The sequence below is a fragment of the Camelina sativa genome, chromosome 16 (genome assembly GCF_030686135.1).
Source record: "Camelina sativa cultivar CO46 ecotype springtype chromosome 16, ASM3068613v1".
NCBI classification, from domain to species: Eukaryota; Viridiplantae; Streptophyta; class Magnoliopsida; order Brassicales; family Brassicaceae; genus Camelina; species Camelina sativa.
The window spans coordinates 7,959,410-8,103,588 of record NC_141895.1 but is presented as its reverse complement, the minus strand read 5'-3'; the positions used below and the strand labels follow the sequence as shown (position 1 = coordinate 8,103,588).

At 35.7% G+C, this 144,179-nt stretch overlaps 11 protein-coding genes and 5 pseudogenes across 17 annotated transcripts; 8 read left to right on the top strand and 8 right to left on the bottom strand.

Moving 5' to 3' along the window:
* The first annotated feature begins 8,630 nt into the window (after positions 1-8,630).
* Positions 8,631-9,845, top strand: LOC147925278 (uncharacterized). Its single transcript, XM_087492555.1, has 2 exons — positions 8,631-9,154; positions 9,233-9,845. The coding sequence occupies exons 1-2, from the start codon at positions 8,631-8,633 to the stop codon at positions 9,843-9,845; spliced, it is 1,137 nt and encodes a 378-aa protein (XP_087348681.1).
* A 260-nt stretch (positions 9,846-10,105) lies between these two features.
* LOC147925277 (uncharacterized) lies at positions 10,106-12,333 on the bottom strand. Its single transcript, XM_087492554.1, has 6 exons — positions 12,075-12,333; positions 11,744-11,854; positions 11,144-11,667; positions 10,797-11,065; positions 10,627-10,738; positions 10,106-10,297 (listed from the first exon to the last, which is right to left on the bottom strand). The coding sequence occupies exons 1-6, from the start codon at positions 12,331-12,333 to the stop codon at positions 10,106-10,108; spliced, it is 1,467 nt and encodes a 488-aa protein (XP_087348680.1).
* A 3,081-nt stretch (positions 12,334-15,414) lies between these two features.
* LOC104753494 (protein ZW2 pseudogene) lies at positions 15,415-16,107 on the top strand (annotated as a pseudogene).
* Positions 16,108-42,212: 26,105 nt separating this feature from the next.
* LOC104750199 (protein DETOXIFICATION 48-like) lies at positions 42,213-44,604 on the top strand. The gene is made up of 2 exons (XM_010471962.2): positions 42,213-42,552; positions 42,882-44,604. The coding sequence occupies exons 1-2, from the start codon at positions 42,373-42,375 to the stop codon at positions 44,316-44,318; spliced, it is 1,617 nt and encodes a 538-aa protein (XP_010470264.2). The 5' UTR covers positions 42,213-42,372; the 3' UTR covers positions 44,319-44,604.
* Positions 44,605-53,977: 9,373 nt separating this feature from the next.
* Positions 53,978-58,437, bottom strand: LOC104750198 (uncharacterized). 4 transcript variants are annotated; one of them, XM_010471961.3, is made up of 15 exons: positions 58,062-58,437; positions 57,621-57,954; positions 57,434-57,519; positions 57,158-57,312; positions 56,824-57,077; positions 56,668-56,722; positions 56,353-56,571; positions 56,127-56,260; positions 55,846-56,032; positions 55,707-55,766; positions 55,373-55,621; positions 55,027-55,285; positions 54,734-54,939; positions 54,603-54,653; positions 53,978-54,497 (listed from the first exon to the last, which is right to left on the bottom strand). In XM_010471961.3, exons 2-15 carry the CDS (start codon positions 57,791-57,793, stop codon positions 54,195-54,197), a joined length of 2,391 nt encoding a protein of 796 aa, XP_010470263.1. In that variant the 5' UTR covers positions 57,794-57,954; positions 58,062-58,437; the 3' UTR covers positions 53,978-54,194. The 4 variants fall into 4 exon arrangements, with proteins under 4 accessions (XP_010470263.1, XP_087346364.1, XP_019092980.1 ...); XM_087490238.1 differs by having other exon boundaries at positions 56,376-56,571; positions 58,062-58,415; XM_019237435.2 differs by having other exon boundaries at positions 57,621-57,776; positions 58,062-58,403.
* A 10,709-nt stretch (positions 58,438-69,146) lies between these two features.
* Positions 69,147-73,339, top strand: LOC104750197 (amino acid permease 1). The gene is made up of 6 exons (XM_010471960.3): positions 69,147-69,883; positions 71,140-71,233; positions 71,378-71,592; positions 71,802-71,944; positions 72,422-72,649; positions 72,729-73,339. The coding sequence occupies exons 1-6, from the start codon at positions 69,535-69,537 to the stop codon at positions 73,155-73,157; spliced, it is 1,458 nt and encodes a 485-aa protein (XP_010470262.1). The 5' UTR covers positions 69,147-69,534; the 3' UTR covers positions 73,158-73,339.
* Positions 73,340-82,429: 9,090 nt separating this feature from the next.
* Positions 82,430-86,374, top strand: LOC104750196 (endo-1,4-beta-xylanase 1). The gene is made up of 8 exons (XM_010471959.3): positions 82,430-82,795; positions 82,914-82,961; positions 83,081-83,463; positions 83,532-83,685; positions 83,809-84,152; positions 84,246-84,423; positions 84,522-85,061; positions 85,139-86,374. Exons 1-8 carry the CDS (start codon positions 82,727-82,729, stop codon positions 86,261-86,263), a joined length of 2,841 nt encoding a protein of 946 aa, XP_010470261.1. The 5' UTR covers positions 82,430-82,726; the 3' UTR covers positions 86,264-86,374.
* A 535-nt stretch (positions 86,375-86,909) lies between these two features.
* LOC104750195 (putative disease resistance protein RF45) lies at positions 86,910-102,495 on the bottom strand (annotated as a pseudogene). The gene is made up of 4 exons (XR_015584048.1): positions 102,414-102,495; positions 89,167-90,045; positions 88,930-89,076; positions 86,910-88,745 (listed from the first exon to the last, which is right to left on the bottom strand). The product of XR_015584048.1 is annotated as a putative disease resistance protein RF45 (transcript).
* Positions 95,257-96,029, top strand: LOC147925276 (uncharacterized). The gene is made up of 2 exons (XM_087492553.1): positions 95,257-95,409; positions 95,583-96,029. The coding sequence occupies exons 1-2, from the start codon at positions 95,257-95,259 to the stop codon at positions 96,027-96,029; spliced, it is 600 nt and encodes a 199-aa protein (XP_087348679.1).
* LOC147925275 (uncharacterized) lies at positions 98,377-98,814 on the bottom strand. The gene has a single exon (XM_087492552.1). The coding sequence runs from the start codon at positions 98,812-98,814 to the stop codon at positions 98,377-98,379; it is 438 nt and encodes a 145-aa protein (XP_087348678.1).
* A 7,528-nt stretch (positions 102,496-110,023) lies between the features above and the next one.
* LOC147925274 (uncharacterized) lies at positions 110,024-112,012 on the top strand (annotated as a pseudogene).
* Positions 112,013-112,617: 605 nt separating this feature from the next.
* Positions 112,618-113,933, top strand: LOC104750192 (small ribosomal subunit protein uS5y/uS5u/uS5v-like; annotated as a pseudogene). Its single transcript, XR_015584049.1, has 2 exons — positions 112,618-113,324; positions 113,632-113,933. The product of XR_015584049.1 is annotated as a small ribosomal subunit protein uS5y/uS5u/uS5v-like (transcript).
* Positions 113,934-113,972: 39 nt separating this feature from the next.
* On the bottom strand, positions 113,973-116,935 carry LOC104750193 (putative disease resistance protein At1g58390). Its single transcript, XM_019238516.2, is given in 7 exon segments — positions 113,973-114,123; positions 114,283-114,665; positions 114,668-114,963; positions 114,965-115,151; positions 115,153-115,238; positions 115,336-116,231; positions 116,782-116,935. Coding segments are annotated over 6 exon segments (1,863 nt in total). The 5' UTR covers positions 116,228-116,231; positions 116,782-116,935; the 3' UTR covers positions 113,973-114,104.
* An 8,884-nt stretch (positions 116,936-125,819) lies between these two features.
* On the bottom strand, positions 125,820-130,114 carry LOC104750191 (linoleate 9S-lipoxygenase 5-like). Of its 2 annotated transcripts, XM_010471958.3 has the most exons (9): positions 129,829-130,114; positions 129,286-129,584; positions 128,399-128,639; positions 127,979-128,317; positions 127,810-127,895; positions 127,594-127,701; positions 127,182-127,486; positions 126,832-127,095; positions 125,820-126,736 (listed from the first exon to the last, which is right to left on the bottom strand). In XM_010471958.3, exons 1-9 carry the CDS (start codon positions 129,971-129,973, stop codon positions 125,968-125,970), a joined length of 2,556 nt encoding a protein of 851 aa, XP_010470260.2. In that variant the 5' UTR covers positions 129,974-130,114; the 3' UTR covers positions 125,820-125,967. The 2 variants fall into 2 exon arrangements, with proteins under 2 accessions (XP_010470260.2, XP_010470259.2); XM_010471957.3 differs by lacking the exons at positions 129,286-129,584; positions 129,829-130,114 and adding an exon at positions 128,731-128,849.
* Positions 130,115-131,952: 1,838 nt separating this feature from the next.
* LOC147925273 (secreted RxLR effector protein 161 pseudogene) lies at positions 131,953-132,561 on the bottom strand (annotated as a pseudogene).
* Positions 132,562-140,250: 7,689 nt separating this feature from the next.
* Positions 140,251-143,274, bottom strand: LOC104753493 (putative disease resistance protein At1g58390). The gene is given in 5 exon segments (XM_087490705.1): positions 140,251-140,709; positions 140,711-141,938; positions 142,157-142,291; positions 142,294-142,302; positions 142,397-143,274. Coding segments are annotated over 5 exon segments (2,703 nt in total). The 5' UTR covers position 143,274; the 3' UTR covers positions 140,251-140,255.
* Between the last annotated feature and the right edge of the window lie 905 nt (positions 143,275-144,179).

Genomic DNA, 144,179 nt, shown 5'->3' with positions numbered 1-144,179 from the left:
CAAAAATTCATCTCAAATTCACACATTTACAGCTTTGAAATCTTCCACAATCCCTCAAATTAAGAGACATAAAAGAACAGAATTTTGTTAACTGGAAACAAAAAGTAGAAGAAACAAAAAAAGTAGAAGAATCATAGTTAGACAGACTAAAACAATCACTGAATGCTTATGGGATCGTCAGAATTGTCAAGAATAAGAGTTTTAGTTGAGATGCGCATAAGATAAACAATTAAATTCTGAACAGGAGACAATTATGTTCTACTGTGGCAATTTGTAAGCTGATCTGTATTATTTGTTTTAATTTAATTGGTCAATAATTTTAACTGATGTGTCAATAACAGCTTCAAAGTTGAGGCTGATGTGTCAATGCTATGGTAAAAAACATTATAGTTTTATTGTATTGATAGGTTGACCAAGAAAAAACTAATAATATAGGTCATCTGATTGAGACAGTTGAAAAGTCAAAATGTTTGTAAATATATGGAATTTTCCATCCATGATTTAACTGGACACAATGTGCGACCAAGTTTTCGAGGTTTTGCATTATATTATGAGGTAGTTATCTACGAAATCACTTAAATTCAATATTTTAACTTCTCATTTTCCAGAGTATTTATTTATTTGGATGGATATCATTGCCTCCATATGTTTAGATTAGTTTAGATTAGTTTAATATTTGATGATACAAAAAAAAAAGATTATGCTTGTGTCCATCTTAGGCCCATAAGTACTACCAACGCATCCGATCAAGGCGGAAGCTGTGGCTGTTCAAAGTTCAAACTCCAACAAACATAAGAGTTACGTTTGCACAATTATCAATCCTTAAAATTCAATACAATTGATGATTGATCGAAGCGAACAATTCGAAAACTCAATTGAAAGAGCTCCACGAGATTAATTTTCCACAATATCCTGATATTTTTCATTATTTTTCAAAATTTTTGTTTTAAGTTTATCCTAAGAAAACAATAATAGAGAAGTTGATGCGTTAGCAAAGCTCTCTTTACAGCCAATCTAGTTTAAATGAAAAAAACTATTTTGCCAAAAAAAAAAGATTTATACCAAGATTCATTAACACATTACCCATACATATTTAAAGTGTTTTTTATCTTCATTCTTAAACCTTACCTATATACAATGGTTCCAAGTTTGCAAGTTCACTACAGCAAGTAGCAACATGCGCTTCATGCGAAGTCTTTTGTTTCTTAATGACTACGATTGGTTTATTGTATACTACAAATTACATATTTGTTGTTTTCTACTTCAACAATTATTCTTTACACACAAGTGCGATTGTGTGAAGTTAAAATGTAAAGAAAAAAGTTTGGATTCCGGAAGAAGAAACGAATATGCCTTTTAGATTCCCTTCACACATCTATGTTTTATATTCTTTAATTAACTTTAACATAAAAGTTTTGTAACAAAATTTATAGATGAATGGATGCTATGCTAGCATGTCCGGTTTAGCACCTTCATCAACAGTTCGATATATATACTTTTGCGGGTTGTGACAGAACAATCCAGTTATAAATCCGTAGTTTCTACATATGATAACAGTCAGGGGCGGATCTATGTATAGTGGAGGTAAGGCACGTGCCCCATACTGATTATCTATAATTCTTAAATTCATCAATTATATATAACATACTTTAGCTTATTTGGTCTAATATACCCCATATTATGGTATAGGAGGAGTGTTCGATGCCTTTCATCTACCATTGTTTTTTTTTTTTTTCCTTCTTCTCATAAGTTATTATTGCTTAAAAATATTTCTTTAACTAAATATAATTGCCTTGGTGCCTCATATAACTTTTTCTCGTAGATCCGCCAGTGATAACAGCTGTAAACCCTTTGCTTGGTGACAGCGAATTTTAAGTTATGCATAGAAATATATAAAATATTTCTTTTTTGGTATAAAGCAATATCTTTTTTTTAGTTGAAAGAAAGTTTCATTAACTTAAAACTTAAAATCTCAAGAGAGTGTAGTTCATACAAACAAAGATTAAAGAGCAATAAAGAAAATAGAAATAATGGTTCCATGAGTTTTTTAAATGTGCAAAGTTTGAAAATTATTTTGGTACCATAGCGGATTCGACCGTAAAGACGGACTTTACGAATTCCTTGATCAACAAGTGACTATACACGCCATGCGCAGAATATGCGACCAAGCTTTTAGAAGAGGCTCCATCGAGGAGACAAAGGTTAGATTCTTCGCCACCATGAGAAAGTTCAAAAACAGAAACTCAAGTTTCTTCGTACTTGTAGGCTCATAACTCATGACACTAGGTGAAGCTGCAATCGGGAGACACAAGTGATAGATGCAAAACCGTAATATAGCAGGTGGATCCTCCCTCACATGTATCCATCGGCCATGGAGGTTAAGAAATTTCACACAAAGCTTCTATTCGATTGTACCTTGGGAGGGAGAAAGCAGCCCGATCTTACATCCTTTTGGCGGTTGGGTAAAGATGGTAGTGGGGGTCTCAACAAGGGTGTATTTATATAGATAGATACAACACCGTAACAAAGCAGATGGGTCCTCACTCACATGAAGCCAAAGGCCATAGAGGTTAAGGAATTCCACACAAAGCTTGTAGCCGGAGTTGCCAAGAAGTCTAAGAACACACTCTAGGTTGGATTGGTGATAGATGGGATTGGGGGTTTCAAAGGTAGGGTTCCTGAAGATGATGTTATCCTTAGGTAATTCTAACAGCCAGGTTCTCATAAGCAGGTTGTACCAACAAAGGAACAATGTTTGACAAGGTTCCATTTGACGTCTTCTATCAGTTAGTTCCATGAGTCGAGACAATGGTTCGCTAAGATGGGACAAAAGAAAGTTCAGACCAAACCTGGAATCCTTGAGCGTATTAAGTGTGGAACACCTTAAGGAGACGGGCCACCAAAGAGAGGAAAATGGTCCTAAGCCCATTTGGCATAAACGATGGACATCCAAAACAGTTAGGTTAGCGCTGCCACTTCTCCTCTCTGGCTTCGTCGGAGCAGCCTTTTTCCGGATTCTCTTTGGCTTCGTCAGAGCCAATACCCGCTGGGTTCTCCCCTGTTGGGACAACTCGAGAACTTGTTAAAAGATCTGGAGAAAATCGCTTGGGGCTTAGATTAAAGGATTTGCAACGCCGGTGGCAAGATCCAATGGTGGTGCCCTTCAGGTTCGGTCGGGAGCTTACCAGGTTCATGAGATCTGGGTGTTCTGTAAAAGTCACTCCCAGGTTCGTCAGATGAGGCTCCGGTGGTAAAAAAAAAGGCTCCTTAGGGTTCATATGGGAGAGGAGGCAGTGATGAGAGAAACCGAACGTAAAATCCGGCGAGCTTCTCAGAGCACAACCAAGGGTTTCTACCGTCGATTAAAGGTGTAAGGAGATAAGGTTGGAAAGATTGAGTAGACAGCCAAAACGAAAAAAGAAAAACAGATCGAAGTGTAGCAAAAGTAGACAGAGGATTTAGATCCCCGACACCGGCAAGCAGAGACTTTACTGGCACCGGAGGGGAAAAATGAGAGGGAGCGTCTCGAAATTCGGGCTTAGGATAGTTTCAGTTTTTTTTAGAGGGTTAAATCTTCATTGTATAAAAACAATATTTATGTATCGTCTAAATATATGATATATACCAATTCCTTTTATTTTATGTACGTACAGATAACAAAAAATAGTAGCGACCTTTATACTGATGAATGATGATTATCGATTATGTTCATGTTAAAATAACAGTTAATTAATTACCAATTGAAAACGTTTATAAATCGTTTCGCGTAACGACATTGAAAAATGCAATTTTGTTATCTTTAGTTACGAAAACTATAACATTTCTCTATTTATTAAGAAAATTTTGTTGATTACTTATTTGTCTCTAGAAAATAATCTCCCACAATAGTGTAGTTAACTACTTGTATACGATATGTTTTTCTAAATGTAATAAAATAAACAAAAAAACAAAAACAAAAATATACATTTTTGTATTATTACCTCTACATGTTTCTTCTAAAGCAAGCTTACCACTTTACATATGTCACCCGTCTGTTAGATATGAGCTCTCCTCCCAGCATTTACAAAAGTCCAAACAGAAGATCTTAAGAAGTATTGGGCCTAAAATCTTGGATCTGGCCCATCTGGCCGCAGAGGCAAAATCGTCATTTTCAGAAGAGACAGAAAGAACCCTAGGTCAATGGCCACTATCAATACATGATGTCATTGTCACATCAAGGGATCCACTTTTTAGGCAATTAGAGAGAGAAGAGCAATTACTTTCGTGTTAACTGCGCTTAGCTCCTTAATTGTCATTTTCTGTAAACCCTCACTTCAATTAAACGTTAATAAAAGGACCAGTTCCGATTTATCCCTAAGAATATCCATACTATTTATATTGTCGATTTAACACATCAACAATTTGGCGCCCACCGTGGGGTTAGACGGAATCCTTTCATTTGACGAATAGAATTTGAAGACAAAGGCATTTTCGGAAAACCAGCAACATGTCTCATACCGATCTCTCCAGCAACGAAGGCGTCGACTCTTCCACACCACGCTCTCCCGCATCTCGCATCGTGTCTACCAGGCCAACCATATAGGGCCGCACCCGATCAAGGACGAACCAGCTCCAAGGAAACAATCCAATCGACCGCAAAGCCGTAGGCGCTACGCGTGTCGCTCCGACCAATGGCTTAGCCAATGGCGCTATCCCTCCGGAACGTGTAGCCGTAGGCGACAACCCAATCGACCGCAAAGCCACAAACGCTACGCGCGTCGCTCGGACAAATGGGGTGGTTGACGACACTGCTCCACTTGATCATGCTGCTAACGGTGTCACCCCAACTGACCGCACAGCCGCAGGCGCTACTGGACACACGCGTAGAGGCATTACTATCAGTTAGACCGCGCTCGATCAAGCCGTTCGAAGAACCCTGGACCGGATGAGCAGACAAGACGAGCAAATGATGTCTCCAGGACAAACCGATCACTCAAGACGTCGTAGGCCACAATCTGAAGCTCGATACATGCGAGACGAAGACACGCTGGCACCACGCACTCCGCGAGCTGAACATAACACTCCGCGTGCTGAGCATAACCCTCCGCGAGCTGAGCAAAACACTCTGCGAGGTGAACACAATATTCCGCGAGGAACGCACCACGCCAACGGAAGACCTCGAATTTCGTCGATCGTCGTTGGATCCAATGGCAAGCAACCAAGAGTGCATTTCCAAACTGACCAAATGCTCGCAGATCAACGTGCTGGGCCGAATCAACCCGAGAGCGCAGAAAATCGCGCGCTCCAACAGGAACTTCATCAGATGCGAGCTCAGCTGAAGAAAATTACGTCGCACATGCACCGCGTAACAAGCGCGGCACCAGAGCTCGAGAGTGTGCTAGCAGAGGCGCGACGTTCGCCTTTCACTACGAGAGTATCAGGCGTCAGAGTAAGACGCAACCCCGATACCAACAAGAGCAAGCCGATACCATACGACGGTATGGGGGATCCCACTGTCTTTTTTAAGTCAATGTCTATCCATATCGGTAGTTCGTACTTTTCACCGGAAGAGGAAGACGCAGGAAGTTGTCAACTGTTCGTCGAAAGCTTAACTGGTGAAGCGTTGAACTAGTTTTCATGGCTGAAGGCCAATTCGATCGACGGTTATGAGGCACTCACAACTGCCTTCCTTCAACATCACCAATGCTTCATGCATGTCCTTGCGTCGAATGTCGACTTATGGAGAATGCACCGGAAGCACAACGAGTCGCTGCGAACTTTCATGGCCAGATTTAGAGGAGTCGTATCTCAGCTCGCCATCAGCGACGACGCCACAATAGGAGCTCTAAAGAACGCGCTTGCCCGCAGAACCATGTTCAAGGAAGACCTAACAATCTTACCTGTTACATCCTTGAGCGAAGTCCTTGCGCGCGCGAACAGATACATCGAGGTGGAGGAAGGCCAAGGGAAAGAAAACCCCAACGAGACCGATGCGGTAGAGAAAGCACCCAAAAAAGCTCCGAGCTCGAAAAACAAAGCTGTGGCAGAGTACTATGAGCCTCGCCAGCACTACAACAGAGACTACGCCAAGAGCGAGAAAGGAAGGAAGGTGACGATGTTTGCTATCGATAGAAATGAGCAACAGAAAGTCAAGCGTTGGAACAAGTACGATCGTGAGACTGACGGTCCTACCTACAAGGGCAAACGCGGTTATTGCAAGTTCCACAAATTTGGCAGACATTCCACGGAGGATTGCAAAACACTTCAATACCTCCTCCTTCACAAGTACAAAAGAGGTGACATCGATGTAGAGCGAGAACGGAGAAAGGTTAACACGCATAAGGATAACCCTTACTGTTTAGCAGACCAGCAACAACACGAAAGACAGCGAGAAGAGGAGGCAGCGGCACAAAATGACCGAGAACGGGCACAAAATGACCGAGCATGGGAAATCGCTCGCTTGCCCCCTCCCCCAAAGCAAAACCATGATGCAGAAGAACACGATGAACCACCAGCTCCTCGCCAAAGGATCAAAATGATCATGGGTGGCTTGTCAACATGTCGGGACTCTGTGCGGTCAATCCAAGCTTACTGCCGCGAATCAGAAGCAAAACAAAGCTGGCCCTCCCATAGCAGCATGTTCAAAAACTCCTCTGATCCTATCACATTTACTGAAGAGGACGCGCGCAACGTGAGTCCAAACAACGACCCGCTTGTCGTAGAAATGATAATTGGGGAAAGTTCGGTAACGAGAATTCTTATTGACATTGGCAGTTCGGTCAATGTGATATTCAAGGATGTGCTGATCCAGATGGAGATCGATCTACGCAACACAACACGTGACACGCAGCCTCTAACGGGATTCGACGGAGACACCATAATGACTGTTGGAACCATTTCACTTCCGATCTATGTCGGCGGCACAATGCAGTGCTTCAACTTTGCAATTGTAGACAAATCCATCGCCTACAATGTCATTCTGGGAACACCGTGGCTTCACAAGATGCACGCCGTCGCATCAACTTACCACCAGTGCGTCAAGTTTCCAAATGCATATGGTATCTATACTCTGCGTGGGGATCCTCTGATGGCGCGAACTTGCTTCATCATCGAGAAAAAGACGCGGAATGCAAGGGCTTTCGTAATTGTCGAATAAGCACCACAGCGAGAGCCACGCACACCACCTCCAAGGGAATCCGTAATTCAAGTCAATATCGATTTGTCCGATCCCAAGCGTTGCGTCGGAATAGGCACCGAGCTACCAATAGCTCTAAGGGATGAGCTCGTTCGGTTTCTGCGTCAAAACGTAACCACCTTTGCCTGGTCGATAGACCACATGACAGGAATCGATCCCAGCGTTACCAGCCACGAACTCAATGTCGATCCAACTTACAAACCAGTTAAGCAAAAGCATTGAAAGCTCGGTGCGGAGCGAACAACTGCGGTCAACGATGAGCTGCGAAAGCTACTTGACGCGGGATCAATCGCTGAAGGTCGCTATCCAGACTGGCTGAGTAATCCGGTGGTGGTTAAGAAGAAGAACGGTACGTGGAGAGTGTGCGTCGACTTCACCGACCTTAACAAGGCTTGTCTGAAAGACAGTTTTCCTCTTCCGCGCGTTGATCAGCTCGTCGAAGCCACAGCTAGGAACGAACTGTTATCTTTCATGGATGCGTTCTCAGGCTACAACCAGATAATGATGCACAAGGATGACCGTGAGAAGACTGTGTTTATTACTAAACAAGGTACTTTATGCTATAGGGTCATGCCATTTGGACTGAAGAACGCGGGAGCAACATACCAGCGCTTGGTAAACCGGATGTTTGCAAGTCAACTTGGTCGAACCATGGAATTCTACATCGACGATATGCTCGTCAAGTCAGCTCAAGCCGCAGACCACGTCACACACCTGAAGCAGTCTTTTGAGATACTTAACAAGTACAACATGAAGCTCGTCACAAAACGCGGTATAGAAGCTAATCCAAAACAGATTTCGGCAATTGTCAATCTTCTTTCCCCGAGGAACACCCGTGAGGTAAACATCTTACTGGACGAATCGCCGTGTTAAATCGCTTCATCTCCCGCTCAACAGACAAGTGCATACCATTCTATCAGCTCCTTCGCAGAAACAAACGTTTTGAGTGGAATGAAAAATGTGAATCGGCATTCAAGGAATTAAAAGACTATCTCCCTTCTCCACCTGTACTCGCCAAACCAGAACAAGGAGAAAATCTGTATCTCTACATCGCCATCTCTTGTTCGGCTGTAAGTGACGTGTTTGTTAGAGAAGATCGTGGTGAGCAGCATCCAGCAAGAACCTCGATGGCGCCAAACTCCGATATCCGACTCTCGAGAAGCTTGCATACGCAGTTGTAATCTCGGCTCGAAAGCTCCGCCCCTATTTCCAATCTCACATTGTCGAAGTCTTGACAAATCAGCCTCTACGGACAATTCTTCATAGCCCAAGCCAATCAGGACGCCTAGCAAAATGGGCCGTAGAATTGAGCGAATACGACATAGAGTACAAGAACCGCACCTGCGCTAAATCACAAGTTCTCGCAGATTTTCTCGTTGAACTCTCTCATGAACTCGAAAACAATACTCCTCCACCCAAGATATGGTCACTTCATGTAGATGGCGCTTAGTCAAAGATGGGCTCAGGAGCAGGCGTACGCCTAACCTCGCCAACAGGTGAAATCTTGGAGCAGTTGTTCTGTCTTGCCTTCTCTGCTTCTAACAATGACGATGAGTATGAAGCACTAATCGCTGGATTGCGTCTCGCACACGGAATCGACGTCAAGAAGATTCAAGCATATTGTGACTCTCAGCTAGTAACGCATCAGTTCAGCGGAGATTATGAAACAAGGCATGCGCGCATGGATGCCTACCTCAAAGTTGTTCGCAACTTTTCTCATAAATTCAAGTTCTTTGAGCTCGTCAAGATTCCACGAAGCGACAATGCTCCGGCTGATGCAATTGCAACGCTTGCTTCCACATCGGATTATGATCTCCAAAGAGTAATTCCCGTAGAAAGCATTGATCAACCGAGTATCGACGTCAACTTGCTACCACCTGCTCCGGCCAAGCTTCTTGAAGCTGCACCCTCAACAGACATACCAATTCTTCTTGAAGCCAATGAATTCCAGAATTTTGTTTGGAAAAATATCATATGCCGGTATGGACTCCCATACGAGATCGTTTGCGACAACGGCCCCCAATTCATCTCGCTTCAATTTGAAGAATTCTGAGCCAGCTGGCGGATACGCCTGAGCAACTCGACTCCGAGATACCCGCAGGGCAATGGACAAGTAGAAGCAACTAACAAGACCATACTTGCCGGAATTAAGAAACGCCTTGACGCCAAGAAAGGTCTTTGGGCCGACGAACTCGATGGCGTCATGTGGTCTCACCAAACTTCTCCACGCACATCTACCGGTCGAACACCATTCTCTCTCGCCTACGGCATGGAGGCACTCGCACCGGCCGAAGTTGGAATCCCCACGCTCCGACATTCCATGCTCGTTCATAATCTTGACTTGAACAACGAAATGTTATGTGACAGACTCATGTTCGTTGAAGAAGAGCGCGACCAAGCTTTACTACGCATCCAGAACTACCAGCAAGCTGCCGCAAAATTCTACAACAAGAAAGTCAAATCTCGCTACTTCGCCGAGGGCGACCTCGTCCTCCGCAAAGTCTACGAGAATACAAAAGAGAAGAACGCTGGAAAACTCGGCGCGCATTGGGAGGGTCCATACTTAGTTTCCAAGATTGTCAAGCCCGGCGTTCACCAACTAATCGAGATGAACGGCACGCCAGTCCCGCGATCTTGGAACTCCGCCAACCTCAAGCGCTACTATCACTAGTCAATCAACCGCAAAAAAAAAGAGCTCGTCATCGAGCATTCACTTGTAATTTGAACTACGAATGGTATGATCCCTTTCGAGGGTACGTAGGCAGCCTTTCACGAGGTGCAACTATAACTTTAATAAAAAAAGAAAAAGTTTCGCAATGACGTCCTAGCCAGGCGGACACCTATAAAACGCGCTCCGCATGGGTGGAGTGGTTAAAAAATCCACGTCCTTACTTCGGTAGGAAATTTTAAGCCGAGCCCACACTCGCAAAGCTAGCGGGAACCAGAGTGAGTAAGCCGAGACCCCGACTCGCATACCCGCAATTCCCGCAGCACCCACAGGGTAAGCCGGTCACGCGTACCGCACCAAAATGGTAAGACAAGTCTCTCTTGTCTACTTAAGACGTTTCGGGGAACAACATATCCAGGGTAAGCCAGGAGACGTCCTGCACTGCAAAATATGCCCTGTAAACAACGAAAACGTCGCATCTCTATTCTACGCAATAATCAATTTTTGTGCGGGAAAAGTAGCTTCATTATAATCAAAGAAACAAAAATCGACAATAATCAAGTTCATAAATCAAAAGCAACCAAGTTTGCAGACATCCAAAGGAAAAGTACAAAAGCAATCAGCAATCGAGTTCGCAATGACAAAGAAAATCCAAAAGCAAGAACAACAAGCAACAATACGAGGACTTATCACTCGTTAGCAGCATCACCAGCGCCTTCGTCGGCAGCCTCCGGAAATGGCTCTAGATCAGCGTCAGGAAGCGGCGACCCACAACCCTGTTAACCTTCGCTTCGAACTCTGCCTGGCTAGCTGCGAGACGCTCCATCCTAAACTCGGGAATCGTGGTTCCCCTGCCAATCAACTTCTGAAGACATTGCCTGGTCCCGGTCACTTGGCTGAGAACAAGCAAATCAGGCTGTCTCTCACGCGTTGCAATCAAGTGCGTCCTCATACGCTCCCGATGCGCCCCCGATCACAACAGCGGCCTTCGCACGCTCTTCGTCCCCGCGATCATCTCGCGCCTTCCTGAGATGCGCTGTCTCGGAATTGAGCTTCCGCTGAGACTCCTTAAGTGAAGCCGTCAGCTCCTTAACAAGCGCCTCACCATCCTTGCACGAGTTCTCGGCCTCAACCAACGCTTCTCGGACAAGCAAAGTCTCCTTTTTAGCCGTGTGCACCTTGTCCTCATAGTCGCCAACTAGGCGGTTCGTCCAGCTTATCGCCTAAGAGATCAAGGAAAATAGTTAGATTATGGCTAAGCAAGAAGCACATTTAAGAGAACTGAAGGATCAGATTCTAACCTGAAACTGCTGACGAACGGCCTCCTCGTACGTGGTCGGACAAGCCAAATCACCAGGAGCAGGAAGCGGAACGAAGTCACCATGAATCTTGCTGGCAAGATCTGCACAAGCTCGTGAATCGCCAGAGAATGCTTGATCTCTCACATCGTAGCGGAAAGAAAACGAGTGATCGATCCTCACGCGACCTCCCACCGCGTAATGAAGACGCCTAGAACTTCCTCCAACATCACTTCGAGGACTCGAGCGAGACGACCTCTTCCGAGAATGATCACCACCACGGGGCACGGAAGAAGGCTTCTTCAGAGCACGAGTTGCAGCAACCTCGGCGGAATGAGTCCTACGACCAAGCTCACCCTCGGGAGCGGGCACCTCGCCATCCTGATGCTCAACGACAACGCACTCCGTGTAAACCTTGACAGTTGGAATAACAGCCTCGGCTGCTATAACAGGTGCATCCTCGGCATCGAACAAGTCAGCATAGCACGGCATCGGGCAATCTCCCATTTGCAATCCAGTCCGCGAACCTGCAGGACAAACATAAAAATAAGTTACGTGAACATATGAGCATCGGGATGCAGACAAGCAGAATTGAAAACTTACAAGACTTGAAGTGTGAAAGGACACAAGGCCACTTCAAAGTCCCACTGTGAAGAAAAATGGAAGCTTTGTCAACGGTCTCGAAGTCACACGCAGCAGAAGGTGGAAGGTTATCTGCGAGTACAAAAAAAATACAATCAGCAAAGATATTTAGAAAACCAGAAAAACACGAACCCAACCCAGTAACGACTATCGGGAATCAAATTCAAAGCAGAAGGACAAGTCGTGTCCGGATCTTCAACCGAAATCTTGTTTATTTCCACGAAGAAAAACCGCCTCCGCCAACCATGAATGTTACTCTTCTGGTCGCGCGAGATCGTAAGGCCTGGCATACAGCGAGCACTGTATAGTCCCGTATGGTCGAGCATAGGTCTCGTAACGAGCTCAAAGAGGTCGCAATTGATCGAGATTCCCATCCTGGCACCGGTTATTGTGAGTCCCACCGCATTACAGATTGTGGAGATTGACAGCTGCGAGAATGCAATTTCCGACGCGCGGAGTAACTCGTCAAGAATTCTGGAATCGGGAACTACAGGCCTCATTCGATAAAGAAGTCTTCGTAAACGCATAGGTGACCTTCTGGGCAGTCCCATGGACGTTCGTTGGCACTGGGCAGCACAAGCTACAGGTTGTCGGTGCTCAGAGTCCCATAGAGATCGTAAATGCGGGCTAGGGAAACGTCGGTGCTCAGAGTCCTTCCATCGTCACGGAAGACAAGTTCTCTGCCTCCCGTATGATCCTTGCAACGTCTCGGCTCCACCGTTCTCGGAACTCCGCTACCAACGACGAAACCAGTGACCAGAGACCTAGGAACACAATCCGAGCCGGTACGTTCTTCGTACGCTAACACCTTCCTTCGCCGTTGACTTGAAGGATGTGGGATCAAACTAAGGTCCTGAGCGTCTATAGGAAACATGACGTCGAGCTCCCGAACATCTTCTTCCGTCAAATCCGCCAGATCTGTTACGACACCTCTTCCCTCCGACGGTTCCCACCAAGAAGGATAACTCGTCTCGGGTTCATCAAGGTCTCTCTCTAGCGCACGATACTGGTCATCTCCAAATTCCTCCGGAACGTCACCATAGATATCATCTCCTAAAGCCATTGCGCGAGACCTTGCAAAACCATCCAAGCAACCGGTCAGTATTGGAGCAACAGATCACGTCAGAAACATCATATTACTCAAGACTGATCAATCACACCAGAATTGTAAGCGCCACTGCCATCCCGAATATTGCTCTATTCTTGCAACTTGGCCTCGCCAAGTCTCGGAGACACGATCGATCTCCCCAAGTCTCCCCAAACCGTGATCTCGCCAAGTCTCGCCAAACCGCGATCTCGCCAAGTCTCGCTAAACCGCGATCTCGCCACAACCACAATTCATGTCATAATCTCGTACGTGAATTTTGATCTCAACACTTCACCACACGCGAGCTCGCCGGTCTCGATCTCGCCATTCTAATCTCGCCAATCTCAATCCCGCTAGTCTGATCTCGCCATGATCACGAGCTCGCCACTCCATCCCGCACATACGTCATGTATTTGCGACCTCGCCACGATCCTTGAACTCCCCAAGATCTCGAACGCACCACTAGAGTTTCGATCTCGCCACCAAAGATCTCGATCTCGCTGCTTCGCCACGGAAAACCTCAACCTCGCCATCTAACAACCTCGCCATCTCGCAGCTCGCCAATCTCGCCATCCCGCCACCAAGACAACCATCTCACCAACCTCACCATCTCGTATCTCGCAACCTCGCCATCTCGCAGCTCGCCATCCTGCCACTAAGACAACCATCTCGCCAACCTCACCATCTCGCGGCTCGCAACCTTGCCATCTAGCCGTCTATCACCAAGACAACCATCTTGCCAACCTCCCAGCTACGCCATCTCGTTAACCTCCGTGCACCACCGTCTCAAGATCAGCGCACCATCAACCTCCGCGCGTCTCAAGGCCTCAACCCACACGATCCAGCGTCACACGCACCTCTACGGCAGATCTTAGCACATGGCGCGCCAGTAGCCACGACTCGGCAGAATATTGCGGTTTACGCGTCCTGGGTACGGTGGCGCCAAACCCTTCAGTACAAGGAGGAAAGAGACATTGCGAGGAGACGAGTCGAGACGATGGTGCCATAGCAAGGAACACGACGGCGGTGTAGGCGGAGCAACTCACGGCTTCGGTCGGCTCCATGGCGGCAGAAGGGCTGAGCACGCGTGGGTCCAGCGGCGCCGGCCATATGTCGAGACAGTCTCTGCGGCGAGACCATGGTCATCTTCTTGCGGCCACCTTCGATCGGCTCCATGGCGGCGGAAGGGATGAGCACGCGCGGGTCTAGCGGTGGCGGCCATATGACCAGATCCGGTCCAGATCCGTCCGCAAGAAGACGACACCGGCGGAATAAACCGGCCGGATCCAGCGGCGGCGGCCCTATGACGAGATAGTCTCAGCGGCGAGACCATGGGTTCTCTCAAACCAAGATCAAAAAAAAAATATGCAAAGGAAGAAGAAAAGGGAGAAGAAGGAAGAAGAAAGGGAGAAGGAGAAAAGAAATTTACCTTTTGGAGAAAGAAGGAGTTAGAAATGAAACTAGGTCAAGGAGACATATATATATGGTGGGGACCAGCGCGTTGACCGAGGTAAAAAGGAAAACCCTAGTTTTGGAACTATCACAACTTCCCGCGCCTCGGGAAACATGCAGAACACGCAAAATTCTTGATTAAAACCCGAGAGACCAGAGAGACATGCGCAATGCACTATTCATCCCGGAACTCCCCGGATGTCTCGAAAAATGTGCGTAATGCACTATTCATCCCGAAATCTTCTGGATGCCTCGAAAAATGTGTGCAATGCACTATTCATGCCGGAATCTTCTGAATGTCTCGAAAAACGTGCACAATGCACTATTCATCCCGGAATTTCCCGGATGTCTCGAAAAACGTGCACAATACTCCATTCATACTGGAACTTCCCGGATGTCTCGAAAAACGTGCACAATGCTCTATTCATCCCGGAATCTTTCGGATGCCTCGAAAAACGTTCGGAACGCACTATTCGACCAGGACTTTCTAGAAGGCCTTCAAGCTCTTAAAATTTTCTGTTCTTTCTGCAAGACGAACCTGAGATGCAGAATTGTACCCGACTAGCAATCGCTAATCGGACTAGGGGGGACCATTGTTGGATATGGGTTCTGCCCCCAACATTTACAGAAGCCCAAACAGAAGATCTTAAGAAGTATTGGGCCTAAAATCTTGGATCTGGTCCATCTGGCCGCAGGGGCAAAATCGTCATTTTCAGAAGAGACTGAAGGAACTCTAGGTCAATGGCCACTATAAATACCTGATGTCATTGTCACATCAGGGGATCCACTTTTTGGGCAATTAGAGAGAGGAGAGTAATTGCTTTTGTATTAACTACGCTTAGCTCCTTAATTATTATTTTCTGTAAACCCTCACTTCAATTATACATTAATAAAATGACATGTTCCCATTTATCCCTAAGAATATCCATACTATTTATATTGTCGATTTAACACATCAACACCGTCCACCCACTGTTTTGACCAGGTTACCATTATGTGCTGTCTTTGTCTTATATATAAATAGAGTCATACGAAATTAACACAGAGACACATGCATGTCTCATTCACAGAACTCAAACTATATAAATAAGTCATGCCAATCATCAACAGTTCTGAAACCTTTACGAGCTTCTTCAATGACTGGCTTCTCCGTCACAGGCACACTTTGATGATGAAACCACCAGGGTAAATCCGGTAGAAAAAGAATCTCTTGTCACCCAGTTTCTCTCTCACAGTCTCCAATATTACCAAGAGAAATCAGCTGCCGTGTCCGTCGCGGGAGATGACATATACGATTTCTTCTCCCCACCTTGGCTCAGCTCTTGCGTGAAACTCATCCTTTGGATCGGGGGTTTCAAGCCAGGTATGGTTTTTAAACTCATAGCCACTTATGTTAACGACCTTACAAGTCACCAGAAAGACCAACTTGAGAGCATACGGTTAGAGACTAAACGGAGGGAGAGAGCTTTGATGGGAAGGTTCACATCTACAACAGAGTGTGGGGGATCCACTTCTGATGGTTCCATTTAAGCGCATCGGAGCGTTGAGACTTGGCGAAAGAGAGCAGTCAGAAATGGAGGAGGCAATGGAGGTTTTGAAGAAGGAGATGAAGGAGGCAATGAAAAACGCTGATCCGCTCCGGTGTGTTTCGGTTAGGAAAGTGGTAGAGGTTCCCGAATCCAGGGCAGGCGATCAAGCTGCTTAGAGCCGCGGGAGAGTTTTATCTAAAGTTGAGAGATTTAGGTGTTCAGATAGAAACAGTGCTTTGATAGGAATAATGTTGAAGATCGACTTATAATTGAGTAGAGAAAGAGATATGTGTTCTTTTTTTCTTCTTAAAAGTATTTCGACATATATAAGTTTTGGTCTGTATAAGTGAACACCATTTGGTCTAGTATAGATTTGAATAGTTTTTTTTTTTTTTGTATTTCTAGTGAGGGTTTTGTAAATGATGATGAATTAAGTAAGTAAGAGAGTGATTTATAATTTTAATCAACTCATTTCATATCATCTTCTTACCCAAACTTTTTTTCTTATTTATGTTCGATTGTGATAAGCTTTATGTAAACTATACAGTTTCCCTAGTTGATTATATAGATAAAGTACAAAAAGGAATTAAACAAAAAAAAAGAAAAAAATAAGAATGTCCACAACTTATCCTAACACTGTTCCAATCTACATTTCTACTCATGCTCCTGTCACATGTAAGTTAAATTAAGATAACTTAACTTAAATTACGTAGGCATTAATTTCCATACATGATACATTGAGTCGTTGGGCCTTGGTGAAGGTGGCTAGGCTTATCATATTATTTTGGTGTGCATGTTGGCTTCTTTTGTTCAGCATGCATATGGGTCTTCTTTTATTTTCTTTTGGGATTTGGACAACAAGCAATCCATTTATATTGTCCATTGGCTAAAGATTAGAAATTCCTATATACTTTTGTGCAAAAAACTTATTTAATATGAAATGGGGTTCTTTAACGGTTATTATTCGTCCTTTTTGTTTTCATTTACATCTTGTTAAGGCCCAGTAATGATCACAATCGTGTTAAGGCCCATTAATGATCACATTTTACCTTCTTCCAGTGATGTCGATGCTTCTCCTATGATCTCCAGTCTCCACATTTCATCATTGAATTTAAAGACTTATGGGTAACTAATATCATGTATCATCTTTGTTGTCTATTGGCAGTGTGGCTCGAGGGGATCTTCCTCCCATGAAATTGCCTCTTTTTCTTATTATATTTTATGTGGCTAGTCATAACCTAGTAGTACCTAGAAGTCTTATACTATTGTTGATTTAGTAAGGTGGTTGATGCATAGGTTTAACATGAAAGGGTATGTGTAAAGGAATGTTGAGAAAATATGTCTCAACTAGCTCTCACGCATGGGAGGAAATGTGAGCCATCTGCTGCAGTTTGGGCCTAGGCCTCTAATTTTAAGGCTATGTGATACCTTGTACGTCTTGTTTTTCACGTTAAGATATTGACATCATTCAACTTTATAAATTACATACAGTAGAAATGTATAAATGCATATAGTGTATATAGATATTCCAAATATTCATCAAAACAAAAAAACAATACTGTTTTTAACCGAATCAGACCAAAATCATTTGGTTAATAAATATAACAATCAAATAAATTTTTAGATTAAACCATAACCAAACCAAACCATTTATTTCAGTTTGGTTTTTTGGATTACTGTTGTTTTGCCCACCCCTATCTTATTATATAAACCTTGGTTCTCAAAGATAGTAACTCACCAGATCGTGACACGTGTCAATTTTAACGATTAAATTTCAAATTTAGTAACTCATCAAATCGTGACACGTGTCAATTTTAACGATAAGAAATCACAGTTTTGAAGCTTGATAAAAGAAAGCGTAAGATAATTGTAATCTTATTATATTAAAAAAAAAACAAATAAGATAAATATACTATGTGTCATCCATATCAAAGTTTTACTGTTACAAAATATTCTCAACCACTATATATATGGTAAAATAAATATATTATATGCCATCCATATTTGGTCGTATAGTTATACTATATAACCTAACACATTAAATTTTATGTCATTTTTTGCACACAAAAAAATAATAAATAAACTTTATGTTTCTATGGTTAGCCAATTTTGGACATTGAGTGTTGCAACTAGATTTGTGAAGGCACATGCGAAGAAAACGAAGAAAATGAAAATCATGAAAAACCCGATTGGCAGTCTTGGGAAAAAAGCTTGAATTGAAGTTTGCTAATTTTTTTATTATACTAAAAATCTTACTATAGAAAATAGGGTTTTCAAATTAGTCATTAGCATGATCATGACACGTGTCAAGATCACTGAAAGGATGAGAAATGCAGATAATTAAGAAAATAACATCATATCTAAATACAATTTACATGTTTATATCTTAAAAAAAAATTCTAAATCAAAAAAGAAATTTAACAAAACTAATATATTTTCCATTGTATGTTACTTATATTATACGTGTTTTCTCAATAATATTTTGACATGATATAAACAAAAAAAGTAATTCACTAAGCATGTATATTATTAGCTTATTAATAAATAAATAGTGAATAACAAATTTAAAAAGAATAACATAAGTTATGTCAAAAGAATTATTGTTTTTGAAACATAATAGGACAGCTAATTAAGAAACTAACATTATATTTACGTAACATTACATGTTTCTATCGAAAGTTATGATATTTGATTTGGTTTTTCTTATATAATTTTGTCAATCTATTGCGTGGATCTTTGATTCGTGCGGGTTTTTCAATGGAAGCTACCAGATGCAAATGAAATCGAAGTATATAAGCGCGCTAATTTAATCGAGCATGGAGAGACTGATGGAGGTTCCAAAAATGATTATATAGTTAGTAGCATTATAAGTTTGGAAGATGAGTCGGTGGTTGATGTTTTTGGTCAAAATTTAGAGTTTTCTTTTCTGAATAATGTTGATGATTTCGGTATTGAAACAAGAGCTGCTTGATCGAGTAATTGAGAAGTGGTTTCAAATTTGGGAAGTTGGAACAGTATACCATTTTAAAATTTGTTTCAAACCGGATTTTCTGAATAATATTGATGATTCAGGTATTGAAACAAGAGCTGCTTGATCGAGTAATTGAGAAGCGGTTTCAAATTTTGGAAGTTGGAACGGTAAACCATTTTAAAATTGGTTTCAAACCGGATTTATGTGGTTTTCTATTGAATTGGGTTCACAAAACCGTTTAAACCAGATATATAGAGAAATAAATGAGAATTTTTTATTCAGGTAAAATTAAGTTGAGAATTTATGATTCGAGAATATTTGAGACGAGGTCTAGCTTTAAGTTTTTAAAGTACAATTGGATATATCCGAAGAGTAAATAGGTCGTTGATCTTTAACGTGATTATGACATATGTCATGTTTTGAATTGTATATAAAATTTTAATTTTGTATATCTTAATTATCTAAGACTTCTATATATCATCCTTATTCTAATTTTCTAATTTTTATTTTTATTATATATTTTTTTTAATCTCTCAACTTTTATTGGGTTAGTCATAAAATCATTGTAATCGAGTAGGTAATTTTCACCAATTGGTCATCCAAAATATTTTTGGAATAAAAAAAATTCATGGTTAAATAAATTATGTCATAAAACAATTTTAGTAATTATAAGAACTATAATTATGTCAAAATGAAAGTAAAGCAACATAAAATTTGTTTAGTTTGTTTATAAGACATTTTATAGGTGGTGATAAAGAGCATATTTTAACAATAAAATAATTTTGGATGTAAGAACATATTTTTAATGGTAAAATATAGAGTAAAATTATATGTGGTTACTTATTAAATGCTGCTTTGATGAATTTGTTGCATGTAAAATATTTTGTAAATAAGTGGTGAAACGTTTTTGAAATTTGATAATAATAGTATTTGTAATGATGAGTATTTGGCAAAAGTTTTAGTGGGATATAATTTAGTTTTAGATTATTGTAATAATTGTTATAATATATTAAAAATATAAAAATAGAAATAAATGTCTGAAGGTAAATGCAAATATTTTATAACTTAAATTATTTATATATTTACTTTAGGAAATAAAATTTCTTTATATATTTTCAAAAAATTGTTTAAGGATTTATTTTATCCAACAATTTTTAAATCCATACATCGTGGGGGCCCTTATCTAGTAAAATATAATTTGATTCTATTTTAGAATTTTTAGAAGGACCTGGAAACCCAAAACTATTTATTGAGAGATAGAGAAACTAAAAATATATAGGATAGAGAAACTAGAAATAGATAGATATTGTTATCACAAAAAAAGGCCATCTGATTTATTGAGAACATAAAGAAACTAGAAATCGACTGACATCAACAGTCCAGATGACAAGTTGAAGATTATTTCGAAATCATGAAGATCTCTAGTATGTTATTAGGATTATTTTAAAATGATCTTCATACATATCTTGATCGTGATTTAGATCTTCATGATTTCTCATAATTTCTATAATCTTCAATTTGTTTTCCGGACTGTCGATTTTTGTCTATCTATAGTTTCTCCATATATCTCTCAATATTACTATCTACTCATGCACTTGATTGAAAACTGATTCTGGCACCATGGGAGAGTACAAATAATATCGAGTTCGCTTCCAATATATATCATTAATTATTTTAATTTTAGGAATTCACAATATGTATGTTACGGATGATATTTCGTTGTCACGTAATGCATTACTTCGTGCACGGTTGCTTCATCATAACTATATGTAGAAAAAAAATATTGGTGGGTTTGACAAAACACCTGTTGAAGATGCAACTCAGTTTATGCCTGTCGGATATAATCAATACGTAAAGATGGTTCTTTTTCATGGTGCAGATTTTGGTTAAGAGATTGGGAAACCATCCATAATGGCTCGTAGGAATCATATTCGTTTGTGCAGTTTTGGTGATGGACACCTTCGATGAGACCATGCCTTCCGGATCAATGTTAATTTATAATTAGAATTAATTGAGGCAACATTCTTATGCATGTGGGTTATGACTTATGAGAACTAATTCGTTTTTGCTTTTCAGAGTTTGTCACTCATATCTTTTTAGTCTGGCAGTATCGGAACATCTCACTAATGAGTTCATCTTATATCGGTGCAATGCATCTTCCACTTTAATTTGAAACTTTGATGTTTAGTTTTGTAGCTATGTGACACAAGTTGCGTCAAGTCAATATTATCTTATTTAGAAATTAAATAATGCAAAAATAAACAACTGTTTATAGTATAAGTCTATACCGTGAAGTAAGAATTTAGGCATATATATAATTAGGAGGATTAATCTTTTTTGTTGTTGTTGTTAAAGAACATGTTTGTTGGTGCGGGATTTAGCACCTCCGATATACCGATCTAAACCAGAAAGATAAATTGATTACTTAACCGGAAATCCAGCTAAGGATCTTAACTGATGATCTATATGGGGCATGTTCGGACAAAGAGGCTCAGCCCATCGATGAGAAGCCGACTTCCTAATTCGTCCGACGGCCGACTTGAGGAAGAGATGAGAACTTTCCATATCTCATTTTGGGCTATAAGGAAAGTTAATATACTTTGTGATCGATGAAACTATATAAAAGGGGAGAGACTTCTCCATTGTAATCTATCTAGCAATTAATTCAAAAACCCTAGTTTATCATTGTTCTTGAAAGAAAACTCTAACTTTTTTCCCAAGAGATTTCAATTTCTTTTGTTAACTAGTTTCAATCCAAATTCTTAGAGAGATTACTTTACTGAATTTGTTTCCCCCTTCAAACAAATTCATTGTGTGAAACCAGTTTCTACAACGTTCTCTGTGTAATCATGATTTGAAAATAGTTTTGATTAAAGTTAAACATGCGGGTAACAATATTAGGGTTCTTCCAAAATATTGAACTGACAGCATTATTTTGCGTTGGATGTAGGCAAATGGACATCACATCAATACATTTAAAGAAAGGTTCGCATATTTATGCTGGCTTTTTATTAATTTTCCAAAAATGTACATAGTATAGCACCAAAAACTTCATAAAAGAAAGGACGTCGCATAGAAACAAAACTTAAAGTACGCAAACATGCATTAAGAATAATAGTTTTCCATACTAAGTACTAATATTCGATTTTCCAACAGCAGTAAAATAAAGAAAATTATTCGTTTGTTATGAATAAGAATATGACACTAAATGGAATATGAAATTTTGAAAGAATTGAAGTTTCGGGTCCGTAGATGTCCTATAGAAATTAGGAAACGAAGGGTACGTATTCTCTCTAGGGTACTTATTCATAATAGCTCATTGAAATTCTTATTTAGGAACAAGAAAAATTCTTAAATCATCAATTTATTAGGAACAAAAGAGTATTTCACATTTTAAAAATGTATAATTAAAGTGTACTTTTGTTTGTGTTCATGAATATAAAGTCATTTGTGTTTTTGTAAATTACAGATATTGTTTGAATACTCTTAGAATGGTAAACATAACTAAAGATAAATAAATGAACATTAATTCAGGACGAAATGTTATGGAAACTTGAACTTTCAAATATAGAACATATATCTCATTTGTGTTTTATTTTAAGAAGAATTGCGTATAGATAACATAAAAATAACCAAAAAGAAAAGGTTTTATATTTATTTTTTTTTGATAAGAAAAGAGGTTTTGTATTTGTCAACAAAACAAGGGATAGTGTTCCAATTTTGAAACAGCCAGGCAAATAATGGTATTATTCGGCCATAACATATCACATAAAGTGGGAGCAAACACATATAGTGGATTCTGCGAATTTGTTCCACAAGTTTGTGGACAATTTCTTATATGCTTTTTCTCTTTGTTTTTTGGTTCTTCTTATACGCTTGTCTTATACCACATTCACATTTTTTACATACACATATTTACACATATATACTATTATAGTTTTATAAAATATTCACCATTCTGATAAGTTTTAAACTTTGCACTTTTGAATAATTTCCTTATTTTATTTGATTGTGGATGTTGTGTAGCCGACAGTATCACTCTTGTTGATCTCCACTATCAGAACAATTGTCTTCCTTATATAAGAGAAATAAAATATAATAAGAAAAACGCACCAAAACTGACATGGCACTATGTGACCACAACTTCAATACTGCTTCTCTTCCACATTTGCGCTTATCGACAAACAATACATATGTCCACAAACAGACTAGAAGTATTAAGAAGCCGGTTTACTCAGTTTTGGGCCACTTATATCTGTTTGGTTTTGTGTCTTATTAACACGAAACTTCAAATAACCACCCTCACAAATTTCATACAATTTTTCCATTGATCATTTTCGATTCTCTGCCAACTTGTTTGGCAAAGCATTCGACAGGAAACAAATAGTAAATAATAATAAGTGCAGCTATGGTCATTTATTTTCGAAAACAACTCAAGCTAAAATTGTAAATATTGTAAGTTTATATCAACCAAAAAAAATTGTAAAGAAGTTTTATCAGCAAAATAGTAAATTGTTGTAAAACACTGGATGGTGGACTCCATAACCGGGCCATGTACGACCCATACGTGTACGGCCCATCGGACATAGGCCCATCGGCCTTGTTCCTTTTCCTAGTCGGTTTTATCTAAGTCTTTGTACTCTATATATATGTAACCTCGTTGAGACATTATAAATAAGAACAAGATATTTCAACCTTTGAATCTTCTAGTTTATAACACGTTATCAGCACGATCGTTTCTAAAGATCCAGCTGAGTGAAACCCTAAAAACCCTAAAACCGCTGCCTCTCTTCTTTACCCTTACTCGAACCCTACTTCTCTTACTAGATCACGATCAACCCTTGTTCGTGACTAGTCCTTGTTCGAGATTAGTCCAAACAGCCTGTGCTTGGATCAAAGTTCTATCCAATACCAGTTCGAGGTTCGTGGTTCCGGGGTAAGTTCTGTTCGTGAGCGGTCCGAGATCCGTTCGTGGGAAGCTGTTGCGGTTCTGTTCAAAGTTCGTGGTCCATCCAAGTTCAAAGTTCGTGAGAGATATCTGAGGTCTTTAGCTCCCAGATCAAAACCGGTCAGACACTTTTTGGTGTTAAGGTAATATCGAACCTATTGGACCCATATAATCGAATTTGGACGATAAATCTATGGAACCCTAAAACATACAAGTACACATCTAACAAAAGTCTAAATTCCCTAAATCCTAAAACTTAAAATCGGATTGTTTAGGGTTGTTAGATTACTTGTTAAATTGCACCAAAATTATATCAAACTTGAAATCGGATTGTTTGAAATTGTTTAAATTGTTGCTTGATTGTTTTGATGCATAAGAACCTAGAACTATAAATGTTAAATTCGAATATTAATCTAGCTGTGCTAGGAGATTTAAACCATGAAACTGCATGCATCCTTGAAATAATTAATCGAATTTGGCATAGATTTTTCCTGTAAATTTAGGTTACATAAGAACCCTAAAATCCTAAATTAAAATCGATTTAGGTTTTTGAGAAATTCAAACCCTAAAACCAAAACATTAAAATCGGAATTATTCTATGTTTGCATAGAAAAATAAATTAGATAACTTCTAAATTAATTATAATCATTATCCTAAAGTTTAAACAATATTGTGTTGTTATCTAAGAAAAAGGAAAATTTCTAAAATTATCTAAGATAAGGAAATTCTAGCAAAAAGGAAATTATTGCATGCCTTAATCTATTTGATTTTGTTGTCTTGTTTGCATGGATTTAAACCACGAAAATTTAAGAGATACAAGGCATGGTTCGGTCTTAAATACCGCATGACCTAAGTTTAAATTGATGGCATGGTTCGGTCTTAAATACCGCTTGACCTATTGTTTGAATGCATGGTTCGGTCTTAAATATCGCATGCTAATAATCGGTTGTCTATTTCTGTTTATGCAGATGGCAAGGTTGAACAACCTAGACTATGCTGCTTTGAATGCTTCTGGAGATAACTATTTGAAGTGGGCATTGGACACTAAGATCCATCTGAAGTCAAAGGACTTATTTGAATGCATTGAAGAAGATTACGAATGTACTGACAAGCAAAAGTACAAGGCCATTCAACATATGCGGCATCACCTTGCTGAGAGTCTCAAAGACCAGTACCTCACAATAGAGAATCCTCTTGACCTTTGGACAGAGCTTCAATGCAGATACGGACACCAACAAACGGTGCTCCTACCAAAGGTTCAATTCGATTGGAAGAACCTAAGGATCTAGGATTACAAATCCGTGGATGAGTATAACTCTGAGCTTTTTAGGATTGTCTCACTCCTTAGATTGTGTGGCACTGAAGTCATGGAGAAAGAGTTGCTAGAGAAGACTTTGTCTACTTTTAGTACTCACAACATAGTACTTCAGCAACAGTACCGTGAAAAAGGTTTCAAAACCTATGGGGACTTAATCTCATGTTTGCTACTAGCTGAGAAGAACAATGAGTTGTTGTTGATGAATAGTGCTATGAGACCTCCCGGTACAACCCCATTACCGGAAGCACACAAGGTTGATGTGGCAAAGCAGAATGAACCTAAACAGCCTAAAGAGCCCAAGGAGACCAACTACGTTCACAGAGAAAGACACTATGGCCGTGGACGTGGTGGCAGAGGACGTGGTGGTCGTTGGGGCCAGGCAAGCCGTTTTGATGGTTACGGTCGTGGTGGTCGTGGCCGCGGTGGTAGGGGCCGTGGGTCCTTTAAACCGCAAATCAAGGCTAAATCGGTTTGTCACCGATGTGGTATGTCCAACCACTGGGCTAAGAACTGCAGAACGCCCAAACATCTCATTGATGCATATCAAGAGATTTTGAAGAAGAATCCAGAGGCCAACCATGTGCATCTCGATGGTGAAGAAGACTTCGACCATGAGAATGATGATTCACTAGATTTTGAGACTTCCAATTGTTTCAAGGAAGATAATTAATTTTAGTTATGGATTTGGTTTAATTTCTATACTTTCATGCTTTAATTTTATTCTATGTATTGGATAATTGTTTTGGTTTTATTTCAATGATTTTATTTAAATATTTCTTTGCTTATTTTATTAAAGCTTAAAAAAAATAAAAAAAATAAAAAAAATAAAAAAAATTATTGTCATTATAGAAATGGCTGAGGAAATGAGTGTGCTAGTGGTGGACAGTGGATCCAGCCACACAATTTTGAAAAACAAAAGATATTTTATAAACCTCATATTGAAAAATGTCAATGTTAGTACAATTGCGGGTATAGCAAATTTAATTGAAGGCTACGGCCAGGCACACATATTATTGCCTAACGGCACACATATTATGTGATGCATTGTACTCACCCATCTCTAAGAATGGTTATCATATTGAAACAAAGGGTGAAGGAAGCAAAGAATTTTTATACATTACAGAAAATGTGAATGGCCATAAGAAGGTCCTTGAGACTATACCTGCACTAGCCACTGGTTTATACCATGCTAAGATTAATATGATAGAAGCTAAGTTGGCAAAGCACAAAATGTTCAATGAACAGTTCACTCTATGGCATGACCGGCTTGGCCATCCGGAAAAGAACATGATGCGTAAACTAATTGATAGTTCAAATGGGCACAACCTTAAGAAAGGAAAGTTATCCCTAAAAATCTCACGTGTGTAGCATGTGCACAAGGGAAACTTATAATATGGCCATCACCAGCCAAAGTTCATAAAGAGACTTTAAACTTTCTGGAAAGGATACAAGGTGATATATGTGGACCAATACATCCACCGTGTGGGACGTTTAGATATTTTATGGTTATGATCGATGCATCAACCAGATGGTCACACGTTTGCTTGTTATCCACAAGGAATCTAGCATTTGCTAGGATCTTAGCTCAAATTATAAGATTAAGAGCACATTTTCCAGATTTTCCACTTAAGACTATACGTCTAGACAATGCTGGTGAATTTACATCCCAAGCGTTTAATGATTACTGTATGTCCATGGGGGTAAGTGTGGAACATCCTGTGGCACATGTCCATACACAAAATGGATTAGCTGAATCATTCATTAAACGAATACAATTGATAGCTCGACCATTGTTAATGAGGTCGAAGCTCCATGTGTCGGCTTGGGGACACGCAGTCTTACATGCATCAGAACTTATACGCATTAGGCCATCTAGTGAACACAAATATTCACCATCCCAACTATTAACGGGTCATGAGCCAGACATATCCCATCTCAAAAGATTCGGTTGTGCCGTTTATGTACCGATTGCTCCACCACAGAGAACTAAGATGGGACCTCAAAGGAGGATGGGAATATATGTTGGATATGAGTCTCCCACCATTATAAAGTATCTTGAGCCAACCACAGGAGATTTATTTAAGGTCATGTACGCGGACTGTCAATTTACAGAATCCGAATTTCCTATGTTGGGTGGAGAGACTAGCAAGCTGGTTAAAGAAATAACATGGAATCAAACATCCTTGAATTGGCAAGATCCTCGGACTCTAGCCTGTGATGCAGAGGTCCAGAAAATTATACATTTGCAAAAGCTAGCTATACAATTGCCAGATTCCTTTGCTGACCCAAAGAGAGTAACAAAATCGTACATACCAGCTTGTAATGCACCAGTACGTATTGGTGTTCAGAAGGAACACAATAATCAAGTTGCTACAGAGTCTAAGCCACGTTTGAAACGAGGTAGACCATTAGGTTCCAAAGATAAGAACCCTCGGAAGTCTAAAGGTGCAAAACAGACCGAGGTTAAGGGAATTACAGAAAATACAGACATGGCCGCGGCAAGTCCTAAGGTACCAAGTGAGGTTCGGGACGCTGAACCTCAAGGACCTGAAGGTATAGATAATGATGAGATCTCAATAAACTACATAATGTCTGGAATAAAATGGAACCGTAAAGATGTCGACATCGATGATATATTTGCATACAAGGTATCACTTGAAATGAATGAGGATCATGAACCCACGTCTATATTAGAGTGCACTCAAAGTAAAGATTGGCTAAAGTGGAAAGAAGCCATTGACGTGGAGTTAAACTCTTTAAAGAAGAGAAGTGTGTTTGGTCCGATCTTAAGGATAACACCTGGAATTAAACAAGTTGGACATAAGTGGGTCTTTGTAAGAAAGAGAAATGAGAAAAATGAAATCGTGAGATACAAAGCATGGCTTGTAGCACAAGGATTCTCTCAAAGACCAGGCATAGATTATGAGAAGACATACTCCCCTGTGATGGATGCAACAATATTTTGGTACTTAATAAGTTTGGCTAGTAGAGAAAAACTGGATTTGCGGTTAATGGATGTTGTAACCGCATACTTATATGGTCCACTGGATAATGAAATCTATATGAGATTACCAGAAGGTTTTGAGCTCAAAGATAAGAGTAGTTCTCGAGAAAAGTACTGCATAAGGCTGGACAAATCCCTTTATGGACTGAAACAAAGTGTCGGATGTGGTATAACCGATTAAGTGAATATTTAGCTAAAGAAGGCTATAAGAATGACCCAATCAGTCCATGTCTATTTATAAAGAAGTTTGCAAACAAAGGATTTGTTATAATAGCAGTTTATGTGGATGATTTAAACATCTTTGGAACTTCTGGTGAAATTGCCCAAACAATAGAATATCTCAAGAAAGAGTTTGAAATGAAAGACCTAGGCAAGACAAAATTCTGTTTGGGGCTACATCTTGAGTACATAAATAATGGAATCCTTGTGCATCAAAAGGCATATACAGAAAAGGTACTCAAGAGGTTTAAAATGGACCAAGCTCACCCATTGACCAGCCCAATGGTTGTTAGAAGCTTAGACTTGGATAAAGATCCATTTGGTCCAAAGAAGGCCGATGAAGAAGTTCTCGGACCTGAAGTGCCATACCTCAGCGCAATTGGAGCGTTAATGTTCCTGGCTAGCCACACTAGACCGGACATATGTTTTGCCGTGAACCTCCTAGCAAGATTTAGTTCTTGTCCAACTATAAGGTATTGGAACGGTATTAAACATGTCCTGCGTTACCTGCAAGGAACGACAGACTTTGGTTTATTTTATACTAACTATAACAAAGATGGTTTAGTTGGTTTTGCTGATGCAGGTTACTTATCGGATCCACACAACTCTAAGTCTCAAACCGGGTACGTATTCACGCATGGTGGTACAGCAATCTCATGGCGGTCCATGAAGCAGACCATCGTGGCCACATCCTCAAACCACGCGGAGATCCTAGCAATACATGAAGCCAGCCGTGAGTGTGTGTGGTTACGGTCCATGACGCAACACATCCAGACCGATAGTGGCATGGACGACAATAAGGAAGCAACCGTAATCTACGAAGACAATACGGCTTGCATCGCACAGCTCAAGGAAGGTTACATCAAGGAAGATCGGACGAAGCACATCCTACCTAAGTTCTTCTTCACACATGAACTACAAAAGGCCGGAGAAGTTCGAGTGGTACAAGTACAGTCATGCGACAACTCAGCCGATCTCTTCACCAAATCATTGCCGACAACAACATTCAGGAAGCTCACGCATCACATTGGAATGCGGAGGTTTAAGGACTTAGAGTGATGCTTGGAACAGGGGGAGTAATGCGTGTTGTACTCTTTTTCCTTTACCAAGGTTTTGTCCCATTGGGTTTTCCTGGTAAGGTTTTAATGAGGCAGCATCCCCAAGCGCATTACAGGGATCCTCTCCTTGCACATGCACGGTTATGTCATCCAAGGGGGAGTGTTGTAAAACACTGGATGGTGGACTCTATAACCGAGCTATGTACGGCCTATACGTGTCCGGTCCATCGGACATAGGCCCATCGGCCTTGTTCCTTTTTCTAGTCGGTTTTATCTAAATCTTTGTACTCTATATATATGTAACCTTGTTGAGACATTATGAATAAGAACAAGAGATTTCAACCTTTGAATCTTCTAGTTTATAACATAAATAATCTAGTTAAATTCTTTTTATTTTAAGGACGAACGAAATAAGTGTAAGAACATAATTAATTGAGACATAAAAATAACATTTTTTGGCAATGACCTACTCCAGATTTTGTATTTATCATATACAGTTTTGTCGCAATGGTCCAGAAGAAGAATAGATAGAAAACAAGAAAATAGGGAAGATAGTTGATGAGGCAGCTTTTGTTTATTTGTCTATTTGTTTGTTATATTTGCTTTTTTTTTTTTTTGGTCGTTTTGTTTCCCCAGTAAGTTTTTTTTGTTGCCCCCAGAAGCAAGGCAAATAAATTGGTCTATCTCTTCCAGTGAAACACTTTCATATCTGTTCACAAATATAATAATTGCTATTGGACCACGTTCTCTCTCTTACCACTTATCCTTATGTTAAATTGTAATATGATACCATCTACTTGGATTGCATATCTCCACTTATCTTTTTATGGGGATATCATTTTTAGGGTGTTTCTGTTCATAAATATATACTTTTTCATTTTTTAAAAAGTAATTCCAGATAATAAGTATTACTCGGAGATTCACTACAAGTATTTATAGCATTTTTAATTTTTATAAAGTAATTTATAAATTTTCATAAAGTGTTTAATAAGATAATATAAGTTATTTATAAGTTTTGTAACATATTTATAAGACTTTACAAAATATTTTGAAGCACATATAAGTTTTCCCTATATATTTTTCAATATCATTAATTTCATTTTTCAAAATCATTATTTTAAAATCCATAAAATATGATATATCTACTTAATCATGTTAAATTTATAAAAGTATACGCAAACTAGTGAAATATTATTTTTATATTGTTTTTTTTAAAATTACGAAGTTAGGTATATCACTTTATAAATTAGTGATATTAAAAAAAATCTTATATAATCTCGACATTATAAATATATATATGCTATTGTACTTTGTTAAGTCAATTATATTCGTTTTGACCATCTCCAATAGTTTTCCCTATTTTTTTTCTTTATAATAGAGGTGAGTTTTACTCCAACCCACCTCTATTCTCACCTCTAAAATAGAGTTCCTCTATTTATAGAAGAACCCTTGTAGAAAAAATAGAATTCCTCTAAAAATAGATGAAAAATAGCAATTTCTATTTTAAAAGTGAAAATATAGGTGAGTTGTAGTAAAATTCACCTCTATTATAGAGGATCTTTATGATAGAAGAAAAAATAGAGAATCATTGGAGATGGTGTTAGAGTTTAGTTTTTAATTGCATTTAGCTAAGGCTCTACTAATAAGGCCGGTTAAAGTGTGTCATGTGTCCTATCGTGAATCATTGCATGGCCATCACAAATTAACACGAAACTAAGCTTGTAAGAGTTGACTGGTCGTTACTGCCATGAATGTTGTGTTGTAAAATGAGTGCATATATGTGTCGCTTTTGGTTTTGTGAAAACGGAGTTCGAGACTGGTGTATTACTTTCTTTGCAAACACTTTGTCTATAAGTTTTGATCAGCGCATGCACAGCCAGCTTAGTTCTAACTTATCGAGTTTGCTATAACCACATGCTAAACTGTGGTGAAATTTAAAATAGTAAGATTGTTGGAATGTTTTTCTCTTGGAATATATTATTTTTTTTGGTAAAAGAAAAATTGAGGATGAAAAAGTTGCATGTAAATAGTGTCGATTTTTGTCCCAAAAAAAAAGTAGATAGTGTCGCAAAAGCTAGTATATAAGTATCCATGGTAGAAAAAAAAAAAGTGTACATGGTAGGTGCGGTGCATGCATGTTCGTTGGTTAGGAGACCGAAGTCTATACATTCCATATATATTTCAAACAAACTGTTCAAACCTTTTTAGAAAACATTTGTCACTTTCATTAATTATTCTCTTTTAAGGGTTTAAGTGCTCTATCAAATATTTATCACTTTTAGGACCACCATCATTCCATCAATATAAGAAATTTGTACATTGAACCTGTAGATTACCTAAAAATAAAGTGTAAAAAATCCTAAAATTTTTAGATATTAGCACGCAACCTCGACGAGATACTTGGTAACTATTTCGATATTAAAAATGGTACGTATATAATTAGACCAAAATACCTGGAAACGAATTTATTTTTAGGTATTCAACAGTTGTACTGTGCTTATGTTATAAAGTTTGTATGGCGTGAATTTTTTATTGTTTTTTTTCGTGACGCCAGAAAGAAAGATTTTTTTTTTTTTTGGCATACCAGAAAGAAATATATTAATATCAAATCACATAGGATATGATTAAGAAAACAATAAATAGTTAATAAAGATGACCAACCAGAAGAATCGGGCACAATAAAAGAAGTTTTGAAGATTTTGGATGAGACTTCATAAAATCTGAATATAATTATATTTTTATGAGAGAAACTTTTTGCTTGTCTTCGGTGTGCCTCTCAGTTATGTTGCATTGTATTCCCATCGACACAAAATAGCTTTCAAATATTTGTATTTGGAACCTGTTTTGTTTTGCAAAATTAATAGGCATGACACTTATGCATGTAGATATATAGTGATTAGATGCGACATGCACATCTTTTAAAGCAAGAGAACAAATTTGGACATTTAGGGCACAAATTTTGAACTATTACATATTTCTTAAAAAAATTTAAAACTATATATTATTTAATAATTTTTGTAGAATTTATACTTTGTTATTAATACTTCCATTCCTATTCAGATTTAATTTTTAGGATTTTGCTTCCATACTATATAAGTAGCATAATGCATCAAACAAGTGAGACATGTAATTTTTATTTTATTAAATTAAGTTTACCAAGAACCACGAGAAATTAATAATGACAAGTGTTTGCTTATACTAACACATTAGATTAGTAATAAGCATAAGTTATGCTGCATAACGGATGACACTATTTTGAATAGCCAAATCAAAATTTCCAGTAGAAATCATATCTGATGAGAGAGAGTCTCTCTGAGAGACTCCATGTCTCAAAAATCTTTCATCACTATACCACTACTACTTGATTTTTTCATTTTATCTCTACCAATATTTATAGAAATTCAAAATTTATTGCTACTAGAAACGATTACATTTGAAATCACAGTGTAATAGTTTAGACAAACACACTTATTATCAACCTTTCAATCACTAATCACTACTGTTCCACTACCACCTAGTTACTACGTACATAAATTTAGATCAATTATAGTTAATAATTAGCTATACAATCAAAAAATTTACAGATGAATTATGACTTCTCTTTTCCTGCTATCAATCTTGCAATATAGCCGTCCAACACGCAACTTGTGGCCACGCGTACAACTAATGGCTCATTCTCGTAAAGAATTCATTTAGTATACTCATATCAGGAGGAACCGTGCTAATGATGAGAGATTAGAATCTAGTCGAATTCAGATAATGGACCACAAAAGACCAAAATTATTAACCATTAAGAATCTACTTATGTATAGAAAAAAATTAACCTAGTACTACTTAATTAATTTATTCATTCTTTTTCGTTTTCTATTGAAAATATTGTCTTTTTGTTTATATAATGAAAATGTTGTTGCTATTAACATGCTATATTAGAGCTCGTGTTTTCCTATTCCAACTATCATATATATTATGATATCTACAACTATACATACTAATTAAGTGACCCATCGTGACATTTATTTAAAATTATCTATGCGCAAAAGAAAACACCGACGACAATAAATTTTGGTTTGGTCAAAAGAAAACACCGAGTACCACCATGTTACTACAGTATTTGTCTTTTTTTCTTTAACCGTTAGAATTTCGACCAAAACACATATTGATTTCACCATACACGAAGAGAATAACGCATTTTTTTCCCTCTTTTCATGGCATGTAGAGTCATCTTGCTATCTTCAAGATAACTCTTATCTTCAAAAACGAAAGATAAAAATATCAAATCAATGGGACCAGAAAGATATAAAAAAAATGAGAGAAGCATGTCGTCTGGTTGTTATGGATTATGAATTTATGATCGACACTTGAATATTTTTACAGACAAGAAGAGAGAGTGGATTTTGCTCACATGGATTTTGTTGCTCACTACTTAACAAAAAATGGCAGTACTTTTTGCCTTGTAACAGCCACCACTTCCCCCAATCATTTTACTGTAATGCCCCTTGTCCCTTTCCCTAATTGGAACTTATTTGTCTACTGGATAAAGGATCTTTCATTACTTCTAAAAAGATCTTACTATTGACGTCAACAAAAAAAAGATCTTACCATTTGAAAAAACAGGATGCATCAATTCGCACATTAGGTGTGTTTAAATCAAAGTCATTCCAGTACTTTATTTTGTGATAACTAATAATTGAGTAATTAGATAAATATAACAAAACTTTATGCTGATTGACACTGATAAATAAAAAAACTTGTGAACTTTCTTAAATAGTATAACGTCCATCGCCAAAGAGTTGTGATATATCATTGTTTTTACGGTTTTTAACCATGGTATAAGTGTGTTTTTGAGTCTTTTCTTTTGTTTCTAAGTTGTTTTTGAGTCTTTACAGATTATTTAGAAATTTGGCACGGAATGAACAAAGTGGATCAATTTGGATGATTTTGGAGCATTTTACCGAAGGAAAAGAACTTGGAGTCGGATCAGAGTTGGAGCATCGACTGACACCGAAGGAGCATCGGTCGACACCCATGTCTATCCGACAAGAGAAAGAAAAAATTGGAAGTTTTACAATTTTACCCAAAGTTTTCCTAAATTGCAACACAAGTCCCTCACGTGTTTTAGGACATATATATATATAATGTTTTTGGGTTTTAGAAAACCCTTAAGTTATTATCTAGCAGCTTTTTGAGAGAGAGATATTGAGAGCTTTTGGGAGAGCAGGATCTGAATTCTTTGTAGATAAAAGATTTCTAAACTCCTTCTTTGTACTTTTATTATCTATTGCATGTTATTCATAATGATTTGTTTATCATTAAACATGTCTGAGTAGTTTGCTTGTTAGGTTTGGGGTTTTTCACAGGGTTTTTATGATTTATTAGATCTGTGATTTTTAGGGTTTTGAATCTTTTATGATCTTCATCTTTGTTTGTTCTTCACAATAGTTCTTGATTGATCACCTATAATTATTATTTTAGGGACATTAATTGATATGAGAATATAATTGTTTTCCTGATTAAAATCATTGATGAACAAAATTACTTTTTACAAAGAGATTTGTATTAGTGATTTTGTGAACTTTTCTAAACATGTTTTTAAGCTGATTTTTAACTTAGAATTTTACAAAGAGATTTGGATTTTCTGGTTTTAAATGTAGATAATAATTGCAGTGAAAACTAAATTATTTTACCAAAACTGTTTAGAGTTCTAGATCTGATTTTTATTGCATGAATCCTAATTAATCTATTGATTTAATACTTCATAATTATCTGAGAAATTCCCTAGGCTTAACCTTTTGATTTCCTGATTTCACAACACTTTGATTTAATATTTTGCATTGTCTTCTTTTGTTTTTAATACAACTTAATCTGTTTAGCGTAATTACAAGAATTCTATAATCCAATGTGTTTGATCTTGAGTTTCTGTGGATTCGACCCCTAAATACTACATTGATCTCTTGTTTGAGAAAGTAGCTCTAGGGATTAATTTGAGCATATCAAATTGGACTGATTTAGCTTGACTCCACCCAAAACCCGTACAATGTAACTTGCATATAAGTAAGTCAAGTCCAACCTAAACAACATTTCAGAATTATTCTATCAATAAACTTAATAAAGAGCATTTTTGAAATTCAGCTTATTACAAATTAAAACTATAAGGTTCTCATTTTGCCACGCACACTGTACATGGTTGTATTCTTACAAATTATAAAAGTTATCCCTCTCAAAATCGGATCACCAAAATGGGTCGTCTAAAGAGTTGATGTTGTCTTTCCCTTCTTCACCACATGTCAGTGCTCTCAATATTAGACTCGCAACCTTATATAATAAGTCCTGAATACAAATGCAGTCTCAGAAAAATATGTATTTCTCTTGTGTAACTTCTCGTCTCACGTTTGGGAGAAGCTTACTCGGGGATTTTCCAGCATCATATAATCCAACTATATCGACATTTTGGTTTTGTATCGGTGTGATGTGCTAAAATATGTTTAATATGGTTTAACTAAAACATTATACAATTAGTACTAATCATGTAAAGTAAAACCTTGATAAATTTATAATATCAATATTATGATATTTTATTAATTTATAGAAAATTATATACAGACATATATATATATATATATTAAATTATTTTTCTAGTGTTAATGAGTTTTATGAATTATTATTTTCTTGAGTATTAATATAGAGAGTTCTTTCTATGCTTATCTACCATGTCAATGTATTTACGAATGTATTCATTTAGCCAAATATATCGCTTATTAAGTATGTTTGAATCAATTATAAATAATACGAATTAGTTTTATATCACTTATAAACATGACTCTAAAAGTGGTGATGCTAATAATCAAAATAAGTTGCAATAAAAAAGAGGTGATCTTAATTTTGCAAAATAAATAAGTTGCAATCTAATCGAGATGATTATTTTGATTATTTTATTAATGGATTATTGATGTTAACAAGCGTCGTTTGCAAAAAAAAAAAAAAAAAAAAAAAAAAAGAGGTGATCTTTAATTTTACTGCAGTTAATACAAATATTTATTACAGTTCAAACAAGTGTCATTTTTAAAAAACTAATATTAAATTGCATTACGTAAACAAGTAAGGCTAAAATTATTTCTTTTATACGGATGTTTTAATTTATTTAAAATGTTATTAATTATAAAATAATATGTTAGTACATTAAAATAAATATGTTAAAATACTTACTTGTATTGATAATGTTTTTTTTTCTTAATCTAACTCATTTATACACTACAAAAAAAAGTGTGGTATTACATCATGTATTTTCTATTTTTGCATCAATTTTAAATGATGCAAAAATAATTTACATCACTTTAATGAATGATTTATATTTTATTGATGCAAATAATTTGTATCAGTTTATATTAAACCGATGTTAATATTCAAATATTTACATCGATTATTATAATCAATGTCAGTATATATCATTTATTTAAAATTGATGATTTATATCACTTTATTTAAGTGATGTTAATATTTACTTTATGTCATTTAGTTAAACTGATTTAAAATTAGTGTTAATTATCACAAATTCTTAGAGTAATTGCATCAGTTTCAAGTACCGATTGTACTATTAATATCACTTGTACGTAATTGATGTTATTTTGGTGTCAAATTTTTGAAGTGATTTTAATTTTTGTATCATTGACAATAATCGATTCAAATATTAGAATCAGTTATATATAACTGAAATAAAAAGTAGTATCAATTTTCTTAAGTGATTTTAGTAATCGTATCATTTGCGTTAATTGATTTGAGTTATTATTATCATTTGTACATAATTGATGGTAACTTCATGTCAGTTTTCATAAATGATTCTAAATAACTGATTCTGTTAAAAACCTAATTCGAAGATTATTATTTTCATATTAATAATTGAATTTTAATTTCAAAATAGCTTATTTAATCGAGTTATTAAAGACTACAAATTAAAAAAATTAAACCAAAAATAATTAAATAAAAAACTATATATTAAGCATAAATTAGAAAATAAATAACATAAATCATCCATCTTGCAAATCCATGAAACATAAATAAAGCAAAGTCACTAAAAAACAATGTAAAACTAAGTCCATTGGTACCATTGTCCATTCCGTGATCATATATCTCTAGCATCGTTTCCATGATCATACTCTAAAATGCTTTGTTTTATAGAGAAATAATTTTCTCCTCTCAACATTTTTGGGATGTAGGACTTACCTCAAAAAATGAAATATGTAAAAATTCTATAATTAAAAAAATTGATGCCAATTTTTATTTTAGATGATATTTTTTGTTTATTCAATGCAAATTAAAATAAATTAGTATCCAATAAAATTCTCTAAAATTAGAATCAGTTTGATTTATTGGATGCCAAATAACTAGTTATGGCATCAGTTATTTTAATTGATATTGAATCAAGTATGTTGTATTGGTTATAAATAACATAAATTAAAATAAATGCAATCGTAAAGAATAGAAAGTTTTATTTTATGTATGAAAAATAAAACTAAACCTCCGCTAGATCCATATGGCTCAATACTATACAATTTATTATAACAAAACTTATTTTGAAATTTTTGTAAATAAGAATAACATTTTTTTTGTTTATGATAAAAATAAAATGTATGGTCGATGCTTTTTCTACAAATCCCTCAAATAATCTTCTCTCAGATTGTCCCAATTTCCTGACAGTTCCAACTTATGACTCGTACAAGGACGCATGTATTGTCAGGGGATTACTAGAAGAATTATTATTATTCTTCATGTTAAAGTACTTAACGAAAAATTATAAAGTTTTATGCTTTAGCATAGGTTTTTATATATTTTAAGTTGTTTCCTATTTTCATTTCTGAAATGAAATTGATATTAATAAAGGTTAAGTTTCTTTTCTAGTTAAGGTTGGCAAGCAATTTATCTAAGTTTATCTATGGAACAACCAATCAAACATATCAATATGAATTTTTAGACTAGATGAGAATACTTACCATTATCAATTGTGCTGCACAAATTCATCTCCAATCTAAGGAAGAGGGTTCCACGAAGGTACCTGATATATATTACAAATGTTTAGTACAGTCCAGTAATAGGATCCGGAATCAGTAATCAACTTAACCAACTTGGATTAGTTTAGAAGATTAGTAAAACCCACAATTAAATATGTCGTGTATGATGCCTCTTTCTTTGCACGTTTGTTTGATTAGATCGCATTCACATCACTGAAAATTAGGGCATATCAATAAGACCATCTAAAATTAAAGCAAAGAATACCTATATGATTTGCAAATCGAATTGAGAAAAATTGATATAACGAATTCTAATAATTACTAAAATTGAGAACAATAAACTAAATTCAAACCCATGAAGGTAGTGATAATAGATTGATTTATCGTAATCAGAATCAATTTACCCAATTAACTAGATACATAAGGAGATTTGTAAAACCCACAATCGAATCCGCCTTGGAAGAAATCAATCAACCTGGTCGAGTTTCTGATTTGGTTCTTGATTACCACTGGCTCTACGAAATTGTTTCGCATAAAAGGGACTGCACTCTGTATTAGGGATAATTGGGTTTGAATCGCTTCCTGGTATAAAAATAGAGATGGTGAAATGAATCGAGAAGTGGAAACGGAGTAAGCAGTCGATGGGTTCTTTTTGATCGGAAAAACTATTAAGTTCTCCAGAAATTTTTATTTTCTTTTTTCTTTTTAATAAACCCCCATCCATCTATCTATATGCATATTTTAACACATTTATGAAATAAATCCTCAAGTTCAAACCTATTTACAATCATGCTATTAGCATTAAATATTTTTAATTTTAATTTATAAATATTTATCTCTCCTTAATCAATCAACAACTAATTACAATATCTCATTAAATATTTGTTTTGTAAAATTGATAAATATTTCCTAAAATATCTCCTTAATTTATTACAATATTTAATACTAACAATAAAAATGTATTTACAAATCTCAATAAATCTTTACGTTGTCCATTTTATCTGCAAAAAAAAAGGAAAATAAAAAGAATTATCATATTTCATAATTATTTCTGAATCATATGTAAACAATTCTAAAATTAAGATATTTTAAAGATAATGTATATTTGATTAGCAAGATTTTTGGTAATGTATTTTTTTGCACTTTTCGTTATTTGGATTTTGAAAAACGTGCACGTTGTGGTTAAGCAAAGAACAAAAATTGTGTTTGGATATCTAGCGGGATGAATTTGGGTATTAATATAAATTGAAAATTATTTCATTGACTGTTAGTAAATCATCAATTCATTATTTTGTTAATACCATCGACATTTGAATATTAGGCAGATCTAATTAAGTTTATTAAATTATGATTATGTAAAATAAACAAACAATACTATGGTATACCACATGTTATATTCTGAATTTAACAATTTAAACCGGTAAACATAAATTTTTTAACCATTAAACCTAGATATAAGGGATATATATTTAAAATTTACAAAACATTAGTCATATATATAGTTAATCTACTAAAAAGTTACATTTTTATTTTATTTTTAAAAATATAGTCCCGCGATATACCGCAAGTTAAAACCTAGTTGTTTACAAAATTGTTTACTGATGATTTCTTAATAATACTTGAAAACACAATTTCCGCCCAATTGTGCCCAAATACAACACAAGTATATTATTTTGGTCCACTAATTATATATATTATTAATTAACAATTGTATACTTACGAATATAATATAGTCTCCAAACTTAAAGTTAAATTATATTATTGGTTTCATTCATTATGTATATATAATACAGAGAGATATAAAACTAATATAGAGATACAACTCTTAAACACTAAACACTTAACACTTAACAGTTTTTAATATGAACATGTATATAAAAAATTTCCCCGTGCATGGGTCAGATCTTAATTAAGTTGTAATAGACATGCAATTTCAGTTCTATTTGGGAAAAATGCTATTTTAATTCAAATACTTTTTAAATCTTATCTTGTTTGACTAAGCAAGTTAGCAAACTTAAGTCAACCGTAACTAAGCAAAAGAGTAAAATAATATATTATCTTTCCAAAAGCATGTGGACTAATCTAGATTCTGTTTGTCATCATTGCACCTATGACCTAACCTTAAAATTTACATCGATATTAAATAAGACCGACCTCTATTTCTAAATGTTTGGGTGTATTTAAGGAAAGCAATTACTCCTTCTGTCTTCTAAAAATTAATGTTTTGAAATATTTTTTGTCTCACAAAGATTGATGTTTAGTAAATTTTAAAAAGTAATTATTGAAAATATTTAAAATTTTGAATTGTTATTGGTTTAAAATTAAATAATATTTTTTTAGTCAAAAAAAAATATATTTAAATTCAGTAATTATTATTTTCTTAAAATGTGTAAAAATTTTAAACATCAATCTTTATGAGACAGATGGAGGAATATTACTAAATTAACAAAGAATTTGGCCCATCCCTCTCTCTATATAGTGTTCCGCCATGGTTGGAGCCAAACCATAGTCATGTGCACCTGCGTACGTTGTTTTATTTTTTATATATATAAATATTGTTTAGATTAAGCCTCAATTAGGAAATTTGGATCAAGAATCATGTATCATCTTATCAAGACATAATTAAAATTCTTTCCAAATGGAACTTGAACTAGCTAGGGATTCTACCGAACAAAAGAGTCACTTTATGTGAATACAATCGTAAACACATTGAATTGGTAATCCGTATATAAGCACAATGTAAAGTCTATGAATTAATAATACTTATTCATTTATTAGAGGCTTTTACTATTTTCAATGCTATCTATAGTTCTGCATGTTTTTCAAATTTTAAGCTTCGATACATTTTTTCTTGTTTTCTTTCTTATTCCAAAGAAAAATGTCCACAATGTTCAAAATTTTTCTTAGACCTCTAGATCTCTAGGCACGGCACTGGTTGGATCAAGTCTGAAATTGGGTCGGATTTTTTGATCAAATTTATGAAAATTTAATCGCGTATAAGATTAGAATAGGCTACAAACGTTAAGTTTTAACGATGATAAAGTTAAAACTTGAAAATCAGATTCAGCGAGGCTACACATTATCGAAGTTTTTTAATTTGTGGAAACAGAGCAAAATTAAAATTTGCAGTGTATGGAGTTGTAGATTTAAATGAAAGCTTGTGTGGTATTACACTTCGGCAATCTAATATTTTATCATTTTCTAATTATCTGAATAAGTTATTTAAAGTATTTTTGTTTGACATATATCATACAGAATGAATGTGGTATTTTCGAAATATCTGTCACTTTGTATCCATTATTACTTTTTAAGAAAAGTTACTGTATCTTGAGTAAAAAAATATATAGTAAAAAAGCTCTGTAAGATTCGTGTTACATAATACCGTAAAAACATAAACCCGTAAAAATGTTAGACGGGTCCTCTCAGGGTAAGAGGTAACAAGAGTTAATACAATAATGAATTGGCCAGCCGACATTACCGAAAGAGTTCGATACATATAGTGAACCCCAAACTTGTCTCAAAATTAGGCAGGAGGCTTCAGTATTATTAAAGGCAATGCGATGTAATTTAATATAATAAACTGGACCTCTTTTTTTTCTTTTTTTCTCTTCCATGAAAGTAAAACTCTCGAGCTATCTATCCGAAACTATGTGTCGTTGTTCGGTGGTGGGGAGACGATTTGTTTAGTCAAAAGCAAACAAAAAATCATCCACTTAACAAGTATTATATTAGAAAACAAATGCTTTGTTAAGAATTGATTTTTAATTAATATTTAGCCACGTGTAGGCGACATACATTCTTTGAAACTCTATAAATAGCAAGCCTTCTCCTGCAAAAGGCCCAACCAATTCCATATTAAAAATATTAGTTCCTCTTTGTTTCTTTTTACCATTTGCATAATATAGTTTTTGCCTCCAAAAGACTTATAATAGCTCTGGGTTTTGTCTCTTTGTCACTTTATATCTATTCTGCACAAAACCCATTTTACTCTTCTGGAGAATCATGTGTAATTCTACACCGTCATCTTCTTCTTCTTCTTCTTCTTCCTCATCCTTATTATCTTGTAAACACAAAACCCATTTCTCAAAACTCGAGACATGTGATAATACAGATGACCCTCATTATTCCGAATTCACGAATAATGATTCATTAGACCTTAAAAGATGGCCAACTTTTCATGAGGTAAATAATTTTCTTTTTCTTTCTTATATATGAATATATTTATTACGGTGTACATATATATATATATATATATAATACAAAACAATACAAGAATCGAGTTCTTGACAAAACTAGATTGTACGAACTATGCCAAAAGTATATATATATTATGCCTTTTGGTATTTTTTTCTTATTTTTTTATGTAAAAGTTTAACATAAGCTTTATTTGATTAATATAATTAACCATAAACCAGAAAAAGAAAAAAAAATAAAAAGTTGGTAACGAAAATATCTATGGACGTGGACGGTTCTTGTTCTTGATGACTTTGGTTTTCTTAATCTGGCGGCAGGGCTTAGAAGAAGTGAAGGCGATCGGAAGAATCTCTGGGCCGACGGCAATGACCGGACTTCTTATGTACTCAAGAGCGATGATATCGATGCTGTTCCTAGGCTACCTCGGTGAGCTTGAGTTGGCCGGAGGATCTCTCTCCATAGGCTTTGCCAATATCACCGGCTACTCCGTCATCTCCGGTTTGTCCATGGGGATGGAACCAATATGCGGCCAAGCCTACGGAGCTAAACAAATGAAGCTTTTAGGACTAACCCTTCAAAGAACCGTCCTCCTCCTCCTCTCTTGCTCGGTCCCGATCTCCTTCTCGTGGCTCAACATGCGGCGAATCCTCTTATGGTGCGGCCAAGATGAAGAGATATCCTCCGTAGCTCAAAAGTTCCTTCTATTCGCCATCCCTGACCTCTTCCTCCTCTCTCTACTTCACCCTCTTCGCATTTACCTCCGAACACAAAACATTACATTGCCCGTGACGTACTCCACGGCCGTGTCCGTTCTCGTCCACGTTCCTTTGAATTTCCTCTTAGTGGTGAAACTCGAGATGGGAGTCGCGGGAGTCGCAATAGCTATGGTTTTGACAAATCTCAACCTTGTAGTCCTCTTATCTTCTTTTGTGTATTTCACGAGCGTGCATAGTGACACATGGGTCCCACTTACTATTGACGCTCTTAAAGGTTGGTCGTCTTTGCTCTCTCTTGCCATACCAACTTGTGTGTCTGTTTGTTTAGAGTGGTGGTGGTACGAGTTCATGATCATTTTGTGTGGACTTTTGGCTAACCCAAGAGCCACCGTGGCTTCAATGGGAATCTTGATCCAAACAACAGCTTTGGTCTACGTTTTCCCATCCTCTCTCAGCCTTGGTGTCTCCACAAGAATTAGCAACGAGCTTGGGGCCAAACGCCCTGGGAAAGCTCGTATATCCATGATTGTTTCACTCTTCTGTGCGACCGCCTTAGGCCTAATGGCAATGATGTTTGCTGTGCTCATTAGACACCGGTGGGGACGCTTGTTTACCACGGATGCAGAGATTCTTGAGCTGACTTCAATCGCATTGCCCATTGTGGGGTTATGTGAGCTCGGAAACTGTCCTCAAACCACCGGGTGTGGGGTCTTAAGAGGCTGTGCAAGACCAACACTTGGTGCGAACATAAACTTGGGTTCGTTTTACTTTGTGGGCATGCCGGTGGCTATTCTGTTTGGGTTTGTTTTCAAACAAGGGTTTCCAGGTCTCTGGCTCGGGTTGCTTGCAGCTCAAGCAACGTGTGCTTCTCTCATGTTGTGTGCGCTCTTGAGAACAGATTGGGCAGTCCAAGCTGAGAGAGCTGAAGAGCTGACGTCAGAAACTTCTGGAAAAACTCCTCCTCTTCTCCCCATTGTCAGATCAAAGAGCCGGTCCAACTCCGATACAGAAGATATGATGAAAACGATGTTGGTTTAGATTGATAGCTTTTCTTTGGAGTCATTTGCCATCAACATCGGCGTACATATGTTCTTATCAAAACATTATTTTTTCGGAGTTTACATTGCTCCTTAATTTCTACTTTTTTATCTTTCAAGAACGAATTTATTTTGTGGGCTTTAGTGGTGTTTGTGTTATCTATGTTTGTATGGGTGTGATAGTTCTTAGCTAATTTGACTTTAGCAGTTTGTACTTTATTTGTTCCCTTTTGTAATAACTCAGTTTGGTGTGGTTATATTTATCTTTGTCCATTTTGTAGGAGAAATGATATTTTGTTTTGTTAAACAAAGCCATAAGATAAAATAAAATAAAATGATAACATTTAACTCCATTATTACAACTTCAACTTATTACTTAGAAAAGAATTAATACTTCACCATTTTGGTGTCAAGACCATAGTACCATACTAATGTACGGTAGGTCACTAGGTCTGTATCGATCAGACCTACGGGTCGAAGACAATCAGAATAACTACGGATATAAAGTAAAAAAAAATCTAGAATATTTTCCATAATTGATTAGTAAGTTTTTTTGCCAATTCTTTTGTATATATTGTGAAAACTTTGCTGATTTAACAATCAATTCTTTTCTTAACGACAGGCAAGATGAATCTTTATTTATGAGCTTTTTTGGTTGTTCCATGTCCCATAAAAGGAAATTATATTCGCAGCCAAAAATGGAAAAAAAAATTTCCCTTTAATACTATCATATTGTTTGTCTCAAAGCCATACGTACGCCCCATAAAACGAGATTCGATACGTTTAAAATTTAATAGAGATCATATTTATTTGATTTTTGGTTGTTTCCTTTGAACAGAGAGAAGCATCTTGAAATAATAAAAAATATCCGTTCTTTTCTTTTATATATACTACTCTCTTCCTTTTTTTTAGGGGACCAGAACATGAATTTATACGAACTTCACCAGCGATGTGGCCAAAGAATAAAACATAAATATGACAAAGAAAAAAAAACTGAGTGGAATTGATAATGCGTTTACGTGTCGACATTATGAATTTTCTTTGATATTTCTTTTCAGAAGATATTTTTAAGAAGTTGGAATTTCATTGGTCATCTATGAAAAGTTGGAATTTCATTGGCTTTTGAATTATGACGAAAGAAAAGACAATTATATTTTATAGTTTTCGACATCCACCTTTTGTTATTATTTACACGTGAACAACTTATGTTTTTTTTTGTCTATTATTGGTAAACATTATGAGGTCAATTTTACTAGATCTCTAAGTTTACTGGTGAAACAATTTCGAAATTACATATTTACATAGATGATGATATTATCGCATTACATTTGGCATCCTTCTTAATTACTTGTACTCTTCTGTTAAATTTTAATTACAATCTAAGCACTTGTCCATTATCCAAATAATTCTTTGTGTGTTGTCATTTTGCAAATTCTATCCCTGAAAATCCTAAGAGGAAAGCAATGTTATGAGTTATGACATATGTCTTAATTCTTACCTCATATAAATAATATTTAGATTCGAAAGGTGATATATGTGAGTGTCCATGTACGTATACTTAGAATACGTATGTCAAGTATACAATAAAAGTTACATCAATCACAGGTTCTTACCGTCTTTGGCTAGATCAAACGTTCAACTGTAGCCACATGAAGCATCACAAGTAGAGAAATATATGTATATATATATATATATATATAATACTTAATACCGAACTAAAAGATTCCAAGTCTAGAAATGTCTCGTGTGGTAAAGCTCGAGTTTGGAGGAGAAAGAGATTAGTGTTTGAAAAGCCTATCTTAGGCAGGTAGGCAGGGTCCCCCACGCAGAGACATAGAGCGTCTTCCTTTCTTGTAAACAATTTTCTTACTTTTCAAACATTATCAATTTTATTATGTTCTTATTCATGAAATATGTATCTTAAATACTATCCATGCGTTATAGTATTCGGTTCGGGTTCAGATATATCCATTCGACTTCAAATATTTTGTATATAGAGGTTTATGATCATTCGGTTAGTTTACAATTTCGGTTTGGAATCAGTTCGATTTTGATTAATTTCGGTTTGGTTCGGTATATCTGAAATAATATAATTTTTTTAGAAAATTCTTAAATTTAAATAAACTTTGATTAAATTTTGATAAATATATCTAATAATTCTTGGATATTATGGTTATCTAAAATATTATGGTAATCTGGTATAAATATATATGATATCTGTTCATTATAGTTTCCGTTTTTTAGTTTAAACTTTCTTTCCTTATCTAATCCAAAATGTGCATTGATTCATTAAAATAATTTAGTGGCGTAGTGGCAAAAATATAGTTTTAATATGAGTTTGGTTTTATTCGGGTAACCAAAATTTTGGTTTATTACACATATTTTTTTATAAAAGAAAAATTATGTTTTACCTTTTTGTAATAGATATACTTTACAAATATTTTTATTGATTAATACATTAAATCAGTGGAGATGAAATTGTAATTTTAATCCAAAATATGCATTAAAATGTAGAAAAACACTTACTAAAAAAACGTTATAAAAACAATATTTAATTTGAAACAAAGAGCATAGTCATTTTCTGCAGAAATAGTATGACGAAACAATTTTCATAGACATCATCAATAAAAATCAAGTCACCGATCTTTAAATCGTAACTATCCTTCCTTTTTTTTGTTTTGTTTTGTAACTATCCTTCTGTATGGCCTTTCATGTGTTTATTGATATATAGGGTCTTGCGAGAACGAAGTAACATTGGTAGATTACTGGTTTAGAACCTCTTTCTATATCTCTCTCTTACCACAAATCTTGTCGGCTTCGCAACCTCATGAAGATGCACTAGGTTGACGTTTAGATTATATTGGCTTCGGAATATTACATTTGCAGTACCAACGCTGGCTTCGGAATATTACATTTAGATAAAGTAAATATATATATAACGTCATTATTAATTTGTATAGAATATCAAATGTAATATTCCGAAGCCAGCGTTGGTACTGCAACTGATATGATAGATGTATAGAGTCTGACCACGTAAAAGAAAATTTTACCTTATTCTACTCTTCGATCGGAAATATTTTTGGAGCTAATTAAACTCGATTTTTTTGGATAGTAAAAATATATATCCCCCTGTCTATGACTTGTAATTGTAATATATGTATATAACTGTATAATAGGTACATATCACGTTTTGCATGGGTATATTGTATAATTTCTTTATACATAAATTAAAATTGATGAAAATATTTTCTTTTTAACTCTTGATTTATTACTTAATGTAAATTATGAGAACTGTTACTTAAACAATTCTACCACATATGATTCTTTCCGACCTTATTAAATTCTCTACAAATTATTTTTTTTTTCTTTGAAGACACACTTCCTATTTCATGGGTAAAATCACGGTGAACGCCTCTAATTATGCATTATTAGAGATCTCATGTAAGCTTGTCTCCTTAATCTTCACATTAAATAATAAATCGCACTATTTGGACGTGGAACCCCATACCTCTTGATTTAGAAGTATTACTCAGCTCTTAGTCATAGTCAATCACTGGAACAAAGGGGTTTCCACGTAAATATTTATTAGATATTAAAAACCTGTGTAAAAATTGAATACATCAAAAAATTGCTTGGAAATATATTTTGCATTCCTCTTCTACGTAACAAAATATATTTTGGGCACCAGCATTCCAAACATGTCAATATCGACATATTTTATTCAACCACGAAAAGTAAGTCTTGTTTGCATCGACGTTTTTAATAACACTTTGGCTTTCGAAGCCTTTACATTAATAACCTTACACGAGTAAAACAAATAAAAGTGTGATAAAAATTTAAACTGCATCCACTAAAAGATTATTATTATTATTATTATTATTATTATTATTATTATCTTTTTAAAATTCAGAATAAATTCAGAAAGATATCCTATAGGTAGGATTTCCTCCAATTTTACACATGTGTCGTAAGCAATTAACCTATACCCATGTGATCAAAGAAATAAAACTAAACAATTATACGTTTACGGAAAATCAATCCCTACTCTAGATCAATAGAGCTACTCTTCCACAAAAATTAGAACTACTAACTCACCATAGTTACTAGAAATTATTTTGCATACATTTCCCAATAATATAATTGTTACATAGTGCATATGGTTTATTTTAATAATCAGAAAACTATATTGCCAAATGTCACGAAAGATTTTAACATATAATATCTATCAAACTTTATTGACAAGTATTATTAATATTATTTTTTTGTATAGTTTCTAAATTGACATGTATGATAAAACAAACAAAAAAAAAAGACTAGCTTGATCTGTTTCTTGAACATTCACATATTTTAATCGCGTGATGCATGAGCTTTCTCTCTCAACCGACCTTAATTTGCCTTAACCATCCCCCAAAATAGGATATGATTTTATATTTGAAAGAAATAACTCACCACTGGCTCTGCCGCCCGGATGAATCCTTACCAATGGTTATACTTTTTTCTTAATTTACTCGCTTTGAATTGTTCGTTATTACTTTATACTATTCTTTTGTAAATAAAAATCAAAGTCAATTATAAAGAGTACAAAAAAGTAAATTAAAAAAATCAAATAGCACTTATCAAGATAAGAAAAGAGAAGACCACTCCTTTGCCACCCGGTTAGAATGTGTGTATCATGAATAATAATGGCGACTTTTCATTCGTTACAAAATAAAAAACATCAAACTTACTCGGAATATATCATTACATAAATTACAATATGAACATGTCATAGTTATATGACAACGGCACTTTAATTGTTTCAACCTCTAATTTTGGAACTCTTATTTTCAACTATTAATATTATTATTTAAATAAAAAATGGGTTATGCGAGTAGCTATCGTAAGTCCTTGTCGACAAAAGAACTATATTTGTATATGCTAAATGTCACTAGCTCTAACGGATAAAACAATTTGAAAAGTTATTAAAGTGTTCAGTGATCAATGAATCCTATTGTTTACTTTTTGGAGCTAATTAAGATGGTCTGATTTTTGCATTGCATATTTGACACACACAAAAATGTCAAGTCATATTTTTTTTTTTCTCTTCTGGTCGGCTAGATTAAGTTGATTTATGTTTTGCTTTTGATCAGACGATAGAGATAATAAACCACTATTAAAAGAAAGAACTATATTACCTCGCTTTATTTATATGTTAGTGGCGTGGTATGCTTAATTATATCAAATTGGACATACGCTAAAACGATTAAATGCATTATGACATTATAAATTCAACCACAAACAGAAGAACAAAGAAGCACGTAAGAAACTTTTATCTCGGTTTCATATTATGGACCGAAACCTTAACTATATACATTTTCCAATTGGATTTGCTTTCGATAAGGTCTTTGATTTTTGTTTTGTTTTGTTTTGATAACGCTTTGATATGGTTTGGTCAAAGACTCAATTCATGTTATATTTGCTAATTAGTGAGTCAAATATTATATCATGATCCTATTGTCTTGTATTTATCCAAAAATGACATATTCAAAAATATCCCATGTTTGTCAATCTTCTAAAAGTTTCAACTCGTTCATTAAACTATTTTCGTGAACACTTTTACTATTGTATGTAAACGATATAAATAAAAATACTCACTAGATGACCAAAAAAATCACTCACTCTACGATAACACCATCTCGAAATCGATTTAGTCAAACACTCTCAAGGAAAAATTGAAAGATATATATACACGACCCATGACATGCCAAAGTCTATAGTCGTTTTTGTATAAGTGGAACTAGAAATGATGTTGTAGGTAAAAAAAACCCAGCTCGACTCTAGTAACACTAAGATAATATCCCTCTAACTGGTTTAACTAACCACTTCTTTTTAAAAATAACTACGCAATCTAGATTATTGGAGAATCATATAATATGATTTATTTTCAAGTATTACTTGAACTTCTGTCTTTTATACTTTATCCTTGGAGTGTTTTTAAGCTAATGATATTGGATGATTAAAGATATTTTTACAAGACCTATTCAATGGAAATTAGTACTAGAAAGCTATTTATCAACTATTTATGCAATTACAAAGATGGAAAACTATAGGCTTTCACTTTCACGAATGTATGACAATTGTTGACTGATCCACTGTCCAACATATAATCTTACGGTCTTCTTCTCATGCATAAGTCGTCGAAGACCACAAGAATCGTGGAACCTATCTCACATCTTTAAAACTTGGGTAACCTATATTCTAGAAAATAAACTAGCATGCTTCTCAAACAATCTTACTTATAAATTTCGGATATTAATTAAGAGAATGATGGGGATCCGATCCAGTGTGTATCTTGATTGGTAACATAGTAGATAAGGTAGCGTAAAATCCTAATGTTTTCAATTCTCACGTAAGAAAGCACGGCATAGGAAATTTGCAGTAGTATGTTTTAACATTTAATTAAGACAATTGTTTTTGTTATAGTATTGAACAAGCCTGATGACTTTATGAAAAAGGCCATCGCAATAGCTTTCTTGCTTACACATATTGATTGGTCAAAGCTGTACGTGCGTGCATATACCTAAATGGTGGTCCTATTGCACTTGAGACTTCTGAAAGAGAACACGTACGGGTCTATTGCGAACGTCTATACGTTTTGCAGAACTCTCATCATGGCTTCTCAATCCTTTGAGATTGACAACATCTATTCAGTCTTTCTAGTTTTTTTTTTTTGTTCTTTCCAAAACGTGTAAAACAATTATGCAAAGATCTCATATGACTAGTCAAAAAGTTCTATATTTAGACATTTGGTCCCAAAACGAATATAACTCAATACAAACTCTCGCTCTTGACAATTGGCACAGAAACAAACAATTTAGAGCATAACTATTTAATCCTTTGACGCTATCTCTATGTAGACAAAGAAACGGGACACATGTGGTTGGAAACAATAGTAGCTATATAACACATGCATGTGCCGCAAAGGTTTTGTCAAATAATTGCATGCATCCCTTATTATTGGGATGGGCCTAGAAAAGAGAATCATTGAATCAACGTAAGAAAACCTAAATAATTGATGCGCAGCACCTTAAATCATGATGATAGACCTAAAACCTACACAAACAATGGCCCAAGAGTTTCGATGGCAGCTCCCTACCTTAAATAGACAAACTTTTTGTGGAATTTTGGTAAATGGAAGAACGAACGGTAAAACAATAGCCAAAATGGACCCAAATCTACTGAACTAGAAAAGAAAAGTGATAGATAATGCAATTTCTTCTTTATTACAGTTTTTTCCCACCAATATGTCAAAAATAAATTTTTTCATTAAAAAAAAAGTGATAGATAAGATGATTAATTTTTTCATACCACTAGATCAATTACATTCATTGCAAGTAAATTTTAAAACAAAAAAAATACAACAAATATTTTGTTTTACACTGTATAGTTGTTACCGGCTGTAAACTATTTTTAGAATATTTGTTTACCAACATTTTAGATAGGTATTATTTAAGGCTTTTTTAAACTGATTTTTAAAGAAACTTTTATAGAAATTTAGAATTTTCTTTTCACAGCAAAATATTAAACGTACAACAACCAAAAAAAAAAAAAAAGAGAAATACCTAAAATAACACGAAAACAAGTTTATGGACAAATATAGCACACACACTACAAACTTCCGCAAATGGCATTAGTTAACATACTTAAAATATTTTAATTTTTTTATAGAATTTTTTTAGGTTTGAATTGACTATTTTACATTTAGGGTGTAGTTTTATGAGAGTAGAATTTAGGTTTTAGAGTTTAGTATTAAATTTGGAAACAAAACTTATATATATATATATATATATGTATGTTATCTGTGAGAATTGCCCAAACATATATCTAAGAGACAATGGGGTGTAATCCAATCAAAGTTTTAAGTGATTGTATTAAAATAAAAAAAAATCATATATATCAGTTATGGGCTTTTAAATTTGAAGGAAACTCAATGTTATTGAACTAGTTATTTGGTTATCTTATTGAAATCCATTATTATTGAAAACATTGAGAATTAAATTTTGATGACATTAAGAGAATTTAAAGAGTTTTCTTAGTCAAATATATAAAGAAATCTAAGGGGGGTGTATTTGAAATGATTTGAGTTTTATAAAGTTGTTAAATTATGATCTATTGTAAAATCCTCCCAAATCCAGGAGATCATCTTTTGAAATTTTAACTAAGAAAATCCATTAAAATTCCTTATAATCATTAAAACTCCAATTGTCCAAATATTTTTAACTAAAGTGGATTGAAAAGTAGATTTTGGGAAGTATGACATATGATAACAAGTTAGTTAAATTGGGATCTGATCGTGAAACAAAACAAGAAATAAAAGCAATGATTATGAAACAAAATCATAAATTAGATCAATTACATAGAAACGAATCCATCAGCAACATAGTCGATGATGCTATCACAATTAAGCTACCACATTCAAACCAAACGGAAAATCATATCGACTGAAAAAAATATTAAATATACATAAAAGAAAAAGAATATGAAGAAAACTAAGAGATTTGAATATAGAGAAGGGTAGAAAAGCTACCCATGGTAAATGCTGGATTGAAGAAGATAAAACATTTTTGTAGCTAAGATAAGAAGCTCAATAGTTAAGCAACTAACAAATGAAAAACTAGAGTTTCTTTTTCTCCTTCCTAAAACTTCTAATGTTTGTATTGTGCGTGTTTACCAAAAAAAAACTATTTACATATACAAAAGTTATACATGTCTAGATTTTGCTTATATGACACTGAATTCAACTCCTTTAATGTTGCAATCTTAGTTTTTAATTTCCAACTTCGTGAATTCAGTTCTTTTTATGTTTATGTTATTATAAAAATGATGCATGAAGATTTTCATATTCAAAACATAAGGTAGTATATTTATATTCAAATTGGACTACAATGGAATATTTTATGTAGTTAATGTCTGGTTGAAAAATTATATTGTACAAAAGATGTATGATATATTTATATACCAACATAAACTGATTGTCGTACTCGTAGTTAGACTTTAAAATGTAAGAATGATTAAAAAAAAAACTTGAGTCTCCGTTTGTAACCACAAAATCGTAGATATTTAAGGGTGTATTCAATCAAACATTTTCAATTATTTATGTTAATAACAAGCAAATCAATAATGAAATTTAAAAGGTATTATGAAATCTTGTTTAACTGAACTAGTGATTTGAAAAACTAACTAACTATCATTTTGAAGAGTGAATGTTTAATGATTTTTTTTCTTTGTCATCTGAATTTATATTAAAAACTGAACGAATTACATTTATAGAATACAAAAAGGTGACAACATCAAATTCACTCAAGACTAAGCCCAAACAAGTTAAAGAATTATAAAGGATTTTTTAGTTAAAAAAATAAAAAATCTAAATGGCATGGTTTTCAATAGGATTTTTTTCTTTTAACAATAAATCATTACAATTTTATTTAAATCATTAAAATCATATAAAACCTCAAATAACTTTAAATATATGATTGAATCCACCCCTATAAATTGTTGTTTTGTACTAAATCAGGAATGTTCCAGTAGTATTCTTATGTCAAGAAGTGATAGATCCCAAACTTAAATACATTGGGTTAACATCTCAAACGATGTATTTACCGTTATTTTGTACTCACCCAGGAACCGCTAACCTTCTATTATTATGTAAAGAAGTGGTAACCTCTCAAACGATGCTTATGTTTCTACTTGCAAGAAAAATACATTGCTTGTAATGTAAACCAACTATCTAACTTTTCTTTCAAAAACAATTTTAGACCAAAACTATCTATAAAGCTAATATACAACAGTGCATATTTCCCTTTTGTAAATCCCAAAAATTTCTTCAGCTAAAAGAAGTTCAGCGGAACAGATCTTGAAATGACCACATTATGAATCTTGCAAAAATATCAGACTCCAAAAACTCGATGTGAGCAGCACGTCCGATGAATGAGTTCAGGTTACGACCATACACAGTTGTGTCAAAGTTAACGTCGCAGCGCATGAACACCCGTTGCTGATGTGGTGCTTCGGGGACCGGTCGACGTATTTGATCCAAACAATTGTTCAGCATTTCTAAAAAGGCTATTCCCCTTTTCGAGCTGTCGAAAGAAGCCGGCTGGCATGATTCGATTCTTGCCGAGTGATATGGAACATAACCATCCTGCATTACATAACAGCCACATCATTCTTGAGATTCTTGTCCCCTAATCTGATCAACTACTAGTAACAAACTTCACACAATCAAGTTTCAAACTGGGAAGCATACCTGAGGGGACGAGAGGAGAATTATGTTTTTGAAGTTTTCCAACGTCTTTTGCTGAAAGAATTCAGAGTTTTTAGAACCAGACAACAAAGATACATTTCTGCGAAAACCATGGTGAGGTATAGTTCTCTAACCTTGCAGAGTTTGTAAAAGAAAGTATGACGGAGGTCAGGATCATCTGTGAGTGTAAGCTGGTGAATAACTTGTGTACTCTTCAACTTTTTCAGGAGCCAAAGCCCGGAGTTAAACAAGGAGTTTGTACTATACAGATAACCCAAGTGCGGACCCGAGAGCGATAAGTATGTATGTAGAAACTTCCTGTATGGTTCCATTAAACTATCTGAAAACAACAAAGCGATTGCATAAACACCAAAACATAACTAAAGAGTCATTTGATATTTTACCAGATTTTTTAAAGAATTATTACCGGCAAGTGCTGTTCTGATGATGACATTACCAATGGAATGCCCAACAAAACTCAATTTGATCCCTTTTAATTGCCCTTGTCTCGCATATCTATCTTTTTTCCTCTTAAGGAAAGAAACAACTTCTTGGGCAAGTCTCTGTCCCATTTCCCTGAAATCTCCATGTGTTCTCTCCTCATTTGCCTCGGACATGAGAAACTCTATTTTTGGATCTATCAGAAGCCACTGATTCCGAACAAGCCTCAAGTCCAAGTGATGCCCCTGTGGTAACAAATAATAAACACATTTCCATCACGTAAGTGAAAAAACAAATCGAAAAAGGAAAGAACATTTCCAGAAGATACTTGCCTGAAAACCATGAACAAATACAACGATTTTTAGTTCACGAGCACTTTGCTGGGAGTTAGTATGTTTTGTTTTATCCGCTTCATCATTGTTCCCATTAAGCAAGTTAGAATCGAGCAGATCCACATGTCTCAAATACGAATTATCACTTAAAGTGCGTCTTGGTGCATTCAATACACGTTCAATAATAACAATGGGAACCCGCATAGGATCTCCAAGTATATGCATGTCTTGTATTGAACGGTTGTTAATCTGCACCAACAATTGTATTGTGACAAAATAAAACGAAGAGTTCATAAACTAAAGAGAGAACTAAACCAAACAGACAAGAACAAACCCGCATCTGTGCAATACTTCGACGGTGAAGTTCAGCACGGGTAGCTGCAATTTGAGCAGGCTGCATGAGAAAAAAAAATAGGATGAGGCAGGCTTGTGTTTTCACAAAAACAAGAAGAGAGACAGAAGACGAAACTCACTTCATTCAACTTCAACACGCTTGAGTGTCTTTTGTGTGCACTCTGGTTTAAGATATCAGTCATTCCACTATTTATAAAATGATGGGGCATTTCAACCTTAGAATACACCATCCATATTGACCATTCAGCTCTCCGATCTTTAGTCCAGTTATCACGAAGATATTCCAGTATTTTTGTGTGATTATCCCTAAAAAGGACGCATGAGATAAATGTCTAGAATATTCATCTTTTCAGATTGCTTAAGAAACTTAAGAAGATCATTGAAAGTCTAAAGGAGTTACCGGTGAAATCCTAGAAACGTGGTCCAAAGATAATGCAGCTGGGTGCCAAGTAAGTGGAATAGACGGGATAGCTGATCCTTTGGTAATTCATGAAGCCACTCATCACTGGCTAAATCAAATGTGATATTCAACTTCTGTTCCAAAGAGAATTGAGAAATAAGCAGAGATGAAAATGAAACTGAATAATCCATTAAAAAACCAATCAGCATCAAAATAAAGCAAGGACCTCAAGACTGTTTTGTTCCTTGCCTTGTCCTGAACCGTCAACTGTTGAGTTAGATAACGGAACATTGTTCATATTTGAAACAAAGTCAGACAAGTCTATTGATTGACCAGCTGCCTCGCTAAGTCTTTGCATATCCTCGAGTAAAATAGCACGAGCTCCAAGTAATGCTTTAACAAATGACACCAGCTTCTTGTCAGCAGAAGCAAGCAGACCAAGTGCCTAGTGGATAAAAAAGTTGGCAACAAAACAATAAGACGTTTTCTAAATCTAGACAGATGCAAAAAAATATTAAACCATTGAACCACAAGCACATACTTTCTTGAAAGATTGAGCAGTGCTGCCACTGACATTTTTACTGTTACTTACGCCACTGCATCAAACACTTTGACATATCAACTAAATAAAAATATGAACTTAAAGCAGACAATAAAGTATAATATTACATCGAATTGAAACATTTTGTAGACTAACCTTGATAGACTAGCAGGTCGTTTGTAAGCAGCAGATTTCAATACAGTGATGTGGACACTCACATCGACAAGAACCGCATGAAGTGTATCAAAATGCACTGGACAGTATGAATGCAAGCCTGTGAGCGCTTTAGGAGGAATACGGAACTCATGAACTGAAACAGGAGAAGAATCTAATTGCTTCCCTGATTCGTTATCTATACACGGAGCATACATAAGCTCAAACTTTAATATCGCAGCAGATGTAGCTGACCCCTGCATACCCAGAATCATTACACAACTTTATTAACGCACCAGATACATAATAAGAATAAATAATGAGTAGAGATTGCTACCTCATATCTTTCTAGAGGCAGAGTAAATGAAATCATCATACACAGACGAATGTCCTGCCTTGCATATTTGATACGAAAGGGCTGTGTTAAGAAACTATTATCTTTATCAACTATCCTCCACACTCCATATGAGTCAATAGAACCAGAATCAGGTGCTGTAACAAAAAAACAACCCTCTTTTTCACATAAAGTCTCTAACAATGCAGACTCAGGCATAACAACAAATACATTTAGACTAAGAGCAGTAACTTATACATAAGAAAAGCTATATATCACCTTCATACTGAACAACTCGTGAAGGAATACCACGCGTTACGTTATCACCATCCTCCCATCTCATGGTGATCTTTATTTGATACCATCTAATGAATTAAAAGAATCAGAAACTTTTAAAGAACATTGTAGAACTAGAAACTTAAGTTTTTTTTGAAGTCAAACAAAAACATAACAAGTGCTTCCATACCCTTGCTGGAAAAGATCAAGGTTATGAAACCTGTGGATATAAATCGCAATCTCTTGAACCGTATCAACCATCAGTACAGGCTTAACCTTTGCAATGTAAGGTTTCGCATCAAGTGTCTTTGCTTGCCTACTTCTTTTACTCAATCCAATTAACCATCTAAGACGGCGTATCATATGTGAACCAAAAATAAAATCACATCACTTTCTTAATCTTTTGGACTTTGTTCTTCTTTAGTATCAAACTATCAATCAATCTCATCTCTCTCTCTATAAATCTCCCAAAACTAAAAACATGTCTACATAATGTTTAGGTGAACCATAACACTAAACAACACCTGCAAATAATGCAATAAGCACATTTAAAAAAAAAAACTTTTACAAGACCCATCATTCGTAAGATCAATTTAAATGCAATGAATCGAAAACAGAGCAAGAACAGAACCTGTAAGGTCTCTTAGATCAAGATCTGACGGATTTACAGAAACGAAAAGAAAGAACACAGATTTGTTAGGGCTTTTTCTTGGTTTCAGCTTCTGGGAAAAGAGAACAATGAGACAAAACACTGAAGATAACAACAATGTGGAGAAAAGAACAGAGGATGAGAAAAGGATCTGGGGAAGCTACAAATTGTGATTGGTACAAAGAATAAAAATTTATCGTCGAGCAATTCGAGGGGAGCTTTTAATTGTTATAAAAATGGAAACTTTAATTCAGATTTGATTAAATTTTTGTCGAGTCTTTAAGGACGAATGTTCATACGAGAGAAGGAGACCGGACCATGTTCGATCCAAGCTTTGTCTTGTTTTTTCGATTCGTACGGTAAAAAATAATCCTGACCCGCTAATTTTCGGGTAACTTGACTTGTTAGTTTTGGGCCTTTAGTTATGCTTAATGGGCCACTATTTTATACCCAAACCATTGGGTCAAAATGTTAAATTGTGATACTGTATTCTACTACCGTTACCGTAACACTATATTTTATAGGTTTTTTATGCAAAATATTCTTTTTCCTACGAAGTCCAATTTAATTAAGAAAAAATCATTATGTGTATCTTCGAAGTGCTTATACAATTATGTTAGATTCGAGTTCGTAGAAAAAAAATATACACGTACATTACTGTTTTGTAGCAGCTTATATCAGCAAATCCTAGTGTTCTGTTGGTACAGAGATCCTTATATATGCAAAACATTTGTTAAGTCATGATGGGCTGATCAATACACATTCTTATCTACTAAATTAATAAAATGACAAAATAGGCAAAGAATCCTAAATGGAATCTTTTGATTTTACATTTGAAAAGAACATTAAGACATTATCTTGCTTAAACAAACTTGATGGGAAATAGATGAAGAAGATGCCATACCACTCGTGATGCTAACGATATTCTCCATTTTGCTTTACAAAAAAGATGTGTCTCTTTCTAACAATTTGTTCTTCAATTGTGAAGGAATCTACAATGGTCCATATACAATTTTATTCATATTATAATTTATATATATATATATATATATATATATCACTTGTTCATACATTTTTTTTTCTGGATAAAACAGAATTTTATACATCAGGTACATCGTCTAATCTTTTGGTCTTTTAAAGATGCCTTTGAACATATTTTAGTATCAAACGAAGATATGTACTCAACAATTACCAATATAAAAAACTTCTAAACTCTTAACACTTTGTTAACCGTTATTTTAAATGATACTTGTCATTTTATGATATTTCAAAGTGATCGCGTATGAATAGAAAAAATTGTAACAACTATTTCATATTTATTAGCGATGATGAGAGAAGTTAGTTATTGTTGATTTCATTAAGCTCTTCTGTTTTTTTTTGTTAGACGTCAATAACATGCAATATACAAGTTTAAGCTAGGGTTATGACACATTGACAATAATAATACAAGAAAAATACCCTCAAATAACATAAAAACAAGTCTTATGGTTAATTTTATCGCATATTTTGTCTCATTTTTTTTATTAATTTTCTTCCTTTTCCTTCTCTTTTTTTCTCCCACTGACTCATACCAGCTCTTTCTCTACTAGAGTTTGGTCTAGAAGGAGCCAATCCTCGCTCGTCGTAACTTTTTTCTCACTGCTTTACAAGTGTCTTCTTCGCTAACTCCGATTATTGGTAAATGTGACATCAGTGATATAACGGTAAGTAAACTTCGAGCTCGACCATTCTTCTTTTATTATTCGCAACTAGTTTCTCATAATTGTAGTTGATAACCGGCTTCATGCAAAAAAGCTTTGAGAGAATACTTTCTTCTCTTTATCATTCACTACGAAGATGTTTGAATATTGAGTGTTTTTATATAAACTTTTATGTCACAATAGAACCATTCTTCTTTGTATCATTGGTGCTTGCTTGTAGATACATAATTTTGTTCAACTGAGTTTAGCTTTTGAACACTAGTCTTGTCACAACATTTTTAGAAAATTTTATCCTTAGTATTCGTATTTCGTAGCAATAATGTAAACCTGGAAACGTTTGTAACTTAAGGTTAGCAAAGATATACATCAAACAAATAAAGTGGCTATATGTTTGGATACTATAACACCATAAGGGAAAAGGGTAAATTGCAACCTGTAATATTTCAAAAGTGTAAATTCCTACCCCAGACAATATAACGGTGTGTTTTTTAATCTAAACCCTCACTTAATTCAAATTTACTACCTAGACTTCGAATCGTTACCGTATTCCTACATTGACTCAAATAGCGTTAGTCAACCGTTAAATGTTTTGATCAATTTGACACGTAAGCGATGATGTGTCAAGGTCGTTGGGTTCGAAACCTTAAAACGACGTCGTTTGGAATGAAATGTTAAAACAACGTGTTTTGAATTGGGGAAAAGAGAGGCACAAGCATATTGAAATCGAACTTACTGAAGAACCCTAATTTAAGATCTTTCCCCCAATTTAAAACATGTCGTTTTAACCTTTCATTCCAAATGATGTCGTTTTAAGGTTTTGAACCCAACAACCTTGACACATCATCGCTTACGTATCAAATTGATCAAAACATTTAATGGTTGACTAATAATGTTTGAGTCAACGTAGGAATATTGGTAACGATTCGAAGTCTAGGTAGTAAATTTGAATTAAGTGAGGGTTTAGGTTGAATAACACACCATTATATTGTCTAGATAGGAATTTACACTTTTGAAATAGTACGGGTTGAAATTTATCCTTTTCCCAACACCATAACATAATTTAAAAAGTTCAACGGCCCGAGCGACCAAACCTAACATAATTGTAATCATACATCAAAACCTTACCCATGTGATAATGGAGCACCCAAAAAGCACCACTAAGCAGTTTCGTTTTAGACCATGCTACTCCAACGTTACATTTTATAAAGCTGTATGGAGGAGGCTCTTATTATCTATATTATGGACATCATATATTTATATAATTAATGGATATTCTAACAAAAATATTTCACATGTTATGTTGTGACCAACATATAATTTCCACTTAATATAAGTTTTGTAATACAAAAAAAAAAAGATATATAGATAGAGTGGCATACTGGACATTAACATTGTGTACAGTATAACAGTACAATACAAAGGAAAATGTTAGATAAAGTATTTTCCTTACATTTCACATTCATATATTGATTTTATAAATTGAAGTGAATATACATTTTCTCTTCACTACTTTTGAGTTTTATTTTTCTTAGCCAACCAAACAGTTTAAAATTTGTTTTTCAACGACATTGAAACCTTTCAGAACTCAGTTTCATAAATATTTTAAATGAATGTAACAAATTATTATATCAATCAGTATCAAAGACTAATTAACATGAACTAAAGTACTATGTGAGTCGTGTTCAAACTACTCCATTGATCGGGTCTGAGTGATCGTTCAGAAAATCTGGTGATATGACCTGAAATAAGAATCCAAGAACTACTTTTCTTATATTTGAAAAACCAATTTTATCATCTAAACTTTTTATTATATTGTTTTGTGACTATTGTTTACTTTTTAAACTTTCCAAGAAGTCGGCACTAAAGTTACTTAACGATATACACCGTCCATTTCGTTCAGAATTAGTTGTCTCACAATACATAACAGTTTATTTTAACTTTAATCAAAGTCGACTTCTACTACATTTTTTTAAAAAAAATTGTTTTTGTGTCTCTGAATACATTTCTTTATAAAAATAAAATTTATCAGCTCAAATTCATAAAATTCATTTTGGTTGTCGACTACGAAAATTTTGATTCCCCCAAAATAATTGGCAATCAAAATTCGAAGTCCCTTCTTTTTTCCATCATACTCGAAATCATTGTATAAGTTGGTAATTTGGAATTATTTTCCGTGGGGTCGACTTTATAGGCCAAACTCGTTCACGTGTCTTTGAATTTGATAAAATAATGTTCTATATATCGTAAAGTTTTATAAATAATATGAACCTCCCACGTATAGTATATAGCTAGCTAGTGAAATAGACATTGCACTAATAAAGTAAAAGAATGAAAAATTCGTTTGGTCAATTACTTTGCCAATTTTTGCAATGCCAAAGCCACTTTATTGTATATCTTTACAGGTATCGCTATAAATCTTTTCTGGTAAATATGTTGCGACGTCAGATTTGATATCTTCTACCTATTTTATCTTCTCGAATGGTGTCCTTGATTCAGAGATCAATTAATGAACCTTTTTTTTTTGTCTATAGATAACCACAACCACGTTTTAGAGAAAACAAAACGTCATCACAAACTACAGTTGAAAAATACTAGATTTAGGAAGACGTGTTGTTATAACAGTTGAAAACGACAAAAAATAGTAGTATATATTATTTTTTTTTTTTTGGTAATGATGAAAATTATTCAACTTCTTATGGGATCTTTATCGTTTAATAATCTAAAAATACTTTTGTGGTTTTCTATTTAGAAAATGATGAATATTAACTTTAAAATGAAAAAGATAGTGAAGACGTTAATGAGTTTGGCAGACACCAATGTACCATGTAACATGTTAACACCTAGGTGCTCTCGAAAGCGGATTTAAAAAAAAAAAATAATGTGGAATATGGCCAAAGATAGTATAAGATTCAGTCTTATATATTTATGAGTTGAGCTAAATGATGATCATGTTTATCAAGTGCATGCTATAGGGAATCTAATCAAGCTTGAAGTGAGGAGCTGTGTAAAGTAATGTTTGTTTTTAGTTTGGATTTCTCGAAAGACGTGTTTTCTAAAGGTACCAAATTAAGAAAATATGATAACATTGAATGAAGACGTGTAAAAATGTGGAATAATAGTAGATAAAAGAGATTCGATCGACTGATAATTTTTCAGAAATATATATGCGTATAAATGTGAATAGAGATGTAATTTGTAATTTGTAAAGAGTAAATTATAAATTTAGGTCGGTCACTAATCCTTTAAATGGAAGGGTTGTGCATGTTTCTTGTTGAAGGAGATGTATTCAACCGCATTAAATGTTAGTTTAAGAAATTAATTGCTTTGACGCTATATATACAGTAGAATTACATGTAATGAGCACTATTTTTCGGGCAAAAGTATTGTTTTCCAATCATACCTGTTGGATAATATGCCACTCGGCCCAACAAGACTCATTAATTACAATTTCGGCCCGAAAAGATTGGGAGCAAGTCCACTAATTCCCGCAAAGGACAATCTCGGGAATTCACTACAAAAACCCTAGACACCCTTAGGTCAACAGTCCCCTATAAAAGGAGAAAACATTTATTGGGATCACCATCTTGACCCGCGGACAAAACCTACAAAGCAATACTTTGCATCGAAAACTGTTATTGTCTTTCGTATAATTCATTCATATTTTCAGTTCGTCACTTTAAGCTTGCTAGTTCGCTTGTAAACTAACGAGCTCGATCCCGACTTGTTTTAAGTGACGATCTCACGTTTTTCCTGATTAATAAAAGAATTTGCTTGCTCTTTCCCACAAAATCTTTATTTGTTTAAGTTGTGCAATCCCCGGTACAAACAATACCAAATGTATTATAAAGGTTATCCATTCAATCCAAATGTGTTACACAAATTAGCTTTGGAGTAATACAAATTTAGAGCTTACAAACTCAAATATAAAAGCATCTACAGATGCAACATAATTTGAAGATAGGATAAACCGACAAAAACCCCATAAAATTTCGGAGACAAAGTTAAAACTCATATTGCCACAAGCGAGAAAATGATAAGTCGGGATCACACCCATGATATATATTCGAAAAGTTACGAGATAGTCACGTCCAAAATGAACATCTTAAAAATGACAAATGAGTGTTTTTCATAGCATTTTTGTTTTGTTTTCTAATTCTTCGTTGTCCTTAGGATGCCAGAGCTGATCGAGGTTAGATTGTATCCATTGTAGTGGTGTCTCTCGAGTACATATACTTCCAAATTTTTAGTGCATATATACTTATTTTGCCTTTCTTCTTTTTTTTTTTCCTTTGCAAAAGGTTAAATCTTATTTCTTTTAAAAGGAAGAAGCTAGCCTATAGATAATGTGATGTGATTTAAGGAAAATTGACAAAGATAGGCACTAAGAAAAGGACTAAGCTAAAAAAAAAATGACTAAACTAGATCATTTAAAGGAGAATGGACATCATTGCTAAAACATTAATCTTAGAATATCTTGAACTTAATAAGTGTGAGAACTTATTTTACTGGATTTAGAATCAAAGAACATCAAAAAAAGGCTCGGACTCCAATCATTTACATGCTAAAGCTTGCGGGAACACCATTTCCTATTCACTATGCTTCTCTTGAAGAAGCAGATATTTTCGCAAGAGAAATTTGCATATTTTTGAGGAAAATGAGACACTGTTCCAAAGAATGAATTGTAACATTAATTAATAACATACTAAGAAAAAGAAAAAGTTCTCTAACACAATACTTTTATTTTTCCTTTTTACTGCAAAATCTAATGCATATATATATAGGAAATATCATAGTAATCATATCCCAACACTATATAATCTACAAGTATTAGGATTTCGGTTTATTCAATGCCGGTAGCATAGAAATTGCCTCACGACCATATATCCAAGGAGGCAAGGACAAAATCATATTTTTCTGCTAGCTCACAGCCTCGCACTACTATACCACACAAAATTCAAAAAAAAAATCCAAAAAAAAAAAAAAATCATCCATCATTTGTTGTTGAAAATGTTTTTTTTTTGGGACAAAGTTGTTGAAAATGTTTAAAAACAAAAGATCATAGCTTTAAGAACTACAACCTTTTCAATGGAAATGATATAAACATTGAAATCAAAATTTGAAGACTTATTGCCTTCCTTGGATTTGAAACAACTGACATGACCATGCCAACCAAACTTATTGTCTTCCTTTGAGTTTAAAACTGTTCTGGATTTAGTTTTGGTAGTTCTTTTCACAATTTCCTCCTTTTATTGTCACCAAACTTATCTTAAACTTAGACTGTGGTTACAACATAAAAACTGAACACACCTTGCCAACAAAATCCGGCCTTCAAACACACAAAAGACCAAAACAAACATTATTTTTTAGTTTACCCAACCAATCAAAACTTCACAAGAAAAATTCATAGATGGGAAAATTCTCTCGACAAAAACAAAAAAAGATAGGAAAATTCAATCTTTGACCTGATTGCATAGTACCAAAAAAAAAAAAAAAAAAGATGAAAAAATTCACATCAAAACCTGTTATTGAAATATCAGATTTATTCGCTGTTCTTTTTAAAGTTGAAACTTCCACTTTGCTTCCATCTTTATATCACATTTTAAAAATTATTTTAGACAAAGAAAATATCTTATACATTGATCTACAATTGGGGATACTCATACTCTACGGTTGGTTCTCCATCCGTGTACATGGTCAACATACACATATTAATATAACTGTTTCTTTCAGAGCAATCTTCAAATACAAAGACTTTTCAAATACGAGGCAACTCGTGAGAGGTCACATAAAACATTCTTGTGGACCATTACTTTTAATTAAATAATCTAAATTATTTTAATTAATTAGGCTTAACTATCTTGCATGAACCTAACAGCTTTTTGGTGTTTCAGTTATGCGTTAAGTGAAGATTCACCACCACAAGTTTTGATTTTTTAGGCAAAGAACCTCAGATTCTGAGACGTTACAGAAGGCACCTGTCTCCATATGCCATTTGTTGTAAGATTCAGTAAATGCCATTAATGGTTTATTAAAGTTTTCTTTTAAATCTTGAATCTTTCTAGAAATTATTAATACTAAGAAATACTGTAATATAAACCATGTGATTATGTGAGTATACCTAATACGTAACTGTTAGACAAAGAAGTCAAGGTTTCACATAATAAGTCTTTTGTTAATCATTATAAAAATAATTCAGCCTTTGACCAATAAAAAAACAAAATCAGCCGTTTGTTTTTCAATTTCAATGATTTATTTATTTTATTTTTCAATGATTTATTGGTCATCTCGTTGAAATTATTCTACGGAACTATCGAAACAAGTTGTCCCTTCAAGCGTGTTGGAGCTAGGTGAAAAATGAGAAAACTATAAATGGTTCTAATTATTGGTTTCCAAATTCGCTTACTCACAATTGGCATCTTAATTAAAGTTTTAGTACAGTGTCTCTCTCATTATATAAGTTTTTTGTTTTGTTTTGATTGGAAGATATTTAGATAAATTATTTGTTTTAATTTTTATCTTTTTTGTCTTTTTTTGTGCGTAATGAAACTACACTAGACTCACTAGTTAAAACCGAACTAGTATTGATTGCTAATTAATTAATAGAGATGAAATTTCAGCTTGTTATGTACAAGTACTTAATCAACATTTGTTTCTAAAGAAGCAACATGAACAAAGAAGTAACGGTCTAACATTTTTACTGTCAAAAGTGCATTTGCATTGACAATATTATGTGGCTGCATGAGAAACCTTTATTATAAATAATTAAGATAAAGTAATCTTGTACGAAAAATAGCCATCACATATTACACGTTTACTCTACATCAGTTTATTTTTGTTTCGGTCAACACACTTTTACTCATCAAATTCAAGAGTTTTGTTTTTTTCTTAAATTTTATATCTTTAGAACATATAAAACCAAAGTTTGAAGATCAAATAAATCAGAATTAATACTCGTTTCTATACTATTACTTCCATCATATGTAATAGTTTATAAAACAAGAAAATAACTCTTATCTCAAGTTTTTTCTAAAATTTTTAACTTATCGAATCAATAAAAGTATTTTATTAATTTTTTCATCGTACATAGATAAGATATGGACATTAATAAATTTGAATATCACTTATAAATTGTTGGTCGACATATATATATATATATATACTGTATATATATATGATTAAACCAACTACCGTCTAGCGTATACTGAGTTGTTTTGTTTAATACATTACTCTTAGATTACTTGTTCTATTCACTAATATCTCAAAGATCTATTAGCTCTCAAGGTACACCTTTCAAATTTTGAATTTTTTTATAAATGTATGTTGAACTTTTCGACCAAGTAGACATACACAAAACTAAATTCTAACTCTATGAGGAAGGATTATAAAGAGAAAGAGAGTTCTGAATGATTTCTATTTTTCTTTTATATTGTGAATCCATCCATATTTTCATTATTTATGGATTTATGAAATTTGGTATCTATGCATGAATGTTCGGATTATCTCGGGTTTCAAGTTTTTCTAGCTAATACGTTCTATATAATTCAGAATTTTATTTCCAGTAATTGGAGACCACTTAAGAGCAACTCCATCAGTTTAAAGCTATTTGGATGTCAAAAAAATAAATAATAATATTTTAATTAATTTAATTATCTAATTACTTTTTAGTTTATCCAACCAATCAAATGATGTATCTTAATAGTTCTCGACAGAGATACTTTTTTCATTTTTAAATTTTTTTATGATTCTGACCCTCTATCAAATATGTCCAATAGAGATGCTGTTAGACATATTCTTGCATATGCAACATTTCTCTTTCGATTTATCTGTCTCAAACTCTCAATAATGAGTATGGCAACTTCGACATTCAAAAAGTAAATTTCATAAAAAAGAGTAACGTGTTAAATTATATTAACATCAAATTAAAGTGTTAATTGGTCTCTATAGAATTATAGATGCATCTATGTTGGTTGTTCACTTTTATTTGTTACAGATTCAACGTCCATAACTCTTGATGTGTAGTAATAATTTTGATGATCCTAAAAGAACAAAAAAAAACAAAATTTGATGATTTTTAACTTGTTGGTTAGCGAATCCATATAGCTTTCACGTATCTTTGAATATATATATTTTCTTAATAAACATAAGAAAAATACATAAAAATAAATTTATTTTGGTTCCATCGATCAGAAATTTGGAAACCCAAATGTTCGTGGCATCTAGTGCCTATAATATAAACATCTCATTTTCCTCCAAAAGCAATGAAGAACAATGGTACAAATGCTAAAATCCGCTTTTATCAATATTATATCAAATACAAAACCATCGATTATTTTCTTACTTTGATTCTGGTATAACTTATTTATTAAGATATGTTTTAGATTTTTTTTTATAAATAGAATGTATTTCATGAATTTAGGGAGCAAATAATATCCCTTCAGTTTCATTCAGTTTCGCATCGAGTTATCTATGTAAACAATACCCCTTCACATTGGCTATTTTGAGTTAATATATTCTCTTGCTGTTAAAAAAAAAGGAATTTAGAGAGCAAATAATTTTATTTAGAACATTACATATAAGTTTACAAGTTCTTAGAAGTGTATCTTTTGAAGTTCTTCCAAACGAAATTATAATATTTGAATTTTTTTTCTAGATTATACAATTAAAAAAACCATACAGTAAAAACTCTATAAATTAATAAACACTATAAATTAATAAATTTTGTTGGTCCCAAGTTTGGCGAGTGTAAAAAAAACAAAATTTGATAAGATAATAAGATAATAATTTTTTGAAATCTCCATGTAAAATATGGTCCTAATAATATCATAAATTAATAATTATTTAAATTTACATATATATATATATATATATATATTGATATATGTATGTTTTAAAATTTTGAATTTTCTCCAATAGCGCATATTTATCAAACAATTGTTATGTTGTATTTTCAAATTATAATAATAAAAAATACTCTATAAATGCCATAGAAATAGCTATGTTTTTTAAAAAGTTTTCAATTTCTGCATATGCATTATTTTTAATTTTGATAGTTTTACAGAATATTTGTAATTTATTGTCAATAATTTTTTAAAAATATTACCAATTCAATTCTAAATTGAAAACATCCAAAAGTTTAATTTTATTTTTCTAAAATTGTCTCAATTCATAATTTGTTAAAAAATAAAATTTATATCTATAAATTAATAATTATTAATTTACACTATAAAATAATATTATTAGTATATTAATATCACTATAAATTAATAAAATGTCATGATCTCAACATAATTAATTTATAAAGGTATTTTTTTTCTTTTTTCTTATTGAACTTATAGTATATATATAAAAAAAACTTTATCTATAATTCACTTAAATTAACATTCATAGAAAAAGAACAATTATTACAGAATCTGAATATTAAAATCGTCCCCCCATAGGTGGTCTCAAAGTCTAGCCAAAAGCAATTTACATATCCCAAGCCGAAAACCGTATTAAATAAAAACATTTTGCAAAAAAAAGTTAAAAATCGAACACGTATTTTACGTATACGTCTCGTTGGCATATATGCTAAACTCCATTATATACATATACAAGTAAGTCTATATATATGATATTATGTAAACACAAATCTGTTGACTATACTTAGACTTCTTCATTTACTCTCTCATCTCTCTCTCTCACTTAAAACATTTATTTTATCTTCTTCTCATCTCATCTCATCTCATCTCTCTCTTTCTTCTTCTTTGGCTCTCACTATGAAGAGTTTCAACACCGAACAACACAACCACTCCACGGCGGAGTCCGGCGATGCCTACAACATCACGGACCCGACCAAGAACGTCGATGAAGACGGTCGAGAGAAGCGTACAGGGACATGGCTTACGGCTAGTGCGCATATTATCACGGCGGTTATAGGCTCCGGAGTGTTGTCTTTGGCATGGGCTATAGCTCAGCTTGGTTGGATCGCAGGGACTTCGATTTTGCTTATTTTCTCGTTCATCACTTACTTCACTTCGACCATGCTTGCTGATTGCTACCGTGCGCCGGATCCCGTCACCGGGAAAAGGAACTACACTTACATGGAGGTTGTTCAAGCTTACCTCGGTATGGTTCTCTTCTTTTTTTGTTTTTACTGTTTATTTTTTTTTTGTTTTCCTTTCAAAGTAAATTGAAAAAAATGAAAAACAATCTCACTTTTTACACCAGCTTCAGTTTTTGAAGTATTAAAAAATATGCAATGTTTTTTTCATATGTCAGAAAGCAGAACACAAAAAAAGAAACTTGACTTTGTACACCAATTTATTACCATGACTTGAAAGATTCTATATATCTTTTGTTTTCTTGTAATTTTTTTTTTTTACACTTTTTTTTTGTTCAGAAAAGGTTTCTTTAGGAAATGTTCATTTTTTTGGAAAAAGGTTTATTTTCTTAAGGTATGGATCTGTTTCATTAGATACTGTACTTTGTGTAGTATATATTTAGTTTGGGATGACGTTTGTCGGAAGAATTATTGTAGTTAGAAAAGCAAAATTTAATAATTATTAAAGATTGATGTCGATCAAAAGCGACAGTACTGTTTTGCATCAATTTACGTTGTTCATAAGATACTCATTGAAATTACAAAAAAAAAAAAGTGAAATGAATCTTGAATTCATGATTCTTGGCTATATTTTTCACAAAGATTTCTGATGAAACAATTTTTTTTTCCTATTTTATTTGGTGTTTTTTTAATCATTAAAAAAATATTGTTCTGTCTAGTTCAAATTGAAATTGAGTTTTGTGCCTTTGTAGTAAATGAATTTTTTGTTTTTTCTCAGTGACCTTTAAATCTCTGCAATTTTGGTTTTCAAGGAAAAAACTTGTGGACTATAATTGCCACAAATTTCTCTATTTGCTTTCTGAAGTATATAAAATTTTGACTGAATGCAAAACTTTGGTAACCGTCCAATTCAATTGCTAATTATACACTATGGTTGTTGGAAATAATTAATTAGTCTGAAACTTATTTTAGTCAATCAATAATATCTTTAGCTGGTTGTCAAATTGAATATTTACTAATTAAGTTTTTTGGACTGTTTATAATGATCCAAGATTGTGAAAACCAAGGAGAAGAGAAATTTTAAAGAATATATTGACATATGAGGCAACCATTTTTGTAGTATTAGCATTATTGTTCGTGTTTGGATGTTGACGGAGGAAATAAATAGATTATAGTAGTATTATACATGGTTCCGTGGAGTGTTTTGTAATTGCTTTATGAAACAGAAAATTAATTAATAGGTTAGAAAAAACAGAAGTAATAATTAAATAGATAAATAGACTCGGAAAATAATATTTCTGCAATTATTGTAATATGACAGGTGGTAGGAAAGTGCAGCTCTGTGGACTGGCACAGTATGGGAATCTGATTGGGATTACTGTTGGTTACACCATCACTGCTTCTATTAGTTTGGTGTAAGTCAACTACACAATGTGAATATGTTATTACTTTATAACCGTTACAAAAAAATTAAATTTTCTTGTCATAAAAATGTGTGACAAGATTTTATAGAAGCTGTGAAAAAATATTGATGTTGGTACATAATCCTGTTCAAACAGAGCGGTCGGGAAAGCGAACTGTTACCACGATAAAGGGAAACAGGCGGATTGTAGTGTATCGAGTTATCCGTATATGGCTCTCTTTGGGATCATTCAGGTTATTCTTAGCCAGATCCCAAATTTTCACAAGCTCTCTTTCCTTTCCATTATGGCTGCGGTCATGTCCTTCACTTATGCAACTATTGGAATTGGTCTAGCCATTTCGTATGTCGCAGGTACGTACATACAATTTTTATAACCTTTCGTTAGTTGCAAAATTTCATTTGTTAACCATTCATTATTATATTGTATTTCAAAGTATCTATATCAGTAGTTGTAACACAACCTGCACAAGATTTTTGTTGCACACCAATTTATCTATACTATTCATAGTCATAAGAACTATTACAAAACTAATGGTAAATATGTTATTATATATGAAAAGTTGGGAGAGTGGGTAAGACAAGTATAACGGGCACAGCGGTTGGAGTTGATGTAACCGCAGCTCAGAAGATATGGAGATCGTTTCAAGCGGTTGGGGACATAGCGTTCGCTTATGCTTACGCCACAGTTCTCATCGAGATTCAGGCAAGTTATCTCCATCAATTTCATTTGAGTGTTATTAGCTTTGGATATGAACCTCTTAATAGAATTGTGGTTAGAGATTATTGACAATGACAATCGATTCCATGTGGACCACTTGTTTTTTGCTTTACCCAAAAGAGTCAAAAAGTAAAGAATCTGTCTTTTAGCTTAAAGGTAAAACATGTGCTTATTAAGGACAAAGAGTCGCACTCAAAGATATTGTCAATCTCTTCTCCACAACAAACAATGATTTGATATTCTTATCAACAGCGTTAGCTTATTGAGTTGACACTACAACTCATTATTTTTTGTCACTTAATGATCGTAGCTTTCACCATTTAATGACTTGTAATGTACGGTATTTGGAACCATGGAGAACATACGTGGACTAGGTAGTGACAGTTTGATTAAGAATAGTTTTACATATTAACAGTTGGATTATTGTATTACTAACAGTTAAAAATTTTATGCTTTTTGCAGGATACACTAAGATCTAGCCCAGCTGAGAACAAAGCCATGAAAAGAGCAAGTCTTGTGGGAGTATCAACAACCACATTTTTCTACATCTTATGTGGATGCATGGGCTATGCTGCATTTGGAAGCGCTGCCCCTGGAGATTTCCTTACAGATTTCGGGTTTTTTGAGCCCTATTGGCTAATTGACTTTGCAAACGCTTGTATCGCTGCCCACCTTATTGGTGCCTATCAGGTAACCAAAAACCAAAAAAAGACTAGTCATTGGCGCTTTCTCTCTGTTAGCTAATGAAAACGAACCATAACATTTTCAGGTGTTCGCGCAACCTATCTTCCAGTTTGTAGAGAAAAAATGCAACAGAAACTATCCAGACAACAAGTTCATCACTGCTGAATATTCAGTAAACGTACCTGTCCTTGGAAAATTCAACATCAGCCTCTTTAGATTGGTGTGGAGGACAGCTTATGTGGTTGTAACAACTGTGGTAGCTATGATATTCCCTTTCTTCAACGCAATATTGGGTCTTATAGGAGCAGCTTCTTTCTGGCCTTTAACTGTTTATTTCCCTGTTGAGATGCACATTGCACAGACCAAGATTAAGAAGTACTCTGCTAGATGGATTGCACTGAAAATGATGTGCTATGTTTGCTTGATCGTCTCACTACTAGCTGCGGCTGGATCCATCGCCGGACTGATAAGTAGTGTCAAGACATACAAGCCTTTCCGGACTGTCCATGCGTGAGTTTGAGAACCATGAGAGAGTTGTCAGGAGAGTAAAACATATATGTAGTAGTTTGGTCTTTCTTTTAATCTATCTGGTGTCTAAATCCGATGAGAATACATTATTGGTGATGAAACTACATGAATCTCTCTGTATCTACCGCTTTCAATCTAATACATATGAGCTGTCACAGTTCTTGCAAATTTACTTTAGTCATACAAACAATAATAGCATAATAATACACACATTTACTATACATTTGACTCTCGAATTAAAACACAAGATATCTTAGCTAGAATCGCATGTCTGAGAGACCAAATTGAGTATAATGTTTCCTACGGCATAGTAAAAGGGATTAGTTTTGGTAGGCCCTAAATAGTTTGGTTTGTGGGACTTTTACTAACCTATATTGTGGCCTCAAGGCTTTACATTTTTGTTTTTGGTCAGACAATTTCTTTAATATTTTTTGGTCAGACAATTTCTTTAAAGTTTTTAATATTTTGTTGACAATTTGACAAGAGTTGATGGCCTAGTGGCTTTCTCAAAATGTCATTTCCAGCTTGACATTTGTGGGGGTGGTGAATGTTAAGAGTTGTAACCACCATAATACTAGAATACAAAAGGACAAGGAAAAACAATCGCTGACTTTGTAACATATCACCCGTTGATCAAGATACAGTACAATCATAAATATTTGCAAAGTCAGTTAAATAATTTTTATAATATCGAATCTCGTAATCTCTAGCTATGTTTTCTAAATAATCCGAATGAGTTTTTTCGCATTCTACATTTGGATTCCGTGTTTTGGTAGATACTTTTAAGAAAGAAAGAGAAGGAGACAAGTAGCGAAGGAGAGAAAGAGAAGATAAAAAGTCGTGTGAATGATGAGATTTTGGTCGGTTTTACACGGTTTTGTGAAAAAACCTTCAAATTCCTCATTCTTTTTTGGCATATTACAACCTATATTTTAAAAATGCAGACTAATGAGTTAAATAAAATAATTGTATTTTATAAGGTCCTAAATAATCAAATAATTGTAAGACCCGTTGGTTATCAGTAAAACTAGGAAAAGACATAACTAATTGCATGTTGAGTAATAAGCAAGCAACTAGTGTGACAATTAACACCATGCTCTTATTTTGCTCATGAGCCATTTACAAGTGATATAGGTCAAATCGATCACAAAACAGTCTAACAATGAAGAGACCCATCACAGAAGCCCAGTCAACACTCTCAAGTGAAAACAAAGACTGTACCTGCAATTCCCCTGTTCTATAACCAATTTGGTGTCTTGTAGGATAAGGATGGTGACTAGCTATCTCCACAGCTGTCACAACGACTCATCTTATTCTAGATTGTTCATTCTGCCTCTATATAAGACAATGTACTCTAAGACTATAATGTATCAAGAAATTATAATAAAACAGTAAAGTTTTCTCAAAATTCTTCCTTTATTATCATGGTATCAGAGCTATTGTAAACCTTAACAGGTCCATCAATGGCTACTGCGTATCCCTTTCCTGACAATATACATGTCACTAGTACTGTCACTATTAAGCTCAATAATACCAACTATCTCCTTTGGAAAACTCAGTATGAGTCACTGTTATCATGTCAAAAGCTCATAGGATTATGGTGTCGTCACAACTCCACCTCGAACCATCTCAACAAAAAACGGTGCGGAGATCCCAAACCCACAATATGAAGTCTGGTTCTGCACAGATCAAATCATTCGGTCATGGCTATTTGGTACTCTCTCTGAAGAAGTCCTCGGGTATGTACATAACATCACTACCTCTAGAGAAGTATGGATGTCTTTAGCTTAGAACTTCAATAAGAGTAGCATTGCTAGGGAATTTACTCTTCGCCGTAGTCTATGGGTTTTACAAAAGAAATATTTGTCCTTTGATGCGTATTGTCGTGAGTTTATAGCCATTTGTGATGCTTTGAGTTCTATTGGAAAACCCATTGATGAGTCCCTGAAAATATTCGGGCTCTTAAATGGGTTGGGTCGTGATTATGACCCAATCACGACTGTCATTCAAAGCTCTCTGAGCAAGATATCTCCACCAAGTTTTGGTAATGTAGTCTCTGAAGGCAAAAGCTTTGACACCAAGGTTCGGTCCTACAGTGTTCCTGACTCGGTTACTCCACATCTTGCCTTTCATGCTCAACAAAAAGGATATGGGAATCAGTCGAGAGGAGGTTATCGTGGTAGAGGAAGGTCTTCAGGTCAAAACAGAGGACATGGTGGTTACTCCTCACGAGACAGAGGCTTTTCTCAACATCAAACCAATTCTCAAGCAACTGGACAAAGACCAATCTGTCAGATTTGTGGTCGAACAGGACATGTTGCGACTGACTGCTAGAACCGGTTCGATGAAAATTATCAACGTCCTGATGTAGCTCAAGTGTTCTCCTCTCTGCAAATCACTGATGGCAATGACTGGGTCACTGACTCTAGAGCTACGGCTCATGTCACCTCCTCTGCTACAAACCTCCAGACTGCAACAACTTACACGGAACCTTTCTGCCTATAACTCACGTTGGCTCTACCACCATTGCTTCCACTTCAGGTAAGCTTTCGTTAAATGAGGTTCTTGTCTGCCCGGAAATGCAAAAGTCTCTTTTCTCGGTGTCTAAATTGTGTGATGACCTGTCTTGTGGTGTGTGGTTTAATTCTAATAAAGTTTGCGTTGTTGATATACCTACCCAGAAGGTGGTAGCAAAGGGTCCTCGAAGTAGTGGATTTTATATGTTGGGGAATCAAGAATTTGTAGCTCTGTTCTCTAACCTTTAGTGCACAGCCTCTGAAGATACATGGCATCACAGAATTGGGCATTCAAATTCACAAGTTCTCCAACAAATTAAAATCAGCAAGGAGATCATTACAAATAAGAGCAGCACCACCTCTATTTGTGAGCCTTGCCAGATGGGGAAGAATAGTAGGCTTCAATTTTTTTCTTCTGATTCTAGAGTTTTATGTCCCCTAGATCGAATACATTGTGATCTTTGGGGACCATCACCAGTTGTATCAAACCAAGGATTTAAGTATTATGCTGTTTTTGTGGATGATTTCTCAAGGTTTACTTGGTTCTATCCAATGAAAGCAAAATCAGAGTTTATTGCAATCTTCAAAGTTTTTCAGAAAATGGTAGAGAATCAGTTCAATACTAAGGTCAAGGTTTTTCAGAGTGATGGGGGACGAGAGTTTATAAGCAATCTTTTTAAATAACACTTATCAGAACATGGAATTATTCACAGAATCTCATGTCCTTACACTCCTCAGCAAAATGGGATTGCTGAAAGGAAACATAGGCATCTGGTGGAGCTTGGCCTTTCAATGATGTTTCACAGCCATACTCCTCTTCATCACTGGGTAGAAGCCTTCTTTACAGCAAGTTTCATCTCTAATATGATTCCCTCTATCACATTAAACAATTGCAGTCCTTATGAGCTACTTTTTAAACAAAAACCGAACTACAACATGTTCAGAGTGTTTGGATCTGCATGCTATCCGTGTCTTAGACCCATGGCCAATCACAAGTTCGATCTGAGGTCTCTGCAATGTGTATTTCTGGGGAACCATACACAATATAAAGGATACCACTGCCTATATCCTCCAACAGGTAAAGTCTACATATCAAGACATGTAGTGTTTGATGAAAGCGTCTTTCCATTTACACAACAGTACAAGTCTCTAATTCCTGTATATCAGACTCTTCTTCTGCAAGCTTGGCAAACAGCTTCAGTTCCTCCAACTACAAGCTCTAATGAAGCACAATCATCATCTCCACAAGTTCATATTCCTCACAAAACAGTCCACCAAGTTCTTGTACCACATGAGACAGTTCAACAAGGAGATGATCATGAAATTAGTGAGGATGAAAACTCAACAGAAACTGAGAACGAGAACTCTGCATCAGAGGGAGAACACCAAGAAGAGCAACAAGAGCAACAAGAGGACCAAAACAACAAAAATAACACTCACCCTATGACAACAAGAGCAAAAGAAAGCACTCACGAACCTAATCCTAGATATGTTCTCCTCACCTCAAGGTTTGCTCTAGAAGAACCGAAAAACATTACAGCTGCTCTGGCACATCCTGGTTGGAACGATGCAGCTCATGATGAGATCAATACTATTCATATGTTGCATACATGGGATTTGGTTGAACCTACAGAAGAAATGAACATTTTAAGGTGCAAGTGGGTGTTCAAAACCAAACTAAAACCGGACGGACCCGTTGATAAGCTTAAAGCACGTCTTGTGGCTAAAGGTTTTATTCAAGAAGAAGGATTGGATTACCTTGAAACATTCAGTCAGGTTGTACGCACTCCAACTATACGAATGGTTCTTGATGTTGCCATAACTAAAGACTGGATGATTAAACAACTCGATGTATCAAATGCTTTTCTTCATGGAGAATTGCAAGAACCAGTTTACATGCTGCAACCACCTGGTTTTGTTGATACACAAAAACCATCTCATGTCTGTCGTCTTACGAAAGCACTCTACGGACTGAAGCAAGCTCCGAGAGCCTGATTTGACACTTTTAGCAAATACTTAATCGGGTTTGGGTTCACCTGCAGCAAATCAGACCCTTCTTTATTCACCTATCATAAAAATGGTAAATCTCTGGTGCTACTAATGTATGTTGATGATATGCTCCTTACAGGGAATGATCAAACACTCTTAGATGATCTGCTCATCTCCCTCAACAAGCGGTTCTCAATGAAAGATGTGGGAGCACCAAGCTATTTTCTGGGTATTGAAATCCAAAAGTGTTTTTCAGGTCTTTTTCTTCACCATACAGCTTATGCATCAGACATTCTTCATCAAGCTGCAATGTCTAACTGCAATCCTATGCTAACTCTACTACCACAAAACATGGACAAGCAGAGTCCTGAACTCTTCTCAGAGCCAACATACTTCAGAAGTCTTGTAGGAAAGCTCCAGTATCTTACAATAACCAGACCTGACATTCAATTTGCTGTCAACTTTGTGTATCAAAGGATGCATGAACCTACGGTATCTGACTTTGCTCTTCTCAAACGCATACTCAGATACATAAAGGGAACTCTGCACATGGGTATATATTTTAAAAAAAGCTCCAACTTGTCACTCTCGGCATTCTGTGATAGTGACCATGCCAGATGTAAGAAGACATGACGCTCCACCACTGGTTTTTGTATACTTCTTGGTCCTAATCTGATAAGTTGGTCAACAAGAAGACAAGAAACAGTCTCAAATTCATCAACAGAGGCAGAATACAGAGCTTTAACAACCACTGCTCAAGAGATTACTTGGTTTTCGTTTCTTTTACGTGACTTGCAAGTCTCACAACAGTTCCCTACTCTGCTCCGTTGTGACAATTTCTCTGTAGTGTACTTGAGTGCAAATCCAGCGCTGCACAAATGGTCTAAATACTTCGACACTGACTTTCACTACATCAGGGAACAAGTAGTATTGGGACACATTGAAACACAGCATGTACCTGCACAATTGCAACTGACCGATATTTTTACCAAGTCCTTACCAAAACGGGAATTTGAAGATCTAAGAGCCAAACTTGGTGTTGGTGCTTCACCCACCACAAGTTTGAGGGGGAATATAAGTGATTTAGGTCAAATGGATCACAAAACAGTCCAACAAGGAAGATGCCAATCACAGAAGCCCAGTCAACACTCTTAAGTGAAGACAAAGACTGTACCTGCAATTCTCCTGCTCGATAACCAATTTGGTGTCTTGTAGGATAAGGATGGTGACTAATTCTCTCCACAGCTGTCACAATGACTCATCCTATTCTAGATTGTTTATTCTGCCTCTATATAAAACAATGTACCCTAAAACTATAATGTATCAAGAGATTATAATAAAACAGGAAAGTTTTGTTAAAGTTGTTCCTTTATTATCACCATTGTTTTTGCAAAGAGTTAAAGTGTCATTTATAGGCGTCATGGTAATGATAAATTTCAGTAGATATCACTTTTACAAGATTTTTATTCATATACGTGGGTTGAGAACCTTTTAGTACAAAAGCAAAATATATTAAACTGAAGATAATTTTGTATAAGGATGTATCTAACAAATGATAAAAAGAAATTTAAACGCTCGTTTGAGCTCACTCCTTGTACTTGTTGAAATAAAAATAAATAAAAAACAAAATTAAATAAAGAAATCACTATTTATTTCTATTTTTTAAAAATAAATTAATAAATATATATAATAAATAAATAAATCACTATGCGCTCGTATTTAAAAAAAAAATGAAAAAAATGAACTTGAATGATTGTAAATATTATTTATTTTGATGTAAAGTATATATTGATGTAATCTAATACCAGAGTTAACTAGTATAAAGCAGTAAAACATATGGTCTAACATCTCCGCAGAACATCTCTATTTGTTTATTTAAATTTTTGACTATGAGTAGCATTTTTTTTTTTTTTTTTTGAACTAAATGACTATGAGTAGCAAACTAGTAAAGTTCATTAAGTTTTCAGTGGCTTACTAGAGAAAGAAGCAAAAAATCAAAGGATATCAATGGAGACTGGAGTTGAGTATAAAAAACTATTCACGTATTTGATAGCAAGAGTTTAAGACTACGTCCCTAGACTAACGAGAATCTGGATATTTGTATGACGTAATTCAAACTACGACGGCCATCATGCATGGACGACAGCATTAGACAACAACCTTCCACCATCAAAAGAAAACTAGTCTAAAATAACAGTACCAAAATACATGAGGACGTCAAGGCGTTGTAGAAGTACATTACTCCTAGACCTATAAAGGACGATCAACACAACTATGATAGACTATGTGTATGATGTTAATTTATTTTTCTTGAAAATAGCTCACTTGTTAACCAATTCTCTCTTAATCTAGTGGCGTTTCCTAGGACCTTCCTAGCACCCTTAGTTCAAGTCCAAATTGGGAGGGGATTGAGAAAAACTTAACGTAGAGTTTTAAGGAAAACTTGGGGTCCTCAGCTCATAATTCCTTGAAAGTTACCCTAACCCCAAAGAAAAAGAAAACCATTTTATAGATAAAGCTTTAAGAGGTTGACTCAATGCACTAATATATTAGCCATTTGAAAGTAAGTTTCCTCGTACGTATGATTAGAGTACAAAGCAATAGTTTGCTTCTAATCCAAGCTATCCAAGTATAATCAATTAGAAGAAATTAGCAAGTTGGGGAACTAAGCCAATCTTTAAAGTTTTGTTCTTCCTCTCGATGATAACCTTTTACCTTCTTTTTCCCTTTTTGTTTCTGGCAAATTGTTAACAGATTTTACTTTAAGTCATCAACAAAACTGGCGGCCCTAATATTTTAGAGGTTTTAGGAAAAAATAAAAATATAAAAATGGACCCTAGTTTATTTAATCAAAAAAAATATTACACATATCCTTTTTTTTTTTTTTTGCTTACTAACAAGTTACAAAAACAAAAAACGATGTCTAGTATTATGTTCAGGAACATTGGATATCCACAATATATGGAGTACCAGATAGAAATATGGTTTTCTATTTGATACAAATGTACCAGAAGATGATCGCTTGAATAATATTTGTTGTGATCTCTCCTTTAAATTTTTTTTTTTTTTTTTTTTTTTTTTTTGTATTTTAAACATATTGCAAATCATAAAATCTGAAACTGATGCAATCTTTAATTGCGACCATATGGTTATAAGTCCGCTTAGTCCTTTCCTTTTTGTGGATTCCGTTGATGTTTGGTTTTTTAGATTTCCCCAAAGTTTCGAGGAATATCCATAAAATCCATTGATTCTAGGACTCTAGCAGGTAAAAAATTCCTTCTCCGAACTTGAAGTTTTCCTTTAAAAGAATTAATCATATAGACTCTAGTATACATTAGTTCAGCTAGTGGTGCTGGGTTTATTATGTGTATACTTAACAAACAAAAGTTTACCTTTTTGTAATTAGGTAATACTTAACAAACAATGTTTCCCTTTTGTAGATAGTTAAATTTTCATGGGTTAATGATTTTCAAACCAAAACAAAAAAAAAAAGAAAAACGATCACTACCTTTTTTTTTTTTTTTCAATGCGTGTACGACAATGCAAGAATGACAATCTCGAACTCAAATATATTTTTGACAACTTTAATGGTTTAATTTATTTGTATTGAAAAGACAATTTGATGGGTAGTTAGCAATTTAGCATTGTTGCAATAAGAAAGAAAATAGAAGGCATTTAAAAAGATATCTAGTTTTGTTTCTTTATATGTTAAGTTAAATACCCCAAAAATTAACATTCTGATATTTAGATAATTTTGATGTTACTTTATGTATAATTGTATATAGTATATGATGTCTACTATATTTGATAAATAACTTATCCTCACCAGACCGGCTTAAACATCTACTATATCCGGTGCGACCGGCTTAAACATCTACTATATCCGGTGCGATAGTCAGTGAATATTCAATTTTTAAGGAATTTTTTTTTGTTTACCACTAAATATTTGAATTACTCACCAGATTTTGAGGAAAACAGTAAAATCAAACGATGAGTTGCAAGAAAAAGAAGAATAAATGCAACAATATGCTTAAATTTAGGTTAAAATGTAAATAATTTTATTAGTTTAGTTCAGATTTTATAAAAATTAGGATAAAAATAAAAGAAAAAAAAATTAAATTTAGATGGGACATGGTGCAAATGCACTTTGTGCACTGGGTCAGCGCCGGGGCTGATCCTCACATTAAAAAAAAAGTTATATTTCTTACAATTGGGGATACCTAATGAAACCAAGAAGGATCATCAACATTTATGAAAAAGTTTGATTTATTTTGCCAATATTCAAGTTTGATTTATTTTTGCCAATATTCAAGTCAACTATTATTGAAAATTGTATCCAATTTGACTAGCCATGTTAATATTTTATTTTCAATCATCTACATTAAACAATACTAAGTTTAAACTTAGTTATTTTTTTTAAAGATTACTAATTGATAAAAAAAACTACTAAATTTTAAATATAAGTCACTAACCATGTCCATGAGATATTAGGACAATTATAGATTCTTCACAATATTAAACAATAGCTTTTCTGTTAAATATTCTTTTATATTATGATTTGCAAGTTTATATGCACAAGTATAATTTTTTTTGATAACTTTTGGTCATTTTTATTCTATAGTTTTTTTATATAATTGCATGTTTGTTTTTAAGTATATATATATATATATATATAATTATATATATATATATGCTTTTAATACCTGATTAAATCAGAGGTAAATAAATAAATAATTATAAACTGACTTTCCCCGATAAACCCAATTAAAATAATATGTGCCCGCATATGAATTGTTTTTTTTAAAAATATCTTTTCTCATAGCACAACAACCTCCAAGGGACTAAACATAAAACCAGAAATCTAAACGATTCATCTGTTCTTAAAAGGTTTAAGAGGTTTTGGAAAAAAAAAGGAATTAAAATTTCAAACAGAGTTTGGTTGGTTAGCTGGTCCCGCGGTTTATATCTTGGAGTTCACTTAAATCTTTCGATCTATTTGTAAAACTCCACCAAGAATCACAGAACAAACTGATCTGTGTGTCTCTATATAATGAAGAGATTCACAGTTTGCTGCATCTCAAACCGAACCCACAAGAACAGAAATCGAAATCCAGACAAGGTTTGTCTTCTCCCTTACATAAAAGATTAAATCTTTGTGTGTTTTCTTGGAATTTCTCTGTCACCCATTTGCCAATTACTCTTAATTTGATCTGGGTTTTGGGTTTTGGTTCTGTAAGAAATTAAAAGAAAGCATGGAGATGATTTCAAGAAAAGACATTGAAGAGGTTAGGGTTTGGACATGTTCCTTTCTTCGTAACCAAGTCTTGTCTATCTTCGTATCTAAGTTATAACTTTTGAATCCTTAAGTCTTACCTTTCTCTGTTTTAATCATTTTCTTGACCAGCCTGCAAAACAGAACAACAACAATGTAACATCTTCTATTATTGGTTCTGATCCCACCAATGTAATTGTGAATCATGACTTCTCTTCCGGGATGCATTCGTGGCATCCGAATTGCTGCGAGGCCTTTGTTGTCACCGCCGGGTCTAATGTCTCTCATAGTCTTTTAGACCTGTCAAAGTGCGGTAGCTATGTAGTTGTCAAGAACAGGAAAGAAACTTGGCAAGGCTTGGAGCAAGACATTACAAGCAGAGTGAAACCTTGTTGTCTTTATAAAGTTTCAGCAACTGTTGCTGTATCCGGACCTGTTCAAGGGTTGGTAGAAGTTATGGCCACCTTGAAGCTCGAAAACGGACAATCGCAAACAAACTATCAGCTCATTGCAAAGTAAGGTCTTTTCCCACATAATTGTAGTGTTGACAAAAGAACAAAATTTTGATTTTTGAATTTTGCAGAACTTGTGTCTTCAAAGAGAAGTGGGTGAGACTAGAAGGCATGTTCTCGTTACCGAGCTTACCAGAAAAAGTTGTATTCTATTTGGAAGGTCCATCACCGGGGATCGATCTTCTCATACAGTCTGTTACCATTCAAGGCGAAAGCGAGCCTGCGGTATGTAAATCAATTATATGATCTCAAATTGTTACAATAGGAGGACTAGTCCAAATGAATACACTACTGTTAGTAATTTAAAGAAATTTATTTATTTTTTGGGATTGTGTTAACACTTTAAAGCTGGAGCGTGTTACTGCTGAAGATGAGACTATAGTAGTGAACCCAAACTTTGAAGATGGACTAAACAACTGGTCTGGGAGAAGCTGCAAGATTGTGTTACATGACTCAATCGCTGATGGAAAGATAGTACCAGAATCCGGGAAAGTTTTCGCTTCGGCTACAGAACGCACGCAGTACTGGCATGGTATTCAGCAAGAGATCAGCGGGAAAGTTCAAAGAAAACGCCTCTACGAGGCAACCGCAGTAGTACGCATTTATGGAAAAAATGTGACTACTGCTACAGTACAAGCAACTTTATGGGTCCAAAATCCTAATCAACGCGATCAATACATTGGCATTGCAAAGTTAGTTTCTTTTTTTTTGTTTAATATCACTTTCTTGAACTCATGCTTCATATCAAGAATCATTGTAAAATGCTCCTTTTGTTCTTTTTAAAGTGCTCAGGCAACAGACAAAGAGTGGTTACATTTAAAAGGTAAGTTCCTCCTCAACGGTTCTGCTTCACGAGTAGTCATTTACATCGAAGGTCCACCTCCAGGAACTGATATTCTCCTCAATAGCTTAACTGTGAAACACGCCGAGAAACTCCCTCCTTCACCGCCCCCTTCTATTGAGGTTAGTCCAAAGATCCAGTTCATATTTTCACCGCAGTAAAATTTAAACAAATTTAGCAAAAAATGTTTTTACTGAAGATTGTTGTTTTTTTCTTGTAGAATCCTGCATATGGGGAAAACATAGTCACAAATAGCCATTTAAGTGATAATACAACCAATGGATGGTTTCCATTAGGGAACTGCACACTAGGTGTCGCGGAAGGATCACCAAGAATCCTTCCTCCAATGGCAAGAGACTCGCTTGGACCACACGTACCTCTAAGTGGCCGCTATATTCTTGTGACTAACCGAACACAGACATGGATGGGTCCAGCTCAAGTGATCACAGATAAACTTAAGCTCTTCTTAACATACCAAATATCAGTTTGGGTCAAAGTCGGTTCTGGCGTTACTAGTCCGCAAAATGTTAATGTCGCACTTGGTATCGATAGCCAATGGGTAAACGGAGGACAAGTCGAGATCAATGATGATAGATGGCATGAGATCGGTGGTTCTTTCCGAATTGAGAAGCAGCCTTCTAAAGCTTTGGTTTATGTTCAAGGCCCTTCTTCTGGCATTGATCTTATGGTTGCTGGATTGCAGATCTTTCCGGTTGATCGAGTCGCAAGAATTAAACATTTGAGAAGACAATGTGACAAGGTAATATACTCTTTTATCAACCTCTCATGTGTAGTGCCATAAGACTTTATAATTATAGTAACTTTTATCAAATGCAGATCCGTAAGAGTGACGTTACCCTCAAGTTCTCTGGTGTTGATTCTAGCAAACTGTCTGGAGCTATGGTTAGAGTTCGACAAATAAGAAACAGCTTCCCGGTTGGAACTTGCATAAGTAGAACAAATATGGATAACGAAGATTTCGTCGAGTTCTTTTTGAAGAACTTTAACTGGGCGGTGTTTGGTAATGAGTTAAAATGGTACTGGACGGAACCAGAACAAGGGAAGCTTTACTACCAAGATGCAGACGATATGCTAAACTTGTGTAGTAGCAACAACATAGAAACCAGAGGACACTGTATCTTTTGGGAAGTCCAATCAAATGTTCAGCAATGGATCCAAAACATGAACCAAACGGGCATAAACACCGCAGTGCAAAACCGCTTAACCGGTCTTTTAAACAGGTACAAAGGGAAATTCAAACATTACGATGTGAATAACGAGATGTTACACGGATCATTCTTCCAAGACAAGTTAGGCAAAGACATTAGAGTCGAAATGTTCAAAACCGCGCACCAACTAGACCCATCAGCGACATTGTTCGTGAACGATTACCACATAGAAGACGGGTGTGACCCAAAATCATGCCCCGAGAAGTACACGGAACACATTCTTGACCTACAAGAAAAGGGTGCGCCAGTAGGAGGAATCGGGATTCAAGGTCATATCGATAGTCCGGTTGGTCCAATCGTATGTTCAGCACTAGACAAACTAGGAATCCTCGGTTTACCGATATGGTTCACGGAACTTGATGTCTCCTCGGTCAATGAGCACATAAGGGCTGATGATTTGGAAGTAATGATGTGGGAAGCTTTCGGACATCCAGCGGTAGAAGGTATGATGTTATGGGGGTTTTGGGAACTGTTCATGAGCAGAGACAACTCTCATTTGGTGGATGCGGAAGGAGATGTTAATGAAGCTGGTAAAAGGTTTTTGGCTGTGAAAAAAACTTGGCTCTCTCATGCTAATGGACATATCGATCAAAACGGTGCGTTTCCGTTTAGAGGGTATAATGGAAACTATGCTGTTGAAGTGATTACTACTTCTTCTAAGGTTCTGAAAACGTTTGTTGTTGAAAAGGGAGATTCGTCTCAGAATATTACTGTTGATCTTCAAGGTCTGTGATGCTTTTGTGTTATACATGTGTTTATGTGTATGTGTAGATTCTTCAATTTGCTGAAACTGTGGTATGGTGTTTATAAATTATTGTGAATAAAATGCTACTTCCAAAATAAATCTTATTAGGATAAGACAATGAATCAGAGTAAAACTGTAACTTGAGTTCTAAGCTTGTAAATAAGCGTAAGCTATCTACATAATTACCAGATGTCATCAACGTTAAATCGAATTTGAAAAGCATAGCTAGCAGTAAAATGGCAAAAGAAAAACGAAGATGAACAAAAGAAAAATACTTTATGATCAAATAGAAGGAAAAACATAACATTAATCAAGCATTAGGCTGATACAATTAATTCGATTTGATCAAAGATATTGAAAATGTTGAGATCGACTGATCATTATTACCCAAACCAACAAATATAAATCCCAAGTTGATACAAATCAAAAAGTATATATTTATTTTTGTTCTTTGTCATGATACTCTAGGAGAGTCGGAGAAATCAGAACTTAGATAACAAAGGAAAGACATCAAGAAAACAATGCAAAGAGTTTATTATTATTATTATTCTGACGGGGATCAGATACGCTGATGACCAATTTCCATAAGAGATTTGCGCCCGAAGAAATTCGTCTACAAAACACGTTGCAAATGTTATTTCTCTATCTACGTCCAAGAAACTCATAATAACCCGTGTCAATAAATGATATGAAAGTAAAAAATAAATAAATATATTTCTTTGGAGTTTTGGAGTGTTATGTAAAATACCTGACATATGTCTGTAACTGATGCTTCATTAGTCACTATAGTAATAACTATCGTGATAATCCCCTTCATAAGAAAAATTAGGAATGTGATTGAATGCGCGAAGACCTGCTCCTCCCTTCTCGTAATCATCGTCCCAGTGACCGTTCATAGATCTCATCATCACAACATCTAAGGAAGTGATATATCTCAGGCTCTGAGGAAGGCATCTCAACTTCTTACAATCACTTAACGACAAAGTGTGAAGAAGGGGCATGGCTCCTTCTTCTAGTTCCCATTCTATCCACTCATGTAACCCTAAAAATTCAAGCATATGCAATTGAGGAAACCCACCAGCGGAGCAAACCATTTTACTCCCACAGAAAGCTTCACTCTTTAATTTGACTTCATATAAGTGATGCATCTTCTCTAGAATCGGCATTGGATCCTCCTCTAAACGACAACAATTTAGATCTATGACAGTAAGATGAGAAGGAAAGTGTTGTTCATCAGGTAACCTTGGCATATATATGCTCAATTTCAGTATTTTGAGATGATTGCAATCGAAAACAAACGTCGTGCTTGTACTCAGGGATCCATCAATATCAAGACTTTCCAGGTGTCTCATACCACATATTGATGAAGATATACTTTCGCTACTGGACGAACCAGAGTTATTGATTTTGAGTATCCTGAGCCTGGTCAAACCACGGAGATCTTCTAAGCTGCTATTCTCTGATGAAAAATTCTCCAAGGTCTCCAAGTTGACAAGGCTACTCAATTCCAACTTTTTGTGTTCCATACTCTTTGGTAATGCAAGATATCTCAATTCTTGCATTCCCATCAAGATATTGGGCACCCAACAACTTCTACCATCAGTCCTGATCAGCAACTTTAGATTTTGTAGAGAAGAAGGTAGATAATTCACGTCAGCATCTTCTAAACTCAGGTATCTTAAATGGATGAGTTTCCCAATGCTAGAAGGTAACTTTCTTTCTTCAAACTCGACTCTAGAGAGATCCAACAGCCTCAGCAGTTGTAACTTCTTAAAGCTTAAACCTTGTAGCTTACACGTATGAAGTTTATGAGGGATAATCAAGACAGATCGAACCTTTGGATTTCTTATATTGCTCTCAACATGTAGTGTAGTAGGATGTTGAAAGCCAAATCTGCGAGATGTACGAGCCGATAGTGAGTCTAAAGTCGAGGATGAAAAATCGATAATTTGTAGGAAATTATCTTCTTCCGCTTTAAACAAACAAACTTCTCTCATCATGTCATGCAAGTGCAAAGTTTCAGGCCTCAGAGTCAACTTGTCTTTTTCCGCAATAACCATATTTCTCATCATGAGCTCTTCTACGTAGCCATTTGCAACATCTCGAATAGTTGCTCCATCGTAATACCTAGGTTTTGGATTTCCTTCTGCAGCTCAGTAAAACGACAATTTCTCTACATTTATCGCATGATCTTCTGGAAAATGAGCTAGGTAGAGGAAGCATTGCTTCAAATATGTTGGCAACTCCTCAAAGCTTAGAGACAATACATAGTACACCGAGTTGTTTCTGTCATTGAAATTGTTTCTTCCCATGATATGCGATTTAATATTCTCAGATAATCTTTTCCAATCATGCAGTGTGTATTTTGCAGCTAACAGACCTCCTAACACTTTGACAGCCAAAGGCAATCCCCCACAATGTTTGATCATTTGCTTACCCATCCCTTCCATTTCTTCATTAACCGTAAATTCTGCACATTGTCATCACTATGTTAAATTATATTTATAAATTTGGGCCATAAAACAAACATGTAATTTAATTGGATGTGGTAAAAGAGATATCAAAATAAGGTACCGCAAACATCTTTCCTTTGTTGCGATTTTATAAAAATTTATGATTTTCATCAGAATAGAAATGAAAACCCCTTCACGTACCGCAAACATCTTTCCTTGGAAATGCTACTCTTTGAAAAAGTGTCCAACTGTTTTGGAAAGTTAGGCAATCTGGTTTGAAGTTGATATATGTCGTATCTCCACATGCTGCGACACTCTCATTCCGTGAAGTGAGTAACACCTTCCAATCTGTAAAAGCGTTTACTTGTTTAATAATATAGAAACACAAAGAGCATAATGAGTACAATTTCCCATTTATTAAGTACCATAAGAGGTCACCTTTTTTTGGTGGAAATATTGGCTTGATTCGGTCCCAGTCTTCCTCTTTCCATATGTCATCAAGGACAATTAATGATTTAGATGTTTCCAACAATTGAAAGAGTTCACCTTGGAGTGTAGATTCTGTCATTTTCATGATTTTCTTTTCGTCTTCTGTGGGACTGAGATTCCGCAAGATTGTTTGCCAGACAGATATTCGGCTAAACTCTTGTGAGAGACACACCCATGAAAATCCATCAAACTTATCTTTAACCTTCTTGTGATTAAAAACTTGCCTAGCAAGGGTGGTTTTACCAACACCACCCATCCCAGTTATTGAAACCACTTCAACGTTATTTTCTTCCACCATTATTTCAACTAGTGTCTGAATATTTACTTCCAACCCCACAAGATCTTTTTCCTGATCCGTGGAAAACGTTAATCGCATCTCCCTTTGTCTATCATATAAAGGCGGGGTACTGATATCGGCAATTATCTGTTGTACTCCAAAACTTTGCATATCACCTATCACCTTGGAGATCCTCTTACTTATGCCTTCAATATCTACTGCAATTTCCTTGCGATCTGGAATATACAAAGCAAGCCTTCTGAAATGGTTATGCACGCCACTTGTCATTCCGGGTTCTTCCTTTAAAAGAAAGGTTTCGATTATGTCCTCTGCATCAAAAATAATTTCTTTGATCTCTTCCAAACAGTTTCGCACCACCGCACGTGTACGTTTCTTATCTGCATCTTCCATAAAAGAACTTAACAAGTTTAGATATCGTTTTAGTTCAGTAACTTGATAATTAACTCCATGAATTTGCTCGTATTTATGCGTGAGTAGATTCCATAGCTTTTGTACTCCAAACGACACAAGTTCCCCAGCCATAATAGCTCCTGCTTAAGCAATATGAAAATCAGAATCAAGTATACGTACTAATGTAATAATGAAAGGACAATACTCGGTTCACCCTAGGGTGAATTTTTTTTTTTGTGAACTTACTTTTTTATAAAACAATAAAAAGATGCCAAGTAATACTACATATAAACAAAATATTAATTTCAAACTAAAATCAGAATAAAACAAAATGAATTAGAAAAAACAGAATCATTAAACAAAATAAATATTTATGCCATATTATATTTTAAAAAAATAAATAAATTTAAACCCTAATTATCCTTTCTAAATCCAAATCGACATAGAAACTTGTTTCTTATTATAAAATATAAATCCTAACTATTCTTTGTAAACCCAAAGCGACATATAAACTCGTTTATTATTATAAAAACTAAATTTTGTATATCAAAACCGACATATAAACTCATTTTATATTATAAAATCTAAACCCTAATTCTACTTTGTAAACCTAAACTCACATATAAACTCGTTTAGTATTATAAAATGTAAATCCTAATTCTTTTTTGTAAACCGAAACCGATATATAAACTTTTTAATACACTATTATAAAATATAAATCTTAATTCTCATTTATAAAATTAAACAGACACATAATCTCGTTTAATTGTAAATCCAAATCCTCTTTTATAAATCTAAACCGACATATAATCTCGTCTAATTGTAAATTCTAAACTCTAAATCATCAATTATAAACTCAAACTGATATATAATTTTGTTTATTTAAAAATTGAACTATAATTCTCTTATATAAATTCAAACTGATATTTGAACTCATTTGAAAAAAGTTTATGGATTTCGTTTCTTTAAATTGTTTATATGATTTTAGTTTTTATTTATTTTTAAAGATTATATTACGTGACATCTTTTCGTTGGTTATGAAACAGGAGGTGAAATCAGTTATTTTTCATAATGAAAAGAAGGATTTTTTTTAACATTAGCGTTGGAAGTGACCAAAAATCAAATTTACAGGATCCTGAAACCTATAATATTTGTTTGAGATTATTACTTTATTATTTATAAATATATAAAATAATTAAGATTCTAAGACGAAAAGTGTTAAAATTTTCTTTTCCATAATGAAGAAAATCATTTAAAGTTTTTCTTAATCTAGTTTAATTCTTTTGGTCAATATTGGAGCCACAACAGGTCGACAAATTAGCCAAATCCCTACGTTCGTAGAGAGTGGGACTCGATCCCTAGTGTGATAGTATCTTTTATAATTTTAACAATTTTATAAAGTATTATTTGATTTTTAACAATTTTTATAGGTTTTGACTTTAATTCTCAACTTGATTTTAACCTGCAGTACACCATGTGATATGTTTTTTTTAAAAATGAAAAATATAATGGGTTTAGTAGATTAACTGTATATATGACTAATGTTTTGTATATTTAGAATGTAAATCCATGCTATCTATATATTATATGTAGTCTACTAATACTATGTTTGAGGTTTACTAGTATAAAATTAAATTATAGGACCGATTTCATATAGTTCATTACTGTAACACCCGTGATACAAATTTTGATAATTTGGTGAAGGTATCGATCGACATTAGTGGTGGTGTCGGTCGACACCTTAAGTAGAGGGATGTCCGGTTTGATTATCAGTTCAGGTTGGTTCGGTTTGGGGGTCATATTTAAAGTGGGAAATGGACATTTTTGGGTTCAGGAAACCTAATTGTCGCCTCCTTGGTGGAGAAAGCGATTCCCAAAAGTTCCTAAGAGTTCCTGAAGGTTTTGCTGAAGCTTTTGTCCTTGTTCTGGTGAGTTTCTGGCATGGAGGTTGGAGATCTAAGGCTGAGAACGTGGGAGAAGATTGTGGTTGTGTGGTTTTGTTGTTTGTTGGTGAAATCTCATTGTTTTGGCAAAGGTGAGTGCATGACCATGGCTTGTCTAAGCTAATATCTCTATTTTGTGATTTTTGGGATGTGTTGTCGTTTTCTTGTGAGTTTTTTTTTTTGTGTTTTTCGTGACTCTTGAGGCTTATATCTGTTCCTGGGATCATGTGGGACAGAAAGGAGAAGCTTGGAAGCGAGATTCAGAGGTTTTGTTTGAAGGAAATCGATGCCCGGCATCAGTGTCGGTCGACACCAACACGAGGACGACTCGAGGACTTGGCAAGTGTTGGTCGATGTCATGTGGAGGTGTCAGTCGACACTGTTAGAGATTCGGGAATGTCGAGCCCATATGGTTTAGGTATGGGTTCGATGTGTACTTTGTGTTGTGGATTTTGGATTGAATGCTTGTTTGTGGCATAGGGTACTAGAACATCCTCTTCGAGCCGACTTGGTGATTCCAAGATGAGTTGTGTTCTTTGTGTAGTTAGAGTCGTTTTGTTTGCTTAGCCTTCTGTTCTTGGTGATAAAAATTGTTAGAGGTGAGGGAGCTGCTGGTCGCGGGCGTGGTCGTGGTTGTGGTCATGGTCGTGGTCGACGTTATGAGTATGGCCGTGGACGGGAACAGGTTCTCGAGGCCAGTGTGAGTGTGGCCCAGAGCATTGCCAGTGTGGAGGTGGCAGACTCGCAGGTTCATCCTAGAGTGTCTGGAGACTAGATTGGTATCGGTATCGGCAGGACTGATGGGCTCGGTGTCGGTACCGGTGTTGCCCCGGGAGTGGGGGTTGCAGCGGACGGTGCTGCAGGTAGAGAGGATATCCTGGGGCCTTAGTAGCTCTGGTGTTGGCACGGCTTGTAGCAGTGGCGCCGCTAGCGGTTGGTATGCAGGCTCTTTTGGTGCCGCCAATGGTTGGTGGGCAGGGTCCTGCGGTGCAGCCTGTGGCTCGAGTGCAGACATGTGTGCAGCAGGGAGCTGAGGTAGTAGATGCACAATATGTTCAGATGTTGGTGCAGCTACGACATGTGGGTCAGGATTTTTCCTAGTAGGCACAAATCCGAGTGCAGCGGATGAATGGAGAGAGCAGGAGGAGGATATTTTCCAATCGCTCTTGTGTCCCGACCACTATCGAGTAGACTTGGCAGCAGACTACCTTTCGGGGGATGCGAGGGTCTGGTGGTGGTCGGTGACGAAACGAGGAGTGCAGCGTGAGATGACTTGAATGGACTTTGTGGGAGAGTTCAACGCCAAGTATTTTACGCAGGAGGCACTTGATCGCATGGAGGCGTGGTTCTTGGGATTGACCCAGAGAAACTGTACTGTGAGGGACCTGGACGCAGAGTTCACTCGGCTTGTGGGGTATGTAGGCCGGGCTTTGGAGCCAAAGTCGGCTAAGGTGCGGAGGTTCTTATTGGCTCTACGTGATGACCTGAGGACTCGGTGCAGAGTGAGGAGTTATGCTACAAGAGCGGAGCTGGTGGAGACTATAGTGGGATAGATGATGACTTGAGGTTACATGTTGTGGTGGTCAGTCCTCCGGCGCAGCCGAAGCGGACTCAGCCGCATTTTGTTCCTAGAAAGGGCGGTAAGCCTGCGTAGGGGCAGAAGAGGAAGTTTGATGCCATGCAGAGGTCGGGGTCTATTGGTGCGGGATGCTTCGGGGTGGGAGTTTGGAGCACATAGTGGCGAGTTATCCACAGAGGGGCAACCAGCCATCACCGCCGAAGACTCGTGTATGTTACCACTGCAGGGATGTGGGGCAACTCAGATTTTCGTGTCCTAAGCTACACCCGATGGCTGTAGCAGCAGTGCAGTCAGGAGTGCAGCAGGCGGGACAGACGGTGTTGCCATTGCCAGCGGCACCGCGTGTGTACACGACAGTGGAAGGTGGAGGAACCAGTGCTAACGCGATCATGGGTATAATCTTGAAACTTGACTTTGTAGTTTTCTGTCATTTTTGGTTATTATAGGTGGTTGTGATGAATGTCAGGGTTTTTAGTACATAAGGTGCATGTAGGGACTTTATTGGTGGAAGGACTTCCATCCCATGTGTTGTGTGACTCGGGAGTTACTCATTGCTTCTTTACCCCAAAGTTTGCCGAGAGGGGCTACATTTGTGGAGACCCAGTAGAGCGGTTTAGGACCGTTAAGGTTGTTGGAGGCAGGATGATCTAGGTCTATGGATGGGCTAAAGATGTAGATATACAAGTAGCTGGAGAGTCGATGCCGGCAGATCTTGTTATCAGCCTAGTGGAGTTGTATGATGTGATTTTGGGCATGGATTGGTTGCACTGGTATGTAGTACATCTGGATTGCAAACGGGGTAGAGTTCTGTTTGAGAGGCGAGGATCGAGGAATTGGTTTTATGAAGGAGTGAGGCCGACCTCAAGAAGTCTGGTTATCTCAGCTGTGCAAGTAGAGAAGATGATCAGGAAGGGACAGGAAACGTATTTGGCTACGATTTTGATGTCGGATTCTTTGGAGCAGGTTGGTGTGGGTGAGATCCTTGTGGTTTAGGAGTTTGAGGATGTTTTCCAATCGTTGCAGGGGTTACCACCATTTCGGTATGATCCCTTCACGACTAAGTTGGAACCAGGGACTATGCCATTGTCCAATGTGCCCTACGGGATGGCTCATGCAGAGATGGCAGAGCTTAAGAAGCAGTTGGAGGACTTGTTGGGAAAGGGATTCATTTGTACTAGTACTTCACCGTGGGGAGATGTTATTTGTTAAGAAGAAGGATGAAAGTTTCTACTTGTGTATAGATTATCGGGGTCTGAACCGAGTTACTATGAAGAAAAAATACCCTCTTCTATGGATTGATGAGTTTTTGGACCAGTTGAGGGGTGCTACTTGGTTTTCCAAGATTGATTTAGCATCGGGTTACCACCGAATTCTGATAGATTTGTTGTATGTCAGGAAGACAGCTTTTAGGACGAGGTATTGACACTATGAGTTTGTGGTGATGCTTTTAACTTAACTAATGCACCAGCTGCGTTTATGAGGTTGATGAGCAGCGTATTCCAGGAGTTTTTGGATGAGTTTGTCATCATCTTCATCGACAACATCCTGGTGTATTCCAAGAGTCATGAAGAGCATGATATCCATTTGAGAGCAGTTCTAAAGAAGTTTCAGGAGTAGAAGCTTTTCGCTAAGCTGAACAAGTGTAGTTTTTGACAGAGGGAGATGGGTTTCTTGGGTCATGTTGTTTCTGCAGCAGAAGTTTCTGTGGATCCAGAGAAGATTTAGACCATCAGAGATTGGCCTAGACCGCAGAACACGACATGAGTTTTCTTTGGTTGGCAGGGTACTACATGAAGTTTGTGAGGGGTTTTGCGAGTATGGCATAACCGATGAATAAACTTACAGGGAAAGATGTTTCCTTTGTGTGGTCGCCGGAGTGCGAGACAGCTTTAGAGAGCTTGGAGCAGAAGTTGACGAGTACACCAGTATTGGCTTTGCCGGAGCAGGATATGTTATATGTGTTGTGTACAGATGTTTCTAGAGTTTGTTTTGGGTGTGTGATGATGCAAGAGGGGAAAGTCATTGCCTATGCTTCGCGATAGTTGCGGAAGCTTGAAGGCAACTACCCTACCCATGAGTTGTAGATTTAGAGATCGTATCTGTAGTTTTCGCTTTCAAGATTTAGAGATCTTATCTTTATGGCGGAAAGGTACAGGTGTACACAGATCATAAGAATCTAAAGCATATCTTCACTCAGCTTGAGTTGAACTTGAGGCAGAGGCGGTGGACGGTGTTGGTGGCAGACTATGATCTGGATATAGCTTACCACCCTAGTAAAGCTAACTTGGTAGCAGATGCTCTAAGCAGTAAGCGGGCGGCTTCTGCTCAGGAGCAGGATATAGAGTCTCTGGTGAGTGAGATTAGTACTTTGAAGTTGTTTGCTATTTCACAAGAACCATTGGGACTAGAGGCAGCTGATGAAGTGGATCTTATGAGTAGAGTGCGGTTGGCTCAGGAGAGTGATGTGGGGTTAGTGAACGCCTCCAAAGCAGAGGGTTCTGAGTATCAGGTCTTTGCTAATGGGAATATCCTTTTGCATGGTCGGGTTTGTGTGCCCAAGGATGAGGGCCTGAGGAAAGAGATTTTGAGGGAGGCTCATTAGAGCAAGTTCTCTGTTCTTCATAGAGCGACCAAGATGTACCGTGACCTCAAACGATATTATCACTGGGTTTGGATGAAGATTGATGTCGCTAGTTGGGTCTCGAGGTTTGACACGTGCAAGCTAGTGAAGGCTAAGTATCAGATGTCGGGTGGCTTATTGCAGAGTTTACCTATTCTAGAGTGGAAGTGGGATATGATCACGATGGACTTCATGGTTGGTTTGCCTGTGTCGCGTAGTATGGATGTTATCTAGGTGATTGTGGATCGTCTGACCAAGTCTGCACATTTTCTGGTCATTAAGAAGACTGATAGAGCAGCAGTTTTGGCTAAGAAATATGTGAGGGTGATTGTGAGGTTGCATGGTGTTCCTGTGTGCATAGTGTCAGACAAGGATTCTATTTTCACTTTAGCGTTCTGGAGGGCGTTTATGGCAGAGTTGGGCACTAAGGTGCACATAAGTACAACTTACCATCCTTAGACAGATGGGCAATCGGAGAGGACGATTCAGACTCTGGAGGACTTGCTGAGGATGTGTGTGCTGGACTGGAGTTGTCACTAGGTTGATTACCTGAACCTGGTAAAGTTTGCTTACAACAACATCTATTAGGCGAGTATTGGTATGACTCCTTATGAGGCGTTGTATGGGAGACCATGTCGCACACCTGTATGCTGGACTCAGGTGGGAGAGAGGAGCATATTGGATGTGAGTTTTGTTCAAGAGACCACGGAGATGATCCGGGTGCTCAAGTTGAACATGAGAGAGGCTCATGATTAGCAGAGGAGTTATGCTGATCAGAGGAGGAAGGACATTAAGTTTCAGGTGGATGACAAGACGTAACTCAAGATGGCCATGTTTCGAGATCCAAACAGGTCTATCTCAGAGACTAAGTTGAGTCCGAGGTACATGGGTCCTTTTAGGATATTGGAGCGGGTGGGACCGGTTGCATACAGGTTGGAGTTGCCTGAGGTTGTGCATGCGTTCCACAAGGTCGTCCATGTATCGATGCTGACGAAGTGTCTTCACAAGGATGACAAGGTGTTGGCTAAGATTCCTACAGATCTTCAGCCCAACATGACTCTTGAGGCTAGACCGGTGACAGTATTCGAGAGGCGGATCAAGGAACTTCGGCGGAAGAAAATTCTCTTGTTGAGAGTCCAGTGGGATTGTGATGGTGAGTTAGAGGAGACTTGGGAGCCATAGGCAAGGATGAAGGCAAGGTTCAAAAAGTGTTTCGAGAAGCAGGTCGAGGCTTTAGCTTGCCTAACCTCGGTCCCAATGTCGTGAGGGTTTGAAGACCGTGGCTGGAGCGAACAGAGTATTTCAGCCCATCTCTCTTGATACTTGGTCGCTTAGGGGTGGTTGGTTGTGCGACTAAGTACCAAGATGAGGTGGTGGTCGGGATGCGGGTCGTTGGCTCGGTGCTGTTATATTTTCTTTTCTCATTATGTAATATTCATTGAGGTTGTAACAATTATTACATTTTATGACTATTAAGATGAGTATTTCTTTATTTGGGTGGTATGTCATAGAAAAGAGAAATAGCTAGGATTTTCCATATATAGAAAGTTTCCATAAATAGAAAGTTTCCATAAAAGGAGGTTTCCATAATTAGGAAGTTTCTAAAAATGGAAAGTTTTGTGGAAAGTGTGGTGATCTTTGTGATGATCATGCGGGATGTGTGCCTGGGTGACGGTCTTTGTGACGTTTAGTGTCATGGCATTGAGTGGTCTTGGTGACGCTTGTTTTTGATAGGAGTCTTAATGATGTTTTGTACAATGACAGTGGTCTTGGTCACAAAGATCTTGGTGACGCTTGTCAGTGGTAGTATGTCTTAGTGATGTTCTGTACCTGATGGTGGTCTTGGTGACAGAGTTCTTGGTTACGCCGGTTAGGGTTAGTGGTCTTGCTGATGTCGGATACCTTGGTGGTGGTCTTAGTGACGCCATATATAATGGTGGCGGTCTTGATGATGTTTGTGGCCTTTGTGGTGGTCTTTTTTTTGACATTTTTGTGGCCTTGGTGGCAGTCCTGCGGGGCGCTTGTGTGGTCTTTGTGATGTGTTTAGAGTCTTTGTGACGTGTTTAGGGTCTTTGTGACGTCTCGGTAGCCTTAGTGGCAAGTGTTGGCCGTGGGACATTGCGATGTTCCTGCGAGAGCCATAGAGGTAGTTATGGTCAGCGTAGTACTCGGTCGAGCTCATAATTATTGCTTTGGAGATATGAGATCTCGAACAACTCATGAGGGGATGTACCATTATCTCGAAGGACTTTGCGGCCTGAGGGTGTAATTGGTATATTGACTTCGGGTGACGATCCAAAGGTGCTCTGTAGGGTGATATGCCTCTGTTTCACACAGCCATACGATTGTCCGTCGAGAGCCTATTCTTCACAGCTAGCCAAAGAATGAAAGAAAACTTGGGAATAGCATCAGAAAACCAGATAGCCTTAGACCAGGGTACATGTGGCTTAGGTTGACGAAGCTGCAACCATGTATTTGATGTTGAAAAACGAGGCAGAAAGTTGCTATCCGAGTGCCAACATAAGGCAACATCCTCCTTTGACGTGGCGCCCCTACGGCGAAGCTTTTCAAGCTCTTTCTCTATTGCATTTAATATCGAGTCCTTGTGATGACGTCGGCGGTGAGAAGCAAGTATTGATGCAACAGAGGCTGAGGAAGGGATACCAAAAGCAATAAATCCGCGGTTACCAATGACATCATATAACCGACCCATTGGACACCAGTGATCATGCCAAAAAGAAGTCTGCAGTCCTCTCTTAACCTCCATTGATGAAAAAACCTTGGCATGGGTTCTATATTTTAAGAGTTTCTTCCACATCCAACTTCCAAGACTTGTGGAATTACTGACTGACCAAAAAGAAGATGACCGAATTAGTTCTCGTTTGACCCAATTAACCCATAATGAATTTGTTTCTGAGATAAGGCGCCAAATGAGCTTGAAACAACTGACCTTGTTAGCCTCTACTAGCGACTGCATACCAAGGCCCCCCTCAGATTCAGGTAGACAAACATCCTTCCATGCTACTTTGCTTTTCTTCAATTTAAGTTCCGGACAAGACCAAAGAAATGCGGAGCATAGTTTTTCTATTTCCTGAACACATGCTCTTCGCAGCCGAAAAGCAGAGATCCAAAAGTTTGTTAGACTTGAAATCACTGAGCTCAACAACTGCAATCGTCCAACAAAAGATAAGAACCAACTCTGCTAAGAGCTTATCGTTTGCATGATTTTCTCGAGTAGAGGTAGACAATATGCCAGGGCCATCCGCTTAGTAAGCAAAGGCAGGTCCAAATACCAAACAGGCAAAGAACCACTTGCAAAAGGAAACCGAGCCAAGACCTCAGACCTGATTGAATTAGAGACTCCCGCCAAATATAGGGTTGATTTTTCCAAACTAAATGCTGAGCCGCGAGATGTCCTTAAACTCTTTAAAAACGACTAAAATACCCTCCAATGATGAAACCTATCCATCAGAGAAGACCCTGATGTCATCCGCAAAACAAAGATGAGTGAGCCCCATACATCGACAACGAGGATGATAACCAAAGCTCCGATCAGCGGCAACTTTGTCAAGCAAAGTAGAGAGAACATTAATGCAAATCACAAACAAGTAAGGCGATAGGGAGCAGCCTGCCTCAAACCTCTCTCACTCTTAAGAAAACCTGCCAATTCCCCATTTATCTGAACAGAGAAGGATGTTGTTGTAACACACAGTCGGATCCAATGAATAAATTGCTTTGGAAGATTCAATGCAGCAAACACATTAAACAATAAGGACCACTGAACCGTGTCAAAAGGTTTAGATATATCTATCTTCATCACGCATCTAGAAGACACCTCCTCCTTATGATATTCCTTAACCAACTTAGTTGCAAGAAGCAAGTTCTCCATCACCAAACAATCTTTTTTGTATGCTGACTGATTAGGGGCAATAAAACGAGGAAGAATGGTTTTGAGACAGCGAGCAAGGAGCTTAGAAATGAGCTTATAGATCACATTACAACAAGAAATGGGCTGGTAGTCCCTAATTTTACTAGTTTCTTGTTTTTTGGGGATAAGAGCTAGAATGGTGGCATTCACGCGAGTAGGTAGGAAACCATACCTGAAGAATGACTGAATCACACTAGTAAGATCAGCCCCCACAATTGACCAAGCATATTTTTAAAACTCAACAGTGAACCCATCGGGTTTATGAGTCAACTCAATTCAACATGAACTCTAATGAGTTGAAAATTTTAACTTTAATGGGTTGATGGCTTAAATTAATGAGTCAAATGAGTTCGAATATAGGATTATAGGTATGACTTCATGAGTTAACCCACTAATCCATTACTTTCTTCATTGTCAACCCAATATCATCATCATAGTACCATCATCATCGTCATCATCATCATCATCATCATCATCATCATCATCATCATCATCACTATCATCATATTACCATCATCATCATCATCATCATACTATCACCATCATCATCATCATCATCATACTACCATCATCAATTTTCTCGCATAAAAACGCAAACCCGTTATTTTTCCGCTAAAATCTCATACCCATAATTTTTCTCGCAAAATTGTAAATTTGCAAATTTTCAGCCAAAAATGTAAATCCGTAATTTTTCTGCCAAAAAACGCAAACCCAAAATTTTTCCGCCGAAAACGCAAACCCCACAATTTTCCTGCCAAAAAGCGCAATTTGTAAATTTTAAACCAAAACACAAATCCACAATTTCCAGTCAAAAATTATGTTACGTTGATCATTATGATGGTGATAATTAATTATACTTGTTTCTATTTTGGTTATACATTAATTTTTATTTTTTGTAGATCAACCCAATTAATCATTTAACCCATTTAATTAAATGAGTTCATGAGTTGATCTAACTCAATTGTTAAATGGGTCTAGTCAACTCATAAACTATGGATAATGAGTTTAGTTGGGTTAGATTAACCATTTTGATATCCCTACATATATGTAAAAAACTTGTTAATCAAGTCATAAAAGATAGTGATATTCTTAATGACCGTGAGGTAAGTGTCCTTGCTAAAAACAAGTTTAACTGTTTGGGCTCCTCTTTTTCAGATGCGGATTCACTTCCTTCTGATGGAGATGCTATTGATCCAGAGGATTCAAACAGTGAATCTGAAGTGATGGATCATATATATGACTCCTTCCGAACAAAGATTATTACGTGAGAGACGGTTCAACCATCCATCAAAGCTAAGGAGTTTTTTTTTTTGGTCGGAAAAGGGAGGCAAGCCTCCCAACTTTATTCAACTAAAAAAAGAAAAAAGAACTACAACCGGAGTTGTCTTGGGAACGAAGTTCCACAAGCATCCTCCAACAAGATAGGACGAACACAGTCCGGTACAGTGTCAAGAGTCTTTTAATGCTGGAGGAAAAGGAAACTGTGGACGTAGGTCTCGTAGCCATCGATATTGTGGATGAGCGAATCGCGGCCGTGGCTAGATGTTGGAGTGGAAGATTTGGTTACCATCTATTGATCTACTTGTAATACTCGCCTATAAAAAAAACCGAACGATTGTCTCATACTATAAAGGCGACCTCCCTTGAATGATGATATTGATGTGGATTATGAGCATGGACCATTGATGGGTTCGTTCTATTCACCTATCTTATCTTTCTCTTTCAGGGTTTTATGTGGTGATGACATGATGTTGCTGTGAACTATGACCAATTGATGAATTTGTTCAGTTCACATAGTGACATAAGGCGATGGAGATATACAACCACTACAATATCTTCCATTGATTTGATGACCTTATGGCAAGGTATAGACGCCACTGATGACCCTATATTGGCTGTGGAGACTGAGAAGAGGATATGATGATTTTACAATCTCATACATGTTACCACGTGTGAAATTGTTGGAGGGTAAAAGATTTCGGAGATACAAGATCGAGATAAATAGAAAACTAATATTTGTGTATATCTTCTTATTGCTAAATAGGTTAATTTACCATTATCATGTATGTAAAGAACTTGTTAATCAGGTTTGATTCTAAAGTTCCCTCATAAATTCATAATTCTAATCGTTTCAAGAATTGATTTCTATTTTCTTGACATGAGGCATATTTTTGTGAATAAACTTAGAGCAGCCAAACCCTATATTTTCGAACTTAGACAGAATCTCTATATGATGTGTAATAAAAAAGAAGAGAATCTCTATAGTAGCACCGGTCGAAGAGATGGACAAAGTATTACTGTCAATACTCGAGAAAATAGATATATATCGTCATTTCAATTATAGATATCGTTAACCGTAGGCACATCAATATGCCATGAAAAAAAAAAAGAAAAAAAAAAGAAAGAAAGAGAATTACAATTTAATAAAAATGACTAACCTCTTGCACGAGAAAAGGATTTCTCCCGTCGTCTCAACTAAACATACGTTTAGGATTTTGATGCTTAGTTATAAAGTCTCAAGTCTCAACTTAAGATCTGTCAAGAAGAGTTTACCGACAGAAATAAATATTTAAATAAGGCAGTGCAATCGTCAGTTTAGAAAATAAAATAAGATTGTCCTAACTTCGACGCAATTGACAAACTGAAACAGAATAAACTCAGCACGTTTCCTGGGTTAAAAAAGAATTTCTTCCTATAATACTAATAGGTTTTAAAATATGGAATATCTCGTATATTTTTAGATTACCCTTTCAAAATGTTTTTTTTTTCAGCTCATGAATTACAAAAGTTTAAAAACCAAACGTCAAAACTCTAATGGAGGGGTTGGGTGTTTTTAACAACAACAAAAAGAAAGAAAAAAATTAGAATTTTAGAATTTGAGACATCTTTTATAGTGTTTTTAAGAAACTTTAATATACACTCACATTACAGTAATAATAAAATTAATTAGATTTTAACCCGCGGTACACCGCGGTCTATATTTTTTCTAATTTTTTTTATTTTATTTTAAATTTAAGTTTGATTTTTTCTAATTTGTCTCAATTAAATCCATGATGGGCAAATCTCAAATAGTCTAAATAGATCTGCTTTCTCCTTTGCTTTATTGTCCGACACAAATTGCTAATAGAATATAAGTAAGTTAAAAATAATATAGATTGTAACATGTTATATTTACGTGTAAACAACATTTAATAAATCACCGGTCATAAGTTAAAAACTATTGGTATGAAATCCAAATATCAGATTTCAGTTTGGTTTAAATTTGGATTATTATGCGTATGTAACATAGACGTATCTACTTTGGGATGGGAAGGGATCATGTCCCATTCCATCCCCTCTCGTCCTATATCCATCAGAATTTTTCTGTATTATTGTAACGTTTCGATTGTCACCATTCTTATTGGGCCCATATCCACTCCCGGCCCATGGGCCTATCCATATCCGATGACTGATTTGCTACCCTCGAAAAGCTTTAAAAATTGTTTACCGTCCCTAAAAATCACCACATGATTTTTCCCTGTGTTTTGTCTCCAATCGCACAGTTCTGACAATCACTTCTTGGAAGGTCACCCATCTTGAAACTACTTCAGCTCAAGAATACCAAGCATACATAACTTTGAAGTTCTCTCGGGACCCTTGACCGAAAAATGACTATACTTTGGTGACATGGGTGGCGTAAACCTCTCCGCAAACCGGGATGTCACAATGATGAACGTTCTCTTTTAAATAATTACTTGTTAGACAATATTTTTAATAGAGATTGGATAAAAATTTAGACGGGATACCCAAATTCTATTTGAATATTTAATTTTTATTTAGTTATTTGGAATTATCAAAAAATAATAACAATTTTAACAAACTATCGATCTAACATTTTTATAAATACTAAAATTCTGAAAGTAACCGTTCTAAAGTGGAGAATTACTTCACAAAATATATAAAGTCTCCATTTGAATATTTAGGACGAGAGGGGATGGAATGGGACATGATCCCTTCTCATCCTAAAGTAGATACATCTATGTTACATACGCACTAATCCAAATTTAAACCAAACTGAAATCCGATATTTGGATTTCATACAAATAATATACAAATACTTACATTATATAATTTAAAAAATATAATGATATGAAAATATTTTGTCCGTGCTGTAGCACGTACGTGCGGGGAAGTTTTCATAAGGAAATTTTTTTTGTGTATAATTCATATAGTTATATTGTTGTTAATAGGTTTGGTTTGTTTCTATGTTCGTAGAAAGTGTTTTTGTAATAACATATTTTTAATTATCATTTTGGAGAGGTAATGTTTGTGGTTTGTATTGATAATGCATATTGTATATAACCATATCCAAAAAAAAAATTTAAATGACAAATACAATAGAGAATTAAGTTTTTAACTTATGACCGGTGATTTATTAAATGCTGTTTACATGTAAATATAACATGTTACAATCTATATTATGTTTAACATAAGTTAAAAACTTAATTCTCCATCGTAAAAATAACACGTAAATAAAATCCTATTTGATATCAAAATAACACTCTTATGACTGGTCATTTATTAAATGCTGTTTAAATATAGAAAGAGTGATTCAAATTAATGATATAGCATTCAAATTAATAATACAATTAATTACAATGGTATTGTATGTAAATAAGTCTGAACTCCAAGTCTTCTTCTGAAAAAATGCTGTGAAAATAATTATATAGATTATAAAAAATGTTTAAGGCACATGAATTGGGTTATTGGGTATCAGTGTATGACCAATATAGATGCTCTTTTAGTGCCCTAGTGGTGGAAGAATATCTTATTTAAGGATTTTCTATAATTGAAGGTTTTGAGTCATGGTACATTTGCAATTTACTAATAGATTATTGTAAGAAAATAATAATTTAATAGCACATCTTTCTAACTTGGTTTGTGTTCTTTGAGTTGGCTCTTAAAACAAACCATGGTCCCCAATTCGAAAAATGAACAGATACATGTTTGGGAAGCTAAAGAAGGATTCACTAGATTTGCGTTGTTGAGTAGTGTAGCAGAATATAATTGTTTGAAAGTTTTAATCTCATGATGATACTTCATTTTGGTGATTTCTGATTAAAAATTTCAGGAAGATAATTTATAATTCTGCAAATTCGTTTAGCTAGGGGAACAAATGTGGTGGAAGTCGATTTCCAACAACATGTATGTGTACAAGTGATTTTACCATTTATACATTACAGTGAAAACAGAATCCATGACGTCCTTACTTCCGTTGTGCTGCTACCCGATCGGTAATGATGTTTAATTTGTGTTTATAGATTGAATCATAATTTGTGTTTATGATTTATATATTCAGTTGCTTAAATTGAAAACAGGTATGTGCGCTAGATATATGAGTGTTTGTACGATGAGAGAGTGTAACAAATCGGTATGTGCGTATAGTAAACAAGACACAGCGATGTGTTAAAGGGGTTCGGTTAACAACCTACATCCCCAGGACCTAGTCCAGAAATCATCCACTAGAAAAAGCTACAACTTACAATTGCTATACGACATCCACCACTCTTTTCTAGAATTACAATGAAAAAAGAATTAAGTTGATTGATAGAAGACATTATTAGTAAACTAAGGAAAAAAGAGCGATTAGGGTTTTCTTAGTTTTGGGTCACGTATGCAGCCGTTGGTGGTCTCTCTGAGCTGTTCCACGGATGTCCCGGGGTCCGGAGGGGGGGGGGGTAGGCAGGTTCTCCTTCAGCGGATGTATCCAAGGCTGTTGGGCTGAGGGTTGTGGAGGTGGAAACTGTTTCAAAGGGGTCCGATGAGTCGAGACGGCAATCGGTTTGATAAATCCAACAACGGCGGTTCCAAAGATGCGAAGGCCTTGGGTTCATGTAGCCCAAAACCGTGTCTTCACTCAACAAAAGTTTGTGGTTTTAGAGGTGGATGGGCGAGAGAGAGTGGTGGTGCCTCATGAGGTTTTCGTTGATGCGAAACCAATCTGGGAGGACTTTCTCTTAGGGAAGTTTCTTAATTCTAAAGCACCTCATGTGGGAAAGATCCACATGATAGTGAAAAAATTTGGCGTTTGGGGGATAAGTCATCATTGATTAATGTCTATGAGATTAATGAGTCTATGGTTAAGTTTCGTATATGGAATGAAGGCATGCGGCATCGAGTTTTAAATTTGGGCATGTGGAACATCATGACATTCCAATGATTGTTTCTAAATGGACGCCTTTAACAAAGGACTCTCATCCAACCATGAAGTCCATACCTTTATGGGTCACTCTCAGTGATATTCCTCACTCCATGTTTACAAACAAGGGGTTAGAATTTCTTGCGAGTGCTGTTGGCAAACCGGTTCGTTTACACCTGAAAACGGAAGCTTGTGTAAGTTTCGATAAAGCTCAGATACTGGTGGAAGGCGGATTTGACAAAAAATTTGCCTAGCGAATATGTTGTCACGGGTGAGGAGGATGGAGAAATCGATACTACTGTCCACTATTCATACCCTTGGTTGCCTCCCATGTGTAGTTGTTGTAAGAAGTGGGGGTATCTTAGTGCCACTTGTCTCTTTGTGCCTGTTATGGTTGTTTAAGATAAGTCTGTTTCTACAAGTAAGGAGATAGTCGCGGAAGAAGTGTCTAAGGAGCCTTCAGTTTCCGCTGTTACAGTGCCATCATTGGTTCCAACTACCATTGTAACCCCTACGGATAGTCTAGTTGGTGATAGTGTGGTTATGGTCTCTGCTGGGGAGAAGCTAGCAACTGTCTGTATTGAGGAGACCTTGGAGGAAGCTTGGATTACTCCAAAGTCTTCACGCAGCTCAGGGAAAAGAACAAAGGCTTTTCCTCACGATGCAGTCTCCCTCCTCTCCAATTCTTACTCTTTTCTTGGTGAGGACTGCGAGCAGGTGGACGTAGATCAGTCGGGGAATTTTGGAGACACGACTTTTGAAGTTGATTCAGCTAAGCTGGCCGGTCCATCTGATCCCCATGTTGGTACTGGGACTGTGGTTCAGGGACGTGGTACAAAGGGAGATTGTCCTTTAAGACAATTGCTTCCCTGAGAATCAAAGACTGCTCATAAGACTGTATCATATCTTCGTAAGCAATCAAATAGGGTTATCCCTAAAGACTCGCGTAATAAGATACCCCCCCCCCATGCATCATTAAATGTCGTGTTTTTATTGGAATGTTCGTTGCTTAAATAAATTTTCATAACATTCCATCAAAAAGGATTGGGTGAGGAAAAATAATTTTCAGTTTGGTTGTTTGATTGAGACTCGGGTTCGGGAGACGAAAGCTCAGTGGTTAGGAGGTAAACTGTTTAAAGGTTGGTCGCTGTTGACAAACTATGAACATCACCGACGTGGTCGACTTTGGGTGGTATGGCGTAGTAATGTCAAACTCCTTTTTTTAAGAGTAGTCAGCTGATAACTTGCTCCGTAAAGTTAGAGGAATCTAATGAGGAGTCTGTTCATTTGTCTATGCTTCTAAGAGTGTGGAGGAGCGTAAGTTGCTTTGGGTGGAGTTGCGTGATCACCATGTGAAACGACCGCACCCGGATTCCCTTTCCTCACACAGAATCCATTAGAAACGATCTCACCAGAACCCCATAATTACGATGAGACAACCAGCGTAGAAATCGCTCCTTACAAAAACTCCCACAAACACACCAAACCCCACCTCATCTAGTTACTGAGTTGCACAACCAACCACTCCTAGCGACTGAGTAACAAGAGAGGTGGACTGGAATATTTGATTTCGTCCAGCCATGGACAATACTTCCCCACAAACACTCCAATTCACTATCTACTCCTCTAGTGCCAAACGGCACCTCCACCTAATGTCTAATGTCATCCATCGCACCACTTGCAAACCAACACACGTGGTGTCGATCGACACTCCCCTAGTGTCGTTCAACACCGACACCCATGACATCACTTTCATTGACCTCTCCTCATCCAAACCTAATGCAACTTTCTCTCCTCATCCAAACCTAACACCACCTTGGTGTTGCTCGACACTCCAACCTTACCACAAAACGTTTATGCTGTACCACAATATGAACACTTGATTAAATCACAAACTAACCTTTTATTTGGAAAACCAATCGTTGGATACGAAGCCTACAACACAACGACACTCCAGACCAAATTTCAGCCAAATCGGACTCTGTTTCATCCTCCAAACGATGCTCTGAAGACGTTATCCCGAACCAGTTTGCGCATTCATCCGCAGGTGTTGGTGTCGACCGACGACCACAATGGTGTCAAACAACACCAACCCAGAAATCACGATAACAGCCTTCCTTCAAGCTTTTTCTCGCCAAAAATTCCTAATCCGCTACAATCATCTATTCTCTACTCAATCTAACACTAAAAAAACATAACTTACCTTGATAACAGCTATGAGAAAGCCTCTTTGTCTCTCTCAATCCACCACCAAGCTCAAATCCTTCTCCTTACACATGAAGAGGATGGATCTCCTTTCTCCTCCCTTCCAAGTCAGAGGCTACAACTCTCTCTCATTCTCTCCTCTAGAACCACCAAAACAGATCCCTCTGCTCCTCTTAACCCTCCTCAAGGCTCCATTTGCTCTTAGGATCAAACTCACAAGCACCCTCTCTCTTTCTCCCTCCCTCCTAGAAGCGACCAAAGACCACCCCTTTAAAAGTAGGTTGCTCTTGCCTTTTAAAATGAGACTTAGGGTTTTCAAACCAAGCCAAGCTAAACCGATCGATTTTGAAACAAACCAAACAACCACCAATTTAGTGGTGTCGACCGATAACCTCCTTGGTGTTGATCGAAACCCACCCAAAACTGGGTTTGGGATGTTACACAGATCAATGATGATAGATGGCATAAGATCGGTGGTTCTTTCCGAATTGAGAAGTAGCCTTCTAATGCTTTGGTTTATGTTCAAGGCCCTTCTTCTGGCATTGATCTCATGGTCGCTGAATTGCAGATTTTTTCCGGGTGATCGAGTCGCAAGAATTAAAAATTTGAGAAGACAATGTGACAACGTAATATACAATAAGTACCATGAGACTTTTATAGTAACTTTTGTCGTATGCAGATCCGTAAGAGTGAAGTTACCCTCAAGTTTTCTGGTGTTGATTCTAGCAATCTGTCTGGAGCTATGGTTAGAGTTCGAAAAATAAGAAACAGTTTCCTGGTTGGAACTTGCATAAGCAGAACAAATATTGATAACGAAGATTTTGTCGAGCTCTTCTTGAAAAACAATAATTGGGCAGTGTTTCGTAACGAACTAAAATGGTAATAGACAGAATCAAAGCAAGGGAAGCTTTACTACCAAGATGCAGACGATATGCTAAACTTGTGTAGTAGCAACAACATAGAAACCAGAGGACATTGTATCTTTTGGGAAGTCCAATCAAATGTTCAGAAATGGATCCAACACATGAACTAAACGTGAGAGTGCAACCTTTATGGGCATCATATTCTACAAGCTTTATGGGCATGGTTTTCTACGTCAAAGGAGTATTCAACAAGGATTAAGTGATGACGTGGATTTGGCGTGAATTGAAGTGATGACGAGGAGGAGATCACAGAGCACATTCTGGTTGAAAGAAAGATATTCTCTTGGTGATTTGGAGGCATCCAAGATCGTGTTATCTAACCTAGAAGATCCATGAGACCTATGACTATAAAGGGATATGAATGGGATCAGCTAGGGTTAGCCGTTTTGAAGTGAAAAAGATTGTGAGAAGCTTTTTCTTGAGAGAGAGTAGGTTTACTCTGCTTAAGGTAGACTAGAAAGATAAGAGAGAGTGTGTTCTTTTGATCTGTTCTAGTTAGTGGTAGAAATCTCATGTGCCAAACTAAAGTATTTTAGTTGTTGTGTAAACCAAATTAAGTGAGTTGTAATCTACTTAATTAGATTTCTAATTAAGTGAAAAGCTCAGAGGTTTTGAGTGTTTGGTTATAGATCTTGAGTTCATCCCCTTTTTTAAATGGACATAAACACCGCAGTCCAAAATCGTCTAACATGTCTTTTAAATCGTCAAGCTCAGAGGTTCTGAGTGTTTGCGGACGTCTGTGATGTCTAAGACACTGGTTGGGTTGTATCTTATATGTTGTTTGAATTGGATTCCCTAGACTAACAAATCCAATGTCACCATTGATCGTGCCAAGCTTTTGTATCTGCTGGAAAACAAGATTCCTTTCAATTTTGGCAAGTTAGTATACGACCAAGTAGAACGAGCAGCTCGGTTTCCTAATCAAATCCAGAATGTCCTGCCTTTTTCTAACTTGATCTATAGGGTCCTTCGGTCTCAAAGGGAGATCGATCTTGAGCATTATGAAAATTATCACCAAAGCCAAAGAAATTCAATCCTGAAGTTCGAGGGGGTCTAGGTGGTTTTAAATGTCGAGCTGGTGCCTTTGTCTTTGGATGCTCCTTGGTTGCGGAATTATGGTGTTTGTTATTAGTATATGTGGTGTTGTTGGGTTTTTTACTCAATTGTGTCAATCAAGCAGGGGGAGATTATGGTTCTTTCCCTCACTCTTCAAATGATCAGACTCGTAGAGTGAATGCTGACAGTGAGGCTCAAGGTTATGAATCGGAAGCTGATGACATTGAAGCTGAAACTGAGCCTATTGACCAAGATTGGTTTGATACCTCCTCAGCTCGTAGGAACTTTGAGCCTGAATATGATGAAGAGGGTTTTGAAGATAATGTGTCTGAATGATAGAAAACTAGGTCTTGCGGGGAAGTCTAGAACTTAGGGGAAATTCAGTTTGTTTTATTTTCTTTCTTTCGGCTTTATGATTCCTGTTATGTCCCATTTTTATTTTGAGACCTTACATGTGTAATGGTTAATTTTGGACACAATTTAATTTTTGCAATAAAGCTAGTCTTGACATCTTTTGTACTTTGGATCTCGTTTTTGTTGGCATGGTATGATGTGTGCTTGTGAGTGTCCATTAGGTCTTGCCTGTAGGTATGCTTGGAATGACAAATTGAATAAAAAAAGGGAGAGACTGAGAGTGAAACCTTTATGGGCATCATAATTCTACAAGCTTGTTAGAACAAGGCGCATGGTGTTCTAAGTCAAAGGAGTATTCAACAAGGATTAAGTGATGACGTGGATTTGGCGCGAAGTGGAGTGATGACGAGGAGGAGATCACAAATCACATTTTGGTTGAGAGGAAGATATTTTCTTGGTGATTTGGAGTCATCCAAGATCGTGTTATCTAACCTAGATGATCCATGGAGACCTATGACTATAAAATGGAGATGAGTGGGATCAGCTAGGGTTAGCTGTTTTGAAGTGAAAAAAATTGTGAGAAGCTTTTTCTTGAGAGAGAGAGTAGGGTTACTCTGTTTTTGGTAGACTAGAAAGATAAGAGAGAAAGTGTTCTTTTGATATGTTCTAGTTAGTGGTAGAAATCTCAGATGGTAAACTAAAGCATTTTAGTTGTTCTGTAAACCCAATTAAATGAATTGTAATCTACTTAATTAGATTTCTAATATAGTGAAAAGCTCAAAGGTTCTGAGTGTTTGGTTATAGATCTTGAGTTCATCCCATTTTCAAAATGGATATAAACACCGCAGTCCAAAATCGTCTAACATGTCTTTTAAATAGGTACAACGGGAAATTCAAACATCACGATGTGAATAACGAGATGTTATTGAAGCTTGATAAAGGTTTTTGTCAGTGAAAAAAGCTTGGCTCTCTCATGCTAATGGACATATTGATCAAAACGGTGCGTTTCCGTTTAGAGGGTATAATGGAAACTATGCTGTTGAAGTGATTACTACTTCTTCTAAGGTTCTGAAAACGTTTGTTGTTGAAAAGGGAGATTCGTCTCAGGTTATTACTGTGATCTTCAAGGTCTGTAATGCTTTTGTGTTATACATGTGCTTATGTGTATGTCTATATCTCAAATTTGCTGAAACTGTGGTGTTGGTGTTTATTAATTATTGTGAATAAAATGTTACTTCCAAAATAAATCTTGATGCAGCATATAATTGACTACGTTGGTGTCTACGGATTTGGATCCATTAGATTCATTATCTTATGTTAATTAATAATTATTTATTTCCAAAGGATCAGGATTAGAATATTTGGTTTCCTTAGTTTTAGATTCGAGTTTATCATAAAGGATGTATAAAAGGGATTGAATCCTCACATGTATGGAGAATAATGGATTATTGAATAAACGTTGTTTTAAGAGAGCTTTGCCTAAAGTCTAGAGAGGAGGACTCTCAACTCTAAGAGCTTGTTTTCAAGCCCTGCAAGAAGGACTTGCAAAACCACGTCAATATGGTTCCCGATCTCGACCCTATCATTATTGCTTCTTCGTCAAGTTACAACGTTCTAAGTAAGATCTGTTCGTGAATCCGAGTTCTTTTGGAGATCTAGCGTTCTCATCCGTTAATTAAGCTTTTGCTCTCTATTAAATCTTATTAAGATAAAAACAATGAATCAGAGTAAAAATGTAACTTCAGTTCTAGCTTGTTGTAAATAAGCCTAAGCTCTACATTAATTACTATATGTCATCAACGTTACCTCCACTTTGAAAAACATAGCTAGCTGCAAAATGGCATTGGTTAGAAAAATATTAATAGGCCCAATATAAAAGCCCACAGACATTTTTTTAAATAGCCTTTTCCCTCTGATGCGCCGCTTCTAGGTTTTTTTTTCTACATCGACAAATGGCGGAAAGAGGTGGAGAGGTCGGCGCAGAGCGTGGCGGTGACCGTGGTGGCTTCAGTCATGGACTCGGTGGTGGCCGTGGGCGTGATTGTGGTCCAAGAGGTCGTGGACGACGTGGAGGACGTGCAGCGGAAGAAGAGAAATGGCTACCAGTGACGAAACTGGGTCGTCTAGTGAAGGATGATAAAATCAAGAAGCTAGAGTAGATCTCTCTCCATTCTCTTTCTGTAAAGGAGTACCAAATCATAGATCTACTAGTCGGACCTTCGTTGAAAGACGAGGTTATGACGATCATGCCTGTTCAGAAACAAACCAGAGCTGGTCAGAGGACTCGGTTCAAGGCCTTTGTGGTCGTTGGAGATGGAAATGGTCATGTTGGGTTGGGTGTCAAGTGTTCTAAGGAGGTTGCTACTGCCATCAGAGGAGCTATTACACTTGCTAAGCTTTCAGTGGTTCCGGTGAGGAGAGGTTACTGGGGAAATAAGATTGGGAAGCCACACACTGTGCCTTGTAAGGTTACTAGGAAATGTGGTTCTGTTACAGTGAGGATGGTTCCAGCTCCAAGAGGTGCTGGTATTGTTGCTGCTCGGGTTCCTAAGAAGGTTCTTCAGTTTGCTGGTATTGATGATGTCTTTACTTCTTCCAGAGGATCTACCAAAACCCTTGGAAACTTTGTCAAGGTTTGATTTTGATTCCTCCATTTATAGCTAATTTGATCGATGCATCTGTTTAGGTTTAGCTGCCAAGTCTGATTTGGTTCACATTTGCTCAGTTGTATAATGTGATGATGATGTGATAATGATATTCACATTGTCTCAGTAGCTGTTGTGTAATTGTTTTTTGTAGTTGTAAGTGTAGCCAATTGCAATTTGTAGATGGTTGTGGTTCTTTTTGATGATCTTGCTTAATTTGAGGGACATAGTTGCTTTATTATTTGTGATTGATTGATTAATTTGTGGATTTGGTGTTGTTGGTGTTACGATGCAGGCCACGTTCGATTGTCTTCAAAAGACATATGGGTTCCTTACACCAGAGTTTTGGAAAGAGACCAGATTTTCGAAATTGCCGTACCAAGAATACACTGATTTCCTGGTATCTAAGTCTGTTCCCGCAACCAAGTTTATCACGGAGACTGAAGACCAAGCCTAAGATGAGTCTGGTTTCATAGTTTTTTTTTGGTTGTCGCAAATATTTAGAGTCGTTTGTTTCTTGGTTTCATTATATTACTGTTTGTTTTTTGTTAGATGTTTGCGTCTATGCAAATTTTAATGAAATGGCCTTTGCAATAATGCTCATCTATAGTTTTTGAAGCAGAGTGTAATCGTATATCTATATCGTGAACTACATCCTAGTTACTGGTGGAACACATTACAACTGACCTGAGTCATTTTCTGATATCAGAGAAATATATTCATATAGGCAACTTATCTCTTATCGTCGAACACCATCACTGCAGCTCTTCATGTATATTTCACTTTCCTGTAATTGAAAACAAACATCGCTTATTCTACCAAATATATAAAGCCATATTAGAAGACTCAAATTGCCCAAACTGTAAACTGTTCAGAACAATTATTTTCTCTGAATTTTGTGTACTTGAGAATGATGAAATGTACATCTTGCGAGATAATATTATACCTGTGTCCGTAATGGCTGAGAGCCTCATTCATCCTCGAATTTAACAGAAGGGATGTGTTGGACTTTGTAATAATCCTCTCCTCCTTCCGCAGTAGCCTTTGCAATCGTGGATGTGTTGGACTTTGCAATCGTGGCATGGAGCCTTCTTCAAGCTTTTCTATTTGAAGGTCATGCAACTGAGGAAACCCACCGCCCGAGCGTACTATTCTCCTCCCACAGAAAGATCCAAAAGATAAAATAACCTTTTTCAACTGAACCAATTTCTCTAGAACTGCCATCGGATCCTCCACCAAACGACAATATCTTAGAGTTATGGTTGTAAGGTGAGAAGGAAAGAGTTGTTCATCAGGTAACTTTGGCATATATATACACAACTCCAGCTTTTGTTTTTGAGATGAACGCAATCCAAAACAAATCCTTCTTCATCATTCGTGGGAGCATCAACCTCTGGATCACATATACTAAGATCTTCCAAGTGTCTCATTTCTCTTAGAGATGAGGATAGAGTTTCCATAGCACACCCCTTGCCTTCGATACGGATAGAGAGACTCCTTAGCTTTGTCATTCGTTGAAGATCCTTCACACTGCTATGCTTTGTTGAGAAATTCTCCAATATCTCTAGGTTGATTAGATTACCCAATTCCAACTTTGTTTTATCATAAAACAAATATTATACAGATCATTAGGATGTGCTAATGGTATACTACAATCAAATTATTCAGGGCTAAGAAGATTGTCTTATGATCATCCCAAAACATATATATCACTCGTAATCCAGATTCCAGAATGTAAAGAAAAAAAATCCCTTCCTTTGAATGCGTACCAGGATCATCTTTTCTTGGCATTGCTTTTCTTTCGAAAAGTGTCCAAACTGTCTTGATCAGTTAGGAATTCTGGTTTAAATTTGAAATGTGTTGCGACACTATCATTTCGAGAAGTAAGTAGCACCTTCCAACCTGCAAAATGTTTACTCATTTTTTTCATGATAACCAAACACAAAGAGCTTACTGAGTATGTGTAGTTTTCAATTTTTTTATTAGAATTAGTGGTTACCTTTTTTGGGTGGAAAAATTGGCTTGATTTTGTCCCAATCTTCTCTTTTCCATATGTCATCAAAGACAATTAGTGATTTGGATTTTTCCAGCAATGAAAAGAGTTCATCCTGGAGTTCAGCTTCGTTCATCTTGTGTATTTCATCTTTCCTTTCTTTAGATGTGAGATTCTGCAAGATCGTTTGCCACACAGATATTCGGGTAAACTCCTGTGAGACACACACCCATGCGAGTCTTTCAAACTGATTCTTTACATCCTCATGATTAAAGACTTGGCTAGCAATGGTTGTTTTACCAAGACCACCCATCCCGGTAACAGAAACAATTTGAATGTCATCTTTCTCCACTAAATGTTCAACCAATTTCTTAACGTTTGCCTCCAATCCCACAAAATCGCTTTCATGGTCGTTAGGAAATGTTTGTATACCAAGTTGACGCTGCGGAATACACCCTCCACCAGCAATAAGCTGCACAGTTATCTGTTCTACACCATAGCTCCGCATATTACTTGTAACCTCGGCGATCCTTGTACGTATGCCTCGAATTTCTAGTGCATATCGCCTTCGATCTGGAATACTGAAAGCAAGTCTTTTGATAGGATTCCTGGTGCCTGCTTTTCCAAGTTTTTCTTTAAGAAGATATGGTTCAATTATATCTTCCGCGTCATAAATAATTTCCTGTATTTCTTCAACACAAGTTCTCACCACCGCAGATGTATGCTTCTTTGCATCTGCATCTTTGAGAAAAGAGCTTAACAAGTTTAGATCACTTTTTAGCTTAGTAACTGCTTGATCGTTGATTCCCTGAAATAGCTCGCGTTCTTGGCTTAGTAGGTCCCAAAGCTTTTGTATACCAAAAGACGTAAGTTCCCCAACTATGGCTTCTGCCGCCATAATACTGTTGATGACCATGCATAATCGCCAAGAGTAAAAACAAAGCACTCTCAGGATTTCATTTTTGACTAAATCTTAAAGTTGGACAATGAGGAATTTTATATTACACACATCGATCTTGGGTATCTCACATAGACACTCACGCCTTGCATATGAAATATAAGTTTTAAATGAAGGTATATGCACATATAAAAATAGAAATATATAGTAAAAAATACATATTCCATTAAAATATATATTGTCATTAACAGTTTTATTATCATAGATTTACATATTCAAAATGAGGAAACACTTATCGTTTAGAGTGTAAATTTTTTCAATCAAGAATATTTCTACGGCCGTGAGCAATAAAATCACTAAAACCTTTTATACATCCTAAGATTTCTTTGACAAACCTAAAACTTCAACAATATTTTTGTTCTTTAACTATATTTAACTTTTGTGTAGTCCCTGATGCAATTACAGAGACAAAAAAAAATAGTAGTACAGATCCAGAAGATCTCAATGGTAGACAAAGAAAATTTCAAAGAATAAAAGAGAAAAATTTACTAAACCTCTTGATGGCGTCAAGGAACTAGATCTCCTCTTGGTCGCTCTTTAGGAATATGAGAGACGCTTAATGCCGCAAGACATTCACTCTTCTTTTTGGGTAATAATCATAACAAAGGTCTTTGATTTTTTGAAACGGCAACTGACTTTCATCCACTCATTTTCTATTATCTTCAATTATTGCACCGTTTGAGTACTGTTCGAGTTTTGTGTGGGCCGAATATAAAAATTGTCACTAAAGATCATATTAAAAGAAAGGCCACTAAAGATCATATTAAAAGAAAGTTTCTAGGAGTAACAAATTATTGCTTACATAATTTTTGAACTCATAAACCTAATGTTCATACAAAGCACAAAGGTAATTTTCACATAATTCTGAAATCATAAAACACATTTAGTATAGTTTGTTCAAAAAATAATATACATATTTAATATATTCTTTTTAGCTATAATTTTATTTTAAGGATTTAGAATGTTTATTCCTTATTTCTAATGTTTCAAAGTTTCAGAAAACTAAGTTTTTTTAAATTGTGAATTGCTTTATCTTTCCAAATTGTAAATTTGTTTGTTTTGAGAATTTCCTTAAAGTAGCACAATTTAAGTTTTGTTTCCAAAACAATAAATCATGCTTTTTTAGAATGTCCACTCGCATTCTAAATTTGGGCTCTATCTCATATTCCTTCGGTCATGGTTTTTTTTCTCTAGCTTTCTGTATACCAACTAGATTTTAATCCACGGTACACTATCGGACAATTGTTGAATTATATATATATATATATATATATATATTGTTTAAGTTTATATAATTATTTTTTGAAATGATGAATTAATAAAACAAACAAATGAAATGATGAATTACCCGTATTGGCTCGCCATTTGACCCCGTCCATAATAAATTATTATCGATCTAGAATTGAGTATCTTTTGAAATTGTCAACATGTAAATTATCAAAGGTTTGCATTCTAAGATTTACTCCGTGTTGTACTATACGACAATTTTTGTTCTTTAACTATTATTAATCTTTAAAAAAGCCTATGAAGTATGTGGAATAATGATTAGGAAAACATAAATAAATGAGGATGTTATATCAAAGTATAATGTAAATCAATAACTTTACTCACGAATTTGACAATCCACAAAACATATTGACAGAATCATGGATCCTAAGTCCTAACACCCTAATATAGAAAAAAACAATATTAGAGAGGACAAAATATGAAAACAGGAAAAGTAAAAAAGAAATAATAAGTAGCACATAAATCACCTTTTGATTGGCGTTTAACGTTGTCGTAAAATAATTGGTTTGCTTATGAGAAGTATTTTATAGTGGTTTAAGAAAATGGTAGGGATTTTTCTATGAGAGATTTCTGAAAATCTTGGTTAGAAAATTGGAAATATGTTAAAGAAATCATCATTTCCGATATGTTTTGTAGGATTTAGAAAATTATATTGGAATATGCTAACATGTATGAGTGTAACTGTGTAAGTGATGTAATTAACTACATACCTTTATTATCAAGAAATTTCTATTGCTTATCAATTTAGTAATCTATCTTACCATTTTAAAATTTCATACCCAATCATATATAGATTTAAAACTTGTAATTAAAAAAGGAAAACATAAATTAATTTTGTTCCGATATTTTAGGAAAACATTTATTTCCATACCCGATTTTTGCTTATTTCCATATCCGATTTTTGCTTATTTTATTTTTTGGTTAAAATATCTTAATTACAATGGCATGAGATGTAAATAGTGCTCAACTCCAAGCCTTCTTTAAGAAAATGAAAGCTTGTGTATACAGTATTCCAGAATTAAGCTTTTTTAAAATGTCCATCCATAGTCTAAATTTGGGCTCTATCTCATATTCCTTTGGATCACGGTTTTTTTTCCTCTGGCTTTCTGTATACCAATATGGGTTATCTATTTTGGAGAATACCCGATGGAGCATAGGCCTCCTCGTTTCCCTGGATCTCGTGCTATATATTGAAAGCTAGGAATGACAATCTTCCAGAATATAGGGTTTGATGCTATTGAGGTGTTAAGAGTGGCAGAGGCCGAGGAAAAAGCTTGGCAGCTTGCCCAGCTAGACTGATATAGAGCAGTACTACGCAGGGACTGGTGAGCCCACACCACAACTGAGGATTGGGCTAGCGGTTCAGGGTGGTTTAATGACTAGATTTTATGTGGACAGTTCTTGGAAAAATAGTAATTTTGTGGTAAACAAACAGTAAAAACAAATAGTTTTTGTTTTGGTTAAAGGGTTTTAGTTTAAATAATTTTGAACTCAATTAAATCTGAAACTAGTAAACATAAATCTAATGTCAATACAAACCAAAAAGTACTGTTTACATAATTTTACTCATAAATCTGATTACACATTGTTAAAGTATGGTTTTAACTAAGTACTAGATTAGTATCCATGCTACACGGGTTAAACTTTTTTTTATTTATAAAGTTAATTTATTTTATATTTTAAGATATTTTTTTTAATACATTGCATTAGTTTATGTATTATGATAATATTTATATTTATAGTTAATTATATATCTTACGCTATAATTTCAATAATGTATGTCATACATCAAGGGTGGAATGTGTGAAACCCCGGATTCGGAGACATGTAGAGAGGTTTAAAATAATTGATTTGGCCACCTATGTCACCAAAGTGCATTTATCTTTTCGGTCAAGGGTCCTGAGACTCCAGAGTTAAGCGTGTATGAGCTGAAGTAATCTCAGGATGGGTGACCTTCCGGGAAGTAACTGTCGGAACTGTGCGAGTGAGGACAAAATACAGGAAAAGATCATGTGGTGATTTGTATGAACGGTAACAAGTCTTTAAAACCTCCTGGACGTAGCAAACCGGCCGTCGAATATTGATGGGTCACGGGCCTAGTGAGAGGACATGAGGCCCAGTAAAAAAAGGTTGGCCCATGGACTGGAAGTGGACATGGGGCCCACTAAGAGGTGGCAGTCGGGATGTTATAAAATATCACTATAAAACATAACTAGATAATTATCCTGTGGGAAAATGTTTGCGTAAACTTTACTATAATTTGTTAATTATAAAATAATAGTAAAAACATTTTTATTTCTTCTAAACATTTTATAACTTTTTACATTTAAATTAACTTTGTTACATACGATTTCAACTCGTCTTTCGTACATGATACAATGTTCACCAGCGTACGGTCGTTATCTTTCACGTCTCCGGCGGCGCGTGGTGGTGGTTTCAAAGACGCGAAACCAGCCGCATGCAGGAAGAGTCTGTTTCCATCTACCCCGTTGCTGGACAGCCGGAGAAGACAAAGAAGTATTCGTACCGGGAAACTCCACGTCCGTCATTTTTTCAGTCTCCGGCTAAGTTCTTTCGCCGGGAGAACAATGTCTCCGGAGGGGAGAAGACACGTGAAGCGTTCATATCGTATCTGAAGTTTTACCGGAAACCGTACGATGAGACGGCGTATAGGTTTAAGCTGAGAGGCCCACATGGGTTTATGTCAGTCGTGTCTTCGCACCGAAGATTTCGCTATGTGTCTCTATCTCAACGTTTTTAATTTCGAAAGGACGAGATTATAAAGTGAATATATTACATCGATGATTGGATCTGTTACAAGTACTCTTTTTCTTGACAGTTAGCATTTAGCTTATGAAAGCAATTTATTTCAATCTTATAGTTATAATGTAGTTTGCCAAAAAAAAAAAAAAGTTATAATGCAGTAGTTGATACTTGAAACTTACGAAGGATCATTAACTTTGTGGAGATAAAACAAAAAAAAAAACAACTTTGTGGAGATCAAATTATACTCTGAAGGATCATTAACTTCATGTAGAATCCTCAACTTGGAAAAAAATGCGCACGTGCAAAGCTTGTTATGAATTCGAAGTCAATTGTTCGAATTAAGACAGTGTGGTCGTTACGTTGAACAATTTATAGAACATTTTTGTGAAAATAAACTACAAAACATGAGGACTTCGGGTTACGCTCTTAGCTACGAACAGTTTGCACGATTAGTGTTATCTTTGTGAATAAGAAAGCTTGTTCAGAACCAAAATGCTTAAGATTCATATTAAAAATCAAAGAGCTACAAGAAAAAGATTATATAGTAAAACTATAATTTAGCATTACTTCCTAAAAAAACCTGTAACTTATTCAACTGCTCCTATAAGTCAGGAAGACACATTCCCATGACTTGACTACTTCAAACTTAATAATAAAACACTTAAGACTTAATAAACTTTTATACTTCATTTCCTCCCCTAAACTGAAAGACTCCTTTCAGTTTATACTTCCTTCAAGCCAACACCCATCCTACTCCAGAGTTTCTCAAACATTTCAAGCTTCACTGCCTTTGTCATTATGTCAGAGATCTGATCATGTGTACTGCAATAGCCGAGCTGAATTACTCCATCATTCACCGATTCTCTCAAATAATGAAACTTGACATGAATATATTTGCTCCTCCCATGTAACACCGGATTTTTAGACAACTTGATTGCTGAACTGTTATCGCAGAACATGATAGTATGTTCCTGAGCCACAATGTTCCTGAACTCTTGCTGAAAACAAATCTAAGCCATAATGTTCTTGAGCCACACTGCTTGGCAAGCTCCATAAGCTGCAGAAACAAACTCTGCTTCAGTTGTAGACAAAGTGACAATTGGCTGCTTCTTCGAGACCCATGACACTGCACCTCCACCCAACATAAAAATGTATCCAGAGGTGCTTTTGAAATCATCAGCATCTCCTGCATAGTCGCTATCCACATAACCGACCAGTTTTTGCTCTCCACCATACTTGTACTAAATTCCATACTCTCGTGTACCCTGAACATATCTTAAGATCCTCGTTGCCGCTGCCATATGCTGTTCGTTTGGTTTCTACATGTATCTGCTGACCATGTTTACTGAATAAATTAAATCTGGTCTAGTTGCAGTTAGATACCTTAAGCTCCCAACAAGCTGCTTAAACGTTGTTGCATTTATTTCTTCTCCAACTCCTTCTCTTGTCAGCTTGTTACCAGGTCCCATTGTATTCTTAACTGCATTACACTCCTCCATACCATACTTCTTCAAAGTTTCCTCTGCATACTTCTTATGACTAATGAAAATACCCTTCTCATCTTGAACAACCTCCACTCCCAGAAAATATTTCATCTTTCCCAGATTGGTCATGGAGAACTCAATCATCATGGATACCTGAAACTCTTCTAGCATCTCTGCAGAGTCTCCTGTTAGATCATCAACATAAAGACTTACCACCAAGCGGCGTTCCTCTTTCTTCTTTACAAACAACGTATGCTCACAGTAGCACTTCTCAAAGCCTTTTCGCAGAAAGTAACCTTCAATGCGACTATACCAAGCTTGTTTCAAGCCGTACAAGGCTTTTCTCACTCTATACACTTTCTCAGCTTCATTACTGACTTCAAACCCTCTTGGTTGCTCCACAAACACTTCCTCCAGCAGTTCTCAAGTGTTATTCTCTTCAATGGAAGCAATCTCCTTTTCCATTGCTTCTCTCCATACTTCTTGTTATGCTGCATCATCAAACGACATGGGATCTTCTATTGTAATGAACATTGCCAAGATATCTCTTTCATCCTCTTCTACTAGAAATCCTGCATCTCTAGTGTCAAAATCCTTGAACCACACTGGTCTCCTTATCGTCCTCTTAGATCCTTCTCTTATAGGAGCCTGAACTTCTCCAATAGGATTTTGAGATTCCGAACCGGATTGAGCTTCCTCTGCTACAACCGTTTCTTCCTCTATCACTCGGTTTTCTTCTTCTTCAACCGCATGTTTTTCTGCAGGTTCAACCTCTGAATCATCCCATTGAAGCTCTTTCTCCTCATGTTTATCTTCCCAGTTCCAGCCTCTATTTTCATCAAACTGGACATCTCTACTCGTTATTATCTTCTTTGTTGTTGGATTATATAACCGATACGCCTTTGATTCCTTGCTCACTCCAAAGAGCACACACTTGACACTCTTCTCGTCAAGTTTAATTCTTTTCTCATATGGTACCAGTCCATACGCAATGCTCTCAAACACTCTGAGATGCGTTACTGACGGTTTCACGTTGCTCAACTTCTCCTCCGGTGTGACGTCGTTTAGAGCCTTTGATGGACTCATGTTCAATATGTATACATCATATTGAACTGCTTCTGGCCAAAAACGTCTTGGAACACCGGTTTCAAGCATCATGCATCTTGTCATGTTCATGACAGTTATGTTCTTTCTCTCTGCGATTCCGTTCTGTTGAGGTGTATACGCGGCTGTGAGTTGACGTTTGATACCAAATTCTCTGCAATATTCGTCAAAATCCTTAGAGTTAAACTCTCCTCCCCTATCAGAATGTAAACACACCAACAGTTGCCCCAGTTCTCTTTCTACTCCAACTTTGAACTCCTTAAACACTCTAAACGGTTCTGATTTTTCTGTCAAGAAGTATGTCCAACACTTTCTACTGTAATCATCTATGAAATTGATGATATACCTTTTTCCGCCTTCAGATGATGGAGTATTTGGTCCACATATATCAGTGTGAACCAGTTGAAGCCCCCGAGTCGATCTCCACACACTCCTCTTGGGAATGCTTTCACGATTTTTCTTCCCTCTCATGCAGACATCACACACAGCTCCTTCTGCTTCTTCGCTTTGCTTAGGCATCCCAGTCACCATGTTCTTCTCTGCTAATGTTCTTAAGCTTCCATTGTTGAGATGACCATATCTTCTATGCCACAAGTCATTTGTCTTCTCCATCACTTGTAAGCACCGACTCTCTTCTTCTTTCTTAGCTTCTCTAACAATGGCAAATATTATGAACATCCTGTTTTTTGACATTGTTGAGTGCATTATCAACCTTTTCTCTCCTTTGTGCCACACTTCGCATGCTCCATCGTCAATTATGACTCTCAATTCTTTCTCCTGCAAACTGTCCCACACTGAGAAGATTGTTCTTTAGCCAAGGCACAAGGTAGACGTCTGAGATTACTTGAATTATCCCATTGATTTTAAGTCGCAGCTTCCCTCTTCCGTGTACTGACATCTTCATGTCGTCTCCCAACTTCACTGTTCTCTTGAAGGTGTCATCTAACTCGAAGAACCACTCTCTCGAACCACACATGTGATTACTGCAACCTGAGTCGAGGAACCAGACTTGTTCCCCCTCATTCTTGACTTCCTCTATATGAGCCATCAGCAATATATCCTCCTCCAACTCTACATAATTCGCTTCTTTGTCCCACTCTGGACATTCTGATTTGTAGTGCCCCTTCGTGTGACATTTGAAGCATTCTACATGATCCACGTTTCCATTGCCATGACCTCTACCTTGATATCCACTTCTTCCTCTTCCTCTAGGTGAATATTCTCCCCGGCCTCTGGCATTTCTTACTCTCCATTGCCCTTCCACCTTAAGATATTTCTCCTTTCCATCGTATATTCTCCAAGATTACGCATGTCGTTTGCAACTTCCATTACTCTTGAGAAATAGTCTTCAATTGTTTCTCCATAACTCATCTCAAAAACTTCAAAAGACCCTCTTAGCCTCTGCAGTTGTGGACTCTGCACCCTGTCATTTCCTTGATACTTCTTCTTCATTGAGTCCCACAGCTCCTTCAACGTATCTTTCTTGCGAATCGATTTCAGAATCGTCTTGTCAATTGAGGCGAAGAGATAGTTTTTCACCTTGTGATCGGTGACTGTCTTCTCTGCTATTCTCTCATGCAGCTCGGTTCTCTGTGCTCCTAACAGAACCGTTCCTCTTTCTTGACTAGCTATTCCGGTTTCAATCAGATCCCACCACTGTTTGGATCTGATCAGGTTCTCCATGAGCATCGCCCAATGCTCTTAGTCTCTATCAAACTTTGGTAACACCATCACGTCTTTGTCACTCATTTTCTCTCAGGTTAGTCTCAATGGCTCTGATACCACTTTGTTATCTTTGTGAATAAGAAAGCTTGTTCAGAACCAAAATGCTTAAGATTCGTATTAAAAATCAAAGAGTTACCGGAAAAAGATTATATAGTAAAACCATAACTTAACACTACTTCCTAAAAAACCTGCAACTTATTCAACTGCTCCTACAAGTCAGGAAGACACATTCCCATGACTTGACTACTTCAAACTTAATAATAAAACACTTAAGACTTAATAAACTTTTATACTTCAATTAGATCAATTAGCGAAACGGATTAATATTGATCGAATGAATGAAATGCTTTACAAGTGGTTGTATTTTCTCTCGTTTACAATTGTGTTACAAGTGGTTGTATTTTCTCTCGTTTACAATTGTGTGTCCTCGCTCTCCTCCCTATCTATATATTTATATCTTCTCGTCCTTCACTCTGTTGCCGTGTTGCTAGGATCTCTCACGAAGATCTCGCCTCACTCGTTTCAATTCTCACAACCACCCCGCGATCTTCTCTGCCGTTACCCCAATAATGCATTGCTTCCAACCTATCCTTGCGTATGGGCCTTACTCCAGCGCGTCGGCCCACCTAGCCAATATGCTTTGTTAGGCCTATATATTTGAGCCTTGATCGAGCGGAAACCCATTACCAACATATATATTTTTTTGCAATGTCGTTCTGAAGTTAAATGTACTACTTTGCATTAATCAACGATTGAATCTTGATGTTTAGTGTAAACAGTTAACGGGTTGCAATGAAAACTCTAATGACATAACTTGGTGAAAACGTGATTGATCATAGATAAATGTTGAGTTTACACAGCTTTTTAGCTTCTTTTTTATTTAGGACTTCAGAGTGATATACTGATATGTGTTTTAATTCTGTGGTAAACAGAACATTGATAGAAAATAAATAATTCTGTGTGACATTCGAATCATCATGTACTCTTTAATTGGTTTCGTTGTAGTGGAACATATTATGAACCACTATAAACTTGATATACGTTTCCACAACTTTTTTATATACTACTAGCACACAAAATATGTGGAGATCGATTCAAGATCCATATTGTTAGAGAAAAATAGACTAAATAGTTATATAAACACTTCAACAGTGGTGGGAAGTAAATAAAAACAAGGGGAAAAATATATTGACTTTGAACTACCCAAAAAATGGATAGTAATGTAGAAGAGTTCATAATAGCAAACAAAACCCAAAAAAATAATAATATTTAAGTTATAAAAAGAGACATATCACGAAATTAAGAATAGCAACTCTAGATTGAGACACTGTTGGGGATTCCTTTCCCAGTAAGCCCACCTTCTCTTGTGTAATCCGTAGTATTCGGGTATAACAGAGTGTACGGTATGTTAACCGGTCCGGTCCTGTTCTTGAATCTCTTGTTATTGTTTCTTTTTATAATGTTGTTCTCTATCAGTTCCAGTTGTTTCCCGAACCGTTTAAACGCCTCTAAAGCCTCATCATCAGCCGTCCAATTCAATGATTCTCTCTGCCCTAGGTAGACCTCGTCCGTTGAATGCAGAGACAATGTCTCTATGATTGAGATCCCAAGAAGAGTTTGTAACTGCGGCGTGATCGTCTTCAAAAATGCTACGTCAGTGTCTTCTGCCAGCTCAGTGTACTCAGCAGTACCTGGCTCTGGCATAAACCGGCGACTGACCGTAGGCCGATTAGGGAGAAACCCGGCGTACGGATACTGTCCGAAATTGACTGCTGCGTGAAGAGCAGAAGCGATCCAAATGATGATCGTGCAGGATTCGATGAGGTCGTCGCGGGTTTGCATCGATGGCCACCATGATTCGTGTTGTTTGTCGCCGTGGCCTTTGGTTCGGAGCTCGGTCCACCATGACTGGATCTCTGTATCGGTTTGAACGGTTTTGTCATTCTTGTAATAGAATGAGCAGTACTCTGTGACCCACTTTTTGATCGCTGACCAAATCTCTAAACCGTCAACTGCATAAGGGTAATCCTCGATCAAAAGCTTAACACCACTGTCGCTATTTGGATCTTCCACAGCAACTCCTCTGCAAAAACAGAGCATTTTAAGGTTATGTGTCCCACAAGACTCTAGGTTTACTTGTGACTCAAGAATTGTGTAAAAAGAGACTTGATGCTTTACCTTTTGACGAGATCTTTGGGGAGAGCTTGATCGGTGAAAACCCAATCCTTGTAAATTGAAGAAGACAGTTCCATGGCGTATCGACCAGGGAAGACCGTTATCTCCAAAATCCCGTCTGAGTTTATGAGGACATGTCGTGCCAATGCATTGATGTTCATCGTGTCACGGAAATGAGGATGTAGAAGCTTATAGATCGGATGAACCACACTGAGTTGCCTATTCGACGCTATTATAAACGGTTCAATCACCGCATGCGTCTGCAACCTGCAAAAACCATAAACAAACCAATTACTTCAAACCGAAAATCAAATCTTTCTAGCTTGTCCACAATGTTGTCGCCATTTATTTACCAATGACTTATAAGCTGGTGATAACCGGAATCATTAACCGCCGCATAAGCCTTTGCAAGCTGCCAAATCGATCCCTCTACTCCTGTCTCTGATGGTGTGAAAACTTTGCTCACGGATCCATGTGCTTCACCTTGTGCGTGTGGAAGACTCAGCTCTATTGCGAGAGGCTTCAAAGTTCCATCTTCTTGAAGCAACAGAAGGGTTCGAGTCGCGTAGGTTTTAGTGTTTGTTGTGTTAATCCGGTTCAGGTAAGGCATTAATGCGTCGTGGTGGTCCAATATGTATAGCTTATTTTGTTCCAAAGCCTTTTTTATATACAATCACAAAACAAAATAGAACCAATTGCTGTTAACAACAATGACTATAGAGCTGTTACTTGTCAAACAAGTAAAGGTTTATTATTTATACTTACGTCTTGGACATTGAGGCCATTCATGTTTGCTTCTATGTGCTCTTCTCGTATCGAGCTATCTTGATTTCCATACTTTGCAGAGTCCAGATTGCTCTTTGGTGGAAACTCCTGCATTTTATATTTCCAAATTATTTCAATTATTTAAAATCAAGCGAGATAATTTGATGAGTTTCAATTATTTCAAATTAAAAAGAAGTTTAATGATAAGATTTAAACCTGGAGACGACTAATCACCACTGGATTGAGACCAGCCAGCATTTCCCTGGCAAACTCTTCATCAGTTCTCCAAGCCGACCTACTCTCTGTAACAAATATAGTATCATTGTATGTCAAAATCTATAAAAAGTTTAGGACTAAATCGACTATCTAACTGTTTATACGTTACCTTTGAGGATGTCAGGCAATGGAAACTTCAAGAATCGTTCTCCATCATTACGAATGAGCTCTCTAAACATCTCCCATGGAATAATGTCACGGAGCTTAGAAATGGTGTGACCCTTGGCAAGCATAATACTACCGTCATAGAGGTGAAAAACATCTTCAAAGGAGTCAAACTCGTTGATGGTCTTGTCACAAACAGAGGCGATCTCAGGGACGAGCACTTGAGTCACCGCTTTGAGTGCGTAAACAAGGATGTCAGAGAACTTCACATGGCTAAACCGCTCATCCCGTGGCACATATATATTTAGGTTGAGGAGAGCGAGCCTGCTCTCGGACTTAGGGTCTAATCAAACAATGAATATATGTCAAGTAACAATTGAGTTTTGCAATGTATATATGATTTCAAAAGTTTGAGTTGACTAACCGGATTTATTGGGTTTACGACCGGTTTTACCACGACGGGGATAAGGAAGCTCAGATGAACCACCGAGAACCGGACGGACTGAGTTAGGACCTTTCTCTGGAGCACCTAAGTCGTTGTAATAAGCGTAGTCGTAAACTCTGTCCCATTCTTTGAGTTCTCCTTTCTCATTACCTCTTAGATTCATTAGCTCTTCTTCTCTTAGCTCTTTCAATAGCTCCGGCGTATTACTTGGAAGATATGCCTGTTTTTTTAGTTCAAATGAAAAAAATAAAATTAAAAACTTAGTAATTTGGTTAAATACTAAAGATAAAAGTAAATTTAATATACTCCACTTTGACTTTTAACGACTATAGTAGAGCCAGTCCCACCCCACTTTATTGTGTACCAAAATCAAGGTTGTATGGTAAGAATTAAAAAACAACAAAAAAATGTACTTAAGAATAGTTTCGTTATGACATTATAGAAAAAGATTCTATTATATACAGAAAATTATTTGGAATAAAGGAAGAAGGTGACTTGTAAATCCGGTTTCATACTTTAATGTCATATGGATTAGGATGTTTCATATTGATTAGATTCATATACTTTAATGGTTTGTTTTACACACGTACACGAATATTCCAAAACTCAAGATATATATAATGTCATATGGATTAGGATGATTCATATAGATTAGATTCTCAAATATTAGTTAGAAAGAATGAGCTGCGGTTCAAGAATATTTATCACATGGAAAATCTTAGAAATGTAGGGTTAGTTATAGAATATAAATATAATATATAGATTTCCAAGTCGAATATAAAAAATCAAAAAGTTAGTACTTCCAGGTCAATTTGTGCATTATATTATGATTTGCCCACTTGTCCCAATTCGTTTTAGCGTGTTACCTTGTTAGAGAAGAAAACGCGGTCGGAACGGTATCGGTGACTCGGGTAGATCCAAGAATTGCATATGAAATGTATCGGACTGCCTTCGCCTTCCGGGAAGCCGCGGAGGGTAAGAGACTTGAGGTAGAATTGGCTATGGTGGTGGTTCTTGATCACAAACGCAGCCGGTGGTCCCATTGACTCGTCCCAGTCAAACGTGACTCCAAACGTGGTTTCCTCTGCAGTTACTGAAGTTTTTATTTTTGTTACCCAATTCTCCAGATGTGCTGCTTTCCCAAGTCTACCTCTCTTCTCATTGGCTGATACATAATACCCAAAATATTATTTTATTTAAAGTAAACACACAGAACTTTGGAATGTTGGATAAACTAAATAATTTGTCACAACTTTATGGTTTATAACAACAAATGAATCTACTATAGTGACTACTAATCTTAGTTTATTCTCAAATTTGATTGATTTAAGAAAAAACAGAGTAATAACTTTAAGAGGAGGAACTGAATACAAAATGTAAACGGGTCGGCTAAAAGAAAGAATAAATACCCGGGTCGGGTTGGAGAGAGCTGATAAGGTGAAGAGAGACACGACGACCAAGAAGTTCATGGATTCGATCAAGAAGAGAAGCCATGACGTCTTTGAAATCAAGAAGGTTCTTCTTCATCACAACCACTTCTCCTTCGATCTTCATCGTCTTAGAGTGAGGTTGAAGAAAAGGTGAAGAGAGAGAGAGAGAGAGTAGAGAGATTCTAAGCTTGGGGTATGGTATGAAGATAATAGAGAGAGATGTGTGAGATTATAAGAATGTTCTTCTTTTTCACATACTACACAAAACTGATGTTAATGTGATACTCTATTTATATTGAATCTAGACTGAACGCCAAAGGGTTTTAGTTTTTACATTCTTTTCCTACAATAATCTATTTATCCAATTCCCGTAAATGCATTTCCTCAAAACTACACTAAGTACTATGTCTTGACATAAATATTAACCTTATTCATGAATATATATTAGTCTATATAGGTTCATTTTACTAGTTTTAGTCAAATGCATTTCAATTTGAATTAGCCTTTAGGATTTATTAATGAGACTATCTAGGTTCATTTACTAGTTTTAGTCAAATGTATATCAATTTCAGTTATAATAAATGATCAAAACCGAGTAATAGAATTAAGATTATAAAATTATCTGGGAGTAATGTAATTTTTTTTGTTTCAAACTTTTAATATATTAATATTTGGTCTGTTTGCATGTTTTTCCCCCTTAATTCAAATTTTATAAAACAAAAAAGAAATTGCAATAATCTTATGAATAAACAATATACAGAAGATGTCATCACGTGACTTTATCTCAACGTTCTAGATTATAAATTGAACTGAGTGTATATAACATCATTGATGATTGGACCTGTTTCGAATACTCTTTTTCTAGGCTGTTAGCCCTTAGCAGTTTTGTAATTACCGTGATATTAACCAATAAATAAGCTTATGAAAACTAGTTATTTCAATCTTATAATGTACTAGTAGTACATTTTATGGGTTAGGGCATTGACGTTGGTTCTGACGAAGGATCGTTAACTTTGTGGAGATCAAATTCTGCTCCCAAGGATCATTAACTTCATGTAGAATCTCAACTTGCATAACCAAAAAATATTCAAAAACCTGAAAAATGCGCATGTGCGACGCTTGTTAGGAATTCGAAGTCAATTGTTAGAATTAAGACAGTGTTTTCGTTGAAACAGTTGATAGAACATTTTTAAATATGTTATTTTTATGAATATTAACCACATACATATGCATACTAGTATTAGATTTTTACGATGTTCTCTCTGAAGTTTAAATGTACTACTTCGCATCAATCAATATAACTGAATATATGCTTCCATTTTGACGACATTGAAATGTAAATTTCGTTCAATGTACATTTTGCGTGGAAGCTCTCGTATGCATTTTTTTTTGAACCTATTAATTGGAAAGACATGGTTCAATTTGCTTTTGCAGGTACAGGTACATATTACTGTATAAATCAAATAGAAAATGTTTAACCCCGTATAACATACATATTCACCTACTCGATCGTATTGGCACCCTTTGCGTTTAACATATAACCTTTGAACTTATGGAGTAAATTAATTTACTAATGAAATTGCTTAAAAATACTACAGAGATAGTGAAAGATTTTGCATATTACCTTAATTAATGATCGACGGTCCAACATTTATGTAGCTTTTGAACATACGAAGTCAATTAATTAACTAAAGATAAAATTAACCCATTTAATTCTTATAATAGAACTTCTATTGGATTCGTTCACAAAAAAAAAAAAAGAGAACCTCTGTTGGATTAGGGGACACCCGAAGTTGTCAATGTTTTTGTGCCTATTATAGAGAACTCTATTAGATTATGTAATTTTATACTTATATAGGAATCATCTAATATGTATAAGAGAGCTTTTCTTGGATTATGTAATTTTATACTTATACACAAATCATTTTTTTTAACAACCAACTACTTTCATTAAACACGGATGAGTTCATTACAAAGCAGAAGTGCCCTTTTAGCCAGAACATCGACGGTAAGATTTCTGTCTCTTGGAACGTATTTTTATACTTATATACTAGGTTGAGTCTCGTGCGTTGCAAGAGATTACTATATTAATTTATTTTTTGGTTAAAAGTGATATCTCACATCAATGTGTTTTGTTTTTGAATATTGAACTGGATTTTTAGAGATATCAATTACACTCCTATTGTCAAAATACACTTGTAGCACCCCTGACTCTATACCATAATCTGCTGACATCTGCTTCATCCATAACAACTGAGTACAACAACTCCCCATTACTATATATTCTGATTCAGCTGTAGACAAATACACTGAATTTTGTTTCTTAGTCATCCAAGCTATTAGATTGTTGCCTAGAAAGAAACAACCTCCACTTGTACTCTTCCGATCTGTTACACTTCCTGCATAATCTGCATCACAATAACCAACCAACCCTTTGTTTGAACCTTTAGAGTACCAAATCCCAAAATCAATAGTTCCTTTGACATACTTGATAATTCGCTTGACTGCTTCAAGATGAGACTGTTTTTGTTTTGACTGAAACCTTGCACATATCCCCACACTTAAACTCAAATCTGGTCTACTAGCAGTAAGATATAGCAAACTCCCAATCATTCCTCTATACTGCTTGACATCTACATCCTTACCATCAATATCTTTTGATAGTTTCAATAAAGTACTCATAGGTATCAAAGCTTCTTTGCACTTATCCATCTGAAACTTTTTAAGAAGTTGTCTAGCATAGGTGCTTTGTGAAATAAAAATTCCTTGATCTGACTGTGTAATCTGCAACCCGAGAAAATATTTTAATTCTCCAACCAGATTCATCTCAAATTCTTATGTCATACTACTCACAAACCTATCCACCAACTCCTTTGAAGTACTTTAAAAAATAATGTCATCAACATAAATCTGAACCATCATGATATCATCATCTTGTTCCAAGATAAATAAGGTCTTGCCCACACTTCCTCTATTATAGTTCTGCTCTAACAGGAAACTAGTTAGCCTTTCATACCAAGCTCTTGGAGCTTGCTTCAACCCATAAAGAGCTTTCTTTAGCTTATATACATACTCAAGCCTAATTGGATCTTCAAAACCTTTGGGTTGTTCAACATATACTTCTTCTTGTAAAATCCCATTCAAGAAGGCACTCTTAACATCCATCTGAAAAACCTTGAAGTTCAGAATGCAAGCCATTCCTAGAAACAATCTAATTGACTCAAGTCTTGCTACTGGTGCAAAAGTTTCTTCAAAATCTACACCTTTGATCTGCGTATACCCTTGTGCAACCAATCTTGCTTTATTGCGAACCACAATACCACTCTCATCAATTTTTTTCTTGAAAATCCACTTTGTACCAATGATATTCACATCTATTGGTCTACAAACCCGTTCCCAAACATCATTACGCTCAAACTGTTCCAGTTCTTCTTCCATGGCTATAATCCAAAAATCATCTTGAACAGCTTCTATATGATTCTTTAGTTCGTTCATTGACACAAAACACTCATAAAAAGCTGTTTCTAGAGTTGTAAAGTAACTTGTCATCTTCTTAAAGTCAAGCTGAATTCCTCTAGCCTTCATTTTTCCATTCAAGTCTCCAATGACATCAGATGCAGAGTGATTCTTATGAACTAGTTATACTTCTTGTGGTTTTGTAACAGGAATATCCCACTCAGAAACTTCATTGCGTGCTTTAGTGATACTTACTTGTTATGTATCACTGTCTGAATCATCATCTCGTACAGCTACAGAATGATCATCAAAAACCACATTTACTGAGCTGAACAATGTCAAGGACTTCTTCTCTTTCTGAGTCTGAATCAGTTACCTCTTCCCCATTCTCAAATTCAGTGATTCCTACCATAGCCACTAAGTTAATGAGCTCTTCTTCACTGCTGCTGTCATTGTCTCATTCATCCTCAATGCTAATCATAGATTTCTCTTTCTTAGCTTTAGGGTTACTCACACACTCTTCATGTGTGTGTCCAGTACCTTTGCAAATTGTGCACTTGGCATCTCTCAACTTGATTGTTGGACACTCTCGAATAAAATGACCATATCCCTTACATTCATGACACTGCATATCATCCTTTTTGTCCCCACTTGTCTTTTTGAACGAGTTACTCTTCCTTTGACCTTGACCTCGTTCTATTCTTCTTAAAGCGCGACAAAATCTTCTTACAAACAGGCTCACAACATCTTCTTCTCCTTGGTCAGTTACGTCTTTGCTAAGTGCTAGAGCTATTCCTTTTGGTTTCTTAATTCCATTAAGTTCCATCTCGTGTGCCTGTAGCATTCCGACCACTTCACCATAACTGATATTGTCTAAGTCTTGAGAGACAGTTAAGGCTGTCTTGTATCCCATGAATCTTGATGGGAGACATCTTAAAAATTTTTTGACTAACTTCTGATCCTTATAAGTTTTCCCAAGAGTTAAGGCTTCTTGTGATAGAGCACTCAACTTTGAACTAAAGTCTGAAATTGATTCATACTCCTCCATCCTTAGATTCTCAAATCTAGAGGCCAACATATTTTTTTTTTAATACATACAACAATAATCAACCAACCAACCAACCAACAAAAAAACACAAAAATGTATAATATCTAAGATGAAGTGAAAGAGAATGAGAGAATGAAAAATGAGTATTTATAGGATGGGAAGTGATGAGAGTTACAGTTTAGAAACTAAAAAGTATGAGAGTTAATTTTAATTTATTGTGTGTTGAAGAAAATTGAGTGGAGATTTAAAGTTAATGCAAATTTATTTTATTTCAGTTTTAATATTAAAGTGTGAGTTAAATGTATATGATTAAATTTGTTTTATTTATGTTTTTCTTGAATTTTTTTATTTTATTTTAGATTTATATTAAAGTGTGAGTTAAATTTATATTATTAAAAGTGTTTTATGTATGGTTTAATTGGAAATAATTTTATCAATTTCATAATAAAGTGTGAATTAAATTTATATGATTGAATGTATTTTATTTTTGGTTTCATTAGAAAGAGATTTTTAGTTTCATATGACAAAATGTGTTTTATTTATGGTTTAATTGGAAATATTTTTATTTTATTTCAGTTGTAATATTAAAGTGTGAGTTAAATATATATGATTAAATGTGTTTTATTTCTTGTTTTGATTGAACCTTTTTAGCTTTATATGATTAAAAGTATGAATTTTAGTAAAAAGTTGAAAGATGCCTCAATTTAATCCATCACAAACAAAGTTGAGACTTTTTTTCATCATTTTTTCTAAGTTCATGTTTTTAGTGATATTTTTCTCGAAAAAGATATCAAAACGTCAATGCAATTTTTTTTGCCTAAGAGAGTCCGATGATCAATTTTGATAACAAATTTGTCGGGGAAAAGAATGTCCACAAAACAAAAAGAATCCAAAAAATGTTCATCATTTTACTTGTCTCACTAAAATTGTTATAATAAGCAACAAAATATATTTCTCTAGATAATTTTTTGTACTTCATATTTAGATATGGGGAAATAGCATTTTACCAGATCTATAATATGTTACTGCTTGGAGCTTCATTCGTTCGTAGGTCGCTCGGAATGTAATCAGAAATGTGCATAAATTTTTAGTAATCTTCACCATCTTCCAAAAATCTTTCCTCGCATCTCTTGTCCATATTTAGATGATTTAAGGAAGTGTTGAATAGCAGCTCAGCAGGAGCCTTCTCTAACTTTTGACAGCCCCAAATAGACACAATATGAATCAAAGGCATAAAGCCTTCTTCTACTATCCACTCTTCCAATCTATCTAATCCAGATAATTTCAGTCTGTGCAATCGAGGAAATCCACCCCAAGCAAACCATTCTCTTCCCAAAAAAAGAATTATAAATTAATTTGACCTCATATGAGTGAAGCAGCTACCCTAGACTTGGCATTGGATCGTCCACCAAACGACAACCGTCTAAAGATATGGTTGTAAGGTTGGAAGGGACTGTTGTTTTCTAGGAAGCCTTGGCATATACATACACAAACTCAGCTTTTTAAATGAACAAAATCCAATACAAGTCCCTCCATGCTGTTAGATATGTGATCATCTATCTCAAGATTTTTCAGGTGTCTCAGTCCACCTATTGATGCATATAGAGTTTTCAGAGTAGTATCACTAGTTAAAGTTATTACAAGAGTCCATAATCTGACCATACTACGAAGATCTTGTAACCTGCTGTTCTCTGTTGTAAATTCTTCCAAGGTCTCCAAGTTTACTAGCTTACTCAATTCTAACTTTGTGCCCTTATGCATAAGAGTTGGCAATGCAAGATATCTTAACTCTTGCATCCCCATCAAGACATTTGGCAAAAATATAGACAGTGCCGGTCTGGCATTTTTTAACTCCCAACGCAAAAAAAAAAATGCCCGATAATTTTTTTTTTGCAAACTCATAGATAATAGTCCCTCCGTTTCAAAATATAAGATGTTTTAAATAAAGCACGCAGATTATAAAGTCTTTACTTTTAACAAGTTCAACCAATCAGAAACAATACTGTATAATATAAAATAGTAAACTAATCTAAAAGTTGCATAGAAACTTGAAAACATCCTATACTATGAAACAAAAAACTTCTCTAAAACATCTTATATTTTGAAACAGAGGGAGTAATAATAATATAAATAACCATACTAAAACTGACGAGCAATGTTTTATTTCATAAGTTTTTTTTTCCAGCAACAGAGGTACGAGCCTATAGAACATATATGTTTTATTTCATAATCAATTTGTAAAATGAGAACAAAAAAGAAGCAAAAACAAAATATATTCTTGAAATATGGTTCTTTTTCTAATTTTGTTTAGGGTTTTTATTTTAAAAAGCTAAAAAATTTACCAAACAAAAAATTTCTTAACAAGATATTAATAGGTTTTTTCAAAAAAAAAAAAGAAAAAAAAAAGATATTAATAGGCTTAATGCCCATAAAAGATGGTAAAAAAAAACCCCAGCAAAAAAGAATTATAAAAAGGCTTAGATAAATTTTTAAGCATAAGAAGCCTTAAAAAAATATTTCTAAAATATGCCCCTACATTTTTATGCCCTAATTCATGGCTTCACTTGATTGTGGAAAAATCGGTGTGGGAAAATCGGTATATTCATACCCCAGCTAAGGGGGTATGTTGAATTCCTACCCCAAATATACGATTGAGCAAATCCATATATAAGGTTAAGTAAAATTCAAATTGGCTGCACCAACTCGATAAACTGTGTAACGGCTACACAAGCCGTAACGGTGTTTAGAGGCCGTTAACGACTGTTTTGAGAATCAAAAGAAAGAGTTTCTTGTTGTCAAAACGACGTCGTTTTATACGCCTTCTTCCTCTGTTCTTATTTCCCGACTCGAGTTCTGTTCGCGAATTGGGGTTTCTAGAAAAATTAGGGTTTTATCTCTAATTGAGAAAGAGGTTGTAGTGTTAGAACCGATCCTCCAACATATGTAGTTTTAATCCCATCAACAACTCCAAACTCTCCACCATTGTAGCATTGGAATATTACATCCTCATCAGAGCTGAAAAAGATTTAAAAAAAAACTATTAGAAGTTTTTCAATTTTGTTCAGACATATTGTCGAATACTTGGTGTTCATGAAATTTTTTTACATCTAAGTTAATTCTAAACTTAAGAACACACACCAGATCTGTCCAAAATATACAATAACACAAGAAATCCATCCCGTTTTCTAAATAGACACTCCTAATTATCTCAATTGAGAAAACCCCTAAATTTCGAAAACCTTAAAAATTGAATAAAAATTAACTCATTTTCGGATGCAAATGGAGTTAACTGCACTAACACACACTCCTCAGGATCAATAATCATTGCTAATTGAATCAATTCGCTTATGGATGAAAAGAAGAGATAAAACCCTAATTTTTGAGACCCCAATTCGCAACAGAATTCGAGTCGGGAATTAAGAACAGAGGAAGAAAAAGTATGAAATGACATCGTTTTGACAAAAAGAAGCTCTTTCTTTTGTTTTTTAAAGCGACGTCGTTTCATATGTGGCCTCCACGTATGCAACCGTTAACGGCTTCTTAACATCGTTACAGATTGTGTATGTTCTCTTACACATTTTATCGAGTTGGTGCAACCAATTTGAATTTGATTTAACCTAATATATAAATTTGCTCAATTATATATTTGGGGTAGGAATTAACATACCCCCTTAGCTGGGATATGAATATACCGATTTTTCATGGGCCGGGCTTGAATATAGACTCCATATATCCCATATATGCATTGATATTTAAATAGTTCAGCAACATTAAAGAAGAAGCAAAGTGTTTTTGTTCTTGAGTCATGAGACTCCAACAACAATCGTTGATTTATACAATACAACTTTGTATAACAAGACAAGGAAACAATGCAAACCGTTTTTTTATTTATTTGAGATTTGCTTGGATTCATCTACAAAAGGAAAAAAAAAGAATGATCTTTCGAGGATTATTTTGTGTAATTGATATTAAATCTGTGGAAATAAATAATTTACCTGCTACGACAGACTATGTAACTGGTGAGCACCAGTATGCTCCCCTACTACCCGAGATAACACAATTTAGTGAAGTCGACCTTCGGTAGGATCGGTCATAGAGGTAGTGTTGTAACTATTTGATTAAATACATTTTCTATAAGGTTTAGTTTTTAGGGGTATGATTAGTGATTAGGATTTAGGGTTTCATTTTGGAGCATTTTCAATTTTTTTTTTTTTTTTATGTATAAGATGACCGAACTAACATTTTTTGAGTGACAGCAAGAATGTACAATCACCAAAATTGAAAAAAGTTCCCGCCAAAAATGAAAAAAATTTCTGCCAAGAGTTTTGAAATTTATGTCTTATAAAAACTTTCTCAAGGTTTCATAAGGTTTTTATAAGATTTTAATCTGATTTTTATAAGGTTTTTAAAATGTTTTTAGATGACATTTACAAAGTTTTTATAAGTTTTTTATAAGGTTTTAATAAAGTCTTAATAGGGTTTTTTTATCAGATTTTTATAAGGTTTTATAAATGTCTTATACATATTTTAAAATCATTTAGAAATTTTTTTTTTGCAGAAATTTTTTTTTTGTCGAAACTTTTTGTCAAAAGTTTTTCAAAAATTTCTTGGTGGGAAACTATGTCAAAAAAAATTTAGTGGGAAAATTTTGTTTTTTATTTTGTTATTAAAATATTTTAAAATAGAGCTAAAATGATCATTAAAAAATAAAAGAACGCAAAAATAAAATGTCGTAAAAAGGGTATTTCTTACAGATTTTCTTTAATTTTGAAGTTTTGACATTTGTTTTTAGATTTGTAGCATTTTCCATATAAATTTATTTTAGTGGTATTTCTGAGAAATAAAATTAATAATGGTATATAAATATTCATTTTACTAGTATTAATAAAAATTATCCTAAAGTTCCTTATGGTTTTTTTTTCACTCAATCCTGGCATTAAATTATTTTGTATGGTTTCAGATTTTTAATTTCATAGTCATAATTAAAAGCTTACTTAGCATGATAGAGCTCAATATCAGCGAGTGTGTATGACGGATATTGACTTTTCAACTCGTTTTACATTCCAATTTCTTAAAATTTTCTCATTCTCTTTCAAAGATTGCGACACTTTCTTCAAAACTATTGCGATTTTTTCTTGTTTTAGTGTAATTTAGCCATTGTGTTGTGTCATGGCCTTTACTTCATCATTACTCACCGTGCCGGCTTGCTGCCTTTAATTTGTTAAGTATCCAAACAATTCAAACAGCAATCAAAGAGTGTTGAGACTTACTGACCATCATCAATCAAACCAGCAAACATAAAAAGAAGAAGCAAATATTGATATGAAGCGCAAAGTACTTTTGTTCGCAAGTCATGAAAACAATATGTTTAAGTCTGATTTATACAACAAAAGACATCAAGGAAACAATGCAAACAGTTGATTGTGGGTAGATGGTCATAAGACCAATTTTTTTGATCTCAGATACGCTTTTGGAAGAGATTATTACTCATTTTGAAAACAAACACAAAACGTATGCTGGTTCTCTAGGTAAAAAATAAAACAATTTATAATACTCGAAACACACAGCTGAACAGAACAAATTAAAAGTGTTCCTAAGGAGAAACAAGCATGCTCAAAAAGGAAGCAAGATATCCAGTGAGACTCACTGATCATCATAAATCAAACCATCAAAAATAAATAAAGAAGAAGCAAATGTTGATATGAAGCGCAAAGTGTTTTTGTTCTTCCGTCATCAGACTCCAGCAACAATCATTAAGTCTTATTTATACAACACTACTTTGATCTGACATTTGCTTGGATTCATCTACAAAAAAAAAAAAAAAAAGAATGATCTTTCGAGGATTATTTTGTGTAAATGATATTAAATCTGTGGAAATAAATAATTTACCTGGTATGACAGACTATGTAACTGGTGAGCACCAGTAGGCTCCCCTAAATTCAACACAAGGAACATGTTGGACTTTGTAATAATATTCTCCTCCTTCCGACAACTTCTTCTTCCATTGGGTGCCCAACTTCAGAAGCGTTAAATAATAGAGGAATCTCAGCCCATCAGGAATCTCTTTTAACTCTTCACAATCCAAAATACTTAGAGTATGAAGAAGGGGCATGGAGCCTTCTTCTACTATCCACTCTTCCCACTTATCTAGTCCACCTATTTCAAGTTTCTGCAACTGAGGAAACCCACCGACCAAGCAAACTATCCTCCTCCCACAGAAAGCGTTTTTCAATAAAGTAGCCTCTTTCAAGTGATGCAGCTTCTCTAGGATCGGCATTGGATCCTCCTCCAAACAACACTCACTTAGCTTTAAGTATGTAAGCCGAGAAGGGAAGTGTTGTTGCTTTGGCATATATAAATTCAATGAAATCCAATACAATTCCCTTTTCTGTCATTCTTTCAGACGATGTACCCACTATATAAAGATATTCAAGGTGTCTCAGTCCACCTATTGATGCAGATAGAGTTTCTATACTGTTCTCACGAGTTAAGCTGATGGCTAGAGTCACCAACCTAGACATACCACGTAAATCTTTTGAGCTGCTATGCCACGTTGAGAAATGAATCAAGGTCTCCAACTTTACTAAATTTCTCAAATTCAACTTCGTCTTCTTATGCATATGGAAGGGTAGTTTAAGATATCTCAATTCATGCATCCTCATGAAGACATCAGGCACAAATATATATTCTGTATCTATATCTAGATTTAGATAGATCAGTAACATTAGGTTTCCTAGAAAAGAAGGTAGATGAGATACCTTAGCATCTTGTAAGTTCAAGTATCTTAAGTGGATGAGCTTTCCAATGCCAGAAGGTAACTTCCTTCCTTCAAAATCTACATAATAGAGATCTAACACTCTCAGAAGTTTTAACCTTGTAAAGCTTGTACCTAATAGCTTCCAACTTTCTCCCCAAACATCATGCCAGAGAACCACGAGAGATCGAAGTTTTGGATTGTTTATATCTCTTTCAACATGTAATGTAGTAGGACATTGGCAGACAAGCCTGCGAGATCTACAAGGAGCTTGAGAGTCTGTAGTCGAGGAGCCGGTACCTACACTTGTTACTGCAATCTGTAGGAAATTTTCTTCTTTGGCTTCAAATAAACAAACTTCTCTCATCATATCATGCAAATGACAATTTCCAAATCTCAAAGTAGTAACTTCTCTTTCACAAATTATCATATTTCTCCTCACCAACTCCTCTATGTAGCTCTCTCCAACATCTTGAATGGTCTCTCCATCTTGATGTGTACGTTCTGACATTCCTTCTGCAGCCCAATAATAATACAATTTCTCCACGTTTATCTTATGATCTTCTGGAAAATGGGCTAGGTAGAGGAAACAATGCTTCAAATAACTAGGCAACTCCTCAAAGCTCATAGACAATACATGGTATATTGAACTGTTGTTATCGGTTCTTTCCATGATATGAGATCCAATATTTCCTGATAGTCTTTTCCAGTCATGCATTGTGTACTTTGCAGCTAACAAACCTCCTAACACTTTTATGGCCAATGGTATACCTCCACAATGTTTGATCATTTGCTTTCCCATATCTTCCATTTCCTCTTCGATCTTAAGTTCTGTATCACATAATCACTAAATTATCAAAATTAAGCCATGATAAAAAAAACGTCATTATCATGCAATAAAGAGATATCACAATGAGGTATTTAAGGTTAAAAAAATTTAACATCAATATCATCACCTAAACTAGAAGTATCATCGTAAAAAAATAATTACTCAAACTGAAAAAGTAAAAATGAGAAACTGTATTTGAATTGTGTCATGTAATGTTTACCAGATGCATCTTTCTTTGGAAATGCTATTGTTTGGAAAAGTGTCCAACTATCCTCAATGGCTAGGCATTCTGGTTTGAAGTTGAGATATGTTGTACCACCATGTTCTGCGAAACTCTCATTTCGAGAAGTAAGGACACCTTCCAACCTGTAGCAAAATATTTACTTGTTTCATAATAACTAAACACAAAATAAATTAATCTGAATGATTTCATTTAATTAATTTACAAATAAAAGTCCACCTTTTTTGGGTGGAAATATTGGCTTGATTCGGTCCCAGTCTTCCTCTTTCCATATGTCATCAAAGACAATTAATGATTTAGATGATTCCAACAATTGAAAGAGTTCATCTTGGAGGTCAGCTTCATTCATCTTTAAGATATTATCTTCCTTTTCTTTAGATGTGAGATTTTGCAAGATCGTTTGCCACACAGATTTCTGTGTAAACTCTTGTGAGACACACACCCATGCTAGTCTATCAAACTGATGTTTTACATCCTCATGGTTAAAAACCTGTCTAGCAAGTGTGGTTTTACCAAGACCACCCATCCCGGTTACAGAAACCACTTGAACGTTATCTTCCTCCACCAAATATCCAACCAATTTCTTAACATTTGCTTCCAACCCCACAAAATTGCTTTCATAGTCCCTAGCAAACTCTTGTCGCATCTCCCTTTTTCTATCACCTTGAGGCTGCAAATACCTACCATCGACAATTGCTTGTTGTACTCCAAAACTCTGCATATCTCGAACCAAATCTGAGATCCTCGTACGTATGCCTCCAATATCAAATGCATTTCTCCTGCGATCTGAAATAATGCAAGCATGTCTTCTGATACCCATTTTAATTCCACTTGACTTCCCAAGTTTTTCTTTTAGAAGATATGTTTCAATTATATCTTCAGCGTCATAAACAATTTCCTTTATTTCTTCAACAACATTTCTCACCACCGCGGTTGTATGTTTCTTTGCATCTGCATCTTTCAGAAAAGAGCTTAACAAGTTTAGATCACGTTTTAGTCCAGTAACCTGATCTTCGACTCCCTGAAATCTCTCGCACTCTTGACTTAATAGGTCCCAAAGCTTTTGTAAACCAAACGACACAAGTTCTCCAGCCATAGTCTCTCCTGTGTAAGCAATATATATGAAAATAAGAACTTAGCTACGTACTATATATTGATGAAGATGCATGATCTCTATGAGTAAAAAAGCACTAGTCCAAAATGGATTGGAATTATATATTTAGTTAAATAATTTTAATTCGCGATGACGAATTTATATGACACTAATCGATCTTGGGTATAATATTGCTCTCACGCATTACATATGTAAACAAGTTTAAAATGAAGCTATAGCGCACTAAAAGTATAAAATATATAGTAAATTTAATATTATTATAATAAATTATTATTATATATAATGTCATCCATATTTCGTCGTATAATTATACTATATAACCTAATACATTACATTTTATGTCTTTGTTCTACAAAAAAATAAATAAATAAATTCTATATCTCTATGGTTAGCCAATTTCGGACACTGAGTATTGCAACAAGATTTGTGAAGGTACATGTAAAGAAAACGAAGATCGTGAAGAACCAATTGGCAGTCTTAGAAAAAAAATCTTGAATTGAATTTTGAACAAATATTTTTATTATATTAAAAATCTTATTATATAAAGTTGGGTTTTCAAATTAGTCATTAACATGATCATCACATGTGTCAAGTACATTGATGGGATGTTGACACTGTCAAAAAATTATTATTTTTCAAAACAGCTAATTAAGAAAATAACAACAAATCTAAATAAAATTTATACGTTTATATCTTAAAAAAACTATTAAATCAAAAAAGAAAATTAACAAAACTAATTTAATTTCCATTGTATGTTACTTATATTATACCTGTTTTCTCAATAAGATTTTGACATGTATAAGCAAAAAAGTAATTCACTAAGCATGTATACTATTATTAATAAATAAATAGTGAATGACAAATTTAAAAAGAATAACATAAGTTATG

Coding starts and splice junctions, on each gene's coding strand:
- LOC147925275 (XM_087492552.1), bottom strand. CDS start 98,814: ATGGAGGTTAAGAGAGGACTGCAGACTTCTTTTTGGCATGATCACTGG.
- LOC104750198 (XM_010471961.3), bottom strand. CDS start 57,793: ATGATACGCCGTCTTAGATGGTTAATTGGATTGAGTAAAAGAAGTAGG. Junction 56,261..56,352: donor AGGAACAAAACAGTCTTGAG/GTCCTTGCTTTA, acceptor TCTTTGGAACAG/AAGTTGAATATCACATTTGA. Junction 55,622..55,706: donor GAAGTATTGCACAGATGCGG/GTTTGTTCTTGT, acceptor TTGTTGGTGCAG/ATTAACAACCGTTCAATACA.
- LOC104750196 (XM_010471959.3), top strand. CDS start 82,727: ATGAAGAGATTCACAGTTTGCTGCATCTCAAACCGAACCCACAAGAAC. Junction 82,962..83,080: donor CAAGAAAAGACATTGAAGAG/GTTAGGGTTTGG, acceptor TTTCTTGACCAG/CCTGCAAAACAGAACAACAA. Junction 84,153..84,245: donor CAATACATTGGCATTGCAAA/GTTAGTTTCTTT, acceptor TTCTTTTTAAAG/TGCTCAGGCAACAGACAAAG.
- LOC147925277 (XM_087492554.1), bottom strand. CDS start 12,333: ATGGGACTGCCCAGAAGGTCACCTATGCGTTTACGAAGACTTCTTTAT. Junction 11,668..11,743: donor CCTTTCACACTTCAAGTCTT/GTAAGTTTTCAA, acceptor TTTGTCCTGCAG/GTTCGCGGACTGGATTGCAA. Junction 10,298..10,626: donor AGGCAGAGTTCGAAGCGAAG/GTTAACAGGGTT, acceptor CGTTGTTTACAG/GGCATATTTTGCAGTGCAGG.
- LOC104750197 (XM_010471960.3), top strand. CDS start 69,535: ATGAAGAGTTTCAACACCGAACAACACAACCACTCCACGGCGGAGTCC. Junction 71,945..72,421: donor CAGTTCTCATCGAGATTCAG/GCAAGTTATCTC, acceptor TGCTTTTTGCAG/GATACACTAAGATCTAGCCC. Junction 72,650..72,728: donor ACCTTATTGGTGCCTATCAG/GTAACCAAAAAC, acceptor TAACATTTTCAG/GTGTTCGCGCAACCTATCTT.
- LOC104750191 (XM_010471958.3), bottom strand. CDS start 129,973: ATGAAGATCGAAGGAGAAGTGGTTGTGATGAAGAAGAACCTTCTTGAT. Junction 127,096..127,181: donor CACCAGCTTATAAGTCATTG/GTAAATAAATGG, acceptor TGGTTTTTGCAG/GTTGCAGACGCATGCGGTGA. Junction 126,737..126,831: donor CCCAAAGATCTCGTCAAAAG/GTAAAGCATCAA, acceptor CTGTTTTTGCAG/AGGAGTTGCTGTGGAAGATC.
- LOC147925276 (XM_087492553.1), top strand. CDS start 95,257: ATGAATAAACTTACAGGGAAAGATGTTTCCTTTGTGTGGTCGCCGGAG. Junction 95,410..95,582: donor TGTGTACAGATGTTTCTAGA/GTTTGTTTTGGG, acceptor GGAAAGGTACAG/GTGTACACAGATCATAAGAA.
- LOC104750199 (XM_010471962.2), top strand. CDS start 42,373: ATGTGTAATTCTACACCGTCATCTTCTTCTTCTTCTTCTTCTTCCTCA. Junction 42,553..42,881: donor GATGGCCAACTTTTCATGAG/GTAAATAATTTT, acceptor ATCTGGCGGCAG/GGCTTAGAAGAAGTGAAGGC.
- LOC147925278 (XM_087492555.1), top strand. CDS start 8,631: ATGGGCTCAGGAGCAGGCGTACGCCTAACCTCGCCAACAGGTGAAATC. Junction 9,155..9,232: donor TGGAAAAATATCATATGCCG/GTATGGACTCCC, acceptor ATTCTGAGCCAG/CTGGCGGATACGCCTGAGCA.